We start from the raw sequence: 144,179 nt of genomic DNA, 5'->3' as shown, positions 1-144,179 counted from the left end.
ATCATATGAAAATGCAAATTCTAAATAATTCATGAAGTCGAAAATTTTTTAATTAGCCATGTTTTTAAAACGAACTAAAAATTATAAAATAATTTCTCTTAACATTACGTAGCCCCATACCTATTCAAAATTTCTAACAGGTTTTTCCGTAAAACATGTAATTGAATTTTTAATAGCTATCAAAATATTTCAAAGGAAAATTGTGGGGCACACTTTATAGACCACTCTCACATTTATTATTTAACTAACAAGTTATAATTGCACTGTAAATAAACTAGTATGTTGTGGCCATCACGAAACTTTCTTCTATATTTTTCTTTTTTTTTTTTCTGATCCCTCCCCATGCTTGACGAGGAAGCAATATTCCCAACAAAAACAAAATTACACATGCAAAAACTTGACGACTATCCCAATGTCTGAATTATTGCAAAAGCAAAGCAAAGAGCGAAAATTGAAAGTTTTTTTAAAAGCCTTGCTTAAATTAATTACAAATATTTTATTTGTTAACAAACATAAGATGGCAACAGTTAAAAATTTTAAATCATTGAGATAATATTTCCTATCATTTCCATACAATTAAAATCACGAGAAATACGCAGACGACAATCTATTACGATTTATCTTTCTTATTGTTGCATTAATAAAAATATTTTTATTCGCAAAAAAAAAAAAAAAAAAAAATCAACACCTCTTGGAGCGATCGGCGTCAAAATTGAACCAAAGCCTGTTTACACATGGATTCACATATATTCCAAATTTCAACCAGAACGTAGCATTACTTCTTGAGATAGGACACTCAAAATGGAAAAAAAGAACGGGTGATTGCGCTACCCTCTTTTTAGCTGTTGACACAAAAATAAAATCAGTTCTTATACCCACTAAGGGCTACTTGCCGATAAATTTTTCTTTCATTCCGTTCATTATTTCTTGAGATACAGCAGTCACAATTGACGACAAAAAACGTTCCATAGCTCAACCCCCGTTTGCGTTATTGACACCAAAATTGAATCAGCACCTTTTCCTGTTAATACCAACATATGGACCAAATTTTGTTTGATTCCGCCAGTTACTTCCTGAGTAATAGCAAGCACGCGTAACTCGAAAAACGTCCCATTGCTCCACCCCCCTTGGAGGAATTCGCGCCAAAAACTAATGGGCACAAGTTCACATAGGGGCACATATGTGTACCAAATTTCGTTCGATTTCATGCGGTAGTTTTTGTTGTAGAGCGGCCACAAAAAACTGGTCACACACAGACGTGACACACATACACACACACATACACACACACATACACACACACATACAGACAGACAGACATTTTCCAAAAATGGTCGAAATGGACTCAGCACACCTCAAAACGTTCGAATCCGTCAAAATTCGAAATTCGAAAATTTGCACGAATCCAATACTTTCTTCTATATATTAGATATAGAAGAAAGTAATAAAAAACAGAGGTTTCACGAAGAAAGTGGGCACGAAAAGGGTTCCACTTATCAAAGAAGTTAGGAAACGATGTCCTACACACATAAAGCTTGACGCCCTTCTGCTTAAAAATTTCAGTTTTAACTCAGTGATATATGGATGCCTCAATGGCCAAATTGATTAACTCACTTTTTAAAAAAATCCTCATTTCTGCCTTAATAGTGCTCTATCAATGCTAAGCATGCGAATTTATATTAAAGTTTTGGTTCAGTACATTTTTGACCATGTGATGGCAGAACATGTAAGACGAGGGCCTATTGACTCCTATGGATAACACCATCTTCTTCATAACTATTCTCTACTTTTTGTTTTATGGAGTTAGTCGATTTGGCAAGTGAGACATATATAACTAGTATGTTGTGGCCATCACGAAACTTTCTTCTATATTTTTCTTTTTTTTTTTTTTTTTTCTGATCCCTCCCCATGCTTGACGAGGAAGCAATATTCCCAACAAAAACAAAATGACACATGCAAAAACTTGACGACTATCCCAATGTCTGAATTATTGCAAAAGCAAAGCAAAGAGCGAAAATTGAAAGTTATTTTAAAAGCCTTGCTTGAATTAATTACAAATATTTTATTTGTTAACAAACATAAGATGGCAACAGTTAAAAATTTTAAATCATTGAGATAATATTTCCTATCATTTCCATACAATTAAAATCACGAGAAATACGCAGACGACAATCTATTACGATTTATCTTTCTTATTGTTGCATTAATAAAAATATTTTTATTCGCAAAAAAAAAAAAAAAAAAAATCAACACCTCTTGGAGCGATCGGCGTCAAAATTGAACCAAAGCCTGTTTACACATGGATTCACATATATTCCAAATTTCAACCAGAACGTAGCATTACTTCTTGAGATAGGACACTCAAAATGGAAAAAAAGAACGGGTGATTGCGCTACCTCCTTTTTAGCTGTTGACACAAAAATAAAATCAGTTCTTATACCCACTAAGGGCTACTTGCCGATAAATTTTTCTTTCATTCCGCTCATTATTTCTTGAGATACAGCAGTCACAATCGACGACAAAAAACGTTCTATAGCTCAACCCCCGTTTGAGTTATTGACACCAAAATTGAATCAGCACCTGTTCCTGTTAATACCAACATATGGACCAAATTTTGTTTGATTCCGCCAGTAACTTCCTGAGGAATAGCAAGCACGCGTAACTCGAAAAACGTCCCATTGCTCCACCCCCCTTGGAGGAATTCGCGCCAAAAACTAATGGGCACAAGTTCACATAGGGGCACATATGTGTACTAAATTTCGTTCGATTTCATGCGGTAGTTTTTGTTGTAGAGCGGCCACAAAAAACTGGTCACACACAGACGTGACACACATACATACACACACACACACACACACACACATACATACACACACACAGACAGACAGACATTTTCCAAAAATGGTCGAAATGGACTCAGCACACCTCAAAACGTTCGAATCCGTCAAAATTCGAAATTCGAAAATTTGCACGAATCCAATACTTTCTTCTATATATTAGATATAGAAGAAAGTAAAAAGTGATACGTGAATTCTCATTGATACCTATGCACTTTGCGCTACGCACGCATTTTATGTTTTTCTTTTTAAATCTTAGAAGTATTTTTATGGATAGTAAAAATTAACAATGACAAATTTTACGGACAATATGTAAGAAATTTTGAATATGTATTGGTGGAGGGGGGGGGGGGGTGGAGGTTACAAATACCCCACCTAAATAATCACGTAGGGCGCGCCCCGAGCTGATATTTTTGGGAGTGGGTATTTTCTAAAATTTAGAAATGAAATTCTGAATTTTACCGAATGATAAAATAAGAGCATGCACTACATTATGCCTGATGATGACAAAATTAAAATAATAATAATAATATTAATAATACTGCAATGTTGAAATATTGTCTTGAAATTTCCCAAATCGTCAGCAAAATTTGCCGAATAAGTATTTTTTGGGGGTCACAGTTAAGGGCACCCCAATGAGAAGTCATTGTGACTTCTCAAAAATTTCCTCATGTCGGCAAATTTTGTCTGACGATTCGGCTAAATTATCATCATTCGGAAAAATCTGGAGTTCTGTTCTAAAAAATTATTATCATTTAGCGAAATTTGGAGTTCAATTCAGCAAATTGAGAATTTCCACCTTCCCAAAAGCCCAAGGCGAGACCAGTGACCTCCCATCGGTGCGCTTCTGCGCTTGCGTTACAAAAGAATCACTTCACCAGTTCTGGGTTAAAGTAAATGTCAATACTAATACATCGATGTTAAAAACATCGATATTTCGAAAACGTGAATATCGATGCCTCACCCTTAATTAGGGGTTTTAGTTAAAGACAACAACAAAATGAATACGTCAGCTAAATAACTGTTCCACACAAATTCTGCTATATATTCCATTCATTACCTTTTTGTCTAAATGTATTGTGAAACTGTGCAACTAATATTTATCTGTAACAAAAGGCGTTTGAATGTGGACGATTGCGAAAAAAATATTTATTTCCCTTTTTGTATCGTCACACCATCATATTCATGTTTTCAAAAGCTTTCTCAAACCTCTGAATAAAATTCGCATTCATGGCGTGTTACATTCCAATATTAGAACACGAACACCCAGATGTTTCAAGGTTGGGAAGACAATCGGCAGAATTTGTCAGTGAAAAGTATTTTCCTGGAAACATTCTCTAAAGTGGACGTCCGAACTCAGCATTCCGTAAAAAAAGTTAACAAAGGAAGCGCCTGAATCAATATTTTAGAAAAGTAAAACAAGGTCATATGCTCGGACAATATGTGAATGATGCTTCATTACCAACCCGTTTTTTGTATATCTGCTGTTTTTAAGTCGTAATGATTTATCTTAATTTGCGGTTGAATTCTTTGTCTTCGGTTGCTACGATACAAAGAACTAATAGTGTGAAGTTTTTGGAAGTATGCTTTATTCGAATTAAGATTCTGGGAAACTCTTTCGGTGCTTTTTTTTTGTGAGCGTAGTGCATTAGTTTGAAAAGAACTTCAATAAGTCTGTTCCATGTGCCTTCTTTATAAGTTTCTTGATGTGACTTTCGTGTAGATATCACATCCAAGGGCAGATACAGACTACCATTTTAGGAGGGGGCAGACTGAAGAATACCCTCCTTCCCCATAAACGAACCTTCGGTTCTGGTTACGAAATATCTCTGAAACTACTTGGGTGTCAATAAAAAGCACCAAATCGTCCAGAAATAAGGCATCTAATAGGGCATAAACGTTACCATCCAATTTCATAAGCAATGAAAAGAAGTAAGGTAAACACACCAGTAGTGGCCAGTGCTTTAGTAGTGGCCACTTCAAGAAAGAAATGAACAATAATAATGTGATTATTATATTGGTACATCATGTAACTATCATATTGAATCAATTTTACTCATCAGTTATTTGAATTTAAAGTTCGTCCTGTAAATTCTTCGGATGGGAGATGTTAGATGGCCAATGCTGAAATTTTCAGATTTTGGAGTGACCACTAATGGATCGAATTTGAGGTTTGTAAAAAAATGGATACAAGATTTAACAAATTGAAATCATGGATTGTTAGAAAGTGGGACGATTAAGGAAGAGTCGGGCTATGATACTCTCATTGAGTTTCAAGAAATGTTGTTGTTGTTGTTGTTGTTACTGATGCCACTCGGGAACCTGAGCCCGAGTAGCAATGCTACTCGATTTTAAGGCGGAGGGGTTACGGCTTTCGTTTTCAATCGAGCGCCTATTTCTAGATGGAAGTCCGATTCGGCTCAGGCAATACAATAGATGGCAGCACCATCTACGGACAGTTCGATAATTTAGAACCAAACCAGAAGTCGAATAACTTTCTGGTCTAGCAAACCCCAGAGGTATCGTTTCACTTGGAGGACAATGTGACCTCGAGCATATTTAACGTCGCCCAGTCACCATTAATGACGACGATGGATCTTCGATCCAGCGAGGATCGAACCTGAGACCCTCCGGTCAAGACTTACCGATCAGGCTACCACGGTAGTCAAGAAATGTAATTAATACTGTAGACGCACAGTTTAAAAATATACTTCACTGTGGCTACTGCTAGTGCTACAGTGGCGTTTTAAACCTTGATGTGGCCACTACTGAAGCACTGGCCGCTACTGGTGCGTTTACCTTGGTATTTCAAACATTTACTTTCAAAAATAATTAATGAACTGAAAAGACTACAGAAGTCGTTTAAATTTATTCATCAAGAATTTGAACACAATGTGGACGGATACTATTGTCGACGGTTTAGGGGGAGGGGGGGAGTGATGACCCTTATGATCCTCCCCTTGTATCCGCCCCTGACCGCATCAACGAAAAATTTACGAAGACGAAAAGTAATGCATTCACGATTGGGAGAAATTTAGGATATAAGGGTAACGACAAGTGTGCCAACCAGGGCTGCGGATTCGGAGTCAAAGAGTTGGAGTCAGGCTGAATAAGGGGTAAAGGAACCGGAAGTCGGGAGTCGAAGGCTTAAAATTCCAAGAATCGGAGTCGATCATTTTCCCACCAGCCAGTGCTTGTGGGGGTTGGAGTCAGACTAATTTTTGGGAAAAGGAGTCGGAGTCGAGGGCTCGTAAATTTCTGGAGTCGGGTATTTTTGCTCCAACTACGCAGTCCAAAGAAATCATGCATTACTTTGAAAAAAAAAAGTAAATAATGTGTTCATTATTTAGAAGTTTGCGCATCGTAGAACGAAGATGTTTTAAAATGATAAAATAGCAAACTTTTATTTTCACATATGTTGTTTGAGAAATTTCATTAAATGCATGCTCCGGAATTCTAAATAATGGCAGTAGAATTGGATAGAATTCTTGTCTCTCTGTAGGCATTGTATCAAATGCCGGCGTTTCAGATATTGCCGGGTAACATATATACCGAGTGATGAATAAGTTGCACGCGATAAACTGTGGGAATTGTATTACGCTATCAAAAATTACAAAGATTTTCCGTGTGTTTCGCATGTGTTTATTTGTATTTTTCTACATTTGAGGTTTTTTTTTTTAAACTGTATCATTACTTCTTCCTCTTTATGCTATATGCACGCAATGAATGCTTTTTTTTTTTTAAAGTCAGTTTTGACTGGATCAACTTTTTAGTTAAGCTTTACGAAACGAATTCCATTTCGCTTCTGAGTTTACAAGCTATCAAGGTTGTAAATTCAGCTATGAGGTTGTAAACTTTTCAAAATGATGAGGTTTAAATAAATGATACTCTTTAACAATAAATGTAACACCACAATCTTTCCATTTTTTGTTTTTATTTACGAGTTTGTTCGTAATTTTGCGTAAGGATTTAAAATGTGACAGTAAAATGAGGCTGTAGTTACTTCTATATTTTGTTTCAAATGCCATTCTCATACACTATATGAACAAAAGTTTTGGGGCACTTTCAAAAACTCACATTTTTACGAATTTCTCGAGAAATAAAAGACCAATTGCTCTGTAATTTTTGTTTCACATAAAAGGTATACTCCAGCCACGATTTTATAACAAAAATTAAGTCTACTACTCATTTGGTGGCCGAACAACAAATTGAAGAAACAAAAAAGGGTTTTTTGATCATTTTTCATTGTAAATAGCTGAGAATAGGCTATAAATTTCAGAAATAAGTTAAAAACATATCTAGAATTTATGTTTTTATTTTCGTAAAAGCATCTCTTATACCCACGGAGACATAAGCATTTCTTTCAAAATGCAAATTTTTTTTTAAGGTTTTCGGCTCATATCAAGCAGAGTTTTCCGTCAAACGTTACTACACTTCCAGAATGATTGACAGCATATTATAGAAACATAATAATAAAATTTGAAGTTAAAATATGTAAACTTTAATGAAATATGAACGTTTAAAGCAATTTATTTTTCACTGCTCATGCGCGAAAGATAACTCTTTATAACCTTCGTAATCGAAGAAGCCCAGATATATCCTACATCTCATTAAAAAAATTCCACCTTGACATCTTTAAAATCTAAAAAGTTATCATCTAATCGATCTAATGAGCCGATTTTTAATAATTCTTGGCTAGATGACGAATCGCGAGGGATCGTTCGCTACTTATCCGTTCTTATCGTGAATCACTCTGCAACGATAGCAGGAAAGTGCTGCCAGTTTGCAAATGACCCCTTACCATTCGTTGCTTATCCAAGAATTATAGAAATTCATCTCAATAGATGGCTGGTAACTTTTTAAAGTTTAAAGATATTGAAATGGAATTTTTTTATGAGTTGTAGGATATGTCTGAGCTTTGGATTATGAAAGTTATAAATTGCTATCTTTCGCGCATGCGCGGTGAAAAATTAATTGCTTTAAACGTTCATATTTCATTAAATTTTCAATATTTCAGCTTCAAATTTGGTTATAAGGTTCCTCTAATACGCTTTCAAATGTTCTTAAAGTTTAGTGACGTTTGACGGAAAACTCTGCCTGATATGAACCGAAAACCTTCAAAAAAAAAAAAAAAGTACATTTTTGGAAGAAATACCTATATCTCTGTGGGTATAAGAGATGCTAAAACGAAAATAAAAAAATAATTTTTTTATGGTATTTTAACTTAATTCTGAAATTTATTGCTAATTCCCAGCTATTTACAATGAAAAATGATCAAAAACCTTTTTTTGTTTCCTCAATTTGTTGCTAGTCCCCCAAATGAATAATAAACTTAATATTTACTGGAAAATGACAGCTAAAGTATACTTTTTATGTGAAAAAAATTACAGAGCAATTGATTTTTTATTTCCTGAGAAATCCATAAAAATGTGAATTTTTGAAAGTGTCCCAATACTTTTGGTCATATAGTGTATATATAGTGACGGCAAAAAAAAAAGTCTTACATTTAGTTGGCAATTAAAAACTTTACATGCAATTTCTTGACATGATTTTATTTGGCATGCTCCCTTTATTTTGCCGAATACCGAATATTCGGCTAGATTGTAGCCGAATATTTGGTATTCAGCCAACTCACAAGGGAGCATGCCAAGTAAAATCATGCCAAGAAAAAGTTACGTAAAGTTTTTAATTGCCAACCAAATGTAAAGATTTTTTTTGCCAGCACTGTACAAACAATGTAGAATTTATTATATATTTTTGTGAAAGTATCTTTTATACCCACGGAGATATAAGCATTTCTTTCCAAAATGCAAATTTTATTTTAAGGTTTTCGGCTCATAGCACGTAGAGTTTTCTGTCAATCGTTACTAAACTTTCAGAATATTTGACAGCATACAAGAGAAACATAATAATAAAATGTGAAATTAAAATGTTGAAAATTTGTTGAAATATGAACGTTTAAAGCAGATGAGTTTTCACTGCACGTGCGCGAAAGATATCAATTTATAACCTTCATAATCAAAAGCCCAGATAGATCCAACAACTCGTGATAAAATTCCAGCTCGATATGTTAAAAATTTCAAAAGTTATCACTGGTCTAATGAGCCGAATTTCAATAATTCTTAGATAGGCGATTAATCGTAAGGGTCTGCCGCAAACTGTTAACACTTGCCTGTCGTCATTCAGAGAGATTCGTGATAAAAACAGATTATTTGCGAACGATCCCTACTCATCGTTGATTTTTTCCAAATATTTAGGTGCTTCATGATTCCCATTTAAACACAAGATTGATCAACTAGAGCGCAGAAACAATGATGTCTTTTCGTTAGTTATGCAATATTCGATTAAAATACTTTTTATTATTTTTATATTTAAATAATATGTCAGGATCTCTTTTTTTTTTTTTTTTTTCAATTACCAAAATTTAACTTCAGAGTTTTATTTGAGCAGCTGCTGATACAATTCGTCATGCAACTGCACATGACTAAAAAATGGGAGTCGCTGAAAACGATCTGAAACACTATGACAAGCTTTTGTGGTTTTTTCTTCAAATTAATTATATTCGACTTCTGTGTAAAGTAACAATTATGTTTATTCAGGGAACATTCTTGAACGTTTAGTAACGGAGATACCTCGAAAACTTTTTTTTAAAGCAATTTTCTTCGTTAAAGATGATTAATCCACCGTTTAATATGTTTCTACCATGGAGTACTAAGGAGTATGTTTCTACTAAGGAGTATTACTCTTTTATTTCATCTATATCCAAAAACTCAAAGGATAGATGCTTTTTTTTTTTAAAACAATGGCGTTCTTGACTTCTAAAAAGCCCATTTTTTCTCTTATTCCGTGCTATAGCGAAATTCCGTGCTATAGGAAATGAAAATGTTTTTTTTTTTTTTTTTTTTTTTTTTTTTGCGCTATCCTAATATATCTTTTTAAAAAATTAAGGATAACGAGCTGGTCTAAAATGAAAAAGAAAAAAAAAATGTAGAATTTGTTATAAATCTGCCGCTAAGAAAAATCTTAAAATCTCCTAAAATTTTACAATTAACTCAAAACTAAGATTTTAGAAGCTTTGTTCGAAGTGTTGTAAAGCAGTTAAGAATATTTCTTATAACTACAGTGGGCACTGCTGTTGCAAAAAAATAAATAAATTAAGTAAAAAATAAATAGGTGTAAATAAGTAAAAATGCTTTTAAGACAGAAGATTGGAAAAGAGTAGTGAAAAATGAGCATTTAACTAAAGTCTTCTTCTATCAGAGATTGTGAACTTAAATGTTGTTTACTTCATCGAATGCAGTGCTGTTTTGGAAAAGGAAAAAGCTACGAAATCTTTTATAAACATTTAAACGATTTTGAATCTTTACATTCAAATTCTGTTAGTCTCACAACAATGCACCAATTAGTTCGAGACCCTTGTCTAAATTTGTCAACTGTATTTTGAAACATTTAAAATTTGTTCTTCACATTTTGTTTTATTCTTATTGAGCAATCACGATTGCTTATTGTTTTCATTTGACAGTTTTGAATTCCTATCATTTTATTTTCCCGCCAGCACAGCCGTCGCGTCGACCGGCCTCACGACGCTGCTCCTCTTACGAAAACCGTCTCCGGGTTGCGTCCATATCCTACACACACACGCCTACACACACATACACACAGACACAAACACATATGCCTACATGCACACACGAACGCCAACACACCCGCGTGTACACAACACGCACACACATGCATACATACACACGCACCCATACACATGCGCCTACACAAACACACACGCGCATTCATACACACACACGCTCGTGATTGCGAAAAACATAATTTGAATTCAAGACGCCAAAAGTTCAAATTAATGTAATTTTTTTTTATTTATTTGTTTAATATTTAACCTTACCCCATTTTTCGACTGAAGGAATGTCGGTTTATAGAACCTAACCGCTTTATAGAATCAAATGTCCTCAGGCCAAAGGAGATTTTAATAAGCGGCGGGCATTGTACCATTCTAATTAAAACTGAACGTCTCGATCCTTGTTCGAGGAAAGAACCAATCGCTGGCATCAAACCTGTAGAAGACAGAACAATTAACTCTTATTCAGGAGGAAACTTCGTTCATGTATTTACTGACGGATAATAGGATAAGACACTGAAGGATGGAGGAGCTGGGGGTAAACCTCCCTGTTCCGCATTATGGTACGAATTGCTCTGAAGTCGGGGCAAGTGAAACTTTACCTTTGAACTTCTTATCTAAGACTAGCTGCGTTGCCCGGCTTTGCCCGGTCTACTTTGAAAACAAAAATTTTGTCAAGTGACGTATATTCAACAATCTGGCATAAATAAGAGAAAAAATAACCATCATGCAAAATTTCCCCTCAAAACAATGACGACAGATATTAAAATATTTTTAAGGAATTAAAACAAAATGAGATAGAAGGATTTAAAAAGCGTAACCATGAAAACACAAAATGATATAAGTTTAAGAATTGAAAATGAGAAAGATGGAAATAAACAATGGATTCAAAAAGCGTTACCGTTTAAACGCAAAATAAAATGGTCAAAAACTTGAATAGAGAACAGATTTTTGAACTTCATTTCATTCGCTTGTAACTTTTTTTCTAATGGAGATAGAGGGTTAAACTTCCGACCATAAGTCGAGTTAGATCTGGAGTAAAAAAAGCAGCTCTTTTGAATGGTGTCAAAAAGGAAACTGTAGAACAATTCCTTCGCTTTTAATTGATAGATTTAATTAAGAAAGTAGTGCCTGAATTTCAGCTAAGCCTAAACAAATTCGAGCTAAAAATGCAAATAACTCCCGCCATAAGTAAGTTAGAGCATTGAAACAGATTGCGTAGAACGCAGGAAATTCTTCTCTTTCCAATGATATGTAATATTAATATGTACAAGTAATTTTTCACTCCCATATTCGGGAATTTACGTGAAAATTGGGCATAAATTGGAATTAAAAAAGGACTATTCGTCGAATTCTTTTCGAACTGGCCTGCAAACCTTCTCAGAGCTTAAAGGAACAAATTGTGAAAATTTCAGCAAAATCGGCCGGGAAGTTCTCGAGTTTTGCGAGTTCAAACACACAGACGCTTTTTGGAAACTTCATTTTATACTATGTAGAGAAGCACTTATGAATTTCTCTTTTTAATCTGCCATTTGAAGCTCAATCGCTATTTCGTGATTAGTTTTGTGCTTTTGATAAAAGAAAAAAAAAAAACAATTCAAACTGGATTTCGGAATATCAGAAAAGTTTTAGAAAACAGAATCCAAGGGAAATCTTAAAAGTAACAACGCAATTGCAAAAAAACAAGTGATCATGTCCCACACATCACTCTAGATTTATTCTTCCTTCCATCCGCGCAAATTGCGGTTACAAAAATCTCAAGCGAAAAAGATGATAGTGATTTGCAGCAATGTATTTTATTAACGGCTGTTGAAGAAATGGTTTCATCTTAGTTTCATTTTTTGACTATGCCTGATTAAAGCGCAAAATATTTTAGGATCATTTGAGAATTCAATTATAACGTTTTTATTTCGAACGATTCTTTCGGATGAATGTTTATTTACTTGAATTATTTCATAATAGAACAATTAATAAGAAGTGATAGCATTAGGGAAGAACTACAGGTTGAACCTATGTTTGATATTTTAGTGAATTACTGAAATTGATAGAGAGAACACTAAAAACGAATAAGTACAGACCGCATACCAGGGGCTGGATTTTAACATGCGAAGAAGAGAAGAGATAGGGGGAAGATCATTTAAAAGATGGATAGAGGCCGAAACGGTCTTATAGCCTTTAACCGTGATAGATGATGATATAGAATGATTATTCCGAATGGTTTTGCAATCAAATGATTCTTTAAAATAATTGTCGAATGATCAGTTGTCCAGTAGTTTCTTCGATAGTGAAATCCCCCCTCCCCCACGTTGAGAAAAAATCACTCAATTACTAATTCTACGATTTTATAATAGAATAGTTTTATAACTATAGATGGCAGATCATAGTGATTCTAATGTTCAAATAGTTGTTCGAAAGAATTACTCGATATCTAATAATTCGGTAATTAGAATTCCACGATAGCTCGAGATTCGATTATTAGAATCACACGATATCGATTATTCAATTGCACAAATCTCTGAAGTATCCTGTTCACTATCCACAGCGCATCGTAAAAAATCTGTTATTATTCAATAACTTAATGAGCAGTTTCATGCAAATTATTATTATTGTTTAATTTACACTTATGGTATGTTTTCTCTTGTCTATAATTTCACACACACACACATAAAAAAAACGACTAATTTTGTTTCTTATTGAAATGGTTGTAAAATCCGACAGAATTTCAATCCCAGACGGCTTTCAAAAACTTGATAATTTGCTAGCAAGCTATGAAAAATGCATCTAAATATTGAGTTAAGATCATTTCTCTTGAAAAAATGCTGTATAAAAATTTACCCTATTTTTTTTCTTATCTTTATAATTTCAAACGTAAGCAAACCATTTAAAAATATAAAAACTACTCATTTCTTTTCGTTGAAATAGCACACTGTCTTTGATAATCCCAGGCCTTCAAAAAACTTGGAGACCTATTAACAAGAGAAAGGTTTCAGTTGTAGTACTTGGTAGCAAAGGTTGTAAGCGCCAAAACTTAAAAAATGCAGATAAATAGCACACAAATAGAAGAAGAAACGCACATCCTTTTTGGGGCTAGAAACAGGAGGGGGGGGGGGGAGCCCTGATAGGTACCGCCACACAGAGCAGCTTAGGAAAATTTTTCAATGAAAGTCTACCCACGGTTTGAACTTCGCTTGCATTTCGCTCGAAACTTAAAAAAAAAAAAAAAAAAAAAAAAAAGACAGATGGGAACAGTTTTACGAGAAGGGTTCAGCAAGTTTTGTCCAGACGAATCAGCAACAAATGTTTTTTAAAGTATGATAACATAATTATTTTGTGCTGAATAACATATTTTACATTGTTGCTCACATAATTTGTGTTTTATAGACTGCCCGTGTTTCACTTGTGCAAAATTGTTTCATTGAAATTTATCACTATTTGAAAGTTTGTTAAATTGAAATTTGCAATTTCAATGAACATTGAGAATGTTCAAAATTAAATTTCCATTTATTTGTAATTAAAATATAGAGGGCACTGCACATGATTTAAACAGAGAGCGAGGGTGAAAGCGTCATATTGTAGTCGGAGATCTGAGTGTATCATGGAGAGCCGCAAAAAGATGAGGCTCTTGAGAGAGGAACTAAAATAAAAAATAAAACTAGACAGTCTATAAGTTTTGAATTTTTAATTTATTGGTAAACTAGCGGTACCCGCACGGCTTTGTCCGTAGTAGAATATTAAAAGTCCATTTGGTTCGCTATGCTAATTTGCTCGTCCATGTTACGGTAGTTTGCTCGTCCACGTTTTGGTAATTTGCTCGTCCACGTTGTGATAATTTGCTCGGTAAAATGTTTTTAAAATTGGAATAGATAAAGAACAAAATCGAATTTTCGAAAAATCGCTCTGAGGTCCACACCCCCATGCTACAAACTAATTCTGTGCCAAATTTCATGAGAATCGGCTGAACAGTCTAGGCGCTATGCGCGTCACAGACATCCAGAAAGAGATCCGGGCACAGATCCAGACTTTCAGCTTTATTGTTAGTAAGAATGTTCGACCAGAACGGACAGTGCTTTTCACTGCCTCGATTAAAACTAATTAATATAATTTCTCAGAAGATATGATGGGATTTTTAAAACAGCTTTCACATCTTCGCGAAATTTCACATATTCATTCCGTGAACTTAAATGCCACCGAATTCATGAATTTTGCTCCCACTCTTCATTGACCTTACGCATCGCAATTCTTCTGCCGCCAGCTGGGGATTCTGCCCCACCTCCAAGAGTATCCGGAGAACCTCAATGAGTCATGGAGCATTTCCTCCGACCGATCTCCAAAGCCTACGCCGCAACAATATCTCAAGGATGACTCTCGTCTACAGGAAATACTGACCCCGGGGCAAACAACCTACCTTTGGCGACGAACCTTTCTCGCCAACTTCTTAAAACAGATCGGCTTCGGTTGATGTTGTCAGGGAGCGATCGTAAATAAGGGATGGGTGTTATTCTGTATGCCATTGTTTTGTTTCCGACATTTTTACGTTTTGTTTTCAACGAGCAGGATCGTCGTTCTTTAAATTGTGCTTTTCGTAGAGGATAAGATTTGTTTTAGTTCTTCTATTTTCCTGTATTTGTTACGATTTTCCTGATTTGCGTTCTGACAGTTCCTTCCGTGGACAAAATGTCATTATTATGTCCTTTGGAAGAAGTAATGTTGAGTATAAAATGAAAATAGGATAGTCTGGCCAACTTATGAGCATTTGAACGCAATTTTATTTTCATAAATTCAAAATATCGTAACAATAATAGGAATGTAACTATTTCTTTTTCTGTTTAATGTTGTTCAATAGTTCATAACAGAAACAAAAACATAATTGCAAATACATAAATGAAAGTATTCAACGAAATAAAATGATAGCTATAAAATAAATACAAAACAAATTCAAAAAAGAACAAACATTGATTTTTTTTTGTTGAGCATCACTTAACTTTGAAAGAAAAACTCTTAATGGGACATTTGAGGAACCGAGAGGCTCAAAGTTTCTCTTACATATCAGACAGCTTTAATCTTACATTAGGTTCAGCATTTCATTTTCTTCTACTTTTATCTCTATAAGTGTTGAAAATCTTGTTTCACATAAAAAAAAGTTGTACAAAGGGGTAATAAAATTTAAAATTACTACGTTTATTTGTAACACTGAGATGGAAGTCAAATAAAGAGTGAACTTTAAAAATTCCTCTTTAGAGAAGTCTCAGATTAGTTAAGTTATCTTTTTTTCTTCCAATAAAATTAGAAAGGTCTCTAAATTTACTTTTTTACTTCTATAGATGGAGAAAACCTGACCTGGCAGCGTCATAATGCTAGGATTTGGATCTGCGTAGCCTTCACAATGCTGCCAACTTAGGTTTGTCCCTACTTTAGTTGTTTTATAGGGATACTAGCCCGGCGTTGCGTGGGTCAGTAATAATTGTGAGAAACAATCGCTACTTTCATTCATTTTCTGTTATAACTGAAAGAACTCAAAACACACCGCGTTGACGTGATTAAAATTCGAGCTTCTTCCTTACCCATAAAAGTAAAATAACAATAAGTAAAAAGGACAGAATAGTATTCAGGTAGAAACGAAAGCACGACCTTTAAGCATATCAAAGTTTGATAAATTTCTAAAATATGAAATTTTACTTGTTTAAAAAGATTTATCAGTTAATATTTCTTCTTTCTTTTTGAGCAATCACGATTGCTTATTGCTTTCATTTGACTGTTTTGATGTCCTATGATTTTATTTTCCCCCCGCCACCGCCACCCTCTACAGCATCACTGTCGACCGGCTCTTCACGACGCTGCTCCTCTAGCGAACACCGTCTCCAGTTTGCATCCATATCCTACACATACTCGCATACATACACAACTACACACACACACACACACGTGTTTAGTTGTGTATGCATCTATACACACACATACATACACTCATGCCTGCACACAGACACACACACACACGCCTACATACATACACACACGCCTATATACACACATACACACTCGTGATTGCGAAAAACATAATATGAATTCCAAATGTCAAAATTCGAATTAATTTTCAATTTTTTTATTTTTTTTTCAGTTTGATGTTGCTCAATAGTTTATAATAACTCAAAACATAAAACATTGCTACAAACTAAAATGATACCTGCAAAATCACTATGTTGAGCTTCAGTCATCTTTGAAAACACAAACATACTTAACGTTTGGCTCAAATATCTGACACAACGTTTAAAATTTCTTTTTCTGACTCAACAGTACATTCATCTCACATTAAATCAGAACTCAATTCAAGAATGATCTTTAAACAATGCCTTTCGAGAACTTTCAGATTAAATTACGATATTTTCACCAGCAAAATCATATAGATCTCTATATTTATGTCTTCTTGAAAAGGACTAAGCATTCAACTGCTTGATAATCGTACATTAATCGTTTGCGTGCTGAAAAATTTTCTTGTCCTTATACAAAAAGTTGGCAATAAAATGCGAATATTGAAAAATTATAGAAACGCCTATAATTAACTCTAATTAGCACCCAAATGTAATTCTCAACAATAATATTTCTAAGCTCACTTATTATAAAAGAAATTTTCTGCACAAATTGCATGAATTCTTTTCTTGAGTAAAATATTTTTTTCCCCCTTTCTCTGGCATTATTTGGGTTGCCGCCATTCCTTACCTTTTTCAGCAACAAAATTCAAATGAATTGTACTCAATATTGTAGTGTGAAAATGGGGTTGTTTCCTTTAGTCAAAAGTAGTACTTTTAGTCACTGAAATTGATAGAATAAGCCAAAAAAAAAAAAAAAAAAAGAATACCATGGACCCAGAAAATTCTTTCATTTTCCCAACAGTTATTTTTTAATTAATTTTTGAAAATGTCCGATTTTTCAAACAAGGCGTAGTCTTGATGACGTCACAAATGATGCTCTTTGGCGCATCTTTGTACCGCGTTTCCATGTTATGATAATCAAGCAGCGAATTAAAATTGCGCTCTACGCTTGCTATCAACCATATCGTTGCCAATACACGTGAGTAAAGATGCGAATTAAATATTTTTCTCCGTTATGGCAACACTGAATGGCATTTCATCATTTGTGATGTCATCGGCAAGAAATGTAAACGATGAAAGAGCCCCGATTTAAGTATTTTTTTAAAAATATTAAACTTAAAGAAATTATTTAAAAAATGGTCAGATTCTATGTTTTTAAGCATGCTCTTTCAGAAAAAAATACTTAACAACCCCATTATAGTAACAAATAGCAGTGCGATCACATTGCTACGTCTTTTCAGCACACCCCAAGAGCTCTATGTAATGTTTCCATCAAGTTTAATTGAACTATCCGAATTTATTGAATATTCAAATGCTACTTAGAAAACCAGAGCATTCATATTCTTTTATCGAATACATTGTATTCAAACCTGTAACCTTTTCGACATTACTTCAACTATATCATCTTTACTAATAATAAAGCTGAAAGGCTCTCTGTCCGGATCTCTGTCTGTCAGGATCTCTTTGACGTGCATAGCGCCTAGACCGTTCGGCCGATTTTCATGAAATTTGGCACAAAGTTAGTTTGTAGCATGGGAGTGTGCACCTCGAAGCGATTTTTCGAAAATTCATTTTGGTTCTTTTTCTATTCCAATTTTAAGAACAAAATTATCATAAGATGGACGAGTAAATTACGAAATTATCATAACGTGGAACCGTAACATGGGTAAAGCCAATTGGCGAGAAAATTCACCATAATTTGTAAATATACAGGCGAACCAAAATACCTTTTTATTTTTCTATTACGGACAAAAACGTGCGGGTACCACTAGTTGTCGATAAATGCGGCAAAATCCGCGGCTTTTTATGACAGACTTAATTCTTTAAATGTAAAATATGTGCGCAAGTATGCTAACATTTTCATGCGAGTATCGACTGTGCGACAGACAAATGAATAGATGATGAACAAAAAACCGCTTCAACTTACGTCATCATGTCAAACAATTATTTAAAAATTCCGCCATTACAATATTATTTTCACGAACCCCCTTCATACCCCCAGGGGTTCGCAAACCTCCGGTTGGGAACCGCTGGTTTAAACCAATGTGATTCTCAACTTATTCACTACTGAGGACCATTTGGTATCTTTCCGAATTCTGAGCGGTACACATACGATAGAAATAATATTTTCACGACAGTTATATTAGATGAAATAAGATGAATCCAAATGCACCGGCATCTTGGTTCCTTAAAAAAGTACCATTTCCCAATCCCACTTTTATTTCCTTTTTTCTTTTTCTTTGCCATATTTTTACCCAAAAAACCGCTCATAAGGCAGACACAAAAGTTTCAACTCCAATCCATATTTCCAATGAAAACAAGAATCATTATCTAAATTTTTCTCTCACACCCTTACGGTTTCTCTAATGAGTTATGAAATATTACCAAATGATTCACACAAGAGTTATTGTATTCATTTTACCAGTGCGGCCTAATTGCCGGCAAAACTTTCATCTTTGCAAGAAAAATGGCGACTGAAAGTTGATGGATGAATCACATGAAAGTACGCACACATCATTGAGGCATGTCCCTGAAGTTATGTAACACAATAAGAGGATATTTATGAATGGAACAATTAGAAAAACTATTATTTTGAAGCAAATGTTTAAGTTGAGTAGTAGACGTATCGTAAAAGTTTTCTTCAAAAACGATTTCAGAAAAAGTGCTTTTGGTTTCTGTTGCTATAATGTAAAAAAAAAAAGTTATTAAACACGGGGATTTTTTTTTTTTTGAGCAATCACGATTGCTTATTGTTCTCACTTGGCAGTTTTGAATTCCTATGGTTTTATTTCCCCCCCCCCGTCTCCCTCTGCAACACCACCGCCGGCCGGCCGCCTAACGATGCTGCTCCTCCAGCGAAAACCGTATCCAGGTTGCATCACTTACTTGCCTACCTTTACACATACACCTACACACACACACACACCTACACAGACAAACACATACACGCATACGCATACATACAGACACCTACACATACACACGCACACAAACACATACACACAACTACCCACACACACACATACCGCCCCCCCCCCACACACAATCACACATACACGCAACTACCCACACACACAAACACACATGCCTACACACACATACACATACCCCCACACACAAACAAACATACCCCTCCACATACACAAACACACACGCCTATATACAGACACACACTCGTGATTGCGAAAAACATAATTTGAATTCCAGATGTCAAAGTTCAAATTATTATTTTATTTTTTTTTTTGGCGGGAAGAAAGACAAATTTGTAGATTCAAAAGTGGTTCATGCCGCATTTTTGATACACGTTACCATACTGAAATTGATTGTATGAATATGTAACACGTGGACAAATGTGTTCGGGGGGGGGGGGGGCGAACTCTCCAAGAAATCAACCTCTGACTGCTCTTTTCCTTGCCCTACCTGACGTAGATCCTGACTACGCTCATGAGTAATATAAAATGAAATTTATTACTGGGTATTATCTTTACTAATAATAAAGCTGAAAGTATCTCTGTCCGGAGGATGTCTGGATGTCTAGATCTCTGTGACGCGCATAGCGCCTAGACCGTTCGGCCGATTTTCATGAAATTTGGCACAAAGTTAGTTTGTAGCATGGGGGTGTGCACCTCGAAGCGATTTTTTCGAAAATTCGATGTGGTTCTTTTTCTATTCCAATTTTAGGAAAAAAATTACCATAAGATGGACGAGTAAATTACGAAATTATCATAACGTGTAACCGTAACATGGGCACAAGCCAATTGGCGAGATACGAAATTATCATAACGAGGAACCGTAACATGGGTACAAGCCAATTGGCGAGAAAATTCACCATACATTATTTGTAAATATACAGGCGAACCAAAAGAGCTTTTAATTTTTCTATTACGGGCAAAGCCGTGCGGGTACCACTAGTTGTTCATATAATAATGGAAAGACAAGATTTTCACTTCCCATCTTTTGCTTGTGAATTCCTCACATAAGATCATCCACAAGTACGGGTAATATCTCGATTTACAATCACATTTTTCAAACCCTATTGTTGTATAACCATGAACTTTTCATGTTGATCTGAAATTACACTATAAGCGTAAACCTTTGTCCAGGCAATTAAAGGGATTAAAATAATTTCGAAAACCACTAAGGCTTGCTTATTGTTTTGATGTTATGAGTGATCCATTTTCCTGCATGCGCTCAAGGACAAGAGCGTCAATTGTAATGTGGTTTAAATGCATCATTCAATCAAAGTTCGTCGGTAAAAAATTTAGTTTATCTTTTTAAACACAGTGCAATGAGCAATAGTTAAAAATTACTCTTTATGAACAATGTAGATGAAACTTCAGATGAAATACAGGAAATTTGTGTTCGACCACAGTGCAACCACGTATGGGGATAGTCATATTTTCTTAAGAAAGGAATTCGCGAATTCGTTACTCCTTTTAATTTTAACCTAGTAAAAACTTACAGGCAAAATAAAAAGCAAAATCGTGTAGAGGAATGTGAGGCAAAGTGGAATAATTAAGAAATAGATAACTTTCCTTTTCCAAAATGAACAAATTGGAAATTTATTCTGAAAATTTTGGTTCATGTTGAAGAATTATGTATTTTGTAATAAAACTTGCTTTGAAACATTACTTTTTATTTTTGGCAGTTAATTTGTACCTTCAAAAAGAAAAAAAGAAGTGGAAAATGTTCATTTTTCCTTTGTATTAGGCTGAAGTAAAAAAATAGAATAATTTTCTGATGAAATATTTTGCATTTGATTATTAATTTTTTTCATGAAATCAATGAATAAATAAACAAATGAATAAATAATGAAGCAATAAACGATTAAATATAAATAAAAATTAATTAATATGTGAGAAAAAATAAATGTGAATAAGATTGTGAATTAAAATAGAATAAGTGAATGAATGAGTAAATAACTGAATTAATAGGATCTACATGTTATAATTAATAAATAAGTGCATAAGTGATCAAATAAATGAACAGATAGTAAACGAAATGGATTATTTCACTTTGCCCAACGTGCACTTGACTAATTGTATTAAAATTTTAAGTCTAAACGTGCCAAATATTAACTAATTAAGTGCTGCACTGGATATCAGTAGATCTCAATCAATATTTCAAATGTTAATGGGGTCGTTTCCAAAATTTTAAAAGAACTTTTTTCTGAAAGAGCATGCTTAAAAATATAGGATCTGACCATTTTTTAAATAATTTGTTCAAGTTTAATATTTTTAAAAAATTACTTAAATCGGTGCGCTTTCATTGTTTACGTTTCTGTCGTGTGACATCACAAATGATGAAATGCCATTCAGTGTTGCCATAACGGAGAAAAATATTTAATTCGCATCTTTACTCACGTGTATTGGAAACGATATGGTTGATAGCAAGCGTAGAGCACAATATTTAATTCGCTTCTGGATTATCATAACGTGGAATCGCGGTAGAAAGATGCGCCAAATTGCATCATTTGTGACGTCATAAAGACCACGCCTTGTTTTCAAAATCGGACATTTTAAAAAATTAATTTAAAAATATGTGTTGGGAAAATGAAAGTATTTTCTGGGTCCATGTTGTTTTTTTTACTCATTCTATGACTGAAGGAAACAACCCCATTGTAAAAACTTTATCATTTTGTGATAACAAATATTATTTCTGATAAACCACAAAATACTACAATATGAGCATCAAAGTTTGCAAATGTCTAGGCATACAAAGTTACAACAGTTTTCACTGGTCGATTCTTTTCTCCTTTAAACACAGTGCTGTTAGGTAATCTTTTAATTTTAAGAAGAATAAAAGTCTTAGATTAAATGGCTCGATCTTTATAATTAAAAAACAAATTTAAATTAAATTTGCTCCTAAATTAGCCTGCTGATCACAGGCTAATATTTAAACATTTTTATGTCCAGTTAACATTAGGTAATTTTATTAACAATATTATGAAAATAGGCTCAAAGAAATTGGATGAAGTTTTGAAATCATTTTGAAATTGAGGAAAGTGGAAAAATACAAATCGTCTTTCAGAAATAAACTATAAGATATTTCTAAAGTCGAAACTATTGGAGAGAAATATGATGGAGAAATTGGTAATATTGAAAATGATTAATGTTATGATTATTAATTAGTCGACTATGAATAGCCGATTAATTTATAAACGACGGCCACTTTGCTTATCGGTACATCCCTAGTTGCTGCATATAAATAAAATAATATTATTTTAAGTAGGGATTTGAATAAAATTATTCGATCATTTTCCATTCTCATCACGGCGATAAGGTCACTTAAAGCAACGACACTTGATTTCATAGAATGTAGTAGTTAAGTATTGGAAGGGGTTCGTAGTCCTTCGTTTACAGATTTACAAAAATCGGAGGTTTTGAGTAATCTCACTTCAAAAACTATAATTTAAAAAAAATTCCAATTGAATTCCTTAGACTTTTCTTGTATGCCCTTTACACTCACAATAAAATGTGGTATGAAACTTTTGTAGAAAAGGAGTTTAGATTACTGTTAAGTTTGTTGATTAAAAGTGGCAACAGTGCTGAAAAAAGAACTTTCATAAAATAAAATGGAGAGTTTGATTTTGTAAGGTGGCGTTATTAATTTCCTTTAAACATCTGTTCTGTTGAGCCTGGGGCTCGGAATCGTGTATGTGCGCCTGAAAAGGTTTTCATTTTTTAAACCTTTGACAAAAATCATATTAGCAGAGATTTCGGTGAAATTTCGGTTGCTCTAACAATTAAAATCCCTGACTATTATTATTATTTTTTATTTTTTTATGGGGAGAGGGAGGGGTTATGAAATTAGGAAAAATACAATTGCTTCACCTCAAAAAATGTTTTTCTTTATATAAAGCTAACTAGATTCTCAAAAATCTTGTAAAAGCAAAATGCTTATACTTGATTATTCATAGAGAAAAAAATTGATCGAATCGGTCAAAACTCTTTTAACACTGTCTCTTTCAAAATGAGTGTTTCCTGATTTTTTGACAGTGGCCGCTTTTGAGTTGAATTTAAAAAAACTGAAATAGGAGGTTGAAAAAAAAGTTCGCTAAAGTTTTGCCTATACTTTTATACTTCTATTTAAATCATAACTACTGTAAATAAATGAATAAGTGACGGTCACGTGACACTTCGGAGGTGCCTGCTTCATTTGAAATGGGGGTGACTATTTATATTTGTGACGGAGTCGGAATCTATGAAATTCCAGTAGTCGAGTCGAAGTCGGAGCCAGTCCTTCAGGGCTGCTCACTGAAGGGGGGGGGGGGGGAGGTCATGCCGCAAACTGCGCCACAGATTTTTTTTAGGGGGGGGGGTGTATTAAGGGGTATTTTTCTCTTTTTTAGGGAGGTTCTTGCTTTTTGAGAGAGAGTCATCGCAATATTTTTGGGAGTGCGCCCTTGCTCTTGGGGGGGGGGGGGGAGACACACACTTCAGGATCCGTTTTCCTCCGACTCCACAACCCTGAGCTCAGCACTCCGAGCAACACTACTAATTAAGTGTTGAATTTAATTTTAATTTTTAAACGCGTTAGTTTATTTAGTAAATTTTAGATTCTTCGAGTTTAATACAAAATGGACATGAATAAAGAAAATAAACCAATTGCAGAAGACATCCAATTTTTTTTTTTTTTTTTTTTTTTTAAGAGAAGAACTTTTAAGCAATTTATTCTCATCAACTGAAAAATATATTACAGAATTTCTAATCAAAGTTCAAGTAGAGAAACTTGTTTTTTAAATTCTAATTTGAGTTTTGAAGAAAAGATGTTGAGAAGTAACGAGTTCGACTTCGGAGAAATGCATGAACCTGAGCAAGTATAATTAATCGACTGAAAGAAAATCATCCACTTATAATTTTTAAAACGTGAAAACTTGCATCGTGTTCTAAATTCCAACAAAACAAAGTAAATTTTTCAACTTCAAATTTTCTTTTAAATTGATAAAAAAAAAAAAAAAAAATCTCAAAATCGAATTTTTTTCTCGTCAAATTAATACATCTTACATAGTATATTGGTTTTCCGAAATACAACTCAGAAATGTTTTGTCAAGTCAAAAAGCAAGTGGGTTTCATTTTCTCAAACTTTGATTTCACATGAAAAGGAAAAAAATCTCAAAATCGAATTTTTTCCCGTCTAATTAATGCATCTTATTTATAGTATATTGATTTTCCGAAATGCAACTCAGAGATGTTTTGTCAAGTAAAAAGCAAGTGGGTTTCATTTTAACAAACTTTGCTTTAAAATGAAAAGAAAAAATACCTCTGTCAAAGACTTAACCGTTTCATGAAGAAACTAGAATTTTTTTTTTCCTTTTCTTCCCGAAACGAAAGAAAGAAACCATAATATTAAAATGAAGAAATATAAAAACTTTCAATGCTATATTTTTATAAAACAAAAGAGAGATTGAACTTTAAACTTTAAATGAGTTTTGCAACAAAGTATTCCATAAACTATTGCGAAATTGGATTTTTTTTTTCTCGTCGAATGAACTTATCTAAAACTATTTCCCTTTTCTGAAACGAAATTCAGCTTTCTTTGGCATTTCCAAAAAGCACGTAGATTTTGTCTTCCCTTACTTTGCAATGAAAAAAAATAAATCTTATGTCAAAGACCTAACCCTTTCACGAGGAAATCAGAAATTTCTTCCGCTCTTATCCCATCAAATGACTACACAACACACCTTTTCAAGTTCAAATTATCTTCGTCTTCAGTTCAATTACCTCTATCGCCGTAAACATTCGAAGAAAGTGGCGAAAATATAAACTATGCTACGCCAAAGACGAGCACTTTTTGTCTCTTTTTCAAGAATTGTTCACGGAAAAAAAAGAGAAAAAACGGAAATCTGCATGGCAGAAGAATTTTATTCAAATGACAATTCCAGATAGCGGCTAAATGAAGCGCTTCCGCGAAGATCCACCGCATACTTCTTAGCGGGAATCATTTACTGAGGAGTCGCTCGCCAAGGTGTGGCGATATCCCGCCAATCATTGTGAGGTCCAGTATTATCTAAAAGGCTGGAGGAGAACCCGATCCCAAGGCAAACCTCTTCCATCTTCCGTGGGTGCCGGATCGTGGACCGGGACAATCACTCAATTTCTTCTCCGCTAGTCAGTCGGGAACATGGGGCTGTTGGGGTTTCAGTTTGAAGTTTTGCGCGTTTTCGCGTTCTGTTTTGTCCTAATGCATCTTTATGAGTCGTCGGGGGCAGCACCGGTGATTTCTTCCGAAATACAAGCCATGGTAAGTTCATTTTTAAGTTGCTATTTGGACAAAGAGAAAGATGGGAGAAATTGAATTGCTAAATTGAACTTAAAAAATAGTAAAAATTTAGGTAGTAAAAATTACTTTTATTTTCAACAAATCATATGATAAAAATTTAAATATCTATGAAATACGTTTAAGTTGATATTTTCCCATAATTATTTAACTTAAATAGTGATTCAAAAAGTATTAAGGTCACTAGATGAAAGAGTCAATGAATTTCATGTTTATTAATTTCAAGTTATGTAGAAGTGGAAGAGATGTTTTCATCTTTATAAATTTAATTAAATGAAAAATAATTTCTAACGAAAGAAAATCTTCAAGACCTATTGAAATTTATAGCAATAAAAGTAATTGATGGAAAACAACATTTCTGATTAAATAATTGCATTAATATGTATTTATTGTAAAATGAAATATTTGAGTTTTTTTTTTTTAAATATAGATGTGACAACTTTTTAGGCTTAATTTTTTAAAACAGTTTTTAGCATAAATGCATGCATAATTGCAGATTTTTTTAGTTTATATAATCCAGGCTCTAGTTATTATAGTGTTTCCCACTATAATGACTAGTATTAAAAAGAAAATAAAGAATTTGTTAAACTCACATTATAGCATAAAGTGGAAAAATGAGAAAAATAGATTTTCAATGAAATACATTTTTGTTTCTCTTATTTAATGTTATTAACATTTTCTTAGACATTTGTCTTTAGTTATCAACCCTAAAAGTAAAATTAAATTTGTTAAATTAAAGTTTAAAAAATGTTTGTAATAAGATTTTAAAACAAATCATTATTATGAGAATTTAAATGTCTATGAAACACGTTCAAGTTAAATTTTTTCCCTTTATTATTGAACTTAAATACTGAGCTAAAAAGTGTTTGGATCACTAGAACAAAGAGACAATGAATTTCACGTATGTTTCAGAGAAACCTTCATCCAAATCTCTTATTATTGATATAAATGATTTTATTTTTGGTACATATTATCGTTGATGGGTCCAATTTTTATTAACATTTAATATTAAATTGCTATAATTCATTTTTTTTTCGGCAACGATTAAAAGGTATATTCCAAATTGGTATTACAGCGGAAGTATTATTAAAATTTTTTAAAATTACTTGTTCTATTGTCATTGTATTACGAAGAAAAAAAATGAGAAGAATAGATTTTAGATGAAGTACATTTTTATTTCAAGGAAATACCTTTGTTTAAACTCTTTAATTTGATGCATTAATACGTATTACAAATTTTTCTTAACTATCAACTGATCTGATTTTTTCCCCCTGAAGTGGACGACTTTTTAGTTTCAAAATCGTTTTCAAATAAATCATTAATTGTTGATTTAATTTGCGTCATTAGTTTATTAGGATTTATGGTCGAAGGTATTAATTAGATCACCCAGCAAGAAATAGTTAAGAGTTGAAAATATTTTTTTTTTAAAATCATTTCAAATAGTACTTTTAGTGTTTGGGACTTTTGGGTCCAGTATTTTACAGCTTTTGTAATGCAATTAGAGTTTGAAAACTCCCAGAAATAATATTTAAATATTTTTTATCTCAGTAAACGAGATACGTCGTTACTGAAAGAACAGTGATATTTGAATATTATTTCTGGAAATCTTCAAAGTTTTGTTGTTTGAAATAGAAGTAGAAATCACATTCTTCATAAAGTTTGTGCAATGAAGCAACTAATTAATATATCTGTCAAATTTTCTGGGGGAAAATGAATTGTTGTTTTTATATAAACGGAAGTACATTGAAAAAATTATTTCTATTTTTTTTTAAACCGTGGTTTAATCGATTCGTATGTCTGGATACAATATTGTCAAGATTCTGTAGAGTCACATACAGATTATAATAGGTTTCTGCCTTCACAAGTTATAAGTTGAGGCAAAATTGAAAAATGTAAAAACCTGATTTTACTAGTTTTTCACATTCCTATTCAAATGTGGAAATCCCATTCCTTTTGTTTTTCCATTCTGTGTAATATTGAAGATATTATGGGGGGGGGGGGAATGGAGTTTGCGTGCTTGTAGGTAGGTAGGTATCTATGATCAATTGAATGACGATCTGTTAATGTGTCGAAAAAATCTCTTAATGTATAAAGATTTTTTTCCAACTTTTCAGATTTTGTTTATGTATGAAACAAAACGCGCAATCTTACATTATCTTAAATATTATTTTAACTTAATTTTGTAATAATTTATTCTGACTTGGAAAAGAACAACTGGACAAAAAAAATGCTACATAATAATATTATTCCTATAAATACTGAATTTAAGCTGGACTAGTATTTAAAACATTTACTATATTTTGAAATATTTGCAAATTTAACGTCACAAATTGACGTCACAAATGATGCAATTTGACGCATCTTTCTACGACGTTTCCACGTTATAATAATCAAGCAGCGAATTAAAATTGCGCTCTACGCTTGCTACCAACCATATCGTTGCCAATACACATTGACTAAAGATGCGAATTAAATATTTTGCACTGTGAATGGCAACATAGAATGGCATTTCATCATTTGTGATGTCATCGACAAGAAATGTAAACAATGAAAGCGCAACGATTTAAGTAATTTTTTAAAAATATTAAACTTAAACAAATTATTTAAAAAATAGTTAGATCCCATGTTTTTAAGCATGTTCTTTCAGAAAAAATACTTTTAAAATTTCTGAAACGACCCCATTGGGAAGATAAAGTAGTAGAGAAAACGAGACATGAAACTTTTACAATATGAAAATACATGAAAACTGAACATTGTTGCTACTATCTATCTCTGCAATGAAAAACTGTCATCCATTTCAGACTTTGAATTTTAGCTTTTCGTATTAATCACCAATTGAAGATTTTTCTTCATCAGGTGCATCTAACTAGGGGGCATCATAACATTTTTTTTGGGGGGGGGGGGTGTTTTTAAGGGATATTTTCCCCCTTTTTTTGAGAGGGGCTCTTGCTTTTATGAGGGTCTTCGAGACATTTGGAGAGCAGCTGCGTCATTTTTCTAAGGGGTATGAAGCTAGGAGGCCCTGTTTCATATTTAAAAAAGAAGGTCTTCATAGTCTTCATTTGAAGCATATTTGCCCTTAAAATATTCGATGATAAACATTTTGATACATGAAGTTTTTCATTTTGGAAATTCCATAAGAGTTTAAAGAATGGGATACTTATGTGGATTCTGAGAAATAACGTAAATAGCAGAATTAAGTTTACCTTTTAAATTCATACAAGAAAGCTAAACTTGGTGTGACGTAAAGTTAAGGCAGATTTTATTTATTTACTAGCTGCGTCGCCCGGCTTTGCACGGTCTACCTCGAAAATAAAAGTTATGTCAAGTTTTCAACAATCAGGCTTGGAAAAAAAAAACAGTGAAATGTTGCTTTAGTTTCCTGAAAAATAACCAAAAAGGAAACATTTTAAATTCTCCGATTTCAGGAAAAGCCTCAAAACAAAAGTCAAAATTTTATTTGTTCATATTCGAGGAAAAAATGGCAACAGATATTTTTTCTCAATGATTTTCTTCACGCTACAAATTTTATAAAAGCATTGTTAAGAAAAATTGAGATGAAGCATTGAATAATAATTTGAATGGAGGAAAGCCTTCGAAAAATAGGAATTTTATGTCGAAATCTAAGTGTCATAATTAATAGTTTTTAATTGATATCACCGCTAATTATTATCGAAGGATTATGTTAAATAGCCAAACATAAAGACGGAAAAATTTGTAATCTATCGATACCTGGCTCGATGGTCAGTTCATTTGCATTTGGAAGAAGTAACTTGGACATACATAGATACATACGCTCAGTTTTTAATTATATAAGATTTATTTATTGCATAAATACAAAGACATACGTCGAGGCACAACTGTGCCCTCTTCCTTAGCGGGGCTTCCCAGAAATTATATAATCTTTCCAACTTGTTGGGCCTTTCAGGACCCCAATACGGTTCTTTGGAGGAGGGCTCATAAATTCACCAAAGAAAACCCCTTACTTTCCCTCCACAGCGCCGAACAATCTTTTTTGCCCTTTCTTTTTCAACAAATGAATTTTTTACTGGACAGTGCGAAGCCAATTTCAAAAGAAAGGATTGCTCTTTCTTTGTAACCAAGCTACCCTCAATCTGATTTTTGATTAAGCAGGATGAGCTGATGCTGTTCCGTTATGCTTGAGATTAAAATCTTTCCTAAATACAATGCTTTTAAGATATTTGTCTCAAGGGAGCATGCCAAATTTCAAATTAGCTATAAAAGCCTTGCTCCACAGTTCAGGCTTGAAAAATTCTTCTTTTAAATTAAAGAGGATTATTATTTGTTATGAATTATTGCAGACAATTTTCTCGCATTTGTTATTCGCATTGTTTTCCTTTTTTTTTTCTGTAAATTTCATAACACAATTTTCGGTTCTGGCATTTTTTTAAAAGTATTTCTAAATGTGGCAACTGCCTTGCGAGATTATTATTATTATTAATATCATTACTTAGCATCAGAGACTCATAATCCATAGCACATAAAATTGTCTTACAGTATCAACGCAATGGGGGGGGGGGGGGAGAGCAACAAATTTCTTAGATGATCCAATACTTTCAAAAATTTTCAAATCATTGCACTCTTTGAAGATTTAGGATTTTGTCACGGCACTCCTTGTCAGTTATCTCAAGAGAGAGAGCGAGAAGGAATGGGAAGGAGATGCATGCTTGATTTTGTGCGGAAAATAAGAATGTATGCTGTAACCGAGTTTCAGTTCTTCGTTTGGTTATGGAAGTAGAGCTTTCCAAAGGCCCTTGAATTTGAAAACTGGCGCTTTGCTCTTTTTTTATATTTTTATTAAAGGAAAATATCTGAATCAGGCGAGATTTTGATTAGCAACGATTACATTGTTTTATTCTTTTAACGATCTTGGACACATGGCGGCAACACTCGCCTCTCCTTAGGGCATCCTAGGGTTCCGACGAACCCGTACAATAAGGGAATTGTAGCCAATAGAACATTAAATATGTGTTGCAAGATAATTGTTTGCATCAATTGCACGCAGAAGACATGCATTGCGAAAAAAATATCAAATGAGATAAAAGTACGCAAAAATTCTTTTTCGACCACTTTCAAAAATAGTAATTAAACATTTTCCCATATCGAATTTTTTCAATGTGATTGCTAAAAGGGTTCGTTACTTCAAAGCTATTCTTCATAGAGAAATAGGGGTTCATCCTCCCTCCCCTTCCTTGGTAATAAAGTGTGCAGTTATTTTATGACAAAAATGGTAAACTTCGTTTTTCGTTAGTGACAAATATGAAAAATTACTCTCCTATTTGAATGTTGAAAATAAAACACATTTGTTAACTGCTATTTCTATAAAAAAAATCTTTTAAAAATAACTCTAGCAAGGCCTCTAGTTATCAGCCTTTAGAGTAAAAATTGTTTATTTTCCTAACTCGCTATTAGAAGCGACAACTACATAATGGAAACTATTCGCCACAATACCAAAAACACAGAACTCTTTTGTACCCAGGGATTAATTAATCGATCGCAGCGCCTACATTGTTAGGCGTCCATTTGCACAACTTAGAACGATGCTAACGTTTAGTGATTGCTTTGAGGGTCATCGAGAGCATAATGCGTGACTCAAGCGGGGAGGTTGACCGGGTAGAAACGCTCTCCGTGGATCTCAAGTGGATGGAACGCAGAAGATTAGATGCGATAATTGAAGGAGAGAAAGAAGACCAAAAGAGCGACTTCGTTGTTTCTTTTGCGAAATTTTCTGTGAGAAAGAAGAAAATCGCTGTGAATATGAATGCATTAGAAAACGGAAACGTATTTGTTGTAGTGTTGGTTAGTGCTAACTTATTTTTTATTTATATTTTTTTTAGGTATACTTTGAAATCACTGAACGCGAAATTTTTATACTACCAGGACATAATGAACAGAGATCGTCTGAAATACTGGAAGGTCAGGCTCGTCTTTAGAGGGTCAGAGGGTCCGTCCCCCCTCCCCCGGCTTTGAAAAATTAGTATTTGTACAGAAAATAGAGCGTGGTTTTTGTTGCTTTCCAATAAAATTAGCTTTGAGGATACAACATTTGTCCCACCCCTTGGAAAATTCGAAATGACGGGTCTGTGTCGGTTAACATCCAACACCCCAAAGAAGACATAATAGCAGGATACTGGGAGGCTCGGATTCCACACCCCAATCCCACTTACGGGTGTTGGCAAAAGTAAAGTAAAGAAAGTTTACAAAATTTTTAGCTTCGCAACTTAAAGCGCATTGGTGGCCACTACAAATTGCTCCTGGGCTTATAGGGGAGATAAAAGGGCGAATTAAAATATTCGAGTTTGCGCGATTACACGAACGATTAATTAATTTTAATGGACTACCAACTGATCAATTTCAACAAAAAAAAAATAATAAGATCATGGTTAAACGGACAACCTTTTACTAACTAATGCACAATAAAAAACAAGGTAAGGAATTTGCGTCACATGGTATGAATTTTTCAGAAAAATAAAAATTCTAAAAACCTATGTTCTAAATAAACTAAGTTACCAGTCATACGTCAGGGCTAAAGTGCATGTTCCGGTAACCCGCTTATAGCCTCCAGAGATTGCAGTTTCGTCCTTGTTGTGACTCTTAGTCTGGTATGGTCAATGCCTGGAGGTTCGATCCGAGCTCTAGGCAGATGTCCTCTCATTTGAGCTGAGATTACCTTCTAGCTGGTAGCATAAAACTAGTTTACCACACCAGGGAGAGTCCGCTCAACTCGTAAAGATGCAGATAAAAGCTTTTGGTAATAAGGTTTTGAGTTACCTGTCTTCTACTTTTGTTTCGCCGGTCCATTGACAAACTTAGCCAATTCTCTGAGATTTTTATCTATACATGTTTTTATCTATTCATGTTGTCCTTATACAAAATAATAATAAAGTTTTGAAAGATTTCGTTTTGACGTTATTGTCATGGTTTTAGGACCAAGAACTCATAATTTTGGCTTTCCTGGTTGGCAACACTCGAGTGTGGTTGCTTTTGTGACTTGTTACATCTCTTTTTTTTTCCCTCATAGCTTCATTTGCGTGTATAATAATTTTATTGAGATATACGCTGGTCCGACAAATTCCTGATGACAGGTCATCCAGACGACTAAAAAATTTTGTTTGGCTGCTAGTTCAAACAGAACAAGATTTTTTTTCAGAAGCTCTATTCCATTGAGATTTCCTACAAAACTTGGGAAATAATTTGTGCGGCGCCAAAAATATTTTCCTCGCTCCTAAGACTTTAGTTCTTTGTCAATCTCTGAATATAAGTGTTAACAAATGATGATAAAAGTGTTGCAGTTATCTTACGTAGCAACTCTTTATTACTAATTTTTTGTGCACCCCCCCCCCCCTCGGCCCCCTCCCATGCCACCTATATTTTCAAACTTTTAGCTGTCCATGAACCAAAAAAGTTGTGAAACACTGACCCAGTCAATGTTTGAGTTGTGGAGTGACGCAAAAGACATGATTTCTCTAAATGTTTATTTAGTTACAAGTTTTCCCGATTTATTATACCTTGTCAACATTTTATCAATGATTCAGTTGATAGTAAACAAAGATGCACTCGATTACTATCAAGAGCAGTTTGTGAATGAATGAGTCACTTGGAAGAGGTTATCACTCAGGGTAATGGGACATCCGCCGTAACGCATGACGTCATCGCGATCAGCTGCTGGAGCGGCGGACTTCTATCGGAAATATGCATCCGTAAGCCATTTAATGACTCAGACTGGACTGTGACGTAATCGTTCGAAAGTCACGTTTTGTTTTCAGTAAAAAAAATTTACTAAATGAACCTGTTTTCGCATTCAGTCGTATGGCTATTACTTGAGTGACTCGCAAGTCGGTCAAGAGTAACATTTTTATTCCTTTTTGCTGTGTGGTGCGTTGAATTTTAAAAAGAACACTTGACTATTTTTAGAGAAATAGCAATTCTCTCTTTCTCAAAAAGATTTCGCTTTGTCCATAAACAAAATTCAATTACAATTAAAAGGAGATTTCTACTTCTAGAAATTACACACATGTAGGCATTTTACATTTTATTCGTTTCTATAACGTAAGCCATTTCTGCTGAAAAACCTATTTTTCTGTAAGCCATTTCTGCTGACAAAACCATTTTCATGTAAGCCATTTCTGCTTTAGAAAGTTATATTTTCTGCTTCTGGAAACTAGATGCAATTAGGCATTTTACGTGATTGTTTTAGCCGTTTCTGCTTAGGTGGCTGTCCATATAAACGATATCAGACTTTTTTTTCAATATAATTTGACCCCTCCCTTCTGTCACAAAGTGTCACCCTTCAACTTACCCCTCCCCCTTGTTACGTGTCATGCCATTATTATAAGCAAAAATGCATGATGTCACACTTCTTGTAATTCCCTCCCTCCCCTTGTCACAAGCTGTCAAAATTTCTCCTACCCCTCCCCCTCTCAAAACGTGACATTATTTGTAGACGACCCTTTATGGAAGCTGCTTTTTTCTATGAGCTATTACTACTTATTCAAACTAGATACCGCTCAATATTGTTTTTTATTCTTTTCCGTAGTACGCAATTTCTGATTCAGAGACTAGGCACAGTTAGAATGTTAGAAACTAATGCCACCCATCAGAACTCTAATTCTGTCAAGTTAAAGATTAATGCAGTGGTTAGGTGTTGTGGTAAAGGTTCTTACTGATAGCTTCTGTCCGAAAAAAGGGAGATAAGTAGCAGAGAGAGTTTACATTCTCAAGAGGCTCTATCTACTGACTCGAGAATTCTGAGATGAGCATTCCTTCTTTTTCTCGAAACTTTCTTTAAATGCCAGCGAGTTAATGGCAGAGCCGCCAAGAACCAAGGCGGGCCTCTTCTCACTGTGGCTGCCGGACCCCCCCCCCCCCCCTTAAAACTTGGACCCCAAGCTCTCCAGTTTCCAAGTAGGTTTACATGTCCTCTCGTCAGCCCTGGTTAATGGAAATAGCCTTAATCAGTGAGGCTCTATCAACTGGCACCTTCCCTTTTTTTCTAACCTTATCCTTTCAGCGTGAAGCTTTAGAATTGCTATACAGCAAGGGGAGAATGGTAGGTTCTGCTGGGGATCGAGCCCGCGACGACTGAGTGAAAGACAGCCGTCTTAACCACCATACCATATATACTTAATTTTCGGCCACTTTAGTGGGCTTCAAACGTCTGTCGGCTATCATGTGTCGCGAAGGTTTTTGGTCACCATTTTGGCCGTGTCTGCCATTTTAACTGAATCTGTCTTAAGAATATTTTATTTGTATCAACACTAATCGGAATATCCGATCAAATCATTGAAAGGTGTGGCTCAAATTGACCAGTGAACAGGATGACAAAAATATCCTCTTTATCAAGCTAGGACTCTATAAAATAGTTCAATAAGTCGCCCCCCTCCCTCTTTTTTTTTTGATAAATGGATGGTGACCTTGTAGCGCAGTGGCAGCAGTTCACTCTGCATCACTGTGCAAGGGCACCCATATAGGGGGGCAAGGGGGGAGGGCTCGAGCCCCCCCCCCTTTTGAAATGAGAACTTCCTTGCTTTTAATACTTTTTTCTTTGCAAAAATGTAAAAACATTTCTTCTCCAGCCATTAATGAATAAGTTATTAAAAATGTCAAATTTTAATGACTCTAATCTGTGTTGAAATCAGTTTCCACGGGGAAAATATCCAGCTAAACCACGGGGGAAATATTTGAGCCCCCCCCCCTTTGCAACTTTGCATATGGGCGCCCATGTCACTGTGTTGACACCTTTGTTTTTGTTGTACTTGTTCTGCCCTGTCAGTTTGATCAGATGGCCTCAAGCTTTGTAAACTTTGTAAAAAGCAAAAATGAGTAATTTTAGTTAAAAAGTTACCTGTTAAATAAATTAAGTAATGAATTACTTTTCGAGACTTTCTCTATTCAAGGGATCAATGGAAAAACTTTTTTTTCTAAATATATTTGTTGCGCATATTTTTGTGCAACATATTGCTTAGAAATGTCTACAAAATAGTTCAAGCGCGTTGCACTAAGCGCTACTGGTTAACAATGTATCAATGTTTACACGCCTGTCAGATATTCTTTAACAACATTCTTAAACGCATAGCCAGAAATTGCTTCCATTTTCCGAATTTTCCACCAAACATTGAAAGACCTAACTTAATTTCACGGCATAAACTAAAAAACGAGAGCTGAAAAGAAAAATGAGATCGAGTGGTAAGATTTCTTCTCCTGCCGTGCTGGCGACATACGATCTGAAAGGGAAGTAATGTTATCGCTCGAGGAGACTTGCGAAAACGCCGTTTTCAAAATAAGGTAGAGAAGGTTTTTGGAGGAGCGAGGCTCTACGATATTCTCAAGGCCAGTGAAAGGGAAACGGAAAATTACTTCTTTTTCATTGTGGCTCTTTAATTTCACTATTAATAGTGATGGAATAATAGAGGTGGCGATCGAGAGAGTTCGTCCCAAAACGATGGAAAATTGATTGATGTTGCCGCAAACTTACATATGGTAGAAATCCAGGAAAATGGATTGCCAGTGGTACTGCCTGTAATCAATCGATTCAATAGAAAACTTTCTTTTAATTTTCCACATATTTGGAACATTCAATAGAACTATCAATCAAACTATCAGTCGTTCGAATCAGGATCACTGACAACCTGACTCTCACACTGTTGCAGAGAATCATTTGTCCGTCGTGTTGATGGTGAAAATTGGTTTCAGTTACAAAAATTCTGAACTAAAAATGCGTCATAAGATATCCAACTACTAGCAGCCTACCTGAAGTATCTCTACTCCATTTCGATATTTATCCTCACAGCTAAATATTGCTCAAAAGGATCCCCACGTCTTTCAACAGAAACTGATGACCTTAGAGCAGGAATTAAAATGAAGGGAGCAAGTCCAATCATTGGCTTAGCAAAAGCTGCCTCAAAGACCCCAAGTCACGTGACTCAACAACGGCGAATGATTGGATGTTTTGCGTGAAACAGTCGAAAGAAACTTGATTTCTTCCAATGCTTTACTTTAGAATCTATCCCGTGACTTGAACTTGAGGTCATGGTTTCATGAATGAGTCTTCACTCTCTATATTTTATCTCTTCTCAATGTGATTACCCTTCTCATCATCCAGAACCACATAAGAAGCACTTGTTTCTAACAGTGATATTTCAGTTTAAACGTGTCCGAAAAAGTATTTCTTTTGCTTAATAACATCATTTATTCGTTTAAAAACACATATGAGATCCAGGAATGGATCCAGAAAGATGACGTCATAGGGTTCATGACTCCACCCCTTGAGCGATCAAATGTAGCCTAATATTACATTTTGGAAACTTACATTCTAAAAATGAACTCGTCATTTTAATTGCAATATTTTTCGTTTTTTAATTTCAGTTAAATAAATAATTTCTTATTTTTCAACCACTTATCATGAGCATGCTTTAAAATTTGTTTTTAAATTTGCATTTAGTAGACCTGTGCCATCAAAAAAAAAACGTTGGTTAGTAAGGGAAAGAACTGAGCTTAAATAAAGGACTGTCCATAAATGATGTCACGTTTTGATTGAGGAGAGGTGTACTTAAAATTGTGACAACTTGGGATAAGAGGGCTGGATTGGGTGCAAGAAGTGTGACATTACGAATTTTTATTAGAATATGTTCATGAAAAATAGCGTGGAATGTGACAAAGAGTGCGACAGAATTTATAGACCTAGCCCCTAAACACAATCTAATTAACAAAAGTATTTATCTGTTTATAAATTAGACTCTGATTAAAAAGTAGATTTTATGTAACATGAAAAAAACATCTTGATCGGAAATAAAGACAAAAAGGTTAACCACGCACTTCGTTTTATTTTATTTTTAAATTCTAATCTGCTTTTTTTACGTAAAAAATAGAGTAGCAATTTTTCTGCCAGTAAAATAAATGACAAGTATTTCCTCCATTTGGAATGCGAAATTTCACTTTTCCAAAACAGCATGGCGAAAAAGTAATTAGTTCTCTAATCTACGAGAGCAGAAGGGCGGAGTTAGAATGTCTATATCAAACGAAGTAAACAAGGGATTCCAAAGAAAACGTCGACACCAACGACACACCTCATCGAGTTCAGAAACCTGTAAATGGAAACGCCTGATTAAAAAATCTGGCTTTTAAAAATTTTATTGTTTGAGATTTTTTTTAATGAAAATATATTTCATACAGAATTTAAACAGTGAAACTCGTTAAAAGTACATTTTGTTTATTTTAACTTAGTATTGACTATCATGTCTAACTTTTTAGTTGTTCGTAAAATTAATCATGTAAATAAACCATTTTATAAAATAAAAATATTTTGTGAATGTTATTTCAAGAAGAATGACTTTAGTCAAAAGTTTTATTTAGAACAGTAAAATGCAATCGAAGTAAGCCAAACGTTTATAGTCATATTTCAGTCAAGAATATTTGGGAGTGATCAATTTCCATTAAAATTTTTTGTCAACATAAAAATTATTGTTTGCATGTTTTGAAGAGAAAAAAGGTAATTTACGAATTGATAAAAATTGTTCTTCAAAATCCAATGTTGAATATGTTTTAATGTTGAACTGAAACCATTACTCGATGTTTATCTTCATATTACCAAACATTAGTTTTCTCATTAAAAGAAATTTTTAACCGTTTTACAAGTAAAATAAAAAAAAGAAAGAAATTGAAAAGCATCAAAATAAATTTTGTCAATGTCAAAATCATTTGCAATGGGGTTGTTTCTTTCAGTCAAAAGTACTACTTTTAGTCACTGAAATTGATAGAATGAGTAAAAAAAAATAACATGGACCCAGAAAATACTTTCATTTTCCCAACAGTTATTTTTTAATTAATTTTTTTAAATGTCCGATTTTGAAAACAAGGCGTGGTCTTTATGACGTCACAAATGATGTCCTTCGGCGCATTTTTCACTGCGTTTCCACGTTATGATAATCAAGAAGAGAATTAAAATTGCGTTCTACGCTTGCTATCAGCCATATCGTTGCCAAAACACGTGAGTAAAGATTCGAATTAAATATTTTGAGCAGTGAATGGCAACACTGAATGGCATTTTCATCATTTGTGATGTCACACGACAGAAGCGTAAACAAGGAAAGCGCACCGATTTAATTAATTTTTTAAAATTATTAAACTTAAACAAATTATTTAAAAAATGGTCAGATCCTATGTTTTGAAGCATACTCTTTCAGAAAAAAATGCTTTTAAAATTTTAGAAACGACCCTATTCTTCATTCGGGTAAATGATTAAGCACTCTGAACTTCTAGCTATTATTCGTTGCTAAAATTAAAAAAAAAAAATACTTAAAACTTTAGAATGGAAAGAAATTTGTTTAAAGTATCACATTTATATCATTTATGCAAACAATAAAATCATTTGAATGCACTTCATTTTAGTTCAGTCAAGGGGTCATTTACAAATGATGCCACGTCTTGAGGGGAGAGTGAGGTTCGTGAAACGGTGACAGTTTGTAAGAAAGGGGATGGGGAAGAGGAGTAACAAGAAACGTGACATGACACATTTCAGTTGAAGTTCAAAAAAATATAACCATATACCCATGTAATAAATTTAACGTAAATTTTATTACGTGATATGTGATATGGGGAGAGAGAAAGGGAGACCAGGGAAGTTCGACACATCGGGACAAAGGGGGGTGAGGAGGGTATCATACAGGTTGAAAAAAGTGATATCATTTGTGGACAGCTTCCATAACTTTCACTAACAACAAGTTTGAGAGAAATAGTATTTAGATTTTCATTGATTACTTTTTTCCAATTTCTAGAAACCAAAAATTAAGACTATATTCAGAATCTACACTAAGTTCTCCGTTCTTTGGTACGGAAGCATACTATTTAGTATTGTTGGTTTTCTATATTAAAAAGTTTGAAATTCTTCCACAGCCATTAATGTTCAAAGTTTTAGCATTACTCAAGCGTCAAGCATTAATAAAGTCAAATCAATATATTTTTTTCGTCCGTGTTCTTTGTCAAGAGCTCACTCCAACTAAGTTCGTTTGAAGCAAATGCGCCTTTATGGTCCAGGTCTATACTTGCTTCAAAGTGTCCCATTGGCACTTTTTAAGTTGTTTTTTGAACTGTAAAAAATTGAATGAAAAATTGCTCCAATCAAAAAATGAAATATGGTAATGAGGTGTCCTCGCTGAGATGATCCGGGCACAAAAAAAAAAAAAAAAGTTTGTTCGAATCGAAGTGTTCCCTCAAAAGTTATTGGAGTAGACAAACGCAGACTGACATTTCTCCATCTCAAAACCATACTTTATGTTCAGCAATTTTTTAGATGGTTATTTTATCAATTTATTTAAAAAAATTTCCTAGAGATATTTTTGCTATGCATTGAGCATTCTTTCATGTCTTTATTTATCTTTTTTTGGGGGGTTGGGAGGCGAGTTGGCTAAAAAAAAAAAGAGCCCATCTAGTTCCCGTAACCTATTTCGAAGTTAAACATGAGGTACTATTCGATGACCTTCATCTTTGATGACTTTAGTATCTTCATCATCAAACGTATTTTTTAGTTTTAGGCGCGAGTACTTAGATTTGGTGTTAATGGTAGAAAGCAATGTTAGCGATGTTAACGTTTCAATGTTAACGTTGAGGCATTGCTCGGAGCCTCAAAATATTTTTCAACTTCATGTGCATTAGCATCTAGCCTGCAGTGTTATATTTTATTGTTGGAGGCATTACGCGGTGTTTACTTTCATCCTCAAAACGTATTTTACAAATTCATGCGCACTAGCTGATATTGGTGTTAAAGTAGAGAGCAATTTGCGTCGCAAAAAATACTGTTTTAGATTTCTTGGAAGAAGAAAAAAACTTGTTTAAGAAATGTAAAAAAATTCTACCTCTAATTCCAGTGATAAAATCCAATGCCGAAGTTGAGACATAACTCTGTGTTTATCTTCACCCTCAAAATAAATTCATACGCACTAGCAGCTTCTTCCAGTGTTATAATTAATTTTTGCGATATTACTCAATGTTTACTTTCATCCTCAAAACATATTTTGCTAAGTCATGCGCACTAGTTGATTTTGTAGTTAAGTAGAAAGCAATTTGCGTCGCAAAAAATGGTGTTTTCATTTCTTGGCAGGGGGGAGGGGGTACTAGTCTAAGAATGTAAAAAGGTGTACCTCTAATTCTAGTGTTATATTTCCATTCAAGGGCGTACACAGAAATTTTAGGACCCGTCACAAATGACTTTTACGCCCCCTCCATATTGTTCACCCCTACGTAACTACTTATATTTCATCCCACGTTTTAAAAATATCCCCTAAATATCATGAAGACCCTCAAAGCACCTCCCCTCAAAGCAAGAGCTCCCCTCCCCAAAAAAAGGAGAAAATACCCCTCAAAACACCCCTTAAAAGTTTCAATGGCGCTGTCTGCTCCATGACCCCTCCCCCCCCCCATAGGTGAGCACCCCCGCCTTCACCCTTAAAATATTTTTCAATTTCACGCCCACGGGCAATTGGCATGCAAACCTACAGTTAAAGTGGAGAGAAATTTCTAATTTCTTCTGTGAAAATGTTCTGCTATGTATAACGAGAACTTTTCAAACGAAATGGCTAAATTCGAAAACGGATGATTTCCAGCATCCGTCCAGCAGTGGTGTTTCCATAGGGCATACTCCACATACACCGTAAACTCTCAAACATTTTTTAGACATATAGCGTATACCCTCAATAGTACAGTAAAAATAGGGGTCGGACCCAAACATCCAAAAAAAAAAAAGCTAAACCTGGTGCAAATTGTTTATTACCCTCCCAATAAGAACAGGTAAAAAGTCCCACCCCATTGTGCGTCGGGTTTTGGAATGGGGGGCATCTAAAAATTGCAGTTTTGAGTATTTTTTCAGAATTTTTAGAATAAATTTAAAGTGAGAATATTATGTTATACTAAATTTAAAAGCATAAAATTAAAGGTGTTTGACCCCCAAGAGGGATGACAAAACCCACAAATGCTACAGAGCCCCCTATCCCCGTAAAGTGAAGCAGTACCCCCGAACCCCCCTCCATACATTTCATATGGAAACATTATTTTATGCTAAGAAAATTGTTAGAAATCAAGTGCGTCCATTTTCCAAGAGCGATGGTGCACCTCCTCTCAAAGCTACAACACCCCCCCTCTGCCAAAAAAAATAAATCCTCACCCCCCCCCCCCCCCACCTTTTATTTCAAGTAGAAGTATTATTTCATGCAAATCTAAAATGCATAAATCAGGAATGTCCACCCCATAAGAACAGTAGCTCACGTCCCAAAACGAAATTATGTACTAAAATATTATCCCCCCCACCCCCTCTGATGGTGCATATTTGATTAAATGGCCAGAAAAATAACGCTGAACTGTTTTTTGCTTTCAAACGATTTCTCCTAAGCTTGTAACAAAAAGTCTTCGTTATCAAGATGTTTTTTGGAATCTAGATCCTCAGCAAAATCGTTATTGTTGCAGCTATGTCTAACACAGTTTGTGCATATAATTGAGCACTTCAGTCTACTTTCAGACTTTTCAAACATTCACTATATCCAATGAACCCCTCAGAGCAAGCACAAGATTTGAGACGCAGAAAGTCTTCTAGAGCAGAAGGCTTGGCTGTTGTAATAGGACTTCATTTATATTTCTGTGATGCTTTCTTTACACCCATCAAAAATGACACTAGCTTTCCCATACTTACAAGTGACCTACACGCTGCATTGCTGGCATATTTCTTTGAAACTTACATATCATTACCAAAAATATGTTCAAGCGGGTATCTTCCTTCTATTACATATGAGGCAGTGAGAAGCAAAGGGCAAAATTAAAAATTTGGAGATAACCAGTACAAATGGTTGGTGAACCTCTCCTATATCTTGGGGCAAGAAATGGTCCTAGTAGACCTGGTAGTTGCTTCTATACAGCATGATTTAGAAAAAAAAAATCAATGAAAGTCTACCTAGCATCTTATCTTTAAACGCGTTTTATTCAAAACTTGAAAATGTCCACGTACATCCCTTTGCTTCTCACTGCCTCATATATGACACCAGCTGTTCGTTCTGTGATTTTGGATGAACCTTTTGCTTCAGATAATAGTACTTTAACGATACAGGATTTCTTTCCTTCTGAAACCAGATTCATCGAATACTGATGGAGGATCAGCGCATAACTCGTACCAGAAGTTTTTAGCAATTTGTTATTCCATCTTTAGTTCATACCATTCGGTGTAAAAGATGGTTTGGGCTTACACATCTTTACAGATAGTAACTACTCTCGTAACAGAAGCTAAAGACATAACTGCTTACCTCCTTTACAAAGAAATGCCACAAAATTGTTTGACTTCAATATGATTTGATGTTACTACCCGAACGTTAAAGGTCTTATCGCAACTCACCTTATCATCAGCGAGCAATACCCATACCAACTTGAGAGGGAAGAAACTTCTGGGGCTTTAGAAACGGATTGAGATTTCCAAACTGGGAGACAAAAAGGTGCAAATATTTAGCATTCTATTGATGTATTGCTCATTGCTCTCATCAAGACTTGTTCTATCGTTGAATCACTACAGGTTCTAGACCACCTGAATTTGTCACTGCTTTAGATCGATGGATAGCTGATGTTTGATGTGATCAAATTTTTTTTATCGCATAATGTACTCAAAAGTTTCAGAGTTGCAAGTATATGTCCGCATATTTAGCATAATTCACATAACCAGCTGCGTAAAAGAGAGGTAGCTTGGTGTTTGCAAATGAGAACCCCCACCGACTTAGAGGGTGCAGAATTGCAGCATTGCCCGTCTCACTATTGGCAATTCCGGTTTGTCCCACCCTTACGGTGATGGCAAAAGATTGTAGAAAAGTTGAAGTAAGTTAATCAAGAAGAAGTAGGGAAACTTTAGTCAATTTGGACTTTTTTTATGCTGCACATCAATTTTTTTTCCAGCGCTCTAAACAGTTTAATAACTCCAGTCACAAATAATTTGGTTACTGAGCTCGCTTAGATCTTTTAGAATTATCATTCTGACATTACCATATCATTGTGAGGCATTTTGTACTTCGGAAAAGTTTAAGTCAGGGAAATTTTTTCGTGAACTTCACTGCAAATGTGCACACACTGTGATTTTGGAATGTAAATTCAGGGTCCCCCCCCCCCTCAAAGCGATAGCGCACCCCTTAAGTGTGACGGAGTACCCAATAAAAATAAAAGTCCTCAATAAAGAAAGAAATACCCCTTGAAAAAACTGCCTTAAAAAATTCCAATGACGCAAAGCTGCTCCATGGACAGCCCCCCCCTTCCCCCCCCCCCCCCCGCCTGTACACCCCTGTTAATTAGAATTTTTTTTGTGAGAGTTTATTGTTTTACTATTATAGAGTGGTTTCTGCGAGGTTTCAGAATTTTTTTTAAGTAATAGTAATTATTTTTATTTAAATAGAGGATTATTTCGTCTCCCCCCCTTCCCCCCAAAACCCGACGCGCAAAGTGCTGGGACTTTTTACCCCTTCTTGCTGGAAGGGTAAGAAGTAATTTGCAACAGGTTTCACTTTTTTTTTTTTGGATGTTTGGGTTTGGCCATTTTTTGGCCTAATTTTACTGTACTACAAGCTTCATAAATTTTCTTTCATATTATGACATACTATGTATATGATCACATACACAAATTTTGCGTAATGGATTACTGGGAGTATACCCTCAGAAAATTTGATGCGAACATCACTGCTTTCCGGTTTATTTTCCAATTTCAAGTTTGGTTACCACAAGAAAGAAGAAAAAAGAGTCAAGTGGCGTACGAACAGAAATGAGCGTGCGTCAGATATGTAAAAATTATTCTTTGTTTTTGGGGAGAAAAAAAACCATAGTTCACGAATAGATAAAGTAGGTACCTCTAATTCCAGCGTAAAATTTCAATGCTGAAGTTGAGACATTACTCGCATTCAAATGTATTTTTAAAATTCATGCGCACTAGCAACTTACGATCTTTGAGGAGAAAGCAATTTGCATCGTAAAATTTATCCCAGCAATGCATAATGAGAGTTTTTTAAGTCAAATGGCTAAATTCTTAAACGGATGCTTTTCCAGATTATTCCCCTGTTCCCAGTAGCAACAGTTACGACAAAAACTAAGCAAAAGTCAAGTGGCGTACTAACCGAGTTGAGCGTGCGTCAGATATATGCAAATAACCATGTCCCATATCATCTCAATTGCGCTCGCTGACAATTACGGAGCAGCGTCAAGGGTACTTACATAAGAGTGCAACGCCTGGCCATTTTCTGTTCTGCGGACCCCCTGGCCTTCATTTAATTACGCAAAATTCGAAAGTGGCTCTTAAGAACATTTTTTCGCTCGGGCAGCAGCGATGACTTTGACCTTGGCTCTCTCTTCTGATGGAAAGTTCATAAGCACCAGGCACCCCACTGTGCCGCGAGATGTGTTTGCCACAGTTATAAATTCCAAAGAAAGTGATTTTTACCGCCTTTTCAAAAAGGAACTGTAATTGAAACATGAGCCCGCCGTCATGTGACTGGTTCCAAACTCGGTAGCGTAATTTTTATGTGTTTTCCTTTAAACTCATAAATAATTAATTTACGTAATATTAATAAAGCTACAGAAAGTGAGAGTAAATAAAATTAATTACAAATTCAAGGTAGTAAAACTCCTGTCTTCATATTTGTGTAATGGTTTCATAATGAAGCTATTTAGACTTGAAGCTCCTGAACCTCAAGTTTCCGTATCTTTGTGTAATCGCAATTCTTAGGATAATAATGAGACACAATCCTGACAAACACATAGTATTTTATTTACAACACGAATACGTGAATATTATATACATGCAGAGTAACTCACGCACTAATGGGTCATTGACGAAATGAGAGGTAGTGACATCAAAGTAGAAGTGATTTAAAGTTAGGTTTTGAGTAATAAAGATATGAAGATGAAAAATAATAAGTAACAAAAATTATGAATATGGTGTTTCTTCATTCAACTTATTTGGGATTTTCACAAACAAATGTATTTTCTGCACTTCAGTAAATAAGCAAAGTTCTTTACTTTTAATAAAGACATTTAATTACATATTTATGTAAAATGTAAATTATATTTACCTTATGCAACGGGCGAGAAAAACAACATTCACCCTCCTTCAAAATATTTCAACTTTTCTATCACATTTCTTTTGTCGTTGCCATTACAAAAAAAAAAAATAGCGCAGACGATAAATAAATTAAACAATACAAAGAAAAAAACTTTACAGACGGTAATTAATTCGCAATTCCAACCAACTGTAGGAAGCATGGCAGTCTCTGAACAATGGCTGCTGAAAGAGGTACATCTGCTTAACCTGTCCAATGTGACATCTGCTTTGTCTGTGCAAGTTTCAAATGTTTTACCTCTTTGGCTAACTTTTAAATCACCACAAATTAGTGCATCTAAGGTCTAAAATTGCGTAGATAAATATTAAATTTAAGACACTGCAGACGGTTTACTTACAAAAAGCAATATTCAATACGAAACAGCACAAGTACAGATAGTTGTTGGTTACTTCAATGGTTTTTCTTCAACTGAACTACAAAATCGCCCGTCAAGATATGACGGGTGAAAATTGCTTCTGTATTTGAACGAAGCAATTGATTGTTTGATGATATTTTGATAGTTGAAATTTTAACTCTAACTCCAGTGGATAAACCCTGAACTCAAGTAGATAACGTTCATCGTTGATCCCATTTTCGTTTCTTCATTCCCCTGAAATGACGCAGTCTTACAAGTGAAACAGTTAAGTTAATAGATCGAGTTCAGCCTTGTCACAATAAAGCCTTTCCCTGTATTTTAAACATTATCAAAACAGATTATCAAATCATAATGCGTTGGCGCGAGTTTCACTGTTGATGACGTCAGGAGCGTTACTCGATCATTGACAATTATATACATATATATGAGGATGTGTAGACTAATTAGATTCGCTGAGGACATTTATTCCACATCAGAGAATCTCAAATTTTTAACACTACAACCCACTTTTATAAGTCTCGGCTTCAGTCGACCCCATGTTTATCTCCCATGTTACGATTCCACGTTATGATGATTTCGTAATTTACTATTTTACGTTGTGATCATTTGCTCAGTGAAATTTTTCTTAAAATTGGTATAGAAAAAGAACAAAATCGAATTTTTGAAAAATCTCTTCGAGGTGCACACTCCCCTGCTACAAAATAACTTTGTGCCAAATTTCATGAAAATCGGCCGAACGGTCTAGGCGCTATGCGCGTCACAGAGATCCTGACAGACAGAGATCCGGACAGAAATCCTGACAGACAGAGGGACTTGCTACTTTATTATTAGTAAAGATAAAGATGATTTAAAACGTTTTTTCGCGGGTATTTTCATTGTTGTTGTTGTCTTGAGCCAGTCCTCCGGGAAGCTAGGCTGGCGTTGGCACAGCTATTAAAAAGTTGTGATTAAAACATTATTTGTAGTCTTAAACATTTAAGCTATTGAACATTAAGGCACAAAGTTAACATTGCTATTGTAACATTATTAGTTAAAATTTGTTAAAACATTGTTGTTAAAACAATATTAGTTAGATGTCTCCTACTTTTCCCCGACACGAATGGGGTTGTTTCCTTCAGTCAAAAGTAGTACCTTCCCTGAAAGTGATAGAATAAGCAAAAAAAAAAAAAAAGAATACCATGGAACCAGAAAATTCTTTCATTTTCCCAACGGTTATTTTTTAATTAATTTTTTAAAATGTCCGATTTTTCAAATAAGGCGCGGTCTGATGACGTCACAAATGATGCTCTTTGGCGCATCTTTGTACCGCGTTTCCATGTTATGATAATTAAGAAGCGAATTAAAATTGGGCTCTGTGCTTGCTATCAACCATATCGTTGCCAATACACTTGAGTAAAGATGAGAATTAAATATTTTGGTCTGTGAATGGCAACACAGAAGGGCATTTCATCATTTGTGATGTCATCGGGCAGAAACATAAACAATGAAAGCGCACCGATTTAAGTTTTTTAAAAAAAATATTAAACTTAAACAAATTATTTAAAAAATGGTTAGATCCTATGTTTTTAAGCACGTTCTTTCAGAAAAAAATATTTTTAAAATATTGGAAACGACTCCATTTTCCTTTCTTCCCGTTTTTCAGTTTCAACCTTTATTTTTGACACATTTAATGGGGAGAAAATTTCAAATGTCGGTGAAAGGTAGATTGAACTATTAGTTAAAAATCATTCAAACATTGTTGTTAAAAAAAAGTTAGTGAAACATTTCCAGACACATCAGAATTCAAATAATTTTCTGACAAAAATTTGTTGTTGACTATTTACAGCATGAGGTAATTTAGAGTATCTTTAAACAAACGGGTTTTCGAGGACATCCTCTTACTTAACTCAGCGTGTTTCTTCTATCAATCTCTACCCGATACTCACAATGTACCATCGTTTCAGAATCATTTTCCTCATAGCCAAACTCTCCAAGGACAGGCGGAAATAATTTATATTTATTAATCGGCCTCAAAAAAACAAAAACTGCACATCATTTCTAATTTTAAAACAAGGTTTTTAGCAAAAAACTGAAATTTAGAGTTGTTTCCAGGTCTTAATGAGTTACAAACACCAATGTTAAATTAAAAATTTAAAAAAAAAAAAAACCTGACCTCGACTGCCTCATCTCCTATTAAAATGAACCTCGTGGGCCTGGAACGCATTCGGAACTGGGAGACATTTAAATTTTTCCTAGATAACATAGGAAAACACGGAAAAGGAAAGAGAATCACAGCTAAAAAAAAAATTTTCGATAACATGGGAAAACATGGAAAAGGAAAGATAATCACAACTAAAAAGTTTTCTAGCTAACATAGTAAAACACAGAAAAGAAAGAGAATCACGGTTAAAAAGTTTTCTGGACAACATATGAAAACACGGGAAATGACAGAGAATCCAGGGCCGCAGAGAGCCAAGGCAGGCCTCTTGCCAGTTATGTCGCCGGGCCCCTAAAAAAAGAAAAAGAGGAAAAAGAAAAGGGGGGAAAAGAAGAAAAAAAAGGGAAAAGAAAAGAAAAGGGGAAAAGAAGAAAAAGAGAGGAGGTGATATCAAAACAGCTTACTATAGAAAACAATTTACTCTATTTTAAGTTCCACATCAGTAAATACCAAAAGAGTAAATTTTACTTAATCTTTACGTTTTTTGTTATTTAGAGCCCCCCCCCCCTTTCTTTCTTCCTTTCTTGTTTCTTTCTTTTTTTTTGTGTCAGTGTCGCTCCTCCCCCTCCCCCCCATGCCCCGGGCCTCTAGTTTCCGTTTAGGCTGACATGACCTCTCGTCGGGCCTGAGAGAATCACAGCTATTTTTTTTTCTAGATAACATGGGAAAACCTGGAAAAGGAACGAATCACAGCTAAAAAAAATTTTCGATAACATGGAAAACATGGAAAAGGAAAGATAATCACAACTAAAAAGTTTTCTAGCTAACATAGTAAAACACAGAAAAGAAAGAGAATCACGGTTAAAATGTTTTCTAGACAACATGGGAAAACACGGGAAAGCACAGAGAATCCTCGGCAGCAGAGAGCCAAGGCAGGCCTCTTGTCAGTTATGTTGCCGGGCCCCTAAAAAAAGAAAAAGAGGAGAAAGAAAAGGGGGAAAAGAAGAAAAAAAAGGGAAAAGAAAAGGGGTAAAAGAAGAAAAAAAGGGAAAAGAGAAGAAAAGGGGAAAAAGAAGAAAAAGAGAGGAGGTGATATCAAAACTGCTTACTATAGAAAACAATTTACTCTATTTTAAGTTCCACACCAGTAAATACCAAAAGAGTAAATTTACGTTTTTCGTTATTCAGAGTCCCCCCCCCTTTCTTTTTTCTTTTTCTTTTTTTGTCAGTGTTGCTCCCTCCCCCCCCCCCATGCCCCGGACCCATAGTTTCCGTCTAGGCTGACGTGGCCTCTCGTTGGGCCTGAGAGAATCACAGCTATTTTTTTTTTCTAGATAACATGGGAAAACCTGGAAAAAGAAAAGAAAATAGTTTTGCTACTAAGCTTTGCTAGTCGCAAAAATAAAATCAAAAAGGGAAAATTAAAAATTCATTTGAAAACCTTGCTTTCATACACTAAAACCGATTCAAGTCTGAATGCATAAAAGTTGGCGCATGGCCCCTCGGTGTTTCAGTGTTTTCGTGAAGGGGCGATATGGGCAGGAACGTATCTAAATACTTTTTGAATAAATGATAAAATATATTTATAAAAAAAATATTTATTTTCAAGCTTTTATTCCTGATTTCAAGAAATGTCGAATTTTTTATAAGCGGATCGTTCTTTGTCTCGTTTCTAGCCATTCATTGACAAATAGTTTATTTATTTATTTTTTCATTTCAGTTTAACACTTTTGTCTTTCTTATATGAGGCAGTGAGAAGCTAAGTGATGTAGTGGCAAAAAAAAAAATTTGGAGATAACCAGTACAAATGGTAGGTGAACCTCTCCTTTGTCTTGGGGAAAGAGATGGCACTAGTAGTCCTGGTAGGTGCTGCTGCACAGAATGATTTAGAAAAAAAAAATCAATGAAAGCCTACCAAGAACGTTATTTTTATAGTCGTTTTACTCAAAACTTAGAAAATGTCCACTTACATCCCTTTGCTTCTCATTGCCTCATATGATCAGAATAGGGTCGTTTCCAAAACTTTAAAAGTATATTTTTCTGAAAGAACATGCTTAAAAACATAGAATCTCACCATTTTTCAAATAATTTTTTTAAGTTTAATATTTTTAAAAAATTACTTAAACCGGTGCTCTTTCATCGTTTAACGCTTCTGCCGATGACATCACAAATGATGAAATGTCATTCAGTGTTGCCATTCACGGTCCAAAATATTTAATTCGCATCTTTACTCACGTGTATTGGCAACGATATGGTTGATAGCAAGCGTAGAGCGCAATTGTAATTCCCTTCTTGATTATCATAACGTGGAAATGCGGTAGAAAGATACGCCATAGTGCACCATTTGTGACGTCATAAAGACCACGCCTTGTTTGAATAATCGGACATTTTAAAAAAATAATTAAAAAATAACTGTTAGGAAAATGAAAGTATTTTCTGAGTCCATGTTATTATTACTTTTTTTTGCTCATTCTATCAATTTTAGTGACAAAAAGTACTACTTTTGTCTTAAAGTAACAACCCCATTGTGGCGACAAAATTTATCTTTCACATAAATGTTGAATTTTCTCCGAATCGGATGTTTAATTCAACGAAACAGCAAATTGTACTAAATATTTTAATAGTACTTATTATATTTACCATATAATTACAATTTACTATGGTAATTACAATCAATGTTGATCGAATATTTAGCACGTTTTGTTTCATCCACAATTTTGTTTGTCCCCAGATTTTGTTCCAGATACAAGAAGTGTTAATAAAACATAAAAACGCCGCTAATGTCTCTGAAGGTAAATAAAAATAACATCTCTTCCGACAGTACAGATATTTAATTGCTAAATATATTTCATATTGGCCGGGAGTAAAATATTTTCTTTAAAATTCAGTGCATAACTGTCGCCATAATTATCCTTTAAAACAATGCATATGAGTAGAAACTTTTATATCTATTTACAAACTATTATGACTAGACGTTTAAAAAATATGGAGCTTTTAAGTAAATAAATGAAATTGCTTTTCACGCGTTTAAGCTTAAAATATTGTTTTTTTTTTAATTATGATTATTTTATCTTCATTTCTAATATAATCTAGTTCTAATATAATCTAATTTACTGAAAAATGTTTTTCAATATTTTTTTTATTACTTACCCTATATTTACTCTTCTATAATTGATAAAAAGGAAAAAAAATCAAAATGCTTCTTGAGTTTCAAACGCATTTTCAAGTGAAAGGGCAGTAGTTTTGTTTTTCTATTATTTTGAATGTAAAAATACTTAGCAGGGTTTCTTTTTCTTTCTTTCTTTCTTTTTTTTTTTTTTTAATTTTGTTTTTCTATGCTTGATCATTATGCATACTTAAATGCATTGTGTAAAAGTAAAAAATAACATCGTCAGTGAAATGTGGAGTTTTTCATACTTATTTCAATTGTAGAAAAATTAGACAAAACAATGCTTTTAAAAAAAAAAAAACCTCAGTTACAATGTGCTGATACATTTACAATGTGTTTATATTTACCCGTTATGATACGGAAGTAACTTATTAACATTAAAATTCCAAGAACATTGTTTAGTGTTAAAAAAAGCAAGTTTGCTTAGTTTTAAAATATGTAGGCCTTTAATACGTAACTACTTTGTGATACGTATGCCAAGTCTTACATAACCATGAAACTTTGAAAAAGTTATCCGTAGTCCAACAAGATCTTGTAAAGAAATCCTCTTCAAGGAAGCAAAGTTTCCTCAAAGTTTTCTACCCGAGTAGTTTCATTTTTACCGTTTCGTGTTTGGTTCTCGAAAGAAATCTTAGTAGGAATAAATTGCATAGAAGTTTTTGAACTTTATCCTTATTTTCCGAGTTAGCAGTTTAAAAACTAAGCTACGAACAGAACTTAAATACGAATTCGAAATAAATTCAGAGTGACCAGCAAAATTGTTCCGCCTATGAATGATATTTTTAAAATTGATAATGCTATGGTGTTTCCAAATATTTAATTTGGTATTATTTGGTTGAGGAGAAAATGTATTAAGAAAACTCATATATTTTTACTCGTATTTGCTATTGTTTTTAAAGAATATTCAAACGATGGTTTTGGTTTTTTAAGTTGCATTAAAATTTACACATTATTAATTTTTTTCATATCCCTACTAAATTTCATACCATCCGACCTTTTCCCACTTCTAAGCTTCCGTGTTCAATCACCGGGCATTTATCGCAACATAAACTCAAGGATAGCTCCATTGCAAAGCATTTCTTTTTTTAGCAGTTTTAAAAGCATTTTTGTATAATTTGAATCACATTCCACTGATTTATATTAATTTTTATTCATTCGAACCAACGGAAATTCAAAAGTGCAGACACTATTAAAAGTTTAATATTTCTATATTTGATGGAAAAAAATGGACGAATTGAGACGACGGTAAATTGACTTGTGATGAATTTGCATCACAATGAATTGACATGCTAAGCATACTGTGAGCAAGTAAGCTCCAAGTGGAATAAATGTTTATGACAGCAGAAGTTCGAAATCATATGTAAAAATAATAATAAAAACAGATAGTGAGAAAATTTTAGGAGTTGAAAATCGTTTGGTTTTGTTGTGTGGGGCATTTTTTTATTGTAAGGAAAATATTTTATTGTAAAGATTGTCAACGTGTATGTGCTATTTTAGAACGTAAAGACGAATTCTTAAACAAATGATCGAATTTGAATTTATGCTATGCAGTTCTTTCCACCGCTCTTCCCTAGTCTGTAAAAATGCGATTATTAAATATTTTTCAATTTAAAATCCTACTAGTTGTTACTAGTTACACAGTTATCTCATTTAGAGTTATGTAATCCATGAATATGAATGTATTTGAGGCAGAAGAATAACAGCCATAAAAATAAAATTTTTCAAATGAAATGTGCGGTATGTAGCTGTTTTGTCTTAAATTTTCATGATAAAAAATGTGAATAAAGTTTTTCGACAAAGTCTTTTTAAGAACTACGTATACTTTTAAGGTAACTGAATGTGTTTTAACTTTGAATGAAGCATACATTGCGATTTTAATAAATTTCTCTGAATATTTCAACAACAGTAATAAATGTGCCCCAGGTTTTTTTTACTGCTAGATTAAATTTTAATTTAACGTACCTGTTTTAAAGACTAAACTTCTCGTCCAAAAGGTAAAGTTTGAGCGCAAAGCATTCCCCGCCCTCTTTTTCTTCTTTCTTTCTGTTTTTCTTTTCTTTCTTTCGATCTTTTTTGTGTGAGTAGAGGATTCAAAAACTTATTGGCAATATTTCGGAGGTGTTGTTTTCAAAAGGCTGAGAAATCCTGACGTAAAAATCACGTTTCGATTTTAATTGTGTGTTATAAAGTTTTGAAAATGGCGTTTCAAGCGACTTTCTAAAAATGTTATATTTATCGATAAGAGAAAACTCTCTTCAATGACAAATATTGGTTGGCAGTAATAAAATAGATCCATAACTTGCTTTTGCAAACCTTTAAGTTTCCTTTTATGTTAAAACTAGAAATTTCTTGAAAACCAAATGCTAGGGATTTCATTCTTTATTTATAGGGACTGGAATAAATAATTGAGTAGCTTCGATTGCTTTTAAGTACGTCGTTCAACAAATAGAGAAAATCCGAACCAAAAGAAAATAAAAAAGACACCTGATATAAATAAAATTATGTGCAATGATGAATAATAAATGAAACTATAAATACTTTTAGTCTCAGGTCTCATTTTAAGTGCTTTTGCTAAAGTGCATAGAAAACCTGAAATCTATTCAGAAATAGTGTTTAGACAGCTCTTAGAGGATTCGGGTTCTTTTAAAAAAACAAAAAAGTAAGGAAACTTGCTTATTCCTTGCATTTAGCTTTTAGTTTAAAGAAGAAGAACATAACTATTTGAAGCTTCTTATTTAATTTATAATTTAAAAGAAAAGTTTAGAATTAATGGGATGGCTAAAACTTACAAAACAAAAAATCTTACCAAAAATGATTTTTTTTTATTTCAAGAAGTTAAAATGCTTCAACGTAAAATTTACTCCCAAGATTTTTTTTTTCAATTGTAAAGTGTAAAAACTTTTAACATTGTACTCTACTGAGGTAACGAGAGCCTTCCTGATGTAACTAAAAATGGTTCTCTACCTATCAGTGATTTTGATTGACGTCAATTATTAGCAGTTTACTCCTAAATTAAAAGAACTTCATGCATTTATCACATATTGTTTTGTGGTGACTAATGTACGAATCGCGGAATCATGGAAACAGTCATTTATTAACTGTGTCAGTCAAATTCGAAAAGGGTGTCTAATAATGCAGGAGACTAAGCTAATGGATGATACAGGTGAGTATACAAGTGATTAGTGAGCATTAAATAAGTATATAAATAAAGCTTTTGGATTAGTTAATAAATAGGAGAAAAGATCGTCTAGTGGTAATGTAAAACAAGTATTTCTGTACGCACACCTTGGCTCTGAAACAAACAAATAGAAAAACCCGGAGAAGAATCTTCAAAACCCAACACATACTACTACAAATTATCAAGCCAAAAAAAAAAAAAAAAAAAAAATACCGCACACAATTGTTGGCCTTTGTTAACGAACGAATCTACTTCAAAACTGATTGAAAATAAGAAAAGCAAGAGTAGCTAAAATCAATAATTGAAGAAACTAGTATTCTTCGTGAAGTGATGTCGTTTGTTAACAATTTTGCAGGCAAAGCGCATTTAAAATACTTGATTTTCATAGTTTGTGGAACAACGGTGAAGTTTTTTTTAACCAATCAATTGGTTAAAAACAATCTTCAGATCCCAATAAATACAGCAATCTATTATCATGCACTGTGATAGATGTAACCAATTATAGAAGAAGAATCTCGAAACCCAATAGATGCAACAAATTATCTACACAACAATAAATGCAACCAACTGATAAAGAGGAATCTTCAGAATCCACCAAATTCAACAACAGAAAATCATCTAGCACTCTGATAAATACAATCTATTGGCAAAAGGGAATCTTCAATTCACAAAAAATAATCTAGCGGTACAAGAAATGTAAACCATTGTTGCCAGAGGAATTTTCTCGTCAATCTCCGCGAACGACAGGAAAAAAGACAACAAAATGTTTGTGTATAATACCTTAACTGCAGAGATGTGTTTTTGTAATCATAACCGTCTAGGTTATCAACCTCGACTGCTAACTATTCTCTAATAAAGTCCTATTACTTACCTTGAAAGAAGAACGCGTGTTTGATAACACCTTCTGTTGTCCAGTCGGTGTTTCTACCTCCGAGGTCAAAATAAGCCGACACTTTCTTTTTCAGTCTTTCCCTGTTGTTTCCTAGAATTTCACAGCAAAGTGATCTAAGCTAGGAGGCATTCGAGTATGACGCCTTATATTCGGCGTGCAATAGGTCTTTAAGTAAATCTTCTATGTAAAGCATTGCATCTTTTCATTGCAAGGCATATGTGCATTTTAAGCTTGTAAACGAGTCAATAGATTTTGATTCGGGTTTTAATGCTTGTTTTGTGAGATGAAATTAGAATACTACATCTACCATAGTGATATTCCTTAATAGCTTGCACAACGGCAAATGTCTTAATTTTTATTTGGGTGAATGAGTTATAAGGAGCTAGTTAGGGATAAAGGGCTTATTTGTGGGAGGATAAACTCAGTATGAGTGTTATCAAAACATTATTGGCAGGGATTTTTTTTTTATCTTATGCATGCGCAGATTTATGGTTAGTTTTTTTTCCTAGGCGTGAAAGTACTCCTTGACATTTTGGAGGAATGAAATTTCTTTTACTGAGGTGAAATAGATCTATAAAAAAACAGAAAAGAACATAAAAACGTTAAATTCCATCAAAAAAAAAAAAAACTGTTTGTACGTTTGAAACGGAAGCCAGCATGGAAAGAAAAGGTGTGTACTACAAAATCATTAAAAATTGTCGACGTTTTGTGTTTAAAAAAAAATAATTCAGATGTATCAAAATTTATAAGAATATCTATATGAAAAATTCCAATTGCCATTTTTGTTAAGCACAATAAGTTGTTTTTGTAAATTATTGTTTGTTTTTTTTTCGCAAATGTAATCTTTTACTTTTGATTTACTTCAGTAATAAGATTTCAAACTTTTTTTTATTTAATTTACATTAAACATGTCACTGTAAAACTACCATATTTTTGAGAACGCTGGTAGATTTTAGCAGTAACCATATAAGTACGTATGTTAGACCTGAATTAAGCGTAATAAAAAGATTAGGTGTGCTCAAAGACTGGGTTTGTTCGCTTCGATTCCTATAATTTATAACAGCCTCTTAAGGTATGAGGAGTTTACGTAACTCAGTAAGAAATTAAATACTAAGACAACGAATGCGATTAGAAAACATGACAAAACAATTGCAGCAATTCTTATGTAGCTATCTTTGGGCATGGACTTTTGAGCATTGCATGAATGAACTTGAATGGAATTTTGACAAAAAATATCAGGTCTTTCATATTTTAAAAAGAGTTAAAATTTGTAGAAATGTAGCTGAGTGTCAAGAAAAACAGTATATTTCATCAACTCGATGGGCATAGACATATTTTTTAGTTGTATCACTAATGAGCAAAATTGTACCAAATATACTGTCTATGTTACTGCTCAAGTAATTATCTGAAAAGGAGTTTTAATTACACAATAAAAGTGACCCCACATTTAAAGATAATTTAAGGGAACGGGGGCTGGAATTAAAAGAGAATCGTTTATTTTCGTCTTTAATAGTCTTCTCGCAAAACTATTTTCTGAAAGCATTTTTAACACCTTTTCGAACTCATAATTACATTACCAACAATAATAAGTAGACAGTGCCAGGCAGGTTTAAGGCATGAGAACATAAAACATGGGCCCAGGGCACCAAGATATGGTCAAACCAAACCTGTAGATAAAGTTTTAACCGCACTACAGCAAGTTTTAAATCTAAAATCTAGAAAAAAAAAAAAAAATCCCTTTACAAATTGTACCTCTTTTGCAAACCCCGAAACCACTCCAAGTTTAGCCTGTATTTACAGTTTTGATGTTTACGGTTGATTACAGCGGGCAAAGTTTGAAGACATATAATTACAATGCTTTTAGTTATCGTATACTACATCACTTCTACTTTTTTATAACTTACTAACTTTTTATTGCTATATGAGAAACCGCCAAATTTAGCATGGCTGTGTTAATATTCAAGTTAGTTTATTTCTTCACTATATGAATAAATGGAGGGGGGGGGGAATCAATTTCGTGCTCAGTGTCTTTGAAATTCATAGTCGGGCCCTGTCAGTAGATCAATTTTATTTCATATTTTTTGCTTAATTTTTTCTTCATTTCTCTCCATTAACCTGATTAAAGAATGTCATCACACAAACAAGACCAGAAAATGCTCCAAAAAAATTAAATATGCGCAATTTTACTTCCCGAGATGCAATGTTTTCATACTCCAAATCATTGTAAATAATATTAATACGCAATGATTCATTTTACCTCTCTTTGACTTCAGTAATTGAATTTAAAATATTTTAATTGAGTGTCATCCTGCATAGAAGCAGGGAATTCTTTTCTATTTTCGACATGAACATTGGTCACAACACTCTGTTGTGGCTCGTGTTTATATCGAAATTGACCTTCACCTTTCCTTTAACCTACCTTGGTCGACCTTCAACCCGCTTCGAGAATAATTTAGAGAATTCTTACGACGCTAATGCTTGATTATGCCATTCATATGAAAATATGGGAGTAAAATGTGAAACTGGAGTTCTTCGATCTTTCTGTTTTTGAATATTGCAATTTAATGTCAAAAACAAGTTCATTCATTCATTACGCCCATTTAGGCAATCAACAGCAACACAGTATATCTTTGAAAGTGACGCTGCGAGGGGGCAAAAGCCTCCCAGCTGTTAGAATCAAAACATCCCCCCTCCCCCAGAAGGTAAATTCTGGTTGCGTTAGTCAACGGTTCCCAGCCTTTTCAAAGCTATTACCCCCAGCGGGGGTAAAATATTAGAAATTAACCCCCGAGAAGTTAAGTCTAAAAAAATAGCTATTGCATTTTTTTCCTCAAGTTAAGAAAAATAAATATTTCAAAATTGCTTATGCACATTGTAAGAGTTGGGATCAAAGTTCATTACATATGAACTTAGACTTTGAAATGTACTGTTTTTTTTTTTTCTGAATTGCAGATCAGGTAGTGGTAGTTAAATTTGATACACTTGATTTTGCTTTGTGAATGTTGGATGACTCAATCCCTTTTCTTGTCTTTACCCCTCATTCCATTTGACCCCTTTGGGGGTAACTACACCTAGATTGGGAACGCTGAGTTAGTGTCTCAAAATTTAGCAATGTGCCTCGCTTTGCTGATTTTCATGTCACCTACTTAAAGAACTCGATTTCATAATCGTCAGTATCTTGATAGCAGAATTTCCTTTCAGAAATCTGTTGCACAAATTGGAAATCCCAAAAATAGTCTGGAAGACAAAAACCGGGATTAAATTAATCGCAAAATTAAAGTGAGATGGTAAACTTTAAAAAATACAATTACATGCTACCTGTGGATTAACCAAGAAAATACGGTGCAAATCTTCGTTGAAATTTAAGATTATTTTTTCTTTAAAAATTTTAGGGTTTTTTTTTCACCCCCAACTAAAAAATCATCTGCAGGCTTTCTCAAGAATCTGCGACGTATGCACAGCTTCGCGCTGTTTCTGCTGCCGAGGTCAGTATAAAAAATTTTCTTTGTCCAATTTTCATCTACGACCCATTAAAAAGCCTTCTGATTGTTAAGTTTGCTTCCATACTCCCAGAAGAAAAGAAAACAATCGAAAATGTTTTGTTATAAACTAACAAGCAGATCGTTTTTCTTAAATTGATGGTAATAGACGACTTCATTCTTGCCATTACTATTACATTTCATAGACTTCGTTTCGCTCGTTGATGTTGCATTACACCATTTGATCATCATGGTGATACTCATTCATAAAAGGCAGGCCCGTAATTTAGTGGGTCAGGAGGGGGTAATTGCCCTCCTACCCTGCGGCTGGGAGAAATCAATGTATTTCCATATATGTGGGCGTGGTTTTCGCTCTTTGTCTATAATATTGAGTTTTTACCCTTTGACCCTTGGAAAAATGGGAAATGAAGGTCCTGATAAAAGGCCGTAATTTTCAACTATTTCCACAATATAAGATTTTCTGATAAAAGTTTCATTCCAAATGGGTTCTTCATACTTCCTCAAATTAGACTTTTTCAAGTTTTTTAACAGTCAAGTCTGCATACTACTGTTAAAACGTTCCTTAGAAAGTATCCCTTGTTTGCACCGGAAGATACCGAAAGCTCATTCAACTCATCTATTAAACATATTGTCATCTTCATCAATATGAATCACCTTTGAAAAGCGATTTTTAAGATTATGGTGCTTTAGATTGTTTTCATTCGTTGGAGATTGGAACGTAGAACTACAGTAGGCTTCTGTTGATCGACGCTCTATTTAACGACTTTCTCTATTTAAAGACGACTTTTCACGGCCCCAGATGGTTCACTATAGTGTTAAAAGCATTCTACACTGTAAAAAATACCCGTAATTTCAACTAGTTTTTCCCGTAGATTTGACGGTTTAAACCCGTTTCGTTGAAAAACGGTTTTTTTCCCGTTCTACGCTTCAGCTATGAACGGTTTAAAACCGTAAATTTGTCCTTGTATGGTAAAAGACCGTTATGTTGACGGGTTTTCTCCGCAACTTTTACGGTTTTGCACAACCAACCCAGCTGCCGGTAAAAAACCGTAAATTTTACGGATTTTTTTACAGCGTATTTAAGGACGCTTTCCACTTAAGGTCGATTTTTTGTGGTCCCTTGAAAGTCGTTAAACAGAGAGCCAACTGTATTTCCAAGTTTCGTTGTTTCCTGCTCGTTCGAAGATGACCATCGCGTTTGTAGGCGGGAAACAGACACATCTTTTATAGTTTGCAGAGGATACGAGTTTACTAAACTAGAAACAGAGACACTTCGGAAAGAGCGAAACACGAGCATCAAGTTTCTCCTTTTCCCGCGCTAGATTCATTCAAATGGAATATTCTCAACTGATCTCTAGGCAAATTTGGTCAGACATACAGCAGGAGTCACACTACCTACGTACTCATATCCTGCTAGTAGACAGAATGAAAGCAATTGATATTTATTCCAACTACAATTTTTTCGCTTAAGTGATAAGAAACGAAAGCCTATGAATTACATTAATTGATTCCTTCGCAAATAAAGAACTTTGTGTGAAATTTTGGAATCTTTGTTCCGTGTACTTTAGCTTTTTTCTAAATAAAGTCTCCCGGGCGCTTTCCGTACCCCCTTTACTCCACACAACTGAACTACAATGGCTACCTTACTGTTCCCTAGTCGCAATCCTTTCAGACCATTAAAGCGAAGAGAACTGAAAAGTAACAAAACCCAAAACAAACTTTCACGTAACAATCCACTTGAAGGAAGCAATCAATATTCTGTTCGTAAATGTCTTCTAGGTGGTCGAAAATATCCATCTCATCTTTTCAGTGTTGTAACCACCTGGTTACTGTAGAAACTGAACACCTTCATAAAAATTCATTAATGCGCTCACTAGAGCGGAACGCATAAAACAGAAACCGAGATTGAGTGACAAATTTGTTTAGAACGACTAAAGTTGGGAAAATGAAGGAAATGCTGTAGTTTTCTCTTATATTTGCATCAATTGCAATACAGTAAATTCTCGATTATCCGCGGAATAGGGTGGCGCAGTAACCGCCGATAAGCCAAAACCGCGGATAATCCTAATGGGGTGCTCTTTCATCGTTTAACGCTTCTACCGATGACATCACAAATGAGGAAATGACATTCAGTGTTGCCATTCACGGTCTAAAATATTTAATTCGCATCTTTACTTACGTGTATTGGAAACGATACGGTTGATAGCAAGCGTAGAGCGCAATTGTAATTCGCTTCTTGATTATCATAACGTGAAAATGCAGTAGAAAGATGCGCCATAATGCATCATTTGTGATGTCATAAAGGCCACGCCTTGTTTGAGGAATCGGACATTTTAAAAAATTAATTAAAAAATGACTGTCGGGAAAATGAAAGTATTTTCTGAGTTCATGTTTTTTTTTTTTTTTTGCTTATTCTATCAATTTCAGTGACAAAAAGTACTACTTTTGACTGAAGGAATCAACCCCATTATAGGTAAAAAAAAGATACTTAGTGTATACGATAGCTAAAAATATTAATAACACTCACACATACCTTTAAATTATAGCTAAAGGCATTACTACATCGCATCTACTAACATTGAATATAAAAAATATGTGTAAAATCTAAAAGCGAACAATGGCACATTCATAAGTTTAAGGGGGGAAAAATTGTAAAAAGACCCGCGGATAATCCGAACGCCGATAATCGGGAGTTTATTGTTTCCTCATCTCACTCTCAGAATACAGGGGGAGCGCAAATGATGCACTTGATTTTTTCATTTCTTTAATTTTCAATTTCTCAAAGCAAAAATTTCCTCATGATTAAATAATCTTTTCTTTGTGTCGCGAAGTTTTTTGAGTTTTTTTAAAAAAATTTCTTTGTTTTATGGATTTTTTTAAAAATGTCACATGTTTATGGTCACAAATTGTTCCCATATGGTCACAAATTGTTGCAGCCCATAGGGGCACATGTGAACAAGCCTGGGGCATGAATGCATGTTGTTGAAAAATGCAGAAAAAGCATCATACTGCGTAAAAGAAGCAGTCGAAAACTTAGAACAATGAAATAAGTAAAAATATATGACAACGTGGATACATCTTTACTAATAATAAAGCTGAAAATCTCTTTGTCCGGATCTCTGTCTGTCAGGATCTCTGTGACGCGCATAGCGCCTAGACCGTTCGGCCGATTTTCATGAAATTTGGCACAAAGTTAGTTTGTAGCATGGAGGGTGTGCACCTCGAAGCGATTTTTCGAAAATTCGATTTGGTTCTTTTTCTACTCCAATTTTAAGAACAAAAATATCATAAGATGGACGAGTAAATTACGAAATTATCACAACGTGGAACCGTAACATGGGCACAAGCTAATTGGCGAGATACGAAATTACCATAACGTGGAACCGTAACATGGGTACAAGCCAATTGGCGAGAAAATTCACCACACATTTTTTGTAAATATACAGGCGAACCAAAAGACCATTTAATTTTTCTATTACGGGCAAAGCCGTGCGGGTACTACTAGTGTACAAATAAAATAAATTAAAAAGAGTTTGAAAAAACTCTGCAAAAAGGGGTTTGGTTTTATAACCCCGACACAGCTCTTTGCAGAGTTTTTTTCAATTCTTTTTAGTTGATTTTATTTGTATATGTATACACGTTGTCATATATTTTTACTTAAGCATCATATTTCAGCGAAAAACTCTTTAATATAAAACATATACGATCAAACTTCACACCAAACAATACGTATAAGCTTTGTGCAGAGTATGACAATATAATTTAAAATTATTTTAAACTTTTTAATTACATGAAAATATTTTGTCTTTTTATTTCTTGTTCGCATTAAATAACACTAAATTGTTGACCAACAGTTTAGTGACAAAAAGATTAATAAAATGACATTTTAAGAAATAAATAAATTACTCTTAACTAGTATTATAAAATAAAATTAATGTTTAATAGTAATAATTAACAATTAATTTAAATACTGATTGTAAAAAAATAATTATTATAAATATGTATTTATATTTTTAGTGAAGAAAAATGCATTAGAAATTTACAAGACACGAAACTGTCTTCTTTTTCAATCTTTTTTACTTCCTTTTACAAAAAAGGAAGTACTGTATTCGCAAAAAAATTTTCACTCAAAAATCGAACTTAATTTTCATTTTGCTCATTCCCGAATGAAGGTTGAGTTTTGTTTTCGACACGACCACAAGTGCATATATACGTAAAACGTATAGATGCCCGAAATATCCATTTTGACGATTCTCGAGTTAACTACAACGAGTTTTCTCGTGACGTCTGTATGTACGTATGTATGCGGGTATGTACGTATGTGCGTATGTATGTCGCATAACTCAAGAACGGTATGTCCTAGAAAGTTGAAAGTTGGTATGTAGATTCCTAGTGGGATCTAGTTGTGCACCTCCCCTTTTGGTTGCATTCGTGTGTATCTAAAGGAGTCTTTTGCACCTTTTTGGGGGGAAATCATTATTAATTTTGATGCAAATTCAAGTGGTGTTATAATTTGGCGGACACTTGGCGATATATCGCCAGTCTTTTGGTCGCCAAGTTTTGTCGCCAACTTAGCGACAAATGTGGCGATTTTTTTTTTTTTTAATCTGGTTTAAATTTGGCCACTGTTGGTGATATTTAGAGAGTAGACTATTGAATAACATTAAAATTGCCAATAATGAGGAAATAACATTAAATTGGTGTAAAAGGAAGTCATGTGACGCACACATCAGCTCGTTTTTTTACTTTTTTTGAGTGGTTGCATGTATATATCGAAAACCGAGCGACCTAAATAATAGACCAATATTCATTTTCTCTTGAAAATTATATTCCAAGTTCAACTAAAATTTAGAAAAAAATTAAATAGACTTAGAAGAGTTAGCATTCTCTCTTCATTCATTTGAATGCAATCTATTATTATCAGTGAGTTATTTTACAAGTTATTACTTTCTAATTAAAAAGAATTCCACCTAATAAGTTATCTGCTTTGTTAGATATTTTATCATCATTTTCCTACGTTTGTAAAATTAGTTGAAAATCTCATTTACAAAGAAGATTGAAATTCTGATAGCTCTTTAATTTTTTCTACTTTCACAAAATATCTGTAGAACTTGTATTTGTAAAAATGATATGAAATTAATAGCCCTGTATTAAACGCAATTTTGCTGTTACCTACATTACTAGCGTACTACTGCTCACAAAATTTTTCTTTTCTTTCCCAATATCTAATATCTCAACAATGACCGGAACATGGGAAGTAAGTGACCGGAACCAATCAATGAAATCGCTGTCTAGAATAGTGTTCAATCTGATAAGCATACAAAACTCAAATGTTCTTGTGTCTCTAATTTGAGAGCTATTTTGGAACGACCGATTTAACTGTGCAAAGAAAGTTTTTACTATTTTCGTATAGTATTGATAACAATGAAAAATAAAAAGTAAGAATATTTTATATAGTTCTTTAACGTATTTTAAAAATGGAAATAACTTTTTTAGTTATTGGTTCCGTACTGAACACATACTTTTCAAACACAATTTCTTAAATGCGAATACTAGTGCGGGTTTTAAGAAATTTTTCATAATTGTTTTACATCGTGTACCTACATCTTTACTTCTTTATTGATATTCATTAATTCAGAGACAAATCAGATATTCTCACTTTAGTAATAATATATAGCCAGAAATATTTTTAACACCTCAATAAACGTATTTCACGCATTAAAAAGCCGAAATACGCCTGAAAAACTAAGTCAAGCGCGTATTCTTGCTTTAGCAGCGTGGAAAATGAAAGAAAAATAGCATTATGAATTTTTGAAATAAATTTGAATGTTTGTCATTTTTAAAATACAAAGTGTGAAACATTCTAAACGTAAAATCAAAACAGTAAACATGTCTCTTTCTCTGCCATCTTTTACTTCGTCCTGAGAAAGTTATATATTTTTAATAGAAATGATCATTATTATGGTCTTTACTGTTTTCGTATATTTAATTCCTTCAAAATAAATTTCACTCCTCTAAAATTTCTTAAAAAGTATTTTTACCGTCTTGGAAAAAATCCTGTCAGTATCTCTACTTGCAAAAAAATGCAGTTATGAAAAGAAAAAAGTTTTCTTTTAAATAGTTGTGGGATAAAGTTTAAAACGAAATTTAATCCCCCCCCCTCTCTTTCTCATGCGCGCGCACACACATACACACTACACTAACGAACAGACAGACACATTTCCCGATCTCATTGAATTCACTTCAAGGTATCGATGTTTTTTGTTATTCACTAAGGTGCTCCCTTTTGTTTTGTTTTTCCGAAGAGATTAGGCCTACTTTTATGCTTTTATGTCTTTTATTTTTATTAATTTATGTTCCTTTTTTTTTTTTTGCAGAAAGTTAAGCGAAAAATTATAGCAAACTTTAGAAAATACTTTGTTTCTGTTAAATCTGAAAAATAAATAAATACATCACTTAGTTGCTTCAGTTTTGCATATTCCTTTCGACTGAAAATAAAAAACAGATTGCTTAGCTTTATTGCCTGTACATTTTCATTCAAACCATTAGTTAGAAGCAAATTATTTAAGATTTTTCTCAGCTTGTTTTGTTTTCTTACATTTTTTAACGTGCATAATCTACTAAGTAACTTTTCAGAAATTATTTAATACATTTCAGTAATCAATTTACAAATTAAATATCTACTGTCCTTGAACACGAATATCAAATCGACCTTGAGAGGTATTTGATTTGGAATTAAGCATTTCTTCTTCTTTTTTTTTTTACTTTGCATATTTCCTCCTTACACATTAAGCCCATTTTATTGTTATTCTTCTTTTGAAACTCTTGACTTCCTTTACATTTTCATTTCATTTTATCTCTCACGTTCGCCTTTTCTTTTGTTTTGGAGTTCGTGATCAACGCTACCGTTGTTGTGTGTTTATATAATCCGTTACTCTCATATGAGATTGCAAATTTAATTTGCATTACTTTCACGTTCGTTTTTAAATTTCAGCAGTTTCTTCTTCATTAAAATATACACTTATTTTTTTTATCTTGCTTTCCTTTTGACAACTCGAATTTAGAAAACAACTATTTCAGAGAGAAGATAAATGATTTATGCAATAAAATGCACATTTAACAAATAAAGTATTACTCTTGATTTTTGAATATTGCAAGGAAAAATAATTCAGCACCAAACACATGCGTAACTTTGTTTCTTATTAAAACGTAATAAACGAGCTGATGTGTATGTGGATCACATGACTTCCTTTTACTCCAATTTAATGTCATTTTCCCATTATTGGCAATTTTAATGGGATTCAATAGTTTACTCTTTAAATATCACCACCAGTGGCCAAAATAAAACCACATTTTAAAAAAAATCGCCAAATTTGTCGCCAAGATGGCGACAAAACTTGGCGACCAAAAGACTGGCGATATATCGCCGTGTCCGCCAAATTATAACACCACTTGAGTATCCATCGAAATTAACAATGATTTCCCCCAAAAAAGGGGCAAAAGACCCCTTTAGAAACACTCGAATGCAACCAAAAGGGGAAGCGCATGACTAGACCCCACTAGGAGTCTACATACCAAATTTCAACTTTCTAGGACATAACATTCTTGAGTTATGCGACATACATACGCACATACATACGTACATACGGACGTCACGAAAAAAGTCGTTGTAATTAACTCGGGGAATGTCAAAATGTATGTTTCGGGTGTTTATACGTTCTTAGGCACTTATCCGCGTGTGGTCTGGTTGAAAAAAAAATCAACATTAATTCGGGGGTGAGCAAAATGGAAATTAAGGCCGAATTTTGAGTGAAAAATTTTTCGCGAATACAATACTTCGTTTTTGTAAAAGGAAGTAAACATATTATTTCAAAAGAATCTTTCAATTATTTATTTCGTCAATTTTCTGCAAAAAAAAGAAGTAGTAGCCTAGTAATTCGCAAATACTAGAGCTTGTATTCGCCATCTTACGGTGATTTCAGAAATTAGCGGAAGAGGTAAAACATTTCAATTTCGCTCGGACAAAGCAGATATCTCATTGAGCAGTTGATTTTACCTCTTTCAGAACCAATTAACCAGTGATTGCAGCGCTTCCTACAGTTTCTTTGAAATGTGAATACGTATTGAAAAATATCGTCTGATAATAAGAAATATTTTTACGGAAAAAAATAACAGAATTATTCTTTTGCACCATTTTTATTTCTCGTTCGCCAACTTTATTTTAGTTTCAACTTATGTTTTTTATGACAACAAATAATTCTTTTTGTTTCTAGAATACTTATGCGGAAAATAAACATAGTTGAAAAAATTGTTTGATGTCAGAAATGGGGTCGTTTCCAAAATTTTAAAAGTATTTTTTTTTTCTGAAAGAACATACTTAAAAACATAGAATCTGACCATTTTTTAAATAATTTCTTATAGTTTAATATTCTTAAAAAAATATTTAAATCGGTGCTCTTTTATCGTTTAACTCTTCGGCCGATGACATCACAAATGATGAAACGCCATTCAGTGTTGCCGTTCACAGAGCAAAATATTTAATTCGCATCTTTACTCACGTGATTGCCAACGATATGGTTGATAGCAAGCGTAGAGTGTAATTTTAATTCGCTTCTTGTTTATCATAACGTGGAAACGCGGAAGAAGGATGCGCCAAATAACATCATTTGTGACGTCATCAAGACCACGCCTAGTTTGAAAAATCGGACATTTTAAAAAATTAATTCAAAAATAACTGTTGGGAAAATGAAAGAATTTTCTGGGTCCATGTTTTTTTTTTCTTCTAAGCAATCACGATTGCTTATTGCTTTCATTTGACCGTCCTTGATGTTGTAGTTCCTTTTTCAGCTTGGACCGGGGACACCAGCACCACTGCCCGCCGTCCTCTGCAGGCGCGGCTGTCCCCCGGTCCTGAGCTATCCTCTTCTCCTGGTCGGAAGCGGCAATGTCCTATACACACGCACGCTCACACACATACAAACACACCACTTCACACACATACACTCACACACGCCTACGTGCATACACACAGGTCTACACACACACACAAGCCTACACACACACACAAAACTATGCACACGTAACCACCCAGGAGGAGGGGCAGGCTTGAGAGGACAGGAGCCATTTCTAGAAACAATAACTCCAATGAGTAGGGTCCTGTCGCAGTTCGTGATTGCGAAAAACATAATTTGATTTCAAAATTTCAGAATTCAATTTTTTTTTTTTTTTTTTTTGCTTATTTTATCAATTTCAGCGACAAAAAGTACTACTTTTGACTGAAGGAAACAACCCCAGGGGTCGTTTCCAAAATCTTAAAAGTATTTTTTCCGGAAAGAGCATGCTTAAAATCATAGAATCTGAGCATTTTTAAAATGATTTCTTTAATTTTAATATTTTGAAAAAAATACTTAAATCGGTGCTCTTTCATTGTTTAACGCTTCGGCCGATGACATCACAAATGATGAAATGTCATTCAGGGTCCAAAATATTTAATTCGCATCTTTACTCACGTGTATTGGCAACGATATGGTTGATAGAAAGCGTAGAGCGCAATTGTAATTCGCTTCTTGATTATCATAACGTGGAACTGCTGTAGAAAGATGCGCTACAGTTCATCATTTGTGACGTCATAAAGACCACGTTTTGTTTGAAGAATAGGACATTTTGAAAAATTAATTGAAAAATAACTGTTAGGAAAATGAAAGTATTTTCTGATTCATGTTTTTTCCTTTTTTCCTTTTTTTTTTTTTTTTGCTTATTCTATCAATTTCAGTGACAAATAGTACTACTTTTGACAGAAGGAAACAACCCCATTTCGAAATACAGACATTTAATATATGAATCTTCAACTGCAGGATATGTCCCTACTTGTGAGTTCATTGAAATAGTTCAAAAGAAGTTTCTTCTTGCAAAAAACAAGAACTGATGTTAAATTCCCCACGGATTCAGCTTAAAACGCTAAACTTGTAATAATTTCTAAAAAATTGGATGATCTGAAAAAAATTCTTCGTTACTTTCCAGACGAAAAGAAACCATTTTACCACGTCATGGTGACTTGGCCTATTATCTCTCACCAGGATCAAGATCACCTGGATGATTGATTTTGAATGTTTTTTTTTTCTTTATAATTTAATTTTTACTGCTCATAATTTTCCTTTTTCACCTTTGTAATTTTCAATTAAAGTGATAATTCCTTACTAATTTCAAAAGTTGTTTGCTATTTTTACCCCGATAAATGTCATAAACTTTAAGAAGGAAATAAATCCAACAACTTCTACCAGATCTAGAAAAATTCTAAATAGTTCCAATATTTTTTTCCCGATACTACATTACATTTAAACGAGTTCTCAACCCCCTGTACAAAGCCGGAAGACATTAAATGAAATTTACGAAACTTACACAGTTTTCTTTTTTTTTTTTTTTTAAATTTCCCAAAAATTCGATTTTTGGACTTATTCCCTTTTCAAACCTGTCTCGATTCAATTAGTATAATTAGAAATACATTTTCGTGATTTGTGAACATTAGTAGTAGAAATTGTATCTAGCGCAACATCTAACCAAATCGTTTTCTTTGTCGTTCGTCGTCTAAATGCATTATGTTTCCCCCTCTTTTGCAATTTTGCCACCACAACTGTTTCCTTCATACTACTTCATAGGAAGAAAATGTTTCCATGTCGAAAAAATACAACGGGTTTTCAACGTCTGTATTCAATTAGTGAAAAATATCTTGAAATTGTTTGTTAAATTTTCTGTCAATATATTGCAGACTATAAATTTGCTGAAGCTTCTATAAACTTTCATCTTCTCAGACAAAGTTGACATGCGTTAACGAATTGTTGCATCATTTTTTATTCACGCTATTAATTACCACTTAGGAAACATCCACTTCATTAGCAAATTCCCAACTGGGAAAAGTTTTCATCATTAACGTGGGGAACCTTGTCACACTGACCTATGTAAATAATAATGATTTATGCATCAACAGTCGAATATTCAACCTTTACTTTTATTGACTGTTGTAGACACCAACGCTTTGAAAAATGCAACATCTTTGTCTCCTATCCTTCGATACAAATTTTTGTTTTTACGGTTGGTTGCAACAATGGGGTTGTTTTCTTCTGTCAAAAGTACTACTTTTAGTCATTGAAATTGATAGAATGAGTTTAAAAAAATAACATGGACCCAGAAAATACTTTCACTTTCCCAACAGTTATTTTTTAATTAATTTTTTAAAACGTCCGATTTTGAAAACAAGGCGTGGTCTTTATGACGTCGCAAATGATGCGATGTGCTCATCTTTCTACCGCGTTTCCACGTTATGATAATCAAGAAGCGAATTACAATTGCGTTCTACGCTTGCTATCAACCATACACTGTAAAAACGATTCAGAAACGTTCCTGGAAAATAATTGGCAGCTGATAGCCCAATTTCAACCAGTAACATTTCTTACAAAAACCAGGAACGTTTTCCGATACAAGTGAGTAACCTTCCTGAAATGCTGGGAAATATCCCCTGTTAAAGCCAGTCGTGAACCTTCAACAAAAATTAAATAGGTTTAATGTATTTGATTAGAGCCTTCCTGGTTTACCAAGAAAGCTCCAGAAGCATTACCGCAACCATGACCAAAGCTGCGCGAATAATTGCAAGCAAGAACCAACCATATTTCTTGCCTGCAATTCCTGCCTCGCAGGGCTGCAGCTATCCAGTGACTTATATGCTTCCGTTGGGAGTTCAGTCAATCTGGACGGACCGTGATCAAATTGAAGCCGATACACCTTATAAACATGCTCAGTCATTCTTTAAACTGGTAGCACAAAATATCTTTCACACCAGTGAAATGTCTGCATTCGTGCATCTTTTAGCAACTCAGGAAACTTTTTTGCTAAGATACTTGATTTTGCGGGGAAATAGGTGAAAACCTCTGAAATCCCGAAACGTTGCACGGAGATAACCAGTAACGTTTTGGAATTTTTTTACAGTGTATCGTTGCCAATACACGAGAGTAAAGATGCGAATTAAATATTTTGGACCGTGAATGGCAACACTGAATGGCATTTCATCATTTGTGATGTCACACGACAGAAGCGTAAACAATGAAAGCGCCCCGATTTAAGTAATTTTTTTAAAATATTAAACTTAAACAAATTACTTAAAAAATGGTCAGATCCTATGTTTTTAAGCATGCTCTTCCAGAAAAAAATACTTTAAAAATTTTGAAAACGACCCCATTGCAGAAGAAGTATAGACGGGAGATTAAAAGCATCGTTACATGTCAACATTTATGAAAAATTTATTAAAAGTTCTACTTCGTAAATAGCTGCTTTTCCTTTCCTTTTCTTGTTTCCTTTTTTTTTTTTAACAATCAAAAAGAGTGTATATTCATTTCCCACCACCAAAATCTGACGTCTCAGTGTTATCGTCTCTACGATCAGTAGATACCAGTCCCATGATCTTTTTTATTTCTTATCTCAGTAGAATACCTGCTGTTTTATACATGGCCGCCCCGATGGGAGGTCTCTGTGACCTCACAAAAATTTCCTTATTCAGCAAATTTCTGTCTGACGGCTCTGCAAACTTGGTAACATAATTACAGTACTGCAATATTTAAATTCTCGAATGTCCAGAGGACCAAAAGACGAAACAGTTACCCGTCTCTAGAGACAAATGTTCTTCAAAACAAAGGGAAAAAAAAGATTTAAAAAAAATTGTCTAATAAAAAGCCAATGTAGAGAAAACTTTTGAATAGTGAGTGGCAAATAAATTTTAAAGAAATATTGCTTGAAATTTGTAAGCAAACTCTCAGAATGCATTTCTAACTATTGATGATTGTTTTGTAAAGCAATTTGTCAATCTTTATCTCTCTGTAAAATTTTGTTAGTGTAATGAGAAGTAATTAAAACTGATTTTGCATACCTATGTTTATGATCACATATTTTGTATCCCGTGTTTACGAAATCTGTCCATTAGTCCCCAAAAAAATCTCCAGGGTGCCAAAATATCCCTTTTTATAAAAGATAAAAATCTGGAAAACAATATACAGTAAAAAGAAAAAAAACATCAGTGACCTAACCATTTGCAATAACTTAAATTTCACAGAACAGTAGAACCTCGTTTATTCGACCTGTGTTTATCAGGATCTCCGGGAAAATCCGGATCAAATTTGTCGAGTTAAAACAAAATTATACTAACTAAAAATAATAATTTCAAATTATTAATTGCAAGACCAGAACTGTAAATACGCCAAATATTTCTTTTTTGTTTTGATTGAACTTACAACTCCTGCATAGAACGTACAATAAAAAGTCCCTATTTAACAAACAACATGGCGGACTAGGAGCGTCAATCCGCCACCACTGCAGCTGAACTACAAATGATAAAATATTTCAGAGAAATGGTACTAAGTAGTCTAGTTACAAAGCTTGCTTCTTGATGTAATGAAAGAAAAGTATGCTTGTTTAAGAATGTGTATTGTTTATTTCCCGCATTTCCCGAATTTTTGTTTATCCGGATTGTCTTTGGTTCGTGTGAGCCCGGGTAAACGAATTTGTACTGTATTAATATTGAATATATTTTATATTCTTATGGCAATAATGCACCCAAGAAGAGAGTTTTTCTCTCCTAAATAGGCTGTGGTCTGGAAAAAAGAAGTTGTATTTAAAGCAGGGACACCATAGAAATTGGTAAGAAATCCAGAGCTTCATTTTATTTGAAATTGGCACCAACTATAAAGAAGCCAACTCGTTCGTCAGAAAAATATGGTACCGTTTAAAGTCTTTATTTTTGAGTTATCGTTTTTTTTTCTTCATCATTTCCAAGAAATTAGCTGTCCCGTTCTGAATAAGAAAAAGAACCAAAAACAAATGGCCACATTATGCAAACTCCAAAATTTCTTTTCAGCTGGCCCGGAGTGCGTTGATCCAAAAATCATCTGCACTTGCTTTCTTTTCGCACCTTTTTCTATAAAAGAACACGTGCCCGCTTGTGCCGATTGAGCTTTGAGTCCCATTACGTGAAGGAAAAAAGCTAATAGAAACAGTCTGCACTTCTTTGTGGGCTGGCTGGCATCCTATTAACGGCCATAGTTCAATGTCTCGTCTCAAGGTGAAGAATATAGCTCTTTTTCACCATTGATATGAATTATTTATTCCAAAAAACTTGAAATTATACTCAGTCCCTTGTACAGGTGTTCCATTATTTTCATATTTCGCAATTGGAGTTGTCTGACCTGTATATGAATAATTTGTAATTTCTCTTTTTAAATAAGGTTTCAAACTTTTTTTCTTTACATAAGTTGAGGAGCTTCTTTCAAAAGTTAATACTGTCTGTGGAAAATATAGTGGTTCATGCAGGGACGAATACAGACAACCATTTTTTTTGGGGGGGGGGGGATCATGCTGTAGAATGACAGAAACAATTCCGAATAATTTCTGCTTGGGTGACAAAAAGAAAGAAGCACGAAATCGAACAGGAATAAGGCATAAACGTGACAAATTAATTTCATAAGCAATGAAAAGAAGTAGTATTTCATAGAGTATGTACTTTCAAAAATTATTAATGAATAGAAAAGGCAACTGGAATCGTTTGAACTTTATTCATAGGCTTGCCAGACGTCCCGGTTTAACCGGGACATTCTCGGATTTCAGACAAAATTCCGGTGTCCCGGCCGGTTTACTTCATGTCCCGGAAAATGATAAATTTGATGAAAATATAACCAAAAAACCAACCAAGAAAGTGCACCGTTCTAAATACTTGCGACACTGGGGGGAGGGGGAGAGGTCTCACATCTGATGTTCGGGTTGGACATTTCAGAAATCTGGCAAGCCTATTTATTCATCAAGTCTTTGAGCAGAATGTGGAAGGATACTAGTATTGAAGGTTTAGGAGGGGGGTCATGACCTCTATGACCCTCCCCTTGTATCCGCCCCTGAGCTCAATGTGTGGCAATGTATTTACAATGATTTGATTTTTATGAACGAAGTTTATGAAAACATATGATGAAGTTAATTTTTTTTCCCAAAAACGAATTTTGTCACTAGTAAGTTTTGTGCCTAAAGGAATAAGGAAGAGTTCGTTCAAACTAATTGCAGCGTGCCTTGAGATCACGTGGTTTGTTTCATGTAGAGAACAAATAAATTCTCTTTTGCACTCCTTCTGAAATAAAACCTAAAAACAACATGAAACAAGGGGGAGAAACCAGACGCGTTAAAATTATTTGAATATTTTGGGAATTAACGAATTGCATGAACGTTTTTATTTGTTTGAACAATCTTACAGCGATGCACCTAACGCTAACCATGAGTGAAAATAATGGTAGTGATGAAGAAATAGGATTTGTAAATGAAGATTTGTGGAAACTACTTTCCACCGCCCCCTAACATCCGGCATCTAGCATACAATATCGAGCCCATAGCATTTGTTTGAATTTTGTCGTCTTGAATTCAAGTTACGTTATTCGCCACGATTATTGCGATAGGAGCCATTTGTATAAACAATAAACCCAACGAGTAGGATCTTATCGCAATTCGTGGTTGAGAAAAACATCATTTCAATTCAAGATTCCAAAATTCAAGTGAATGCCACAGGGACTGGACGCTAGATGTTGTGTACTGAATGCTTTTTGTAAGTGTCTTTTCCGTTTATAGCGATGGGAATTGATTTTCCATTGTCTGTAATTCAGAAATATTTTACAGCATGATACCTTTAAATGTGATGAAAATATGATGAAATAATTTTCCCCAATCTGTTATTTAAACTTTAAATGTATCCATCTTTTATCTGTCATTTCAACTTTACAACTACGTCTCAGGTGCATCATAGATCGAACGAATACTCGAATTTTTCGAACATGCTTTTATCGTATTCTCTCACACGCTATGCATTTTCTCTTTACTTTAAGGATACATTTTTAAAGGATGCTTTTATACATATATTCCACCTGACATAAACTGACAAGCGCAGCTCTTTTTACCCGCAAACGTTAAGCCGACAGGATTAACTTCTAAATAGCCGAAAAATATGTCCGTGGGCTGATCGATTCTTGGGTTCTTGTCTTAGGGCTTGCGTGATAGCAGACAGCATAATGAATCGCGTTCTTTAAGTTTTTGCTTTCGCCCACACACAGCAAGTAGCAGCTGGTTAAGATTAAGGGTCAGAAAAGGGGAAAGGTACTGCCTCGAGACTATGAACACATCAAAGAATATCGGGGACTTAAAGTAGAAACGGGGGACGAAGCCATATGCGGGAAAAGAAGTGAAAATGTGTAAAAGTCGTTCTCGCGAAAATAGTATAAATCATTCTCGACACTTCCGATTTTTTTAAAACCAGTTTTAGTAATTTGCCCCTAATTAATCATATTTTTTATTGATTCTCCCATGTGTTTGTGTTTAATGAAGTTTAACGGTCTGTATTAAAGTAATTTATGAAGAGTTTTAAAATGTTTTGACCACTTTGTTGCACATGGAGTGGGAACTAATAACACAATGGACAACTCTGTACCTCAGAGCCAGAAGGACGTAGGTCACATTATGTTTTTTACAGGAGGGAAGAAAAACTTTTTTTTGGAGCATGCAAAAGATGGGACGTGCGCTTATTTGACGCTGGTAAAAAATTGAAAAGGATTGTTTTAAATAATTATGCGTTCACATTGGCTTGATGCGGAATGGCTTCTGCATACAATACTCTAATAAACGGAAAATCGCAATTTTTGGACTTACGCCAGTCTGGTTCTGAGGTACAGATTTAAGCCTTTAAAAATATCGTTCTAATCACAAAGAAAAGTTACAATCACAGAAGTAGCATAAAATGAAAAAGAAAAAAAGAAGATTTTAAAACTGTTATTGTCTTATTCTGTTTGCAGTTTCAATATTTTTTTTTCAAGTCATAAATGCACAAATGCAACCGAGTGGACAATATCAACTACAGAAAATATTGACACGTGCATTTCAAAGAAGTTTTTTAGCTTTGCTGAAGGTTTTTAAAAAATTTATGCTGAATTGTTTTCTTTCGCTTTTTTCAGATGTACCTCCAGAAATATGGCTACATGAACGAGTCAAGTTCCAATTCCGCATCGCTTATCAGTGAAGAAGCAGTTTCAAGTGCCATGAAAGAATTTCAAAGGTTTGCCGGTTTACCCGAAACAGGTAAGAAACTTCCGCTTATCAAGGCTTACCTCGATTCTTGACAGTGACTGAGTTTAGATTTAAAAAAAAATATATTGAGCATATTATTTTGTTATGGAAAGGTGTAAATTAGAACTATTTTATTATGCACTAGTGGTACCCGCACGGCTTTGCTCGTGGTAGAAAAATTAAAAGGTCTTTTGGTTCACCTGTATATTTACAAATAATGTATGGTGAATTTCTCGCCGATTGGCTTGCCCTTGTTACGGTTCCATGTTGTGATAACTTGGTAATTTACTCGTCCATCTTATGATAATTTTGCTCCGGAAAATGTTCTTAAAATTGGAATAGAAAAAGAACAAAATCAAAATTTTGAAAAATCGCTTCGAGGTGCACACCCCCATGCTACAAACTAACATTGTGCCAAATTTCATGAAAATCGGCCCAACGGTCTAGGCGCTATGCGTGTCACAGAGATCCAGACATCAAAACAGAGAGACCCAGCTTTGTTATTAGTAAAGAAGATACTGGCTGATTATATACACCATCGTCTATCAGGGGCGGCAAATAGGGGGAGCAAGAGGGGGCGGTTGCACCCCCCAAATATTTTGCGCAAAATATTAAGAAATCGGGAAATTCAATTCACATAGCGCGCAAATCAGTGATCATATGCAAGAATTTAAAAAAAAAAATCTGCAGACGATCTTTAGTAAAAGTTGATGAAATTCGAGACCTGTCCAGACACGAGCAACTGTTTTTCGCTATTAGGGTAATAACTTAGAAATTCATGAATCATTTTCAGAACATCCAGAATGAAAAACAGATGGAGAATAAGTTTGTTTCAACTGAAGAAGAAATTTCTCATATGGGTTAAATGCCTCATACTTTTAAGTTCAGAGTTAAGATGATGCTTCTGCTTCTAATGTGAGAGGGCAGTGCACAGGTGTGACTGGCCCGATTTTTTACGAGAAGTTCCTTGGTATTTTGAGTTCATTGTTGCGCCTATATTTTAAATGTACGTTCAGTTAGTGAGTGAACATTGATTCCTTCTGTTAAGAGGCATATTTGAGCAATTCAATACATTGTATACTTTCATGGAAACTTCTTACAAAAGACACGCTTTTTTGAAAAAAATTCATGCATCAACAAATACTTTTGTTGGGTTTACTTTTGTATTTCTTTAACTGAGAGGTACAAAATGGTATTCAAAAGTAAAAGCTAGAACTCTTGATTGAGCTCCTATTATAAGAGTTTCTTGTTAATTTGGAATTATTAGACCCATTTAAAAAAATAATTAAAAAAGTGACAAAAATTCACGTGATGATGCAAAGTCCTAAGTTTGGCTCAATATTTCGTATCAAATAATAGATTCATTCAGTTTCTAATGAAATTAACACAAGATTTAGTGATATATCTAAGTTCAATATTATATGTGCAGGTTATTGAACAAGATAAATAAAATATTTCAGTTACATGTAAAAGTTGTTGAACGAAGCAAAAAGATTTGTTTTGTGAAGAGCCAGTGTAATTCAATGATGAAAAATGAAGACTAGAGCACAAATTTTAAACTTGCGTGGTTTTTTTAAAGAGAAAATTTTTAAAGATGCATTTTCTAACATAACTTTGTAACTTCAATTATTTTTCCAATAACTCAGCTAACTGTGAAAGATCATTTTCGTGTCTCAGAAGGTTAGGGATTTTTTTTTTCCTTTTTTTTTTGTGCATGATGGGGCAAGCAAGACTTTCATCTTCAGCTATACTGCCAAGAGCATGCCACTGGACATTGACGGAATATAGTACCAAGATTTCCTTTTTTTCTGGATTCCAAAAATCGAACATTAAAAATTTACTTTAGAAACGGCAGTATCAAGATCTTTTCTGTTACAGTTTACTATAAAATAAATTAAAAGCGTGGAAATTAAAATTTGAATTTTTTTAATGACCTTACTTAAAAAAAATGTACTGGTATTTTATTCCATATTGAGAAAATTCATGTTTAAAAAACTCGACCCCCCAAATGAAATGTTGAAATGCCACCCCTGTCGTCTATGTCTATGTCAAAGAAAATACGCAATCGGTTTTTATCAATGATTTAATTCAGACGGGACTGTGACATAAGAAAGAAGGTCGAAAATAATCCATTAACTTATTAAATATCAGGCCCCGATCTGCGTACCCGCAGACCCGCAGTGCGGGGGGGAGGGGGAGGACATGTCCATAAAAGGCAAAACGGCCTAAAGAATTGAAAAAAAAAAACTAGCTCTAAAACTTAGTAACGTCGCAAATACACACTACTGGCCTTTCTCCTACAAATTTTGGTGCATCGGGGCCCAAAAAATTTACAGATCCAGGTCCGTTAAATGTCCTTATAAAGTTTTCTTTCAAGGAACTTTTTCCTAAGAGATGGTTTTTTTCTTATAGTATGTGAGAAAGAAACTAAAAGTATTTTTCCCGAAGGCTAAGAAATCGTTCCTACGTTTTGGATTCCAGTTAATACTTTTACACCTCGCGAATAACAAATCAAGTTCAAAACCAATTTAACTTCATGTTTCATTTTATTTTTAAATGTCGTGATTGTGAAAAATCCAAATTCTTTAAAATATTTAAAGATACGTAGTCTAAAACAAATGAAGGTATTTTTCGCAAACTTGTTCCACATCTTGAGTGTGAGCCTGCGGAAAAATAAAACCGAAAGTGTAAATTTCAATTCATCAATTTTCCTTGAAAATGTCGTACCTGTGAATGAAAATAAAACATTCTACAAAATAGTGATTGATCCAAAACTCGAGAACAAATCGAGCTGTTTTAAATTCTTCAAATTTAATGTAATGAAAGATAGAAAATTTGAAATTTATTTGAGCTCTTATTTTCTTAGATGGTTAGGTGAAAATATGTTAAAAATGGAAGGTTTTCTTTTGTTGGACAAGCTTTTTGTATACATGGCGTAATTTCTTGAGTCAAAGTTTTGAACATAGTCACTTTTCAAAGTTCTCAAAATTCTTGTCAAAATGCAAAGTTTGTTTTATCTAAAACAAGGTTGAACTTCCGATGAATTCTGACATGTACAGAGGGTGGCCAAATTATTATACCCAAACGAACTTTTCTGTATGTTCATGGTTTTTATTGTTATTACACAGTTTTATTATTTGAACAAATTTTAAAATTTAATTAAAATATGAATTAAACATATTAACTTAAAGTACCTTCTGATCCATATTATAAATAGGTAAAAACATAATTATTTAATATTTAGTTACTTAACCTTTCGCTGCTATCACGACTTGGATGCGGCGTGGCGTGCTTTCAATGCATGATATGGCTACCCAGTATTATAGTTACCCAGTGCTATACATAAAATCGTTAATTTTTTTCCAAAAATCGCACTCACAAGAAGACACTTGTAACTTGAAATGGGGTTGTTTCCAAAATTTTGAAAGTATTTTTTCTGAAAGAGCATGCTTAAAAACATAGGTTCTGACCGTTTTTTAAATAATTTGACTAAGTTTAATACTTTTAAAAAATTACTTAAATTATTGCGCGATTTCAATGTTTATACTTCTGTCCGATGACATCACAAATGATGAAATGCCATTCACTGTTGCCATTCACAGTGCAAAATATTTAATTCGCATCTTTACTCACGTGTATTGGCAACGATATGGTTGATAGCAAGCGTAGAGCGCAATTTTAATTCGCTTCTTGATTATCATAACGTGGAATCGCGGTAGAAAGATGCGCCAAAATTGCATAATTTGTGACGTCATAAAGACCACGCCTTGTTTGAAAAATTGGACATTTTAAAAAATTAATTAAAAAATAACTGTTGGAAAAATGAAAATATTTTTTCGGTCCATGTTTTTTTTTTTTTTTTTTTTGCTTATTCTATCGAATTCAGTGACTAAAAGTAGTACTTTTGACTGAAGGAAACAACCTCATTTTAACTCACACTGACGTCTATCACATTAAAAATATTTAAAGGAAAAAAAATTAAATGTTGCCAGAATAAACTTCAAACTTTTAAATAAACTGTAAAATGTATTCAAATAATAAAACTATGTAACAACAATAAAAAACAATAAAAATACAGAAAAGTTTGAGCAAAATAATTTAACCATCCACTGTAAGTCAAATTTACACGTTTTTTTTTGGGGGGGAGGGGGTCGAAGTTGCTCGATGTAATTAAAGTGGTGCAATCAAAGGAGGTTTTCAAATCGGCAGACACATCTCTTCCATTATTAACTTTATTATAACCATAGACATACTATTTTCCTACAGCTATATAATACATATTTTAATTCAACTTCGCTTTATATCTTAGTGAGAAAATACTCCAACTAGAAATTAATGCTGTTGCCTAATATTGAGAGAAATATATACTGCCGTGTGCAGGTAAACGGCAGTATCCGCAAAAATGAGTTTTCGAGATATTTGAACGAACGTGTTTCGGATTCAATACTAACAATAGAGAAATGTTGGGATTAGACTTTTTTTTTTGCGCCTTTTTTTTCCGCGGAAACCAAATAAGCGAGCCTGTACAGTAAAAATAATCTCCAATAGATGACAAAAATGCGAAAAAATGAAAAATGAAAAATTTGCTCTTACTGCCCTTTACCTGCACGCGGCAGTATACTGTATTTTTGTAAAAATGCGGCTGCAGAATTAGAGAGAAAATGACAGACTACGGAAATTTTTTAGTCTTCGCCTCCGACTCCTTTACCCCAAAGTCTGTCTAACTCCGACTTCGCAAGCACTGGCAGAATGGGGTTGTTTCCTTCAGTCAAAAGTAGTACTTTTTGTCACTGAAATTGATAGAATAAGCAAAAAAAAAAAAAAATAATAATAATAATAACATGAACTCAGAAAATACTTTCATTTTCCCAACAGTTATTTTTTAATTAATTTTTTAAAATGTCCGATTCTTCAAACAAGGCGTGGTCTTGATGACGTCACAAATGATGCACTATGGCGCATCTTTCTACCGCGATTCCACGTTATGATAATCAAGAAGTGAATTACAATTACGCTCTACGCTTGCTATCAACATCGTTGCCAATACACGTGAGTAAAGATGCGAAATAATATTTTGGATCGAGAATGGCAACGTTAAATGGCATTTCATCATTTGTGACGTCACACGACAGAAGCGTAAACAATGAAAGCGCACCAATTTAAGTAATTTTTTTAAAAATATTAAACTTAAACAAATTATTTAAAAAATGGTCAGATTCTATGTTTTTAAGCATGCTCTTTCAGAAAAAAAATAGTTTTAAAATTTTGGGAACGACCCCATTGCAGACTTTGAGAGTAAATGAGAGACTTCAATGGTCAGTAGAACTGGAACAAATGTTTGTTTTAAACACTTTATCAACATTATATTAAGATAACATTTATGCTGTTTTTGTATGTTTTTGTGTTATCATAATACAGTAGAAGTTCATGGTATTTCAACATTAAAAATATGTTACATAATAATGCTTTTGCATTTGATAAAAAAATTTTCATGAATGTAATAACGGGATCGTTTCCAAAATTTTAAAAGTATTTTCTTCTGAAAGAGCATGCTTAAAAACATAGATTCTGACCATTTTTAAATAATTTCTTTAAGCTTAATATTTAAAAAAAATTACTTAAATTGGTGCTTTTTCATCTTTTAAAGCTTCTAGCGATGATATCACAAATGATGAAATGCAATTCAGTGTTGCCATTCACGGTCCAAAATATTTAATTCGCGTCTTTACTCACGCGTATTGGCAACGATACGGTTGATAGCAAGCGTAGAGCGCAACTGTAGTTCGCTTCTTAATTATCATAACGTGGAAATGCGGTAGAAAGATGCGCCATAATGCATCATTTGTGACGTCATAAAGACCACGCTTTGTTTGAAAAATGGACATTTAAAAAAATTAATTAAAAATAGCTGTTGGGAAAATGAAAATATTTTCTGAGTCTATGTTTTTTTTTTCTTGCTTATTCTATTAATTTCAGTGGCAAAAAGTACTACTTTTAACTGAAGGAAACAGCCCCATTCTGTTATTAGTATTTTTATTTGATCATTTGTTCGTTGATGTCCAGAACGTTTAATAATCCTCAGTTATGTTTCACAATAACTGTCACCATTTCAATAAAATAAAAAAAAAATAATAACTCGATTGTTGAGTTTGAAAATCCGAACATTTTTATGAATAAGGAAAAGATTTTGTGAGCTTTATCGGAAGAAAACGTTCGAAGAACGTTTAAAGTAATGAATAAAAAATTGCCGTTGAAAATGAGTGATGAACTTGGAGTGGAGTTTTTTAGATTTTGAAGAAATATTTTTTATTTAATATAAAAGAATTTTTCTAACTTTTTTTTTTTTCAAATTGCTTCCATGTTATAAGTAAAATGAAGCAAGTACGTACTGAGGCATTAAAGACGGCACTTTGCAATGATCGGATGACCTTGACCTCAAATGATTGTGGTAAAAAAAAGTTTTTCAAGGCTGTCAATAAGTTAATCACTTGGTTAAGAAAATAGCAAACTTAATTTTTGAAAACATGTTTTTTTCAGTTTATCCTTCTTAAAACATTTTTATAAATTTTCAGATGCTTTAACTTTGAGAGAATAAATAATCTTCAATTTTCTTATTAATGGCAATAATATATCTCAGAATATGTAATCGGAGATCGATTATTGTCATTAATAAGGAAATTGATGTAACATCATATTATCCAAAGTTTTCTCTTCTACACCCATCCTCTATCTCATATGTTTACGATCCGGATTTCGCGGAACCTTAGGGTTGCCTGAAATTATTACAGGAGTTCCGCAAATGATCCCTATTTGCTTAATTGGAGCGCCAAAATTTTGACAAAATTTTAATTTTAATGAAGGATGGAATTCTTCAAAGTGGTATTTGTAAATATAAATACAAAAAAATATTTTATTTATTGCTATTGTTTATCATTCGTATTTTAGCAAACCAACAAAAAAAACCTATTAGCTACCTTACTATTCATTATCTTAGTGAGATGTTTGTACTGTGGGTGAAAGAAAATGCAAAAATAATTTCGTAAATTGTAAATACGTAATTGTTTTTCGTAACTTCGGCTCTTTCATCAGGAGGTTCCTTTAAGAAGGCGGTCTGTTCAGAGGGTTACCCACAGTACAAAAGGTTCAATACCCTAAATGTTGGCAGGCCCTTACATGTGATTTTTTTCTTATGCAGTATTTGGAGAAATTTTCCAACAATCCTACGTTAAATCGTTTGTGACATTGCCTTTTGCCGATCTCTGTAAAACTATCTTTCCTGCCGATATTCTAAGTGTTGCACAGAAATTGCTTTCCAGAAGTTTCACTCTTCAAAAATGTTGTTGTTAGTCTTTTTAACAGATAACTAATGGATAGAGAATAGTTAAATTTTTATTACTTGCATTTAAGTTTGTATTCACAGCAGTTTTTCAATGGATTTTTAAAATTAGGCACGACTAAATCCAAGCTTTTTTTTCTCAATATTCTAATGTATAAACGTGGAAAAAAAAATTATAGAGCGAAATTTCATAACACCCCCCCCCCTCCACCCCACTCTAAGGGAAAAAAAGAATTTTCAATTCAAAAATCTTTCATCCTAAAAACTCGTCATCTTAAAAATGAAGTTGTTTCCAGTTATTTCTTTTGGTTAAATGAAAATCGCTTCAACTTTACTCTATTAGTAATCAATCCTTATCCTTTGCCATTACTGAATCTATTGAGTATTGCACTTTGATTTTTATTAATGGAACCCTATTTATTTCTTGAACCGTAAAAATTTAAATATTTTCAAACTCTTCAATTTTCTCAAATTTTTGTCGCTAAAAAGTAACTTTCAGTGATATTGACTCTTCAGTGTGACTTTCTCCCATCGATGCCGTTACAAAAATTCCTTTGAAATGCACCCCCTCGCTTCCTCTCTCCCCCAGATAAAGAGGGGAAAACTCTTTTTTAGATCTGTTAGGTTTTTTTTTTAACCCAAAAAATAAATATCAAATCATCAAAAATTATATTTTTTGAAATAACCAAAATAAAAAAAAATTCAGATTTTTTTCACATCTACGTTTTAAGCTGTTTTCAATCAAGTTTGTTCAAAGACAATTAGCCTTTTACTCTCTTTTTCACATTAGGCGCCGATCTCACGGTTTTTTTTTTTTCCCCTTAACTGGTCAAAAAAAAAAGAAAAAAAGATTTTTTGAGAACCAAATTAAAAACCTCTTAAGTGGTGCTCATTAATGATCAATTGACTCATTTTTAGTTTTTTCATTATTCTAGAGGAAAATTTAAAGAAGTTACGCAATTATTTCTATAAATTTGCTTTGGTGTTTCGATGTTCTGTATTTTAAATGTATGCATAGCAGGGCTGTGGAGTCGGAGTCGGAGTGATTGTGGGGTAAATGAGTCGGAGTCATTTGAAAACATGCCGACTCCGACTTCGGGTTTCCTTTTTTCCTTTAATTTTCACTGACACTCCTTGCATTTTTTTTGAAAACTGACTACCAATTGATTTGATTACATGTACAAAGGCCGACTAATAAGAAAATAACTGTCCTTGGGGCAACCAGCTGGCTTGATTGCTTATCGAACTTTCTGTAACAGCTATCTACGCGTCTCCTAGTTTGTTTATTTATTAACTTTATTTAACTGATAGTAACTCTCAAAATGAAACAACAAGTGAAAGCACAGGATTTGATCAACATCTTTTTGTTAAACATTAAAGGGGAGCAAATTAATCTTTTTGATTTTTAAAAAAATGGGATTTTTAAGTAAGTTTTCTCTTTAGAAATCGCAACTATTGGATGATTTGATTTTCAAATTGAACTTCTAACGTTGTATGCATCTTAGATTTACAATAAAATGCAACGCAAACATTTCATAAAAAGGAATTAATATTTCAATCTCTCACTTTAAGGGTTTCCCCCTCCCCCTCCCATGAGGGTAGAGGATTTGAGAAAAATAAAATAAAATAAATAAATAAAAAAGCCGGAGTTGGAGTCGGAGTTGGACGTTTCAAAATCCAGGAGTCTGAGTCGGAGTTGGCCATTTTTCTTCCGGCTCTACAGCCCTGATGCATAAGTTACTTATTCCTTCGAACAAAATGTAGAATAACTACAAAAATAGTTCTTTTTTTTTTAAGATTCCATTAATATCACTACTTCTATTATTATAACTGACATTTTTTTACAGTTCAAATACCTTAGTTTTTGAAAAAATATAAATATATGCTGTGAGTAAATAAGAGTGAGTTAATATATGCCATAAAAGTATTTTTTAGAGTTAACTATATAATATGCAAAAAAAAAAAAAAAAAAAAAAAGATCAATGTTACAGGGCATCGAAAGTTTTCTCCTCCATTTTCGATATTGATGTTTTAATATTAAACATCGATGTTTTGAAACATGAACATCGATTTTTTTGGAACATTTGATGATGTGTCATCGAGGTCGTATCTCTACTATTCTCCAAAAACTAATCACGATTTCGCGATTTTTTTTCAACTCGAGAATAGCTTTTTATCTTCATTCCTTTTCGTTTACTCTGAAATGAAATGACAGAAAATGTATTTTGTTCCAGGTATATTGGACAACACGACATTGACCATGATGAACATGCCACGATGCGGTGTTCGAGATAAAGTGGGCCACAGTGGCTCTGCGCGAAGGAAGAGATATGCCTTGCAGGGTGAGTTTGTGCTTTAAAATCTATTGTAGTTCAGTGGTTGAAATATAAATACATTACAGTAAAACCTGTAAAGTTGACCACCTTTGTAAGTTGACCACCTGTCTAAGTTGACCGCTTTTGTCAGGAACGGAATTAGTCCAATCTTATATAATGAAGGAAAACCTCCATAACTTGACCACCTCTGTATCTTGACTACCTGTATATCTTGACCGCTAATATACACCAGCTTTGGTTTGGAGTATTGTAAAAAATTCTTTGTAAGTTGACCACCAGGCAAAAACATTACATTGTACTAAAAGTTTCATCAGTTATGCTTCAAATAAGTAACCAGACATTTTAGAAAAACCTATGTTTCCTTCGAAAAACATTGGGCTGTTAAGTCCCTGAAAATGAGTCAAACTTCAATAAGGAGTTATTTTGTTGAAAAGTAGATTACCATGGTTACAAATGTACAAGAAAAAAAAATCAAATGAAGAATTTGAGTCACTTTTGACTTGTTATGAATTTTTAGGAATTGTTAATATCAAGTAAGTAGTTTTTCATAAGCAAAAAGGCAATTTTTTTTCATCGATTCACAGAAATTTTAAATTTGTATGATACTTTACACGTCATTCTGGTAAATAATCTCTAAAAATATTTAAACATCATTTTTTCTTGTTGTTTTAAAGTAATGCTAAACAATGAAAGTGAGTTTAAAGCATTGCAATTAGTTAAAAAATGAATGCATGGGACAAGAAATGACAAAAGAATAAAAAAAATAAAAAATATAAAGGTTTTCATTATTACCCTATATAAGTTGACCACCTGTCTAAGTTGACCACCAAAGTGCTGCACCGCAAGTGGTCAATTTACACAGGTTCGCTGTAGTGACATTATAAAAAATTTTGATGGTATTTTTTCCAACTCCTGCAATTTTTCTTTTTTCCAGATTTCGAGTGTTGAAATTTTTATCCGAAAAGAAACGGATTTGATAAGTTTTGTGACATCACTTGTCTCAAAAAATGAATTCTTTCTTTCATTTCCAACTTACGGTAATGCAAATGTAAAAAGAAGTACGAATAAATATTGTCCAATTTTTTTATTTATTTATTTTATTTTTTTAGTTTTTATTTATTTATTTTTTTTTATTTATTTTTTTTTTGCTTAACTTGTAACGTATTTGTTTAGTTGCAAGTTTGTGTGTAAGTAGAATATCCCTTGGGTATTCATTTAGTTTTGAATACCCTCGGAAAAAATTCAACTCTTAGTGTAGTTTCGCATCGAAATGAGTGCAAGTGCCTCCATCTGGTGGAAACTAGGCGTCAAAACTATGTCCACCATTGACATCCACCGCTAATGGTGGCACATGGAAGACTGGATGTCATATTGAGGGACCGCTTTAGGGCGGCAAAAGGCTGAGGCCTCTTACGCATCCCCTTTGAGGGGAAAAAAAAGTTTCAAGTAAAAAAAAAACACAAATCAAGTGTGAAAAGTAGCATGTATAGTGTGTAGTTGACACTGATATGCCAATTCGATTACTTATTCATTTTTGGAGATATTGGAAACAAAGCGGTTATTCCATTTTATTGATTCCTTACTAAACTAGTGATTTCCGGAAATCGGTTTCTCTTCATTTACATATTACGAGCTTATTGTCAACAAGTTGCCACTCAAAACCCACTCAACAAAGTTGAATGTTGTTCCTTCTAGTTCTTATTTCCACGCTACACCTAGGCGTAACAAGTTGCGGTTACAGAACCTGTCGAAAGCGATTAGAAAAGAAAACGTGTAGCGGATATCCTTATCCATTATTCTTATTCTATTTTAGTTGACGGAAAACATTTTTCTGTGCCCCCCCTCATCCTTTTTGATCTATCCACCTTTGATGACGAGTTTTATCTGAAACATACCCCTCACACTTCATTTTCCTTCTTATTATGTTACACTGACGTAAATTCTCACCCGCAGTTCGTCCTGTTTTATTGTTTTCAAGCACGATTTAAACTCAGAACACTCGATACTCAAAATTGTTGTTTTTTTTTATGTCGCTTCGTTATCAATGGCAGCAAAAAAAAAAAAAAAAACTCTACGCATTCAGTTTCCCTCACTTCAGTTTCATAAGTCTACTTTGCCATTTATTCAGTCTGGATCAGTTGACTAACTAACGCGATGGGACATAAACGAAGCTTCTAACTTTGTTTTTAGCAATGATTTTTTTTTCCTTTTCAACTGTACATTACACGAATATTTTGCTCTCAAACTGAAATTTTTTTCCGGTTCAGCAAAAACCTCTGATTTTCTGAAAGATATTCCGAAAAAGAGAAGAAACGAAACTCAAATTGAAACACCAAGAAGCTAAGGGATATTAGTTCCAAAATAAACAATTTGGCGATAACAAGTACAAATGGTAGGATACTTCCTCTTCTACTTTGTAGCAAGGAATGGTAATGGTAGAATGGTAACTGCTGCTTAAAGCATGATATGGGAAAAAATTTCAATGAAAGCCTACCTGGGACATGGTCTTTAAACACATTTCACTCGAAATTTTAAAAAGTCCACTTGCATCCCTTTGCTTCTCACTGCCTCAATTTGTGCTTAGGGTCATCTAAACCGTTTATTAATTTTACGTTAGGATTAACGACAAAAGAAACTTTATAGAGCACTATGAGTAGGCTTACCAGACGTCCCGGCTTAACCGGGACAGTCCCGGTTTTCAGACAAAAGCCCGGTGTCCCGGCCGGTTTACTTCACGTCCCGGAAAAAGATAAATTTGATCCCAAATGAATAAAAATGTCTAAAAATAATTAACTGTGCTGTATTATTTAGGATAATTACTTTATCATTTGTTACTTTGACTAACACCGAATTAGATTGAGAGGATTTTTATAACAAGATTAAAACCAAACAATTCCTTTAAAATTAAAAGCTTGTCTAAATATTGTTTAATTTTTTATTCCTCATTCAAAAGATTTTTTCTTATTAAAATAAATTGTAAATATTTAGATCAAAGAAGTTAAATGGTCAAATTATATCTCCTTATGTCATTTTCTATTAGTAGTAATTTATAATTAGTAACCATATCTTCATAGCATTGAGAATAAACTGAACAACAAAAGACTCCAAAAATCAACCACAGCGGTGTACCCTTTAGAGAACTAACGACGATAAGGAGGGGGGTGGGCAGTCTAGTGTCCCGTTTGAGCATTTCAGAAGTATGGCAAGCCGAACTATGAGTAAATTAATTAGCTTCGTTTGAACCGAAAGTAAAATGTGGCGCTATTCTGCAAACGTACCTAAAACTTGAAAAGATTCAAATATCCTGTATTCAGTAGACAAAATACTTAACTTTTGTCTGTCCTTTCGCCAGCTTTCGAAAAAGTTATGATATATTATTTATGGAGTCCGTTTAAACTAAAAGCTCTCAGCTGGAATTAGAAACTTACATTTTTAAAATTTCTTAAGACATCGCTGACGGAATTAAAAGTGAACGGACTGAGAACTAGTTTCAACAACAACTAATAAATAAATCTTTAAGTATTGTTCGAAACTATCAATCAAGCCTAAAGAACAAGTAGAGTAAGCGGAGACTCAAGTCCAATATAAAGGTGCAAAATAATACGCAAAAAAACTTTTAAATGTGAGCTCTTGTAAACTCAAGTACTTTTTTCTACTAAAAAGTCAGTTTTTCCCCTTTTTTTCGTATCAGAAAGAAAACGTAGATTTTCAAAAACCAAAGAAAAAAAATGATCACCGCTAAATTTATCGATACAAATATTTCAAAGAGAATTTTTTGCAGCATATGGGAAACTAGAAAATGAATAATTATGATAAGAAAATGTCTATGTAATGCCAAAATGGGACATTTTAGTTGGTAAATCTGCGACTGTAAAAGATAGTTTGGAAAATATGGGTACAATCGGAATTACTGTAATAATTCAAAATTGAGCAATCAGTTATTTATCTCAACTAACAAGGGAACTGAAAAAAGAAAGAAAAGAAAATGGCATTTGAAGGAGTTCATACTCTTATGTTCTGTTGAAAAGAACAGAAATATCACGCAGAAAAACATTTATTTTTAATGACACTGAGAAAACTAAACAAAAAATTAATTGAAGGAGAAAGAGGAATGTTACAAAGAAGTCTAAAACAGCAAGAAAACACGTAAGTGTTAATTTTAGGAGGTTTGTATTTTGCCGAAAAAATACCATCATGGTAACTGAAGCAAAAAGGAGGAAGGTATCTTACAAATTAATTAAAGAAGAACATGTTTAACAAATTAATTACCAAGGGGACATGATTCATTTGTTTAAATAAGATGTTACGGGGCTGAAGTTTAGCAATTAAAACAGGACAAGGGGGTCATTGTTTTAAGCTATTTAAATCTCAGGCTAACATGAATATTAGGAAAAATTATTATTTTAGCAGCGTAGTGGAACCTTGGAGCAGCTTGCCGGAAGGGGTGGTAATGAGCAAGGGAGTAGATAGTTTTAAGAGGGCCATTGATCTTCAATGGGGATTGTAAATTGACTAGGATCAGTCTAGCTGGGCCCAGAACCAGTTGCTGGTCGTCACTTTTGTATTTGTATTTGTATTTATGTTGTTTTAATATAAGAGACATCAGGATAAGATATAGTTGTCACATTTCATTAGAAGCTTCCCCTGCGTATAATATGGTTGTTGAAAATTTTGATTATTTTACCAACGACAATATTGATCGTTTAAATTTTAAGTTTCTTGGAAGCAATGGAACTCTTATAAATACGAACAACAATTTTGGAATAATTAAAACATTGAAAACTATACTAAATATTCCCTTATATTGGATAACTTGCGTACTAAGGGCTTCTCTGGACAATAGGAAAGCAACTTGAAGAATACAAAGGTACCAAGTTATCATTAAAAAAAATGAATTGCTTTTGCCATAAGATAACTTTAAGGAGTTCAGTACGTACCAGAAATTCTTGTTCCGAAATTTGTTAAGCTACGTTAAGATACACATTTTATTAAGATTTATTAAAATTGTCCCCAGGAAAAGTATTCCACTCTCATTGGGTATTGAAATCTAACCGAAATTATCATTTATGTGAATCCTGCAAACCAGCTCTTGGTAGTATTTGTTTAGCGGATGCAAATACTTTCCAAAGTACTTTGTTCTGTATTTGTACTGACTTCATGTTTAAACTAAAACTTCAATGTCTTTGAAGAAACAAAACATAAATAAGTTTACTGAAAAGGTTTTTACTAATAATCTAGGGGTGAAAAACAGAAAAATTTGTTTTCATTATTACTTATCAAAAGAGAAAAAGAATTCCTCGTATACTTAAGTTCCAACCTAGTAAGTAATACCGTTGGATTAAATCTGAAGACGGTTGTAGACATTGAGTAATAACATGCTAAAAATGGATACACATTCTAAGAACTAATTGCTTACCCAATGACGCGTCATCATTTTAAACTCCTGAATGCCTTCTTCTGAGATATTATTACTATCCAGTTAAAAACTCTTTCTTTATCAAACCCTTTTATCCTTCTTCTTCAGAAATGTGGACCTTGTCGAATGCGATGAGGTGTTAAAAGTTTTCATAGATAATAATATTTAAACGTTTATAGAACATTGTTTTAAAAATTAGGAATCAGATAAAATAGACAAAATGTAAGTTTTTAGTAGTTTTATTTCAAGTAATGTAGTACTCAGAGCTCAGTTCTCAAAATTTTAAAGATTAGCTAACCGATGTTCAAAGTGAAGAAAAAAAATAAATATTTTATGTCCTTTAAAACATCAAAAACACAAAAAAATTATTATTTTCAAGGGATTAATTTTTAAGAAAATAGATCTAACTCCTCATACAGTTAAAATTAATTTCGTGTCATATGAATTTGCACATCGTAATAAACTTAACATGCCTTTCTTTGTTAACCGCGTGAAATATCTACTTTTTTGGGGTTTACCTGGAATTTACTTATTTTAGACAATCAATGCTTTGAAATTAGTTTTTGGGTTTACCGTTCGGAAAGGGAAGATTCTTAAAAATTTAGATTGGATCCTCCTACTCTTTTTTTTTTCTTCAAGTTTAGAGTTTGGACTAATGGACTGTCCAAGTGTCAACACATGATGCTAAACTTTGAGGGAGTTAGTGAAATTGTGACAAGAGAGAGGTAGAGGTAACAAGTAGTGCGACAACACGCATTGTTTTAAAGAATATGCTCACGAAAAATATCTTGACATGTGACAAAAGTGGAGAGGGGGTAAAAAATATAGGTAAAAAGGGTTGACATCATTTATGAACAGTCCCTTAGTTAGAAATATAATTTTAGGTGGCAATCGCTCTTTCTGTCTATAGTTGTATGCTAAAGCATAAAGTAGAAATAATTTTCATATTAATTTGTGTGAAGTCGGAATTTTATACTTAATCAGAAATGTGTAATGTTTTTGCCTGTCTAAAACTACATGATAAAGCAGAAAATAAAAGTTATTTTTGTATTTTGTTCCACATTTAGGAAGCAAGTGGCGCGTGACGGATCTCACTTACAGAATCAGCAAGTATCCACGACGGCTCAAGGACAGACAGAAGGTGGATAAAGAAATAGCCAAAGCTTTCAAGGTACGTATCCCTTGATGGCGGCTGTTTGTTTTATCCGGAAAATACAAAACAATGCGACCATTGTTGGAAAAAATGAGCTGCTTGCATATGCTTATGAATAGGAAAAGCCTTTTTAATAGGTATCAACGAAGATTTTACGCGTCTGCGGCTTGGATTTGGACTTGGGGCAGAGAGGTATTGTGGTGGATTTAAGTTCTTGGGTCTCCGCTTGAAATGCAATAAATTGTTATCGGTGTAGGTTCTTTAAGTCAAAACTAAATCCTGGTGGAGGAGAATACTGATTTAAGGCAAATTTGAAACAAAGCTAATCATATAAAAAATAAATAAATAACACATCATGATGTCATTCGCAGCTATGCCATTTCGGAACTTGTTTTTCGCTTTGCTCATCCCAGGTAGCACATGTAGCGTTTAGACATTTCATAAACGTTTGAAAGTGGTTGCCACAACGTTAACTACCACTTTGCAACGTTTATGAAACGAAACGTGCTACCCGAGATGGAAACGTGCTCTTAGGGGCCACATACAGCCATCCAAAAGAGGGTGAAACTGTGAAAAAAGAAAGATGAGATCAAATCAATTATTCTTACTCAAAGAATCTCAAACTTTTCTTTATCGTAAATCATCTTCCACTTTTTTCCTAATTTTTTAAAAACTTTCCTAGGGATCTCTTCAGAGAGGAAACGTGTTCATGTCTGACTCCAAAACAGTAAAGTGGTGTGCCAAGTTTCACCTAAGCTGTTCTAAGTGAAAGTAAAATGTTTGGAAATGTCACGTCAAAACTGCAGAATTTAAACTTAAAGGGAGTTTTAAAGATTATTTCTATGAATTCCTTTTAATCCATCATTTAAAAGTTCACTTTATCCTTCAACATTTGGCGGGAGCGGGTTTTTGCTACTCACATCAAATGTGCAAGTTGCAGAAACGGATAATACGTGGCTACTGAAAAAAGTTCAAATGTACTTAATTAATACGTAATTTGTTAAATTACATGCTTAATATATAAATAAATAATGTGCTAGTAAATAGAAAACTTTTCGTGATTTCGCTTTGATGAAATTCAATCTCGTGGACTTATGGTTAAATCTCATGCACACACAATATTCACTGACATCCCTTTGCAGATCTAAACAGACCACTTTAGGACCTATTACTTACTTTTTCCCTCCTGCTTGAATTCAGATTTTTTAGGAATCATATTTAGAGTTTTATTGGAAAGGGTTTAAGTGAGTAAAGTTGGTTGCCAATGTTAAAATGACGGACTAATCATTGTCTATCAGCATATGTAGGCAAGTTCCTATTCAAAAAGTTGTTTTCTATGCGATGTTGAGCTAGCTCGTTGCATTATCGCATGTCATTCACATGAGAAAAATAAGAGAAAAGCCATGTAACCCATAAAAATCAGTTCAGAATCAGTGAAAGTCAAGACCTAAAGTGTTCTTATTCGCCAACGCATTCTCTTGGCTGGTCTTCTAAAGTTTACGGCAAAGAGAAATACATGTTTAAAAGTTGTGTGTCTTACATACCACTATTCTTCCAATTTTATAAAATGGATATCTGTAGTGGTCTATTTGTCCTCTGGAGCTTTCATACGACTTTACTCATCAAACATCTTCATTTTGAATCATCCGCTCTCCATCTCCACTCAACTGGTTGCCTGCCACTCGATCAAAGAATTATTTACATGGAAGCTGGCGGAAGCTCAACTCGTGCACTCATTTTCTTTTGTTTCTTTCTTTCTTTCAGTCTTTTTGTGTGTGTGTGTGTGTGTGTGACTTTTTACGGATTACGCGGATTTTTCGACTGTTTTAATGTAAGTTTTTAAGACCACTCTGCATTTCTATGCCAAGCATTAAACCCTGCACGCGACATTTTACATGCATATGTGCAACGACTTTTTATACATGATAGCTGTTGTCCTTTATTTCATCGAAGAAAACTAGCTGAAGAAATTCAGGATATTAATAAGTTTTACATGTAATAAACAAAAGCAAAAACAATGCACATCCGTTTTACAGGAAATCATTAAACTACATCTTCTAAGTGCAGTTCCGTTTCTCGCCATTATGCAACAACGAGATGAAATTTTATTTTACGTTTTCACATGCGTTATTTTATAAATTCTAAGCGGAATCAGTATTTTGCACTAAAATGTTATAGAGATTGTCGCAATTCTACGGGAAAATAAAATATAAGGAATAAAGATAAAATTTGAAACAAGAAGTCCAATGTACGTGGTTTCCGCTCCAAAAAAAAGCGGATATTTTGATGTTTTTTTATTTAAATATAAAGCGGTTTTATGATCGCTTTTATGCTTTTGTGTCTCTTTTACTGTAACACTATTATCGAATGGGATATCTAGTTTTCTGCATTTATGTATTATAGAAGAATAGTAATAACTGCAAACATATGTAGAACATGTACACATATATAAAATAGATAATAAAATTCCTGTAAGAGATGTAAGTTGTAAAGTTTTCCAAACTTTTATTTACTTATAGCATATATCTCTTTTAAATTGAAGATAAAATATTGGTAATGCCACCAATCATCCAAATCTTTCTGAGTTAAATAATACATTAACCTAATTTTGAAAAAATCATCTCTTATGAACCAGGCACGCATGCCTCATTCATTTACACAAAACTACTGAGCCCGTTTTTACAGAAATTGCCATTCATTGCATATCCCCATTTGATAGTTTTTATTCAAACATTTTTTTGCTCAACTACAAAGCTTATGGTCCTTCAAGAGTTGATAAAGTTTCTTTGAAACATTTTAAAAAAGAAACTACAGTTGAACTCATTTTATACGATCCCGTTTTAACACGAAATCACGGATAAAACGAACATTTTGTTCGTTAAGTTTGGTTTGCTATCTAATTACATTAGAAATTTCATGCATAATACGTGCATTGAATTGAAAGTCTCGGCTAATACGAACAAAAATTCTGACCTCTTTACTTGTTGAACACAGTAATTTTCTTTTTTAGAAATTATTCATCATTTTCTTAGGGAGTAGAAGTCTCGTTGTGTAACGAGAAGAAAATATTAAACATTTTGGGCAGAAAATAAAGTCCGTACATTTGTTTACCTATGGACATTTCAATTTAACAGGAGATAAAATTGTTCATCTTCCATTGTGGATAACAACCTATTCCGCGATTTTCGATTATCATCTTCCGTTTTCAATATTTCCCAAAACATTCATTTATATAAAAAAAAGTGATTTTTTTTTCTGAGTGTACTATGTTTTTTTGTTGTAATATTTTTTTTAATATAAGTAAGCATTTCTTAGTATTTTTCACAGTATCACTCATTCACGGTTGTTACGAATAACGGCTAACACGACCAAATTCGTAGATTCTTGACAGTTCGTATTAACGGAGTTGAACTGTATCTCCATCTCACTCTGCTTTTGACGAAACCGATACCATAACCAATTCACCAACTTCAGCATTTTAAGGCCTCCATCTTAACAACAGTCGTGAGAGATCATTAGGAAGTTCTTCCTGTCTTGGCGGTAATGGTTTGTCGAACGATGCAGTTTGCCTCACATTTCCTGAAGGTCGAGGAGAAAGTACAATGTTTTTGGCTTTGTCTTCAGCCGATTGTAAAAACGACATTGAATTTTGCAAAAAACGGCATAGCATGAAAACTTTTTTTTTCCTTTTTGCATTCTTTTCTTGACAAGTTATTCCAAGCTTTGTTTCTAAACTGTTTGTCATCATCTCATCTTTGGTTAAAATACAAGGAAGATTAATAAAAATGGTTGAACGTTTCGGACCGTAGAATATTTAATCTGAAATTCAGATCTATTCAGTTTTGTTAATAAATTTAACAAATTGATTTCAATGCTGAACTTCAGCATTTGGGCATTTTGAACTTTTTAAATAGTACAGATTTTTGAAGATTTCTTTGGTTCAAGTCAAGTCATCAGTGTGAACGCATTATCCACATTTCATAAGTTCAATCTTAAAAGTGGTTCAACTTTTATCGACAAAATTAACGTTATATATATATATATATATATATATATATATATATATATATATATATATATATATATTTGGCAATAATTACAAAGGAGATTTCGAGTATTGTTTAGTGTTCTCTTTGTTTATAATCTGTTTTCTTCATTGAAATATACAATTCTGTTGCGAATATGCCCGAGTCAGGCGCAGAAAGAACAAGAGCGTGGCGTGAAAGAAAACGTGCGGGGGAAATAATCGTTCAGCATGCAAAAAAATGAAAAGATAACAGTTTTACTTCTATCGTGTGTATTTACAGCCCCCCCCCCCTTTTTTTTTATTGGTTCTGCACAGTTAAAAGTATCTTTCTTCATCAGAGGGGTTGTTACCTCCCGCCCCCCCCCCCCTCCCCGCAACTTCGCCATAGGTTAAGTGTGCACTTGTAACGTAATAATGACGTGCTTGATTACGTACAAATGACTGTGGTAGTCGCTTAAACACGTCATTACGTGCAACATCCAGTTTTTCAATTTGAGGCTTCTCTCACTTTTATTTTTTCAAGTAAAACGAACCTCCGCGCTTATCATTTTCCATAAAATGAAAGAAGAACTCTTTATGTCATCACTGAGAAGCCCAATATTAATGCTTAAGTGGTGCATACCCCATCCCTCCCCCCACCAAAGCCAAGAAAATGCAATAGCTTAAAATGATTAATAATAAATCAAGTCAATACGTCCTTCTATTGGAGTTCTCCAAGTCAATTTGCATTTTGTTACCCGAATAGCTATAACGATCGATTTTCCCCCGGTGATAAAACTTTTCATTTTTCTACATTTATATCCTGACATACTGACGATCTCAGTACCAAAACCCGAATTATAATTTACATCACACTTTTGGAAAACATGCCAACAATTTCTTGCAGACTATGAATTATTCATAAATGAGACGATTTGCCCTTTTAACACTCAATGGCATATGTGGATAGCATATCAAATAAATACGTCACATTTTTATTCAATTCACGCACCCCCAAAAGTACTTGCAGAGATTGAGGGAAAAAACAATTTTTCTAAGCATTTTGTCACAGTAACGCTAGTTAAAGCCAAAGTTACATAGCAGCATATGGCATATATATTTTTTTTTTACAAGTGTCAAATTTTGGAATAGAAACAAGAATATAAAATGTCAGCAGCTTCATAAAATCAACATTACAATTTGAAGCTTTTCAATGTGTTTAAAAAATTAGGTGAAGATTTGCAATTTTTTTTTTATTACCATATGTTTTTTTTCCCCCGAAACGATTGAAGAATTGGCCGCACTTTTGTTTTTTAAATAATAAATGGAAATATTAATAGAAAAGTAAAACTGAAATGGAATGAAAAATATTCTTTGGTGCTGCCATCTATTATTAATATTTAAAAAGTCAAAAAATTGATATGTGCATGCAAGGAAGCCGATAACGCGAAAGAGATAGTTTTATCAATAACGCCTGTCATTTAGGGAAAACAGGAAGAAGTTCCCCCACACCTAGCTTTGCGAAATTAATGTAATTATATAGAGCAGTGGGAGTGATTTTATATTTTTTGATAAAATTTGCATTAAGCCCTTTGAGTCCCCTGGAAAAAATCGAAATGACGGCAAGAATAATATCTTCGTAATATTTTTTATCCGAAAAGAAGGGAGGGGGAGGGAGGTCGATTAACTGATTAATTAACGATTTAAAAATATTATCTAGAAACAGAAGTAAATCCGAAGAAACAAAACTTTGGGTGTAATTTGTGATTTATTTTACTGTTAGTAATTTACGGCGTCTGACCGGCACGTAGTTCCAAAAATTTTCAAGGGGGGAGGGGTGTCAACTTATTGCTTATAATATCGAAAAACAACAAAAATCATGTCCACATACTTGCAACTACATTGATTTCTCAAAGACAGCGGGGGGGGGGGGGTCGATTATCCTCCTCCTGACCCCCTAAATGACGAACCTGACGGCTGAGTCCAAAAAAAATCTAAATTTTAATCTGACGCTTCTAAAAATATTCGTCAAAGAAAAAAAAGGTAAGCAATGAAAATGAAATTTTTGTACACAATATTTTTAAAAAGAAAATCAACTAACTGCTTGTTTTACTGATGAATATGAAGTTATTTTACATTCCTACTTGATCTTTGAATCTTTTTGCAGTGGCAAGAAAATGAATTAAATTTTTCTCACTGACAGCAAAAGCTTGAGAGTTCTTCGAAATATTTGGCTTAATATTGCATAAGGAACGCAAATTTTATCTAACTTGGCTTAAAACTAACTTTTTTTTTGAAAAACAAATGTCTGTTTTTAACCGCACATCTCATACGCATTAGGTACTAACGAACACTTGTTCAGTGTATAGAGTCTTTACTACCCAAGAAATTCTCTCTTTATTTATTCAATGGGGTCGCTTCCAAAATTTTAAAAGTATTTTTTTCTGAAAGAGCATGCTTAAAAACATAGGATCTGACCATTTTTTAAATAATTTGTTTAAGTTTAATATTTTTAAAAAATTACTGAAATCTGTGCGCTTTCATTATTTACGCTTCTGTCGTGACACCATAAATAATGAAATGCCATTCTGTGTTGCCAATCACAGAGCAAAATATTTAATTACTCACGTGTATTGGCAACAATATTGTTGATAGCAAGCGTAGAGAGCAATTTTGATTCGCTTGTTGATTATCATAACGTGGAACCGTGGTAGAAAGATGCGCCGAAATGCATCATTTGTGACGTCATAAAGACCACGCTTTGTTTTCAAAATCGGACATTTTGAAAAAACTTATTAAAAAATAACTGTTGGGAAAATCAAAGTATTTTCTGGGTCCATGTTATTTTTTTTTACTCATTCTATCAATTTCAGTGACTAAAAGCATGGGCGCCCATATGCAAAGTTGCAAGGGGGGGCTCAAATATTTTCCCCGTGGTTTAGCTGGATATTTCCCCCCGTGGAAACTGATTTCAGGACAGATTAGAGTCATTAAAATTTGACATTTTTAATAACTGATTCATTAATGGCTGGAGAAGAAATGTTTTTACATTTTTGCAAAGAAAAATATACTAAAAGCAAGGAAGTTCTAATTTCAAAGGGGGGGGGGGGCGAGCCCCCCTTGCCCCCCTATATGGGCGCCCTTGACTAAAAGTAGTACTTTTGACTGAAGGAAACCACCCCATTCACAGAGATTACGTATTTCATCGCTGATGCCTCATTATAAACCACATCACGTTACCGGAATGAAATCGAAAGTTGTGAAACAAGTTTAAGAAGCTTTCAATTATGTTGGAGTTCTTGAAATAATTTCAAGGTAAATTAATACTTAGGCTTTTTGAAAATGACTTCATGTCTAAAACGGAAAATTTAAAAGAAAAGGTGGATTTTTTTATTCTACAAATTCTTGATATATGGCTCGGATAGCAATCATTCCAATAGAAATTTCTAATTTTACAGCAAGAACTCGTTTCCATAATTACGTCATTTAGAAGGCAAAAGCTAGTCTTACCTTGCTTGCGTCATAAGTGCGTCAATAAATGTAATGGATTTTTCTATTTCACCTTTTTTTAGAATATTCTGTTTTCAATTCATGTTGCAAAGGCTCTGAAACAGTGTTTTGAAAATTATGGACTATGATCATATGATCAACTCAATGAAAGATATTTCAAGTATTTTCAGTGTTAGGGAAGAATGGGGACCAAAATACAGGTTTTCACAGCTTTAAATTGGTGTTACAACAATTCCCAGAAAAATTCGTGAAGAAAATTTGAGAAAATGTTCTTGTAGTTCAGATTTATGTGTCAATGAGTATTTCTCTCTAGCTCTACCACTCCCCTCTTCCTTTCTTTTTCCCTCTCTCTCTCTCTCTCTTGCTTGTGTGTGAGACAGAGAGTCAACCTATACTTGTGAGAAGTTAAAATACTCAACTTAGGGTTCAGTATTTGTATTTTAGACTTTACCCCCTCTTCTGTGACAGTAACCGTAAAATACGTTTCATACAAAGTCCTAGCATCTATTTTACCAATACATTTCCCTTAAAATCATATTATTCAGTAAAACTTTAAGGAAGAATAATTAAAATGTGCATCAACAAAATTTTTATTTTTCCGAATTTTTCCTGTACATAAAAGATAAAAATTTAAACAAAATCGCCTCACCTAAAAAAAATGTTTTCTGTCCTTTGTATCGACATCTCATTATGCAAGTGAAATGACGCGGAAGCAAATACAAATTTAACCTTTTATTTAGTCACATTAATGATGAAATGGATAGTTTCTCTCCCTCTCCTTCCTTTACAATTTTTCACTGAATTGTTGTTTAATGTATTTTATCACATTTTTAATTCCTGTTTAACACAAAATCTGCGGTGAAATGAAAAACCCACTTAATTATATGCACAATCAAAGATTGATGATCACGGTATTGATGAGTAACACTCTTATATGTGTTCGTCATACCTTCGGAAGTTTCATCATGGTTGTTCGACAAAATGTCTGCTGTTGATAACAGTCATCTTATTTGAGATACAATTCTCATATTTCCGTCTTCCTTCAAGAAATATGATATTTTATAAGATATACGAGAAGGAATTGCACCTAAGCATTTCTGTTATAGAACAGCGATTAAAAAAAAAAAGAAAGAGTAATATTATAATCTTGCTCCTGAATGCTACACATAAATAAATAATTCTAATTTACACTTATTCAAAAAAAAAAAACGAGCTGATGTGTGCATTACATGATTTCCTTTTACTCCAATTTAATGTCATTTCCCCATTACTGGCAATTTTAATGTGATTCAGTAGTTTACTCTCTAAATATCACCAACAGTGGCCAAATTGAAACAGATTTTTAAAAAAAATCGCCAAATTTGTCGCCAAGTTTGCGACAAAACATGGCGAACAAAAGACTGGCGATATATCGCCAAGTGTCAGCCAAATTATAACACCACTTGAGTTTACATCGAAATTAACAATGATTCCTCCCCAAAAAGAGGCAAAAGACCTCTTTAGAAACACCCGATTGCAACCAAAAGGGGAGGTGCACAACTAGACCCCACTAGGAGTCTACGTACCAAATTTCAACTTTCTAAGACTTGCCGTTCTTTGAATTATGAGACATAAATACGCACATACGTACATACAGACGTCACGAGAAAATTCGTTGCAATTAACTCAAGAATCGTCATTATGGATATTTCGCGTGTCTATACATTCTTAGGCACTTATCCACGTGTGGTAGAGTCGAAAAAAAAACTCAATATTCATTCGGGGGTGAGTAAAATGGAAGTTTAGGTCGCCTTAGCCCTGGCTGTAGGGCGGTAATTTATCGAAAAAACTCATAACAAGTGTTTAAATTGTTGGGTACAGTGTTTCAACAAACTTTTTAAAAAGAAAACAAGTAATTGAACGGTGGGAAATCTTTTCTTTCCAGGTGTGGAGTGACGTCACAAACCTCAAGTTCATCAACACCGACAAAGGTCGGGTCCACATTGACGTCCGTTTCGAAGAAGGAGAACACGGTGACGGAGAGCGCTTCGACGGGCCGGGCAGGACCCTCGCCCACGCATTCTTCCCCCAGTACGGTGGCGATGCCCACTTCGATGACGAAGAGAAGTGGACCATCAACCAATACTACGGTAAAAGAAAGAAGTTACTGTAGTTTATTTGTTGCTGCTATGTAGTCAGTTTGCTTTTACGTGACAGTAATGTAACTGCCTTAACCAGTGGCGTAGCGAGAAAAAAGTCCTTGGAGGGGGTTAATTTTTTCTGAAGTTTAAAGTAAAGTCATGCCCTCAAGTTTATACACACACACACACACACACACATACACACACACACATATATATATTAGGGCTCGACCGATGGCATTTTTTGGCCGATGGGCCGATGCCGATTGTTGGCCGATTGTTCAAAGATGGCCGATGGCCGATGGCCGATTGTTTTCCTCCAAATGGCCGATTGCCGATGGCCGATGCCGTTGGCCGATGGCAAAAAAAAAAAATCTAACAGAAATAAATTGATAAGATTGTCAGGGATTTAAAGGATCATTGATTCATTTCACTTTACTTCCTTTCTACGAATAAGGAATTGTAATCACAAAAAAAAATAAAATCAGATTTCGACCTAAATTTTTATTTTACGATCACCCAATTTAAACTTCACAAGTTTTTTCGGCACATCTGTACATGCATATGTACCTAAGAACATATAGATGACCGAAATATCTATTTTGAACGCCTCCTTAGTTAATTATCGCAAAGTCTCTTGTGATGGCTTCATGCGCGTAAACTTGCGTCACTCAAAAACGTTATGAAATAGTAAGTTGAAAACTCATACGTACGTAGTATCATCTAAAAGTTCGAGGACAAGTTGTTTAAAACCTTACCCTGAATTGTTCACATTACCGAAGTACATTTATCTACAAAATACTCACCTTGAACGACTATGCACTTCTGCCAACGTTGATGTGACAAAGAAATAACATAACGTTTCGTCGGACTTAGCTCCGTGTGACTTTTACCTGTTCCCAGCAAAAAAACATTTGCATGGACGCCGCTGTCTTCCGTCAGGAGAAGAAAAAGCTGCATCACAGAAGGTAGCGAAAAATGGCTTCTAGGAGTGTTTCCAAGCGTTATATGAAAACTGGCAGAAGTATATAGTCTCTCAAGGTGCCCTTTTGAAGGTGGATGTGCTTAGGTAATGTGAACTATTTTGGGTAAGGTTTTATACAGCTTGTCCCCCGAACTTTTGGATCGTACTACGTACAATCTGTATAGGGTGTAGTTATGCTTCTCCTTTTTTGACTGCTGTATGATGGAAAAGAAAGAACAACAGCAAATAAATAAATAAATAAATAAATAAATAAATAAAATAAAAGTAAAGGAAGAAAAACAAAGAGACTGTTATTATTAAGAGACAGGCGGTGTTAATAACCAATTGTTTCTTTTTTTAAATTTAACAAATAACTAAGGTTTCAGTAATATTGTAATAATGTATGGATTTAGGTACACTAAATATCGTTAAGAAACATTAAATTATGTTGTTTAATCATTCAAAAAAAATTAAGAATAAAACTATGAATCCGTCATAAATTACGCAATTAAAGTGGAAATATTGCACGTAGACATTTTTTAGTCATCAAATTAAACAAAAAAGGGAACAGATAAATTACAATATTAAATCATAATAGGAATGTTTTTATACTTATTTAAAATTTATGAAAGGAAAAGTTTGCATTTTTCATAAAAGCTATAACCGTGACATAAATTTTGCGAAAAAAAAGAAATAGCCATGAAAAGAACGAGGTTCTTAAAACTCAGCCACAATAAACAAACTCAATATTTACATTAAGTTAATAACTGAATACATATAGTACTTGATCTGATGTTTTCACACGTAATATTGAACAATTTGATTGTTTAATCTTTTATGAAGCACTACAAACAAATTCAAATTAAATTTTGAAATTTAACAATAATTTTCTGAAATTTAAAAAATTGCATAATAGAAAATCCTAAGAAACTTTTCTATAACATATTATTAAAAATATGATGAAAACGAAAATAACTTATTCATTTATTTTATATATATATATATATATATATATATATATATATATATATATATATATATATATATATATATATATATATATATATATATATATATATATATATATATATATATATAAATTTTCTGTGCATACGTTTGTCACCATAAGGCTTTTTTAAACGGCTTTTAATCAAATTTTTGTACGTAAATCAGTTGTGGGAAGCATGGTTTCGAAGCGCGATGGATTGAATCGGAAACGTTTTTGTTAGCTAATTAATTTAAACATTGGATGGCTATATTTCCCAGTTGATTTATATTTATTTTAACCTATTGTTGAGCGAGAACTGAAATAATTATTTAACCCGTTGCCAAAGGACAATAAGAAAACCAGCTCTGCTTTTTATAATGAAACGCTTAGAAGGCTAAAAATGTACAGTCTTGAGCAAAGAGACCGAGGGGACATGATTCAGTTGTTTAAATTTATTAAAATGAAAGATGTTACGGGGCTGAAGTTTAGCACTGAAATTAGGACAAGGGATCATTGTTTTAAGCTATTTAAATATCAGGCTAACATGGATGTTAGGAAAAATTATTATTTTAGCAGGGTAGTGGAACCTCGGAACATTTTACCGGAAGAGGTGGTAATGAGCAATGGAGTAGATAGTTTTAAGAGGGCCATTGATCTTCACTGGGGATTGTAAATTGACTAGGACCAGTCTAGCTGGGCCCAGAGCCTGTTGCTGGTCGTCACTTTTGTATTTGTATTTGTAATTTCCTACTGTAATATGTCAATTGAGAATAGATAAAACGTAGAAAGAGAGTAAAGTCTTCATTTCTTGAAAACAACGATTTTAGGATAATGATATCGTTAAAGTACTATGATATGTTTTAAATTAATGTACTGGAAGGTTCATGCAAAACATGTGTCCTGTCGTCGTAGTTGAACCATGTGACCGGATCGGTGCTTTAGGTTTACCTAACCAAATGATCAGAAAGTACCGTACCTAGCAACGTTTGTTTCTCGGCTCAAATACATCTGAGTTTTGGAACCAATGTCAAGAATACTTTAAGGATTGTTAAACTAAACAGTACATTATTAAAGGAAAAGATGATGGAATTTAAAGACGAAACAAATTTTATTTTCGTCCAGATAAATTACAACAGGGTAGTTCTGTACACAAAAGATCAATGCATCTTCATCTTTGGTGGAAAGTACAAATTAGGAAATGTATGGAGTTTTAAAAGTCTTCGTTCAAAAGATAGGACCAATAATCGATCGGAGTTGGCTTCGCTCACAGATTGGCTGGATTAAGTAACGTGGTGGCTTGGCGACTTTGGCTATAAACAATTGAGTTGCTTGATCATTTGTTTACATTTAAAGCTACTGTTAATGTAATTTATTGTATTTTCTGTTTATTTGGCGAAAATATTTCGAATTGCAAAGAATTGTTTTTTGTTTTCAAAGAGTGTTTCGTCGCTTTGATTAAAGAATGTGTTTATTTTACATCGTGTGGGGGGGGGAGTGATTTTCGCTTATTGAGAGAACTATTTTTACCTTTATCATTTTTTAAACGATATCCTTTCGATTGTTTTATTCCTTTTCATATGGGGGATGTTGCAGTGGGATTTTCCGTTTGTTCTAGATGGGTAGTTAGTTTTTTACACTGAGGACGCTTCTTATCCTTTGAGTATGGGGGAAGGAACAAACCAAAAATAAAATACTATGTTAATAAAACAACTGTCTAGTGGGCATTAGAAAAATCAAGTTGTAATAAATGTACGCATTTTGACATCAAGCAGCTTAAAACATTTTCATTTTACTTATTTTTTTTTCAACAAAAGGGTTCAAATACTTGGTAGTTTATTGAAGTTTTTTAACTTTTCAATTACAAAGTTTGAACAGAACAACGTCTGTCGGGTCTTCTAGTATATATATAAATAGTTACTCACAGCAGAAAAAAAAAATCGATCGCTATTAATGATGCAAAAAAGATGGCGCATTACGAAATATAGGTGAAACAAGTATAAGAAATACGCAAGATGATATTTCTTGACCAAAATAAATAATCGCTAAATATTTAAGAAGTGCTTGAAACGACGAGGGTGGGTTAGGGGGGTCACCCTCTGATTTTGGAGTGACTCACAACCAGGGGCGGCATTTCAGCATTTCATTTGGGGGGTCGAGTTTCTTAAATATGTATTACCGCAGTGCGGTAACAAACACACATTAGCTAACAGGAAGTGGTCATAAAATCGATTTAATATGAATAAAAATTAGTGCTTAGAAGCAATTAAAATTTTGATTCATTTTCTAATAAGTTATCATACAAAACATCTCGATAATGAAGCTTTTATACCTTTTGGAAAAGTTTTAATACATGTTTTTTGGAATTCAGAAGAGCCGGGAATCGTCTTACTATCAGTGCCCAGTGTCGTGCTGTTTTGCCAGTACAGCTAAATAGAAAAGGTTTTTTCTTTCTTTTTTTTTCTTTTTCCTATTGTGCTTCGAAAATATTTCTCTAACTTAACAAAAAATTTTCTCTACCAGCTGAGCTGATTGGAATCGTTAAAAAATAATTGAAGTAACAAAGTTATGTATGAAAACACTTTTTATGTCTTGCTCTTCAAAATCACAGGCAACTTCAAAAATTGCGAGGAGCTTAATTTTTTATCATTGAATAATCTAGTCTCGTCGGCGCTCTCAGCTTCAATGAGATGTCGTCTACCACCAGCTCTGTTATTCACTATTCCAGGCTGAAGAGTCCATAACAAAGACGGAACTGCAGTCTCTGGGTGTGATAACCGGTCTGTCGGTATTTTGTCTGTAATTTTTCTTGCCTAGTGCTAAAAATTTTACTCATAATTGAAACATTTTATTTTTCGTTTTCAAAAAATCCAATCCAGATAATATAGAGCCAACCATGCAGAAAAATAATTATCATCAAATCTTGTGTTAATTTTATTCGAAAAACTATCTATTACTTCATACAAAATATTAAAAAATCAGTGTTTGACTTCACATCATCATGTGGATTTTTCTTTTTTTTTAGCACCTTTTTAAAATTGGCTAGGAGGAAGAATATTTTTGAAAACGTTTCACCATTGATTGAAATATGCATCTATGTAAAATCTATTTTCATTTTCAATTGCAGATTGAACTTTGGTAGTATGAACGCACAGATCAATTGTAGATTGAACTGTGGCTTGAATAGTTCGAAAATTAAGTGCGGCGGATTGTTTTGATTGAGTAAAGCATTTTTAAAACACTTTCCGCAATAGAAACAAATTGAATAAAAATTCAAACGAAGTCATACATGCTGAAGGGCATGAGATTTTTCACCATTGAAAGAATCGTTTTGCAATAATTCTCACAGTCGTCAAATCACTGCTTTGAAGTTATAGAGAAAGGTTTTTATGGTTTTAACTCTTGAAGACCATCTTGTGTCACTTCGAGATTGCATAACTATAGAGTCCCATAAAAGGTATTTGTTAATATGTTTTTTTTTTATTCAATAAGCACATGCATTTTTAAGAAGTTTCTATGAAAGCAGATAATGCATTGAGCAGCTGAAACGTGCTTCTAGCAAAAGAAAGCGATGAACACTCATTAAATAAATATATACACTAAAAAAAATGAGCGTAAAAGTGAATGTAAAATATCAAGGAATTTTCTTGAGAAAACCATGCAGCCACACCACTCTGAACGAGCCTCTCATATTGGACATACCATCGTTACACTGGGCACACAAGTATGAAATATTTAGCCGTGAAAAGGCCGAAAAATACTTCATGAATTTCTAAGTCATCATCCAAATAACGAAAAACACTTTTTCTAGTCCTGGAATGTGTCGAGTTACTGAGAACCAGCGAGATTTTTTTTAATGAACATTGATTTCCGACTTACATAAATTGAATTCACCCATTTTCTATCATTCGGCTTAAAAAATTTGGGGGTGCGACCGCCCCCTCTTGACCCCCCTATTTGCCGCCCCTGCTCACAACTTTAAACTTCGGCCTCATTTTTTTAGTACAGAACCGCTACCACCAACGCCTCGGAAGAGTTTCTGAATCTACTTCAGCACTTTCGAAGAAAAAATTCAAAAGTCCCTTTGGTTTCCGAATTGTTTCCATTCAAAACGTCTATAATCAATTTCTGACAACAATAGATAAAGCTTGAAAAAAAAAAAAATCTCTAATTTTATGAATGGTGTTAGTTTTGAACAACTCAGAAGTACAACTAGAGTTTAATTTCAGAAACTGTTCGATTTGGAGGAGGGGCACGCAAGTGTTCTCGGAAATACAAAAAATAATTGTAAAAAATAGAGTTCAAAATAATCATAAACATTGAGCCAGGAAAACCCTTTTAAAACTTGCACCCGAGTTTGTTTTGACGTGCAGTGGCGGATTTAAAATATAGCAAATGTTGCAACTGCGCGAGAGGCCCCATAACCATAGGGGAACCGCAGGAGTTACAAAAATGCTTATGATAAATGTTTTACAACTTCTGTGCTAGAGAAATAGGGCCCCAAAATGTATTTCGACGGGCCTCAAACTTGTAGCTCCGCCGAAGCAATACAGAAAAGACTGCATTACTGTGATTCATATTACAAATACAGTCGAGTCCCGACTTACGTGAGGGATGCGTTCCAAGACTCCTCGCGTAAGTCAAAATTTCGCGTTGTGAAAAAATATATGTATACAATTTTTTAAGAAGCATATCAAATTCTTTTAGACACTTATAAACACCCCTAAAACTGCTTTGTAGCATTCTTCAACTGTACGGTACAGTTTCTTAAGTAAAGAACTGAACTTATACTGTATTTAAAAAATAAAAAACTGTTATTCAACTTGAAATACGTAAGATGCACAAAATGAATGATCAATGGGAGAGAAAGACATAAAATAAAACATAGTATGCACAGTATTTAGTAATAATAAAATGTTGTACTATAATAGTACTTTAACAGTAGATACAGTAACAATATGAGTTAAAAAAATAAAGATAATGATGATTTATGCTTCATTATCAGATCGTTGTTCAGATCTAATACATTTTTAAATACGGTTGCTTTGCCTTTTCTTTTATAACGTTTCAATTTGTAGCAACACAGGCCCTCTTCCTCATTTCTATAATCCACAGTACAAGATCAGCTTCCATTTTCATAATATTTACTTTGCTAAACTGCTCTGCAAGCTTCGATATTGAAACTAAGTTCTGAACTTTTACGGATATCTTTTTGTTTTGAATTTTAATTGTATACGTATGGAAAATTCACTCATACTTATTGTCGCGTTACCGTCGACGTTTTGTAGTTGTTCAAGCCTATCGAGAATCTTAGAGCTTTTTTTTATCAGGAAACTTTCTTTTTCTTCCCATTTTCACGAACTTTAGATGAAGATACCATTATATTTCATCAACTTTAATATGTAAAATGAAAGAAAAAATATAAATAAATAAATGAAAGATGCTGAATGGTTATTGGATAAACTAACGCGACACGTAGACTCGTTTGATATGGGAACTTTCGCTGTCAGTGATGCTTAAAGGAATGTAATAACATTCACAAAATCAATATTTAGTTGCTAATATAAAGCTGATACTTCCTTCCAAAAAATTCGTGTTGTCGACAAAAAATTCGCGTTAACTCTAAAATTTGTTATTCATGAAAAAATTTGCGTTGTAGCCATTTCGCGTAAGTCAAATCGCGTTGTAGCGGGAGTTGACTGTATCGAAAAATTAAAAATTACCGTCGTTTCAACTGGAATCTAACAAAATGAAACAAAACCGGTTTCGCCATCTCAAATTTGTTTCCATGGTCTCCGATTCGGCAATATATCACCGAATGATCGTCAGTCTGAGACGCTATATTAGTTTAGCATTGAAATAAGTAATTAATAGCCACAAAAAATAAGTAAATAGGCTTTTTAGAACACCCGATCAAAAACAAAAAGTGAATTTCACAACTGGAAAGTACGCACACCCCACATGCGAAAATTTAGCCTTCTACAGTTTACCATTTTTGAGTTATGAATTATGAGAGATACGTACATCCAGCCGCAAGAAACAACGCAATAATTAACCTATTTGGTACCTGAATGCTGTATAAAAAACTCTTTCAGGGGTGACTAAAATAGAAATTTATACTGAAATTTAAGTAAACAATTTTATATGAAAACAATAACTCCCGTTACTTTGTATTAAAAGGTAAAACAACAAAGGTCCTTTTTTTTTTTTTCAAAAACATCGGCCAATTCCATCGGCTTTTCGATGTTTTTTAAGGCCGATGGGCCGATGTTTCCTGCAAGTTAGCATCGGCCGCCGATGCCGATGCCGATGGCTAAATTGTTGAACCATCGGCGCCGATGCATCGGTCGAGTCCTAATATATATATGTATATATATATATATATATATATATATATATATATATATATATATATATATATATATATATATATATATATATATATATATATATATATATATATATATATATATATATATATATATATATATATATATATATATATATATATATATATATATATATATATATATATATATATATATATATATATATATATATATATATATATATATATATATATATATATATATATAACTCTTTATCAGTTAAACAACAAAGGACATTATAAACGAATTTCTTCTTTGAAAATACCTTGATCAATACTGCCGTCATAAGAAAGAAAGCCCTGTCTCCAAAAGAAACTAGTATGTTGTGGCCATCACTAAACTTTCTTCTATATTTTTCTTTTTTTTTTCTGATCCCTCCCCATGCTTGACGAGGAAGCAATATTCCCAACAAAAACAAAATGACACATGCAAAAACTTGACGACTATCCCAATGTCTGAATTATTGCAAAAGCAAAGCAAAGAGCGAAAATTGAAAGTTATTTTAAAAGCCTTGCTTGAATTAATTACAAATATTTTATTTGTTAACAAACATAAGATGGCAACAGTTAAAAATTTTAAATCATTGAGATAATATTTCCTATCATTTCCATACAATTAAAATCACGAGAAATACGCAGACGACAATCTATTACGATTTATCTTTCTTATTGTTGCATTAATAAAAATATTTTTATTCGCAAAAAAAAAAAAAAAAATCAACACCTCTTGGAGCGATCGGCGTCAAAATAGAACCAAAGCCTGTTTACATATGGATTCACATATATTCCAAATTTCAACCAGAACGTAGCATTACTTCTTGAGATAGGGCACTCAAAATGGAAAAAAAGAACGGGTGATTGCGCTACCCCCTTTTTAGCTGTTGACACAAAAATAAAATCAGTTCTTATACCCACTAAGGGCTACTTGCCGATAAATTTTTCTTTCATTCCGTTCATTATTTCTTGAGATACAGCAGTCACAATTGACGACAAAAAACGTTCTACAGCTCAACCCCCGTTTGAGTTATTGACACCAAAATTGAATCAGCACCTGTTCCTGTTAATACCAACATATGGACCAAATTTTGTTTGATTCCGCCAGTTACTTCCTGAGGAATAGCAAGCACGCGTAACTCAAAAAACGTCCCATTGCTCCACCCCCCTTGGAGGAATTCGCGCCAAAAACCAATGGGCACAAGTTCACATAGGGGCACATATGTGTACCAAATTTCGTTCGATTTCATGCGGTAGTTTTTGCTGTAGAGCGGCCACAAAAAACTGGTCACACACAGACGTGACACACATACATACACACACACATACATACACACACACATACACACACACACACAGACAGACAGACATTTTCCAAAAATGGTCGAAATGGACTCAGCACACCTCAAAACGTTCGAATCCGTCAAAATTCGAAATTCGAAAATTTGCACGAATCCAATACTTTCTTCTATATATTAGATATAGAAGAAAGTAAAAATGGGGCTTTCTCCGATCGTCTGCCAACAATGGCCAACTGACAATCGTGTGAAAGTTTCAGAATTTTATTTCAAATTTGCTAAAATGATTATAATTCCAGTTCTATATAATTTGAAATCTCCAGTTAAATCGTATAATACACATAAACATTCGCTGTTTCTATTAATTTTAATATTTTTAATGTGCGAGTTGGTTTCCACCACCAAAACTTCCAAAGATTTCTAACTTGATTTTTATTAATATCTCAAGTAGTTCAAATCCTGCAAAAATCAAACCTAGCTAAGAACAAACCAGCTTTCAAATAAAAAACATTTTATCAAAATCACTTCATCCCATAGACTAATAATAAGAGTAGACCGAGCTTTTTCATTCTTGCTGATGAAGAAAGTTGGTTCATAGATGTATCACGTGACTAGTGGAAGGGCTTGGCGAAGACTTTGGCAGCATGGTTGCTAGATGGCAGCATTATCTATAGTTTGACACTCGACATGTATTTTAAGACAATGTGTTTTCATTAAAAAAAAATTTCCAAGTGCAGAGATTGAACTATTTTTTTAGTTATGCATTATTTTGACACTAGTAATAGTTTTTGGTCACAGTTTTCAGTAACTTTTGTTTCATTCGGAACTACTACGTCAGCGTTGGCGTAAACGTAATGGCGTAAACGTTTTGCGTTAACGCAAAAATGTACTAATCGGTATCTTAAATTGAAATTGTGGGTAAAAATCTTACCGTTTGCCGATTCTTTTTGGGCGCTTGAATATTTAATTGCTTAGAGAGTTATTGAAATTGACTAAAGAAAATGCACAATATTATCTAAACGAAAAACTCACTATATTAACAAAATATTTACAACTTTGAATAACAAATTTACAAATCGGACTCCATAAAAGATCATTCTTCCGTGTTCCATCAATTTTATTTATTTTATTTCGATCGTCTGCTACGATCAACGCCCGCTGTTGCTAGGATATCCACCAGTCACATGGTTTGGTTTATGAGCAGCAAAAGAGTTGCCAGTGCTCGGTCTATTCTTATTATTAGTCTATGCTTCATCCGTTTAGATGCCAAGACGCTACAGATAGACACACAGATACCCAAGTTCATCGAATAACCTTTTTCCTTTTTGTTGGTTCTATTTACTGGGTTTAATGGAGCTAGAGCTTTTATAAGTGAAACTGCGGATTTTCCTTTTTGCGTAGGGGTTAAAAATGGGGCAATCTTGCATAAAAGCAGTGTGAAGGTCACATCAGGTTTAACCCGTCGTGACAGTCATGAAACATAACTGTGAATTCATCAACAAGTTGTAGTAGCTTAATGAATGTCAGTCCGAGGCGACGGACATAACAAAGTGACGTTTTAGTGACTTCTTCATAAATACCGAAATTTCACTGGTCACAAATCAATTGCTATTAGATGTCGGATTGAAGTCATATGAAAGATGTCATAAATGTGCCACAGCGTGATTTATGTAAGACGTCGTATTTTTGCCACTTTGTGACTGTGACCATTGTGACTCGCAGTGACGTGCCAGTAACTATGCAATGCCAAGTACCGGAACGCAGCGGACCACTGCTCCGCTACTGCTTTTGTTGGAAATGCGTTCTTTTCACATACAATATCTTTTAATTAAAGTTTTTAAAGCAGCCAAGATTTTCTCTTTGTTCATAAACCCTCACTCCTCATGGGCTGACATCCATTCTTTCCTGCGGCACCACTATCGTCGGATAGTCATTAACAACTGAGAATTTTGACTCCCAACTACCCAACAGATAGAGTCACCTTCGTTTTTTTGATGTAATTCTACCTTAGGACTTTAGTTGAGATGATCTTAGCCAAAAAGATACTAGAAGTTTCTTTCAAAAGGGGCATGATCACACGATTACTATATGGAAGATGACGATTTTCTGTCTTTTGAAAATACGCTGACTGGAACCGGGCTTGAACCTAGCGTAGAAGGCCAACGCCTAACTACTAAGCCACCCTGCTGGAGAAAACTAAAGAACGTGTATGTATTTTTCATATATACCAGTCTGAAGAGAAAGCATTTTATTTGTTACGAGCTCATGGAACTAAGTTCCTGCACTTGTCTTTAGTTTTATATGAATTTTTACTTATTGTATAGAATTACTATTTACGCATTAAAATAAGTTCTGACGGCTATATTAGGACTAGTACTTTTTTGTTGTTAGAAATTAAGCTCTGGTCTGAACTCGAACTGAACGAGTTGTCGTCGATCCAACTATATACAGGGTGTTTCAAAATGAATAGCGGGGTTTTAACATGTTATAATATTTATTACACCAAACTTACAACCACAAGTGATAGATCAAATGAAAGAAAAACTCAAACAGTTTTGTTTGTTGGCATCAGTGCGCATGCGCGTGGAATGTTTCTACTGCAATCCGCTAGAAAGAGCTGGATACTTTACAGCTATGGCTCTTCCCTCAACTGACACAAGATGAACCAGAAAACTTCATCTTTCAGCAAGATGGTGCGCCGCCTCACTGGCATAATGAGGTACGGCTTAACCTAACTGTACCCGACAGCTGGATTGGCCATAAGGGGGCCTAATGACAGGGCTTGTTTCCCCATGGCCTCCACGGTCACCCGACCTAACACCGTGTGATTTCTATCTTTGGGGGTTTATTAAGGACCGTGTGTATGTGCCTCCACTGACAGCCGACCTTCCCGAATTACGGAACAGGATTGAAACAGCTGTTGCAGCAATTACTAATGAGACACTCATCAAAGTTTGGGAAGAACTCGCATATCGTCTTGACGTGTGCCGAGTGACGAATGGTGCTCACATTGAACACTTGTAGGCTATTATGTAAAACTATTTGAGTTTCTCTTTCATTTGATATAGCACTTGTGGCTGTAAGTTTGGTGTACTAAATATTATAACATGTTAAAACCCCGCTATTCATTTTGAAACACCCTGTATTTCACATTAGCATTTCAGTACCGGGAAATGCAGACACTCATCCCGATGACTTGTAATTAACAACGTTTATCTTGTGTTTGAAACTTTAAATCAAGTTGACACGGTATCTAAAATTCTTTTTTTTTTCCAGGTACCAATTTGTTCCAAGTTGCAGCTCACGAGTTCGGTCATTCCTTGGGTCTCTCGCATTCAGACGTAAAAGCCTCTCTGATGGCACCATTCTACAGAGGATATGAACCTACCTTCAGTCTGGACGAAGACGATATTCTGGGAATTCAAGCTTTGTACGGTAAGTTTGTTTTTAGTTATGTTGTATCCCCCCCCCCTCCCCCAACGTTGCGGCTGAGTAAGTATTCCCTCTGAACCTCGCGAAATTGATAGTCATTTGTAAAATGGCGCCTTACTCCAAGCTAGTAGGCCGTATACCTCTTTTTTGAACATATATAATATTTTTTCATTGTTTATATACTATTTTGACCTGCTGATTCCGAATCCGTTGAGCGCCAGACGCTAAACCTTGAGCGTCTTTGTCAAAACGGCGAAATTCAAGATATCCGCCATAAAACAGGAGAAGCAAAATAATGGAAACATACGGGCAATAAAATTCATTGGAAATTTAAAAGCAATAGTATATTTTAGACAGAACAAAATTGCAGTATATCCTCATTAGGACTGGGCGATATCAGAATTTTAATACCGCGATATATCGCTCCCCAAATATCGATATATCGTCAAAACTGGGGGGGGGGGGTTGCAAAGGATTGAAAAACAGCTAAAAACATTTCCAAATATAATAAATACAATTATTTCTCTAATTCAAAACTTTCCTGGAAGGGGGGAGGGGAGGGCGTGCAAATGGTATAGCTAATGCATGACAAAAAAGTTTTAAATATTCACTGCAATATTTTGTTTAAATCTTTCAATTTGAGCAGTCTCAATAATTTTAATGTACATTGAACTATATTTCGTATTGACGTCTTAAATAATTTATTTTCAGTCATTTAATAGCTCTTGCTTTAAGACTTTTTACTTCTTAGTTGAGTAACATTAAGTAAAATACTAAAAATAAATCTTTAAAGAATGCAGCTATAAATTTTGGAAACTATCACACCATACACCCATCAAGCCCATAGAACTATGAAATATCCTTTTGATTTATATGTCACTAGCTGCCTTTCCGACGTTGCACGGTCTACCTCGAAAACAAAAATATCGTCTAGTGACACATTATTAACAATCAGGTTTAAAAAAGAAAGAAAAAAAATAGTACAAACATTTCCCGTCAATTTGTAGAAAGTACAATTTTATGACTCAAAATTTAAATTTAGACATCATGGGATTTTTTCGTAATCATTCTAGAATTTCTGGCGAAACCCCTCAAGGTGTTCCCCATACACCCCATTTTGATGAGAAAAAACTTATGTGAATTCCTGAGCATCAAAGGACCGCTGCGCCATGTTTGGAAAAAAATCCGACGAAAACTGGATTTGCATAAGGAAAACACCTTGTGTGGTGTATTCGCACCCTCCCCCCCCCTTTCCTCATAGGTAGGCAAAAACCCCTATGACAATTCCTGACCATCAAAGAACCGCTGTGCCAAATTTGGCAAAAATCCGACGAAAACTGGATTTGTATAAAGAACTCCCTTGAGGGTGGCCCCCATTGCGAACGAAAACTACCCTAAGTGAATTCTTGATCATCAAAGGACTTGTCTGCAAAATTTTTGCAAAAGTTCGACGTAAACTGGATTTGAATAAGGAAAACCTGCGTGCGGTGTTTTCGTCCTCCCTCCCCCCTTATCGGTAGGCGAAAAACTCCCTATGAAAATTCCTAAGCATCAAGGAATCGCTGATACAAAGTCGGCAAAGATCCAACGATAACTGTGGATTCGTAAAAGGAAATTCCCCATGGGAGGGGGGGGGGTCCGATTGCGAACGAAAACTGCCCTACATGTGAATTCTTGAATATCAAGGGACCTCTATGTAAAATTTTGCAAAAATCCGAAGTAAACTGGATTTGTATAAGGAAAACCTCCGTGGGGTGTTTTCGTCCCCTCCTCCTCCCTCATCGGTAAGCGAAAAACTCCCTATGAAAATTCATAAGCATCAAAGAACCACTGTGGCAATTTGGCAAAGATCCGACGAAAACTGTGGATCTGTATAAAGAAATCCCCTGTGGGAGAGAGGATGGCCCCCATTGCGAACGAAAACTGCTCTAAGTGAATTCTTGAGTATCAAAGGACCTGCCTGCAAAATTTTTGCAAAAATCCGACGTGAACTGGATTTGCATAGGAAAAATCTCCGTGGGATGTTTTCGCCCCCCCCCCCTTTTCTCATCGATAGGCGAAAAACTCCCTATGAAAATCTCTAAGCATCAAAGAATCACTGATCCAAATTTGGCAAAGATCCGACGAAAATTGTGGGTTCTTAAAAGGAAACCCCCAAATTCGAATTCTTATAGAAACCACCAAAAAATCTTATATATGTACAAAAAAGAGGTATCATGACATTTCAATGGACACTAGCCTAGACTATCTAGTAGGGAAACCACTGCTGTTCCCTAAGAACTTGCTTACTTAATGATCGAGAAATGGCGTCACCAGTCAGCTCTACTTCCACATTTTACATAGGCGGCTGGAAGGGAAGGAAATTTTTGCAGCCTCCTATAACCTTTAACTGCTTAACAATCGACCATCGGGCTTTTCGGCTCTTATATTTAACGAGCACGTATCAGCACGTACTCAGGGGGGTCTTTTGTGGCCTGGGAAACAGAACCCACGATCGTCCTATTGAAAGTCGATGCCTTAAACACTAGGCTCCCCATGGCCACTGTGATTTTTTGTTGTTGATTAAAACACGAAGTTTCGTCGAGTCATTGACCAATCGTAGTAAACATTTTAAAAGAAGAATACCAATAAATGTAGATCGATCCATAAATAACCTGACTTTCAATGTAAAATTACGAATATTTTGCCGAAACAGTGCTTGAAGTTCGTTCAAAAAGAAAAATAATAATAAAGAATGAGATTTTTCAAGGTACAGCAGAATACGCATTTTTTAAGATACATTCAAATAAATTCAGAGTAAATCTTTGTTTGCAACGTTTATGCATTTTTTCAAACTTTTATATTGTAAAACCCCAACGAACATCATTTTGAAGTACCATATTTATACAAAAAATAAACACCTTTTAAAAAAATGCCTAAAGGAAAATAAAACTATAACCATTATTTCTTTAAAATTTTAATAGTAATTTCAATATTGAAGGTTGGAAAAAAGAATGAAACAAGTCTGATTTTGAGTGAATATTAAGGTATAGTTAAAGAATAAATGTATATAGAATATCACTTGGAAGTTATGTAATAAATCTGAATGTGTTTCGGGTTACAAGAATCCCTTTATCAGTGTAAAAAGACGTGCAATTATAGATATTAACTTTTTGTCAAAAGTCTTTAATTTCATAAGCCTCATTAATTCCAGCTTAACTAGCTTTTGGCATTTTTTAATTTTTCAATTCTCAGCGTACCTGAAAGTAATATTGAAAACAATTTTCAGGTCGAGCCAGGAGGGATAGTGGTTCTACCACTCCGGGGTATAAAACTCGAAAGACTCCAGATCTCAGCGGTTCTCCAGATCTATGTCAGGACTCCAAGTTTGATGCGGCAACAAAAACAGAAGACGGACGCACCTATGTCTTCAAAGGTAAACTTCATTCTGCAAAAATTCTCGTCAATGTGACTATCTTTTCGTGTTGGAAAATCGGAAAGCCAACAACTAGACAGTTGAAGCACCAGAAATCAAAGGGTGCACTGTAAAAAAAATATATAAACGTCATTGATTATTTCCGTGGAACCCTTCAGGATTTCTCAAGTTTTCATCGATTTCCTGTGAAAGTCAAGTGTCTTTGCTCAAAAGTTTCCTGAATTGCTATAAATTGCACGAGTGCAGACTTCTCACTGTTATTTACCGTACAATTTCTCAAGAAATAAATTGCACGAATTCCTACCAAAAATGTCATTCTCATTTAAAAAGAGCACAAATTTGAGCATTTGAAATAACATAAAGTCTCCCTTTTTTTTATGTGTTCATTTCTGCTCTTATTTCAACCCTCATAAACTAAAAATGAACGTGCGGTGCCAGTAAATTGTTAAATGTGCCATTTTGAGGAGGAGAAATGGTCATCTTATACTCGTATTCATGGCTAAAAAGAAAAGTTGGGGTTAAGAATGAATCCTTACATGTTCGGTATTTTCCCACGAGTGAAGCAGGTACATTTTCTTTCATTTCGTTACATTTATCTTATTGTTTTATATATTTTTCTTCCATCATCTCTTCCGTCCATTGAAAACTTTTTGACTATTAATGATTCAATGACACTTAACAAAAGAAGTGATTCATCACATCTAGGCAGGTGGAAGTTTTCCAATGTCTCTTTGCCTTTGTTACAAGTTCTCAGCAGTTTAGTGCATCTTTTTGATGTTGCCATTATAAACATCTCCCCCCCCCCCTCGCTCTCTCTCTTTCTCATAAAATATGCTTTTATGTAAGGAGCCAATAAAATTTATGCTTCTATTTTATGAGATCTCAATCTTATTCAACCAGGTGACTATTACTGGGAAATTTTACAAACTGGCATTGCTGATGGATATCCTAGAAAGATATCGGATGATTGGTCAGGACTACCCGGCAATTTGGATGCCGGTTTGACTTGGACAAACGGGAAAACTTTTTTCTTCAAGGTAAGTATGATTTCAACCAGGTCGAAATTTAGAATTTTTTTCTCTCTCATCATTTGTTACAACCAGGGCTTAATTTTCATAGGAGCTCACAGGAGCTTAGCTATTGCACTTCTTTGAAAATTTTACACAAATTTTAAAATTCTAGGTAAAACTCAAGCCATTTAAGCGTAAAAATGAGGATTGTGGGGACAAAACTGCCGTGGAAGGCTAAAGCGCAGTAACTGCAGAAATGTGTTTCTGAGATGTTTGAAGAAACTCGTTTTGGATTCTATGTTAACAATGTAGAAACATTAGAATTTGACGTATTTTCTGTGCTTTATTTTCAGCGGAAACCAAATAAGCAAGCTTGTACAGTACAGCTAAAGTACAATAGATGACAAAAATGCACAAAAGTGAAAAATGGAAAATTTGCAGATACCACGCTTTACCTGCCCACGGCAGTATAGGACTACTGGACTTCTGGTAGAAATTAAGCTCTGGTCATAACGACAATTTTATATTGGAAGGAAACAATATTTTTTTACGCAGAAGGTATTTTTTGTCCGTTTTCCACAAGAAGGCACTTGACTCCTCCATCGTCACGTAGCATCCGATGATTCTATTTCGCTGTTTTCGGCAGAAGGTATATTCGGATCATAGTACAGGGTGTCTATAAATGATGGACCCGATTTTAAAAAATCGTAGAAAAAAAATAACAGCTCAAAAACTGATGTGCCCTATCAAACAAAGAATTGTATTATTATCTTTGTTATTTACCATCGATATTTGCAAAACTTTCTGGGACGATCTTTAAAAATAAGAAAATAACATCTATTTACATAATTTGTAACAGTATAATTTTTTAATGTAAAGTATTTGATTGCCGTACCCCAGAAAACTTGAACTACTAAAAAACGTATTTTTCAATATTTATCTATTTCCTATGTAATTTCAATACATTTCACTTATTTATCACGACGCTATCGCTCTTTGCCGATTCACAGGGGAAAAGGTTGCTTGGTATCAATCTTTATCGCACAGAATCTCAATCTTTCTAGTCAACTAATTTTTAACTTAACGTTTCAGATAGTTGATATTGGATTTAGGATTATTTTTGTAATCGTTTTTTTTTCTCTCTACTATTGAACTTAAAAATATTTCGTTTCTAAAATTGCAATGCTCAATTCAATGACTTTTCTGGATCACAAAACCTGACATTTTAGCTACTATTTAAACTTTCTTCATCTTCATTTGTTCTAAACTCAAGTATTTCATTTAATATTTAAGTGTACTAAAACAGAATGAACAAATTTAACAGAACTGAATAGCAGCTATTTAATGTCTCTTTATGGTAAATTTCAATCTTGATTACGTTAAAAACAAATTAATAAATATACAAATAAAATAGAAACTTTTTTTTTTTAATATCCACGTAGGACAGCAAGCACTAATGCTTTTCCATAAATTGCTATATTGATTTCGTATATTTAAAAGTAATGATTAAATTGCATCTATTTTCCCGAAAAACTTAATGCTATTTATTTAACCGTTTAAAATTGAAAAAAAAATTAAAATGAACAAGGGAATGAAGTATCTTTCAAAGAACAGAACTGGTTCCGCAAAAACTGGGGAATGGGGGGGGGGGACTAACAGGCACACATTTTCCCATCTTCTACCCCTACCTCTCCTTTTTTTAATTTTCAAAAATTGTTTTGTTAGCTAACCCTTTTTTTAAAAGAAGTAGTATTTATTTTTAGCGCCAATTTAAAGATTTATTAAGTCTTCTTTCATTAAAGTGTTTAAAACATTTTGCACTGAAAGATAAGCTAAAAACCAATGAAAATGAACTTGGGATTTTGGAGAGGAAACAAAATCTGAAGTGTTTCTTTTATGTTGCTTGCAATCAGAAATATTTTCAACGCCCTAAAAGCATATTTCACGCATTAAAATCCAAAACACGTCTAAAAAGTTTGGCTAATCGCATTTTCGCTTTGTATTTAAAGTAAAATTAAGTATCGTGAAAAATCAGGGAAAGAAGTATGGAAATTTTAAAATCAGTTGAATGTTGTTTTATATTTTAAGTTCAAAATTGCAAAAATTCTAAATGTGAAAAAAAAAAAGAAAAAGAAAAACGCACACATCTCTTCTTTCCTTACTATCTTCCATTTCATTCTGAAGTTTTTTAATGTAATTGATCTCTGTTATGATCTTTACTGTTTTTCTTATTTCACACCTCCAAAATGAATTTCACTCTTCTAAAATATGTCAAGGAGTATTTTCACACCTTGAAAAAAATAATAAAGAAAAAAACTAGCTGTATCACTGCCCCTAATCATCTCTAATATTTTGCAAAAACTCCCGTTATCTAAGCAGGAAAATGAGGTATTCCGTAATTCGTAATAAGTCTTACATAAGAGAAATCAAAGTGATTGTTTATCCTTTGGTTCCTTATCAACGAGACTCATTTATTTTTACGCCAACTGTGTATTTGTGGAAAGATATCTTAAGTGCTATCTGAACCAGATACAAATTGAAAGCGAATTATCAAGTGTTATGGTGATTTTCGATTGTTTCGAATTCCAAAGCACGTCAAAGTTCACCTCCCGCTATGTGGCGTATGAAAAGGTTTTAAGTTAAAAATGAATGGGGTCGTTTCCGAAATTTTAGAAGTATTTTTTTTTTTTTAAGATCTAGCTTAAAATCATGGGATCTGGCCATTTTTGAAATAATTTCACAAAGTTTAGTATTTTTAAAAATATATTTAAATCGGTGTGCAGACTCAATTGCATTTTTTATGCTTCTGCGCTTGACATCACAAATGAGGAACTGCCATTCACTGTTGCCATTAGTTCAAAGCGCAATATTTTAATTCACTCCTTTACTCATATGTAGTGGCAACGATAGGGTTGATTAGCAAGCGTAGAGTGCAATATTTAATTCGCTTTTGAATTATCATAACATAGAAACGCGGTAGACAGCAAGCGTAAGCATTCAGTGCACCAGTGGAATGTGCCAAGTACATCATTTGTGACGTCATAAAGATCACGCCTTGTTTGAAAAATCTGACACTTAAAAAAATCAATTGTAACTGTTGTTAAAATAAAAGTATTTTCTGGGGCCTTTTTTTTTTTTTTTTTTTTTTTGCCTCATTCTAACAACTTCAGTGACAAAAAGTAGCACTTTTGACTAAAAGAAACAACCCCCTTTTGATACCCATATGATTCGCAAAAAAATGTCGTTTGTTAAGGAACAGCTAGTAATTATTAAAACTTTACAACGTTTTTGCCCTTTCCTTTGTACAACAAAAATGTGTGGAACTCAAGCACAATATTTCAATTTGTAAGCACAAAAACTTCTAAATAAAACTGGACCGCAATCAAATTTGCTTCTGATATCAAATTTTCAATTTAATCAATAAAATGTTTTCACGAGAAAAAAAGGTTTATACAATGAATTTGGAATTTAACAGCACAAAATAAGAAACTCTAAGAATATTTTCTGCTGAACACAAATTGTACCACTTTTGATAAATAAAGCAGTTAAATAAATATTTTTAAAAGAGAAATTTTAAAGAGAAATAAGTATTTACGCTTAAGTGATCATTCCGGTTGAAAATAAAATCGTTAGTGACTTTTGCAGTGTAAATTGAACGTTAGAGTTTTCAAAAATTATTATGTATTTCCGGACTATTAACAATTAAAGCAACAGCATTCAATGTTAGGTCAATGAAACACTATAGTAGTTTGAATTTACCTTTTGGAGACAGGGGCCAGGTGCGAAAGGGGGATCACGGAATCGTGCCCTTTCAAACAAATCCTATTTTAGTCGCAAAATAACTTAAAATATATATAAGAATTCGAGATTTTTTTCAAACTACAAATCATTTTATTTTGGCATCAAAAAACGGTTTTTAAAATGCTATATCAGCAGTTAAATATGTATATTCGTGTGTAAATTTTGTCCGAATCAAACAGAGCTGTAAAGAAGCAGTCAATATTCGTACTTATTCCAGTCGGCTTGTCAGTAGAATGGCCAAAAAACTTTTAAGAAAGGGTTCTCATTACTATACTCAGCACAGATTTGAGGCTCTAAAGCACTTAAAAAACAAAAACCTATTATTATACTTGGAATAATTTTTTTTGGAACGGGTCTCTTCTCAAACTGCTTTGGAAAGTGGCCAAAGAGGATAAGAAACTTACGTAGAAGAAACAAAAGTTCTGTTGAAAACAAATGTCCTTTGTTCCAAAAACTCTAGTTTTCCTTTGTTTTCAACGATGCCTTTACCTAAGATACTAGAATTTTGACTTCATCTTTAAAAAATTTGAATCATAAACACGTTTAAGATCCAGCATGACAAAGGTCACATCGTCTGGTTCTCAGTGGTGGGTACTAAGAGGCAAGGGCATTCTGTTGAAACAAATGTCCTTTGTTTCAAAAACTCAAGTTACTTTCTTCTATATCTTATATATAGAAGAAAGTATTGGATTCGTGCAAATTTTCGAATTTCGAATTTTGACGGATTCGAACGTTTTGAGGTGTGCTGAGTCCATTTCGACCATTTTTGAAAAATGTGTGTGTGTGTGTGTGTGTGTGTGACCAGTTTTTTGTGGCCGCTCTACAGCAAAAACTACCGCATGAAATCGAACGAAATTTGGTACACATATGTGCCCCTATGTGAGCTTGTGCCTATTGGTTTTTGGCGCGAATTCTTCCAAGGGGGTGGAGCAATAGGACGTTTTTTGAGTTACGCGTGCTTGCTATTTCTCAGGAAGTAACCGGCGGAATCAAACAAAATTTGGTCCATATGTTGCCATTTACAGGAACAGGTGCTGATTCAATTTTGGTATCAATAACTCAAACGGGGGTTGTGTTATAGAACGTTTTTTGTCGTCAATTGTGACTGCTGTATCTCAAGAAATAACGAACGGAATCGAACAAAAAATTTTTGACAAGTAGCCTTTATTGGGTATAAGAGCTGATTTTATTTTGGTGTCAACAGCTAAAAAGGGGGTAGCGCAATTTCCCGTTCTTTTTTTCCGTTGTGAGTGCCCTATCTCAAGAAGTAATGCTACGTTCTGGTTGAAATTTGGAATATATGTGAGTCCATATGTAAACAGGCTTTGATTCAATTTTGACGCCAATCCCTCCAAGAGGTGTTGATTTTTTTTTTCTTTTTTTTTTTGCGAACAAAAATAGCTTTATTAATGCAACAATAAGAAAGATAAATCGTAATAGATTGTCGTCTGCGTATTTCTCGTGATTTTAATTGTATGGAAATGATCGGAAATATTATTTCAATGATTTAAAATTTTCAAATGTTGCCATCTTATGTTTGTTAACAAATAAAATATTTGTAATTAAGTGTATTTGTAAATTCAAGCAAGGCTTTTAAAATAACTTTCAATTTTCGCTCTTTGCTTTGCTTTTGATATAATTCAGACATTGGGATGGTCGTCAAGTTTTTGCATGTGTAATTTTGTTTTTGTTGGGAATATTGCTTCCTCGTTAAGCATGGGGAGGGATCAGAACAAAAAGAAAAATATAGAAGAAAATTTCGTGATGGCCACAACGTACCAGTTTTCCTTTGTTTTCAATGATGCCTTTACCTAAGATACTGGAAGTTTGACTTCATCTTTAAAAAATTTGAATCATAATTATACGTTTATGATCCAGCATGACAAAGGTCACATCGTCTGCTTCTCAGTGGTGGGTACTCAAACACTCCCCAAATTTTAGAAACACAATATAATTGTGCATTTGTTTATGTATTTTGCTGTTTTGTCCCTATAAAATGTGTTGAGTATACATACCCTTTTCCCCCTGGAAAATTAAAAAATGACGGGCAGAGCCAGTCGAGAGTAAAGGCGGGCCCCTTGTCAGTTTGGTTGCCTGCCCCCTCCTCCCCCCTTAAAACTCATAAAACAACTGTTTCCGATCCAGGCCCTGATAAAGACTGCAGCCCTAGTTTCAGACTAGACTGATATGGCTTCTTGTCAGTTTTTTCACTATGTAGAGGTGGGGAGAGTGGCTAAGGCACCATTCATCAATTACGTAAGGATGATTTTAGCAATATTTGACATCCCCTACCCCCATGTAAGGTTACGTAAGGTTTTCATACCCCTCCCTCCTATTCTTATGCAAAAGATTCCATTTCATGTCTTAAAACAATAAAATGTTGCTAGAAAAGGATCAGTTGCACGAAAACTCCCAGTTGGACGATGTCACATTGCTAAGGCTCGGCGTTAGTTTCATTCGCTTTGTGATTAGCAGGTAGCGAGTCACGTGATCCATTGCTTTATAGTTTATATGGCTTCGTTATAAAAACCTCAAAAGATTCTTTTTTTTCCTCTTTAAAAGTCTATCTCAGTCTTGAGTAACTTCAACACTTCAGGAACGAATTTCTTTTTTTTTTAATTTTTGAAGTTTTTTTTTTTTAATTCTGTATTTTATTTGCAATATATCGTTTAGATATCTAATCGTACTTTTTTCTCTTTTAATTTTTCCAGAAAAACCAATACTGGAGATTCCGAAATAAGAAAATGGACTCTGGATATCCGAAGGACATATCCGTTGGTTTTGAAGGTATTCCCGCCAATATCGATGCGGCATTCGTTTGGAGTGGAAACGGAAAAACTTACTTTTTCAAAGGTATATTCATCTTATTTGTGTTCCTTTCCCATTTAAATTTGAAATATCTTTCAATTTTTTTTTTTTTTTTTTTTTTTTTTTTTTTTGCGAATTTATAAGGAGAATGTGTAACATTACATTAAAACATGCTCTTATAATGTGGTTCCACTATGCATTTATGTACTATTTTTTCTTAATTGTATGAAGTCTTTATGAATTTTTCGTTACATGAGTTGCAAAAGGCTATTTAATTGGTAAATTAAACAAATAAATTTTAAATAACAAAAAATATTTTTCCCAATCAAATTTTAATACTGAGACAGAATAGGCTTGATATTAATAAATAGTTACACATTACAATTGAGGCAGTGAGAAGCAAAGGGATGTAATTAGACATTTTCAAGGTTTGAGTAAAACGCATTTAAAGATAAGGTCCTAGGTAGGCTTTCAGTGAAAGTCTTTCTAAATCATGCTGTATGACAGCACCTACCAGGCTAGTACCATCTCTTGCCCCAAGACAGAGGAGAGGTTCACCTACCATTTCTACTATTTGTCTCCAAATTGTTAATTATGTCACTTACATCCCTCTGCTTCTCACTGCCTCAAATGTTACATGAACATCTCATTAAACTATTGAGCAATCAATTTTTATCAGCATCGGTTTGTTACAGGCTTTATACCTTTGTTTTCGTCACTGAATACGAAAAGAAAACCAGTGTTATTTTTAACAATCAATAAGCTATTACAATCACAGACTCTGGAGGTAACACCGAAGAAATACAGGCTAGAATCATAAAAGGAAACGGGACATATTTTCTATACAGCTACCTTCTTAAAAACAAATTGCTGTCGAAATCATTAAAATACAGACTGTATGAAGCAATCATCCGACCGATTGTGACATATGGAAGTAAAACCTGAACTACGTATGACGAAAGGTCATACGTAGACTCACTGGTCCTTTGAAGGTGGGTGATCCGTGGAGAGTAAGAACTAATATTGAAATTGAGAATATCCTTAAAGGAAAAAATATAGTTCGCTTTATAAAAAAGCCCATCGTCTTTCATGGCTTGGTCGCATTGAGCGAACAGACAATAATTTTAGACTGAAAAAGATCCTGAAATGGAAACCTTTGGGAACCAGGACCAGAGGATGACCTAGAAAGAGATGGTTGGATGATGTTCTTACAAACCTGGAAACAATGAAGATCTGCAGATGGAGGGAGAAGGTCGGTCAGAGGGCAGTCTGAAGCAAAATTGTGGATCAGGCCAAGGCCCATAACGGGCTGTAGTGCCACTTGAAGAAGAAGAAGAAGAAGCTATTACAATCATTTAGGATAAACCAACAAACCAATAATAGATAGTTTATTCTTAGCAGAAAATCAGAAGATGCGTTTCAATTTGGATATTATCTTTATTATGCATGTAAAAAAAATCGCGCTAGAATTTGTGAATAAAAAACTACCATCTTAATTTATTTTTTAAAAAAATTACAATATTAGAGTATGATTAAAGTGAAAAATCAACGAAAATAAAGCACAAATTGTCAAGAAAATACAGAATAGTATAGCTATTTCAAGCCTGCGATGAAGCCTCTTCATAAGTACAAAAAACTAATCACACAAGAAGTAAGTCGTGAGAGAATTGAACGTCACCGCGTGTGCACCGATATTTCTGCCAAATGGATCAACCAAAAGGAATTGGTATAAATACCAGTGAACCCATGGTGATGTTCAGTTCTCTCTCGACTTTCTTGCTGTGTGGCGAGTTTTTGCACTGATGAAGAGGCTCCCTTGAAATAGCTGTATGCTGTATTTTCTCGAAAAATTGTACTTTATTTGCGTTGCTTTTTCAATTTAACCCTATTGTGGCACAGAGCTAATTTGATTATTTTTTATTTAATATTAGAGAGTGTCAAGAAGGTTTCTTTTATATTTATTTTTAAAATAATTTACTTAACTTTTATGTGCTTTTGTGCAGTGATCCCTCTGTTAGTTCTGTACTTGGGTCAAAAGTCCCTTGCACTACCTGTATCTTTATTTTTAAACTGAATTCTATGAAAACTATCATTAAATTTAAATGCAAAATTGTGCCGTTTTTTTGCTACAGGAGGCAACTACTGGAGATTTGACAGCAGGAGTGAACCACCAGTCAGCTCCCGCTACCCACAGCCAATCAGCAATTGGGAAGGTTTGCCGAACAACATTCATGCAGCTCTACAGTGGATCAATCAAAAAACATACTTTTTCAAAGGAAAATCTTACTACCGGTTCAATGATAGAACATTTTCTGTAAGTAGGATTAAGAATAGATATACAATGTGACACTTTTCCATTTAAATTTTAAAAAAAAATTCGGGCTAAAACATGAGTAAAGAGGAAAAACATGTTAAATAAAATACGAATATTCAACAACAATGCTTCAAATATTGTTTGACCACTGATGACGTGGAAATGCGAACTTCCGGTTTACAGACGGAAACGGAAAAATCAATTAGTTTTTAGGGATGCCAGTTTTCCGAAAAATAGTTATGTGTTAGAATCTAAATTAAGCACAGTCCATTTAAATGAACGAAGTACGCAATTTATTTATTTTTTCTGTCCCCATTCGTTCAGATAGAGTTATCTGAGCTGTCTCTTGCCAATTCCATGGCGAACGTGGTTAGGCAGTAGCTATTTCAAGGTTGCAATACAAACCCTTCATCAGTACAAAAGTTGCTCAACACACAACAGGAAAGTTCTGAGTGAACAACCAAGGAAACACCGGTATTTATAATAAATAATGGATAAGGTTTGTAATTAACCAGTTAAAACGAAGGACAATAGACAAAAATAACCAATCCAGCCAATCCATTTGGTATGTATACGGGTGTCTTTTTTTACAAGTGTCACCGAACGTCATAAAAATATTCCGGAATGAACAGGGAAGGGAATGAAAACAGATGAGAGGAAATCAAGAAAAATGTTCCAATGTGCAAGAAAATTTTAAAACGTAATTCCATACCTTATCCCTCCACCCCCCCCCCTTCCCCTTATTTTAACTTTATTGCATTAAAAAAACATTCTGAAAGTAAAAATTTCTCTCTGAGATTTTGAAGTTGCTGCATCTTTTGAACAGCTGAAGCTTTTGAACACCTGCTGGAGCTTATATCCTGTGAAAGGTAAATGAAGAACGTTACATTACAGTCGTATACTAAGGGCTTACTTTCGGGTGTTAACCACAATTAATAACAAATGCAATCTTAGTAACATCATTCCATTTTCCTATTTCAGGATTTTAAGGAACCCCTTTTCGCTAAACCTGATAGTACAACGTCTCTGCAAAGTTACTGGAGTTAAGGCTCCTGTATATATAGCGGCTCTGCCTCGAGTCGTCCCGCTAAGCTAGTCAAAGCGGTGACAACCACAAAGCGACAAGATGGTGACTTCTCATATTAATCCCACTGAAACATATTTGTATAACATGTTTCAGCTGACTTCACTTCACAGCAACGTTGCTACAACAATTAGTTAGTGACCGGTCACATTGCAACATTTACGATGACATTTTCATACGTCACCGCGGACAGACTTTCGTGAGTTCCTTCAAACAGTTGATGATTTTACAGTGACGTTTCGAGATCATCACGTGATTCAGACCCTTATGTCACTTTCACTCTACTTTAGCATTAGATTCCTTTGTTAGTCACTGAACTATCAAGGTAGAAGCAGTTATAAAAATATTCCAAAATACGCAGTCGTGATCTCCCCCCTTCCCCCTGTGCCGTAGACAATATTACCCATCCACATTGTGTTCAAATACTTGACGGACAAAGTGTAAACGATTGCAGTAATATTTCGGTTCATTCATTATTTTTTAAAGTAAATACTTGGAACACTACTTCCTTTCATTGCTTATAAAATTAATTGGTAAGGTTTATGACCTATAGATGTGTGTTATTCCAGGAGGATTTCGTGCTTTTTATTGACACCCAAGCAATTTCCAAAGTTTTTCGTACCCTAGCCCTATTCTCCAGCGTGACTCGTGAGACCCCTCCTATAAAGTGGTAGTCTGTATCATACCTGTATGCAATATTTTTGCAAAATTGTGCTTTGTTAGCGTTTTTAACACAGAAACAAATTTTTCGCTTCTTAATATTCAATTTGCAATTAGTTATTAATGCGTTTATTCGCTAACAGGTTGACGATGCTGACCCTGCATATCCCCGATCTACTTCTGTGTGGTGGTTCGATTGTCGATCACAGTCTTCCAGCGACGAGGATATGAGCAAAGCCTCGCTGACAGATGACGACCAGAAGCCCATCTATGTTGGTGAAGACGATGACCAGACCTCGACGGTCCATCCAACTGAAGGTCAGTACGTGGATGAAGACATCGTGGATGGTTCCGAAAAGCTAGACGTCGAGATGCAGGAGAACGAAGGCGATGCCACTCCTGTGCCACTGGCACTGGATGCAAGCGGTGCCAGCGAATTAAAATGCTTGAACCTTGTGATCTTACTCGTTGCTGTCATTCATATCATGAAAGTGCATTATTTGTGACTTTGCTGAAATCGAACATCAGGCTGATGTTCAACTTATCCTTTCGTCGCTGTGCCATTCAGAAAGGAACATACGTGATATATCTAAGCCAATTCCGAAAGGAAATTTTGGGATTCGCTTTTCTTGTAGTGGGGTAATAAATCAAGCTACCCTCTTTTATAAAACATTCGCCATTTTGAAAATGTCATAACAAAGCAAACGTCATAGTAATTATTTTCAAAGTTTAATGCTGAGCTTTAGAAGGAAAGTTTGCTTTGATGTATCATAGATTTAAAACAGGAAAGTTTTATCTCTATGTGAACCTAGAAAAAAGTCTTGAATTAAGGATCTCAAAAATTAACTTCGTTGAAGGGGACTGTCTTCATTGTTCTGATGAACATTCTTGGTGTTTGGAAAGTAGTGGTTGGTTCTTTGGTAAGTGCAGGTTTATAGTGTTCTAAAAGGTTAGGGGGGTTTGAATACTTGATTTGTAAAACTTTTTCAGAAATCTATATTTCTTCTAGCACAAAGTCTTCAGTGCCAATTTCTTTTTTGTTTTAAACGGCAGTCTTCGAAGTTTATTTTCCCCTTCTTCAGTAATTATGCTTATGTTTTTAATGTTGCTTAAGGTTTATGAAATAATCGTTTTAAACCATACATTACATTGCTTGCTCTGAAAATACTTAATAGCCTCACCATCTTTTAATAAGGCACGTATTTTGAAAATAGTCAACTGTAAATATAACAGTATTAAAAAATAATGATATATTTTTTAACATACTGATCCACTAATATTTTCAATCAATGATTTGACATCATATTCTTTTGAAGTTCTCGAAATCAAAATTTAGGAGAACATATGTATTGGAGTGAGCATAGTATTAATTTACAGGAAATCGATAAAATGTTTCGTTGCTGGCAACATTTTAATCGCCCGGGTGGTGATTTAACTTAATAATTCTCATTGTTATTTATTCTATTTTGTGATGAAGATTTGAAGAAGTTTCATGTTAAGTTATTGATTTTGTTGTTCATGTCCACGAGCGATTTCAAAATACTTAAAAATGTAACAACATACTTGTATAATTTTAATACTTTGTTTAGCAAAATGTTTTTATATTAACGGTTTTCAAAACCTAACTAAGTTTATTTTGAAATAACATTAACTTTACGGATGTTTTCAATCAAATTACACTCAAAGGGTAATGAATTTAATTAATACAAATGCAATAATCTCTCACAATTGCGTCAGCACATAACACCGGTGATCTATCAGAAAAAAAATCCCCAAGCTATGCATAGACGCATAAATGAAATTCATCAGTATTTTAATCAAATCGACTTTGAAAATTAATGTATATAAGTAAAAATGCTTAAAGAATAGCAGCTTTTTATACAGTATACAATCAGACCTCGATATAGGGTCAGACCGCTTATAAGGTCACCCCGCATATAAGGTCACTTTTCTAAAGTTCTGGCTCACTGAATAGGAATTCCATGTTGTGTCTAATCGGATATATGGTTAGGTCATAATACATTAATCGCTTATAAGATCACTTTTGTCAGATTTCTTTGAATAATTTCAGTGCCTAACAGATTCACTTCCAAGAATTCACCGCGATATACGATCCTTAAAAAGTGAAAAGTCGTTTTTTCTATTAACGTAGCAGGTAGTACACAGAATGCAGTAGCAAGTGAGCATTACGACAGTGATACTTAAATATGAAGCAGTAATGTGAGCTCTCAGCGTACACATATTGCACTCTTTTACCCGTCATGAGAAGTTGAAGAAATTTTCAGAAAATAATTAGAAACCATTTTGTTTAAATTAAAAAAAAAACACACACACATTAGTCCTGTATTAATGACAATTTTAAGTAAAGTAAGTTGCACATCAGTTGTTTGCTTGGGGATATTTGAATGCAGCTTTACTCTAAATGAATGTTTTAAAAAATAATTTCAAAATTTCTTATTGATTCCAAAAATTTAAATTGGTTCAAATCAATTTAACTATAATAACCAAATTAACTGATAGTTTTGAAAGATTAAATTTTGAAGTGATTTAATGAATTAAATGTTTATTTATCAATGAATATATATGAATCGGTATCGGTTATAAGGTCAACCCGCTTATAAGGTCAGTTTCATGAAGTCCCAAGGGGTGACCTTATATCGAGGTCCGACTGTATTTCGTTCTTGAAAATTCCGTTCAATAACGTTGCTGAAAATGTCGAGTGTTCCGCAAAGCTTTTCAATACATTGGGCTTTAGCTCTTACACTTATATCACTTCTATCCCATATATTTTAAGAAAAATCATGATGTCTCAAAGTAATCGTATTTGAACGATTACTTTGCAGCTAAATTCATTCAACTAAAGCATACTCAAACAGCATTATACATTCACATTAAAGCATTTTACATTCAACTAAGGCAGAATTCTGCTTCTGGTCATTATGACGCGATCCCCTCAAGATCCATGCTTGGTCACAAACCTGAAAAGGAAATTCACTGCATTAGATGTCGACGAATTAGGGATATGAAAATGACGCCATTTAACAAGTGACCTTCGGAGCTACATACTTTATTTCTTCATTCATTCCCTTCTTGGCAGAACGTGTTGCAGATATACTCATTGTTGGGTGGAAAAAAAGGTAGTTCGAAAATTTTACCGACGCATATCTGAGAGTTATCCTTGAATTAGTGACGCATAAGCAAAAGTTCAACATTTGCTATGCCACAGAGATATGGCAGATGAACTGGAAATGGAACACTTCATTTTGTAATAGATATGATCAGTGAGAACGTGCAAACAGAAAAAATTTAGCTGCTCGCGCAAACTCGTTGATCCTACCAATTACATAGCACAAAAGGAAGTGTTCCGCTTCCAGTTCATCCGCCATCTCTCCGTGGTCAAGCTTTTGCGTTATTGTTCCTATATTTCGCTCGGAACTTGTAAAAACCGACGTAATACTCCGAGACACGTAAAAAAAGTGACGGGCAAGTGAAACAAGCGGTTCAACGCGGGGAGTTGTTGGTTGAATTGTTTTACCCTCAGACAGTGTCGGATCTAGGGAAAAGCAAGTCGGGGCCCTTGCCCCGGCGGCAACTTTTGGGAGACGGCAAATTCACCCTATTTCAGTTGGGATTTTTTCGTTGAAACTCAATATAAAAGCTTGAAGGAAGATGGGTAGAGGCAGCAGTATCAAGATTTACCCCGGCTCGGAAAACTAGTAGATCCGGCACTGCTACCCAAATCCTCCGGTTTTAAGCCAGATCAAAAAGAACCCGCCCACGAATAAAATTCTGGCTTGTTTTGATTCCCCCTCACTCCCTCCCCCCCCCCCAACTCCCCTTTCTCTACAAAGAGAATGTTCTGGCTGCGCTAGCGAGTAAGAGATTACTGTATTATTAAAAGTAGAATGTATTGCTGAATATTTCTTTATTTGTGCACTGTTTTTTTTTTTTTTTTTTGGCAAACGTATGTCAATTAGAATCAAAAATTACCTTCGTATAGGGTAAAAATTTATTTCACACAATCAGATTATCAAAAGACTTTGCATATCAAATTGCATTACTCTTACTGTCATTTAGGGTAATTTTGAACCATATGGGGTAAGCGTTGCCCCACTTCATATTTTATAGTACATATCTGACTTCAAAAAAAACTGCAGAAGCTCCGATGTCTTGCCGACTCTACCGGCAAAGTTCTAATACCAGTTTTCTATTTCTTATTTTACAAAATAAGTTGGCAACACTGATCGCCGTTCGTTGTATCATCCAATCATTCTGAAGTTATTTGAAAGTCACTCTCGAATACTCTAATTGGAAGATGATGCAATCTCTAGTCTCTTACATTGTAAAATGATAGAAGCCTCTTGGTGCCGGGAAATAAAAATGGTGAATTTTTAAACGTTTAGAATTTTTAGTTTTCTCGTTCAAAGTTTCAATACTTGTACTAAAATAATTTTATTTTACATCACATAGTTGACGTTTAAAGATATTCTAAATGCCTGGAGGAAGTTTAAACCAGATAAATAGTATCAAAAAGTTTTTATAATTATTTGGCCACTTTTGCTTACTTTACAATAGTTCGGGAGTTTTTCGTCAGTTCATGCCAATAGATAGAGCAACACTAAAATATGAGTGGGGCAGGTAAAAATTGAGAACTTGTGGATCAAAGTTACCTTGCTTGACTGTAATGTTTGGTTGGTATCTCTTTAAACTGAGATTGTTGCAAATACACTCCATTCAACAATTTCTCTTCCTCTATTTTCAAAGATCTAAGTTTGATTAAGAACAGACGAGCTTGCTTTCTTATAAGTTTCCAGGTTACTTAACTTAAACCTAAACCTTATGGGTTAGCAAGTTCTTTGGTTAGAGGCTAAGATTTAGCGCTCTAGTTGTACTGCGAATGATCAAGTGCTGAAAAGTCTTATTTTTTTGTAATGTGAACAAACACAATTTTATCTTCGAGAAAGTTACTAAAAACTATTTTGTGTCTAAAAGAACTTCATTCATTTGTATTTGCTTTTATTTTAATACACTTTTTACATGTATTATTCCTTCTTTGTAAATATAACTTATTGTACATCAGACTTTTACTGTCACATGTATCATGTTTCAAATAAAAGTTCAAACTTCTTTTTTATGTCTCGTTATTCTCATTTTTGAACAAAATTTACTATTTTTCCAGATGACTCATTGAAGTATAGCATTTTGTGGTGTCTTTCAATGTCGTAAGTCTCAGTGTATCGGACAGCACCTTTCATGTACCTTTGAAACTAAATTGGGACTACTTCAAGCATGGACATCGAATTTAATGCAGAAATTTAAAACCTTTGCGCTATTTAAGAGAATAACCATGACCAATGACTCCTGAAATGTCTCACAGACGTTGCATAGAGACTCACGCCATTGAAACCATTAAACGCTATGTCTCGTAAACGGGAAAGCTGCGAAAAATTAGACCCCCTCCATCGAATTTCAGTATACGGATTCTCTAAATTTTTTCATGAAAACTTCGTAAGACAATGAACTTTCAGAGTGAAGAATCATGTCAAGATATTGCGTCATAATGTACAAAGAGCTCAAATTTAAAAGGGTGACAAATACTACAATACAGTTACACCGGAGAAACAATACACATTCGTCTAAAAATCAGGTACAAAAATACATTAGCCATGTCACACCTACGATCGGAGAATCCTGATCCATTGAAACAGCTGTGATCGGTTATATATACTTTCGTGCAAATTACAGACTTTCATGCAAACAATAAATGTCGTGAATCATCATCAGCTGTCAGATGTGATGGGACATTTTAATGCTGACACAAAGGATGGTGTTATTCGTTTGTAGGAAATAGATATTGATCTGTACCATTTTCAAAAACTGCTACTAAGTATTTTCCAAACTTAGATGCTGGTATCCGGTTAAAACCGGCATAGCAAAAACCACTTTCTGCCACATTTGCGGCAGAAACTGGCAAAAACTCAAAATGGCAATAAATTTATTATTGACAAATAATAGAAAAAGAATGGAGAAAATAATTAGCTGTTAACCAAAGCACAATTTAATTACAATATTATCACGATTCAAAATCAAATGTTACATTTTTTTGGACCTTGCAGTTGCCCCTTGGAAAAGGTGGTTTCTAAAATCTAAACAGTTTTCAATTTAATATGTACAAATGAGAAATTTTAGAATATTCTTTTAACAGAAGAGATAGCAGGCAATTCATCAAGGAACAAGCAATGTTCGTGAAACTTTCTTCTATTGTATATTTTTTAAACTGGACCAACTAGTAACTGGGGTAATGGTAAAAATTTGAGGGGAAAAATAAGCTTTGTGAAATGTGGCCATTTTCTTTTTGCAAAGCTGTGACATTAGGTAGAAAATCTACGTTAATATTGGCAAGTAAAATTCTGGCACCTTCTTCTTGAAGTACAAGTTAATTTCAATCACAAGCAGTTTAGATGAAGCATATAAGCGAGCAAATTACAATCAGTAATGCCTGTTTAATTCTGCATGTCACTCCTCTTTCCTAAGCACCCATATGATTTTTCGTCCTTTGTTAGATTAATCCAAATATTAGGAGCATCTGCAATTGGAAAGTTCCCTTTTCGAACTAAATCAAGCGCACTAGCATAGGATTTTATTTTTTAAAATGATGAAGTGAAGTTTTTTTTATATTTTACTTAAACGAATATCATTTTAGTGATTACTTGAGTATTAGAGACGCTTTTAAGTTTTTGCCAATTTCTGCCAGTTTTTACCGGTTATAACCAGTTTCTGCCACTGGCATGGCAAAAACTAGTTTTTGCCGGCAGAAAGCCAACCCTGGGTATAGAGCTTGTAGTATAAACAAAATATACCTCAGGGATATTTCTCCCGCAATTTTAGAAAGGAACTAAACGTCTTCATTACTTAGCCAAGCCGAATACAGGACTAATAATATATTTCCTCGAACTTACACCTGCAAGTAGAAACTTTCGGTTGTAAGTGTTGCAACAAAATACTCGTGACATTGACAACATTATACATTTCTCTAGTTTGATTCTTAATTCAAAAGAATCCGAATGTGATGAATATTTCATATTAAAAAAAAACTTTGTTTCTTTTTGCAGGTACTTGGATTGCCATTTAAAGGAAACAATAGATCCTATACCAATAAAAAATGGCTTTTATGCTCATACAGTTTTATCTTCTTCTTTCAATGACCACCAATTACCTTATATGTGTTTAAAAAGTCAGCACTGAACTAGCAAGAGAGCCAGAAAATTACAAATCTTTGAAATTTCAAGCTTCCTTCTCAGAACTTCAGTTCTAAAAAACAATCAAATTCATTTTTATGAATTGCAGCAAAGAACAACAAATTAGACAGTAATAACCGTAATTATATTTTAGTAGGAAATAAACTAGCTAGAAAAACGGCTAACACGGAGAACGTTTTACAGGATGATCGATCGGCGTACGGACGAAGCGATCCATGGCGGCCTCAAAGCGGTGAAAATCGGCCAAGGTACGATTGGAATTGCCAAGATATCGCTCAAACTCAACACTTCTTCTCGTGATCAAGGCTAATTTTTTCCTTAACGCATCAAAAATGAACAAACAAATAACGCACATCTAAAACAAAGCACATGAACTATCAAACAATCAAAATATACTTAAAGAGTATGTAAACACACAATCGGTTGAACATAAGTCTGTCAGTTTCGTTCAGTCCAAGTCCACTGCCCATAACTCCACGAACAAAAACTATCGAGTGGTTTGATTAAAATATCGGCAGATTGTTCCGATGTTGGGACATATTCCATTCTTAAAATTCCTTGCTCAACTCACTCCCGAATGGAATTTATATCCGATCAGCCTCTTGAAAAGAAACGAAACAAAAGTTCATTAGCCGCTTCACTGACAGCAACACTACTCTGCAGTATACTCTGCTTCAGTCGATGAAATTGTAACAGAATGTTGTGATTGAAACCACGAAGTTGTAGCTGCAACAAAATTCGCTGAAACCGTACCATGAACATCTGGTCTTTTCATCGTCAGCATGGTCATCATCACTGAGAACTGAAGAAATTGTTTGCACTTATGAAACTTGTAATAACAGATGTCAAAGTTGCTCCTTCCACAAAAAAGAAAGAGTACATTAATTTTGCAGGTTTTCAAGCATCTTTTGAAGGTTTGCTCAAAACTCTTGACACTAAAGCTACAACAAAAGCTAGGTCTGGTCTAGTGGAAACTGTAAGGCCTGTAAGTATCCTTATTGCCTCTCTGTAGGGAAGAATAACGATAGTAACTTCTTCCTCGGATTTAGTCAAATCTACAACACAAGGGTCCAGAGAGCTATTGAGAGTTCTAGTCTGTTTCTCTGTTGTTGTTGTTGTCTTTTCCATGATGTGAAAAAGAAAAGCACTAGATTACTCCGAATCCGAAGCTGTCGAAGACAGCCACGGCGACCTCCGTCCGCAGTCTTATTTGAAAAATCAAGTCATTTGGGTCATCCAGGCCGATCTTGAGAAGCCTGGCCTGGAATAGAAAATTTCAAATTATTGCTTCTAAGTCTTCGGTTGGCCACAACATTGGCATGAATTAAAGTTGTGAGGTTCGATGATTGGGGGTAGGATCTGGACTCCATGGCCAGCTCATCATCTTTCTCAAGAATATTTACATGGGTTGTTATCCATTGTAACGTGCAGGACTTCTTGGTTGCAATGACTTTGTTGATGGAATTTTGTTGATGTCTTGACTTAATTGGCACTTACCCCTTCTGAATGGCTTGTAGCGCCGATCTTGAATCAGAGAAATGGATACCAGCTTAATTCTCAGAAGAATATATACCTCCGCACGAAATGTTTTTTAGCAACCACGAAACTTAACAAAAGTTGATGTTGCTCTGATTTTTCAGATTACCATGACGACGGTTGTTTTCAATAATTATTTAGAAAGTGAAATTTTCGTCGTCATAGTTACAAATCATCTACGGTTTGATTTTATTCACATCTTTCTTTCAGGGCTTAACTCAAGCAGACTTTACATTAGAAAAAAGGGATTTTTATGGGAAATTACGTTTTTTCTGGAAAAACACCAATATGACGAATTGAAACAGTAAATCTTCATTTAAGAACAAAACTTCCTGATTACTAATGGCCATTATTTAATATTGTTAAGAAATAAAAATACATAACGTTATACGCTGTAAATAATATTCATAATTAATGTATTGGTAGATATCGGCCATAAAATCTTTATTACCGTATCCTAATCACCGTTTCTTTTTTTACGGGTGTGCCTCGTATTACATATTCTAGAAAATGACCAGTTATAATATGACGGGGGGGAATTTCTTGACCATTTCCATTCCATTTCATTTGTCGTAGCAAGAAAAATTCAAATGAATGTCTCTTTTTCTTACGTTCATCGAAATAACTACTTCAGGGATTCGATAACTGTCTGAATAAGAAGAGTATGTGTTATGATAGTTCCGATAAGAGCTAGAAATACTCCTCGTCTAATAGGAATCATACCGCCAATGGTAAGGTGGACATCTTGCTGCATTTTCATCATGAGCACGATTTTGTCGGCAGCTACAGTGATGTTGTTGCAAGGTTTTTCGGAAATCACACTTAATGCTTCGGCATTCAATTCAGGTATGTCATCAGAAAAGAAAGTCATCATGAATGACATCGCTGTCATCAACAGTGCTAGGAACAGCGATAGAAGACTATCCAAATTTATCAAGTACTCCTTCTTCAAAGCGAAAAATGCAGTAAAATAGAGTCCAATGGATACATAAAGTATCGAAAAGAAAACAAGAGAGCGCAGTTTTTTATCAGTGCTAGAAACAAAATTTGTAATTCTGCTGTAATGATGAAGATGGCGTGCAAAATGGTTTGTTTTCAAATTCAATGTAAAAGCTGCCATTATTTGTTTCAGATTCCAAGACAGAACAATGAAGAAAAACCCGAACGAAATCAAAGGAGGTACGAAATAGAGATACGTTATACTTCCTGATAGCAGTATTAAAATTTTGTACGACATGTACTTCTTTCCGATTAAAGTGGATAAAAATCCCCAAAAGGGTATAGATTCTATGTCTTTGTCACCGATATCATGTTGAAAAAATGGCACGAACTGCATCAGTAATAGGACTAAAATCGCAACTGTGAGAAAAATGAAGGAATATTTTACTCGCTTGACAGCAACTTTAAAACTATTTACAGAACATAAAGTAGCATTGAAGGACTCAATTTCTTGCAGAAGACGCACAATGTCTTCTTCAGTTTTGATTAAAACAAACCTGTAAGAAAATCCGACGAAAATAAGAATTAATGATGTTAACCTGTGTAGCGTCAACCCGTTCAGCAAACTGGTTGCGAAAGTAATAGTAGTGAGTATTGCTAATACCAAAGCTATTCTCCAAATGAACAAAACAGAAGTTTTAAATTTGTTCATAAACTGATTCGAACATGCTGAAGTTACTTCAACTCCGCAGATTAAGAAAAAAAGTTTAACTGGCTGGTATAAGTCAATTTGAGAATCGTGTAATCTAAAACTATCAAATAAACTTACTCGTAAATTTTGAATCTTACAGTTTTTTTCCATATTTGCTTTATTATCAAAACCAGCCATATGGGTCGAGCTTTGATTTTTTCCCGCCATTCTTTGTTATCTTCTTAATCCGAAACTCTGAATTTTGAGGAGTTGTTTTATTCCAAAACATTAAAAATGTTTTTGAAGCAGGCAGCAAGAAATTAGAATTTTTCGAAAGTCAAGCAAAAATGAATATGTAGCAGTTACTGGTAAAATCAATAACTACAATACTTACCTAAAATTAATTTTTAAGAAGCCTCAAAACTTATTTGAAGTTAAAACAAGCATCAATAATGATAATGATAAAGTGTCTTTCGATCTGCATGAGAAAATGAAATGAAAGTAAAACATTTAACCTACTTTTCAATCTGGAGCAATCGGAAAGAGAGAGATAATATTTGCGATATATGTAAAATATTGGAAATAATATTTTCAAAAAATGTCAATAAACCTGGCTTTATCAAAACTGACACATGTATTGTTTGAGTAAAAATATATTATAATCAGAGAATCAATAACTCTTTTGTTTTCTTCCAGGTTTTGTACTCTGCTAAATATTGATTAAAACTCCTGATTTACAAGTATTTCGTTTCACGCTTTTTCCGGCTTTAAACTATTGCTTTTTCATTTAACTCCCAACACATTAAAACCGGGGGCTATAATATGACTTGAATATATGTGAGTCAAAAGCAGTAAGTTACCCAGGCGTGCCCCCCACCCAGAGCAAATGCGCATCCCCTAACAATCACGACTAAGAGCAAGGATCCCCCCCCCCCGCCAAAAAAAAACAGAAAAATACCCCTCAAAACATCCCCTCCCCTAAACAATTCAATATGGTGCAGTCTGCGACACTTCGACACAGATGTATGCTCGACATCTAGAGTTTGGTGAGCAATTTTTTTGATAAGTATGTCAGAGATGTTGTCTCTGAGCGAAATTATGACAGTGGGACACTTGTCACCTCCCTACTGGATCGAGCACTGACCAGAACCATATAATGGCTAGTTTCACAAATTCAATGTCGGTGAACGAGAAAGTAGGTTCTTTATATTCTGGAAAAAAACTTCTGGTTCATTGCTGTAACGGTGTTAAGGTTTGTTTAGCGGAATTAAAGTTTAAAGTTAACTACTTTTTCAGATGGAATAAATTATGCTTTTAAAAAATAACACAAATGTTTAAAAGAGGTTTGATTAATTAACCTGTTGAAGCTCGAGAACTGAAAGCCCCCAAGAAATTATTGCGGAAAATTTCATGCACCTTCTTGATTCTTTCTAAACTGAAACAGAGTTCTTAACTTTCTTTCATCGATACTACGTTACATATTAAACATCATGACAAATCACAGAAACGAATCTTAGACCAAAAACTAGTTTATTTGGATCATTTTATTGTATTACATATAACTATTTGAGTTAAACAAAGCAGCAGTAGTCATTCTCATCATCAGTGAACATCCCCGGTCACTACAAGTGAATAGTAGTTATTTTCGTCATTAGGGTTTCGTCATCATCAGGGATTGGTTGGGGTAAGTGACTTCTCGCTATCAGTGTTTAGTAAAGCCATTACTTCGTCCTCGTAATAAGTCACTGCTAGTCACGCTTCTTTGAAGCTTTAGGTGGTTAATCAAATATTCACAGTCAATGGTTTGGTGATTGATCAAATATTCACATAGTCAATAGTTTGGTGATCCATCAAATATTCACACAGTCAATAGTTTGGTTATAGATCAAATATTCAGTCAATAGTTTGGTGAACAAACAAGCATTCATATAGCCAGAGTGTCAATAGCAAGCAAAAAAGTCATCTTTTTCAAAATTAACATTAATAATAAAGCACATTAGGGGAAGGTTGCCGTCAATGAACCACATAACAGTTTCCGATTTTTTTCGAAAGGAAATCCAACTCTAGTTTCACGTTAATTATAGGAACAATTTCTCAATGTATTTCTCTTTTAAAAATAACATTCACTTTCATTGTAAATATACACAATAAAGAATGAAAATTAAAAATTAATATTTTAGCATGGTCCATTCATGGTTACCGGTTGCTATGGATGGACCAACGAGTTTCCATCGATGGACCACATTCTCAAATTAAAAAATCAACGCGTAACTTACAAATATTTATAACAGGTGATCAATAAACACTACAAGTAACAATTAGGGATAGAAAAATAGATTTATTTTCTAACATGTTTTATTTTTGGATAAGAGGAACATACAGAAATTCCAGCACTCACACAACACACAGCTGTTGTCATCACATATGGTTCACCACTTGATATTTTTGTGCAACACTGTTCTTAGCTAATATCTTTTCTACCTCTTTTGAACTGTTGAGAATTTGTTAAATCGATTTTGAAAATTTTCGTTCGAAGCAAGATTGAATTTGCTCTTTAAAATGACAGAGAACATTTTTGATCATTTTATTACTGAAACCAGAAGCTTAAATCTCAAAAGACCAGAGAATATAGTACTAACAGACTTTTTGTCTTAATTAAATCTGTGGGACATGTTTTTTTTCTCAGCCTCTCGAAAGGCCAATTCCTCCAATTTTTCGGAAGTAATTCTAAAAACTTCTGCTCTAGTTTCAAAATATGATTCACTAATCATATTCAATTTTCGGTGGGTTTACCTCCTAAATTTTTAATAAGTGACAAAGGTAACAACAAACCGGTTTTATTTTCCATGCGACTGTTAAAAGTTGGTTTCAGGACTCTATATTTTCGGCAGACTTCGATAAGGCTCATGCCACCATTTCTATAAACTACTGTAGCACGTTACATGCTCTTACTTGTCCACTGGCCATATTTTACTAACTTCGGATTTTTTTTTTTTGGAATAGCAAAAGTATTTGAAACTGTATTACTATAATCTAGTCAATTTTATAAAATAAAAAAATGCTTTGAAATTATAATTAAGTATAAAAATTTTCATGAATTACTGAGATTATTTTTTTTATTGTCATTTTTATTTTAAAACAACTGAGCAATTTTCAAAGGTAATTGAGCTGAAGTTACAACATTATTTGAGATTTTCCATGAATGAACCACTTTGTCAGGTGGTCCATTTGTGGAAACACCTAGTGGTCCAATGATAGCAAAAGCGTCATTTTAAATATTCTTATTGGTGTTACTGCTGTCACGAATCATGATGAAACATGAAGTATGGGGAATTGTACTTAAAAAGGCACTCTTTTAAGTCAATGTTCGCGTTTAATTGATCAGTGATATTC

General features: G+C 34.0%; 1 protein-coding gene across 1 annotated transcript; it reads left to right on the top strand.

Annotated features, from left to right (window-relative positions):
* The first annotated feature begins 25,766 nt into the window (after positions 1-25,766).
* Positions 25,767-130,867, top strand: LOC129219910 (stromelysin-3-like). Its single transcript, XM_054854224.1, has 11 exons — positions 25,767-25,796; positions 76,220-76,343; positions 85,902-86,009; positions 92,487-92,590; positions 102,013-102,217; positions 115,114-115,272; positions 118,538-118,684; positions 119,585-119,721; positions 126,207-126,348; positions 128,436-128,617; positions 130,505-130,867. Exons 1-11 carry the CDS (start codon positions 25,794-25,796, stop codon positions 130,865-130,867), a joined length of 1,674 nt encoding a protein of 557 aa, XP_054710199.1. The 5' UTR covers positions 25,767-25,793.
* The last annotated feature ends 13,312 nt before the right edge of the window (positions 130,868-144,179 follow it).

This window comes from Uloborus diversus, chromosome 4 (genome assembly GCF_026930045.1).
Source record: "Uloborus diversus isolate 005 chromosome 4, Udiv.v.3.1, whole genome shotgun sequence".
In the NCBI taxonomy this organism is placed as follows: Eukaryota; Metazoa; Arthropoda; class Arachnida; order Araneae; family Uloboridae; genus Uloborus; species Uloborus diversus.
This window is presented reverse-complemented; position numbering and strand designations above follow the sequence as displayed.

What these genes read in the sequence shown, in the direction of transcription:
- LOC129219910 (XM_054854224.1), top strand. An exon ending in GAAGAGATATGCCTTGCAGG is followed by an intron (nt 86,010 to 92,486) that starts GTGAGTTTGTGC and finishes TTCCACATTTAG; the next exon opens with GAAGCAAGTGGCGCGTGACG. An exon ending in TCAATGATAGAACATTTTCT is followed by an intron (nt 128,618 to 130,504) that starts GTAAGTAGGATT and finishes ATTCGCTAACAG; the next exon opens with GTTGACGATGCTGACCCTGC.